This window comes from Podarcis vaucheri (assembly GCF_965113315.1).
Source record: "Podarcis vaucheri genome assembly, chromosome: 5".
In the NCBI taxonomy this organism is placed as follows: Eukaryota; Metazoa; Chordata; class Lepidosauria; order Squamata; family Lacertidae; genus Podarcis; species Podarcis vaucheri.
Window position 1 is genome coordinate 2,432,226 of NC_138763.1, and position 123,862 is coordinate 2,556,087.

The 123,862-nt window shown below is 47.8% G+C and overlaps 1 protein-coding gene across 6 annotated transcripts; it reads right to left on the reverse strand.

Moving 5' to 3' along the window:
- Positions 1-241: 241 nt before the first annotated feature.
- Positions 242-96,523, reverse strand: TP63 (tumor protein p63; the record flags this gene model as incomplete). Of its 6 annotated transcripts, none has more annotated exons than XM_082224247.1 (12): positions 96,342-96,523; positions 72,502-72,756; positions 30,390-30,576; positions 29,123-29,238; positions 27,067-27,176; positions 25,192-25,316; positions 23,541-23,623; positions 20,588-20,730; positions 5,976-6,133; positions 4,902-5,046; positions 3,159-3,252; positions 242-2,398 (listed from the first exon to the last, which is right to left on the reverse strand). In XM_082224247.1, exons 1-12 carry the CDS (start codon positions 96,381-96,383, stop codon positions 2,102-2,104), a joined length of 1,755 nt encoding a protein of 584 aa, XP_082080373.1. In that variant the 5' UTR covers positions 96,384-96,523. The 6 variants fall into 6 exon arrangements, with proteins under 6 accessions (XP_082080373.1, XP_082080372.1, XP_082080371.1 ...); XM_082224246.1 differs by having other exon boundaries at positions 25,180-25,316; XM_082224245.1 differs by having other exon boundaries at positions 25,192-25,373.
- Between the last annotated feature and the right edge of the window lie 27,339 nt (positions 96,524-123,862).

Below are 123,862 nucleotides of genomic sequence, written 5' to 3' on the forward strand. Positions count from 1 at the left end.
GAGATGGTTGGACAGTGTTCTGGAAGCTACCAGCATGAGTTTGATCAAACTGCGGGAGGCAGTGGAAGACAGGAGTGCATGGCGTGCTCTGGTCCAGGGGGTCACAAAGAGTCGGACACGACTAAACGACTAAACAACATGTCCTTCCTCTGAACTGACTTGGGCTATGCACATGGATTTGCTGTTGTGACCCACAATGAAAAACTCCTGCGGCCGTTTCGAATGCCAGAAACCATCAAAGTTGCTTTTGTAATCTGTTTTTATTTACAATGATATTGACAACAGAGTGCTTTTCATCCAATTAATACTTATTGCAAGTCACGGAGAACTTGTGGATGTGTGCCACTCAATCTGAGCAAAGGAACTTATTTTGAAATCTAGGACTCTTGAAGTCAACCCTCGATGTCTCCTCCCCCCACCTCCCCCCAAGAGAGGGTTTTTTGCAATCACTCTCCCCCCTCTCTGTAATCGTGATTCATTAAGGTCAATATCACAAACACTTTGAAAGTCATTACACAGATATAAGCTTTTCCCATAAAATGGTGTGGTTTGTTTCTTTCTTTAAAAAATAAAAAAATAAAAAATGCAAACAAAATGTGGTTCTGAAAAGCCCCAAACCCCAAAGAGAAATACATTTTTTATCAAAAAAACCCACCCCTCAATAAATGATTGACCAAGTACATGACAAAATTATACATAAAACAAAACTGTACTTACAATGTTTACATGAAAAATGTACTTTGACTGCATTCTAGGCATGAGAGGACCATATCTGCAGGAAGTCAGAGCTTACTTGGCAGTAGTGGGTTTGTCAGTAGAAATTTGTAGCCCGAGGATGTGTTGAGGAGAGGGAAAGTAGCTCAGGGAAAGACTTGCATGGTAGAATGAGATGACAGAATAGTAAACAGGCATGAAAGCACCAGGAAGATCTGCCCCATTGGGCATTCATGGTCTCTAGCGTGCCTTGTCTAGTGCAGGCAGTGTACAGCAGATGGCCCAGGAACTAGTTTTCCTGAAAGGCAGGTGGGGAGAAAGGAAGGAAAGAAGGGAAAATACAGATCTGCTGGAATCCAGCCACAGAAGCCACCCTGAGTGCATTTATGCGGCAAGGCGATTCATGAAACCCAGGTCAGGAGTTAAGAAAAACCCAAGATCTCCCTCAAATAACCCACTTGTTGAAATGGTAAGTGAAATCTGACACAGAGGCAACTCTCCCCGTATTTACGTGCTTGCTTCAAGGGGAGATTTCGCAAGCCCAGATATAATGGGGGGCGGGCGGGCATATTTGGTGATCTCAAAGGGAATCAGTTAAGGAATTGGCAGTCTGGGTTCCTGGTCAAGAGTTTCTTTGCATTTGATGCTGAAGGAAGAATCGGCGGGGGTGAAGGAACGAAGTGGACTACCCTCGCCGAAAAACCATCGCTAACCCCCAAAAGCAAAATTTAAGCTGAAAGGTTGCCCAGGAGGAAACCTGCTATGCAAAGCATGCGATGGCCAGACTGGTCGTGGGGTCCAACGCACATCGTACCCTGTACCTCAGTGTTGTTAAGCTGTCACAAATCATCAAACTCCAACCACTGGGCAATGCTGTCACAGATGAGAGGCCTCCCCAAAGGCATTGAATCCTTAAAACCCTCAAAACAAGCACCTGAGAAAGGGATCCACACAGAGAGGGATCCATACAAATGTTTGCAGGGAGATTTGATCTGGTCACACACGGGGGCACACTGTAGCTGGTCCAGTTCAGTGGAAAGGGTCAAGTGCCACAACTGGGGGAATCCGCGTTTCTCCAGACACCCACCATGTCTTACAACATGCAGTCCTTGCTGAGCAGAAGCCACAAAGGCCACCCCACCCCTCCCCAACAAACGAAAGCTATGGCTTGCGAGAAAATACAAAATAGCTGCGCTTCCGGCAAAGCGTGGAGGCTGCAAGCTCGGAAGCACAGGTGCAGCTGGCGCTGAAGAGCACACGACATTTCCCCCCTCCCCGTCCTCTCCAAGCCCCCCGCACCATCTCAGAGTAGCAGGGAGAGGCAGGAGCAGCCCAGAGGTCCATCGGTGTGGGGCAGGGGGCGGAGGGAGAGCCACAGGCCGGCTCCTCACTCCCCTTCCTCCTTGATGCGCTGCTGCTTGTTGCGGCGGGCATCCAGGTCGAAGTTGAAGTCGCTCCACTCGTCACGGGGAGGGAAGGAGATGGTCTGGCGGAGGGTGAAGCGCACGGCGTCGATGACACGCTCCCCGCGGGTCTCGCTGGGGCCCACGCTGACCGCGGAGGCGGCCCCGGGGGTACGCAGGAGGTGGGGGGCAGAGGAGAAGTCGTGGATCTGCCGGTGGTCCATGATGCCTTTCCAAATGGCATGGCGGAACTGCTCCGGGATTTTGAGGCTCACCAGATCCTGGAAGGCGAGGAGAGAGGAGAGAGAGAGAATCAGCGTTTCCGCCAAAAGAAGCTACACAGGTTTCTACAGTCTTTTAACGGGGGGTGAGTGGGGCTTTTGGTGACTATCTCAAGGGTTCTTCAGGTCTTGCTTGGCGGCGCTGAGCTTCAGAAGCGAAGATTCAGTAAGGAAATGGAGAGACCCTCAGCCCGACAGGCCAAACCCCAAGCAAGCAACACCAAAATCACAGCAAAGCAAGAAGGCTTCAGGCGGGAGGGAGGAGGTGCAGAAGGAACCCCAGAAGACGTCAGGACAACCATGTCTGTTTCAGACCTGTGGCTTGCAAACAGTACAAGGCTCTTCCAGCTGGGCCTGCCCACCTCTCCTTCATGCAAAAAACCCTCCGCTTTTACTGCCACACCACTGTTCTGGACCCATTTATGTGGTCTGGAACAGCGAGAGGCCCAAAAGAAGATGGGGAGTGTGGTTGAAAGGGAGAAAGTTCAGCAGGAAAAGAGTTGGCAGGGGAAAGGGTTGGGCCCTCCATTCTCTGACGCCCCTTCACCAACTGCATCTCCCCTCTCTCCCGGGGGCACTATTGCAATGGCGAAGGGGCTGCCAAAGTTGGGTCACAGGCTGGCGAGCTGCAGTGTAACATGTAGCTCACCCCTAAATCCGAAGCGTAGCTTTGCCCTCTCCCCTCCAGCGCAGAGTGCCGAGTTCAAGAGAAAGGCCCCTTTCCCCCACCATGCAGCGAAAGGGCGAGGCAGTTACTTACATCCATGGAGTAGTGTTCAATCTGATAGATGGTGGTCAGCCCTTGCGCCGTGAAATAATCCACGCAGGAGGAACAGCCCAGCCTTGCTAAGAAACTGCAGGAGGAGGAGGAGGAGGAAAGAGGAAAGGAGGAAAGAGGAAGAGAGAGAGAAAGAGAGAGGTTGAGATAAGAAGGTCACCCACACCAGGCGCTCTGCTACGCAAAAGCCTTGATTTGTGGGAGCAGGAAGGAACCCCCGTCGCCACCCACCCCAAACTGGTCACCGGGAGGAAGAAGGTGATATCCCCTGAGTGGGACACAAAAGTCAGCTATCCCGAGCCTCGTGGAAGGAAGAGGCAACAGCTCCCTCTCCATGCAGCACGTAGTTAATCTGTGGAACTTGCTGCCGCAGGAGGCAGTGAAGGCTACCAACCTGGAGGGCTTTAAAAGATGATTGGACAAATTTGTAGAGAGGAGGAGAAGGCTATCGATGGCCACGCTCTGCCTCCACAGTTGGAAGCAACCATGTGAGAAGAGGACTCTGGGCAAGATGGGTCACTGGCCTGATCCAGCGGACTCGTCCTATGTTATGCTTCTGATGCTGGAAACCACAGGAGCAGAGAGGGGTCCTGTGCTCAAATCCTGCACGCTGGTTTCCCACAGCAAGTGTGGCTGGCAACTGTGAGACCTGGATGCTGAACTAGATGGGCAACTGCCCTGATCTTCTGACGTTCTTAGGCTATACCATGGGGAGGGGGGCGCCACATACTGTGGCACCCTGGCCAAAAGGGCACCTTGGAAGGGACCTGGAAGCGAAGAGGCAGCTAGCGCAGGTGCTGCTTGAGTGCTTAGTGTAGTCCTCCTGATGTTCACCAGGAGCTAAGCAGCAACATCCTGCAGTAGATGCCAGCTTCTGATCCATCTTCAAAGGCAGGCGTGCATTTAGAGAGCCACAGCAGCCAGCCCTGGAGATAAAAATAGTAGGGTTCAATGCTGTGATGTATCTTGGACCCTCCTTCGGGGGAGGTTGTAAAGCCACGGTTGGGTGGCCATCTGCCAGGGATTCCTACGTTGCCCTTGGGGTCCCTTCCAACTCTACAGCTCTATGATTCTGTGACCTCAGAAGGTGGTGGACTCCCCTTTTTTGGAGGTTTTTAAGCAGAGGTAGGGCGGTTATCTGTCAGGGATTCTTGAGCTGTGATTCCTGAGTTGCAGGAAGGTGGAAGAGATGCCCCTGGGCTCCCTTCTATAATTCTATGATCTCCCTTCATGGGAGGTTTTTAGGTAGAGGTTGGTCGTCTTCCAAGGATTCTTCAGCTGTAATTGACAGCTGGGGTTGGACGAGATGACCTTTGGAGTCCCCTCTAATTCTACAACTGTAATTCTTTTCTCCTGAAACCAGGGCAACAAATGCAATTGATGTGAGTTACCCTTGGCTACTATTCCAGGGTTCTCCAGATGGAGAGATCGCCACCCTATCCGATTCCATCACATGCAACAATGGGATTCTTCACCGGAATCCCCTCTGCCTCATTTCCTTCTTGTGTGCGTGGTAGGAAAAGGTCTGGGGGCAACGGCAAGGGGAGGCAAAGGCAGCGCGGCAAGCCAGCTGAAGTAGCTCGGCAGGTCTAACATGACCTGCAAACTGCTTCTTGAACAGAGCAGCCCCAGACGAAGGACCCCACAGAACAGAGAAGCATGCTGCTGTCACCCGTGATCTGAGGGGTGGGGGGTGGAAAGCCTGCACAGCTACAGCTCACTCACCTGACAATGCTGCAGTCTGTGGGGTAGGGAGGTGGCGGGGTGCAGTGGGATGTCGATGGCATGGAGAGGGTGGGGGGCAACGTCTGGGTCGGGCTGAGCCCGTTCATGTCGCCGGCCATTGCCATGTGGGCTCCCATCATTGGAACTGGAATAAGGGAGAGGAAAGAGAGACCAGAGTTACAAAAACAGAGGCACAAATAGCTGGAAGCTGCCCTCCACACACCTGAGCTAGACTGTCTCCTTTCTTATACAGCCCGATCGCACCTTGCTCTCATTTAAATGACTAAGGTGGTTTCAACCATATGCGGTTGAGGTCTGGCTGGTTGAAAGTGCGCAAGTTAAATCTGAGGAGGACAGAGAACTTAAAAGCTTCTGGCATGAGCACTGGCATGAGAATAGCTTTTAAGCTCTCCATCTCGCTTGGTGGGAGGCCAAGGCCTGCTTGGTGCACCAGCTCTGGGATGCTCTCGTGAGATTTTGTGGGGCCATCTGAGACCCCACACGAGCCACCAGAGTCTATGTGCTGAGTGGGCCTTGTCCCCAAGCAAGGCAGAGGGGTTAAAAGCTCTTTATGCGCCAGCTCCACTTTCGGAGAATTGGATTGCAAAATTCAAGTAAGCGCAGGTTTTGCAGGAGGGCTGTTTCGGTTTTTCTATCACTTCGGAAGCCACAAATTAGGTAGGTTCGCCTTCAAATGAGAAGCGACTTGAATTCTCCCCTGCCCAGCTAGCCACTCCATCTCAAAATCTTCCAGGCGCCCTGCATTTTGTGAAACAACCCTTCCCAAATTTCAGGTGGGGAGGCCTGGTCTGTCAACTCACGAGCTCCTCTTCCGGTGGTTCCGAAATTGATAAATTAAATTAAGCAGTTCTAACTGGTTGTTGTTGTTTTTTGAAGATATTCCAGATAAGGATTTCTGCAGGGTAGGATAGCAGGCACTGGAAATGAGTTGTTTGAACCAAGGAAGAAGAGGCTCAAAAGAGTTTGGGAGGTTCTGCTCTGGCCACTATTCTGCCACCCCACTCTTCCTAAACTCCAGCTCCAGGAGGGTCACGGGGGGGGGGAGCCTCTTACTGTTGGCTCCCATGCTGTCGGGCATCGAGGTGGGGGTCAGAGCGTTTCGCTGCTGTGGGTTGATGAGCTGGCTGACAGAGGGCAGCTTGTTCATGCTGTTCATCTTGCCGAGCGGAGGAGAGGTGGACCCATAGGAAGACTGGGACTGGATGGAGTTCCTGAGAGAGGGTTGAAAAACAAGGGCAGAGAAGTCAGGCCCACGCGGAGAGGGAAAGGGCCAACCTTACACCCTTAGCGCTTTTAATTCAATTTACTGGTTGCCTTTTTTTTTTTAGCCACAGCGACTCGAAGCGACAATATTCCAAGCAGAAAACAAGCACGTGCATCCATTAAAACGTAAGAAGAACATCGGAACGGAAGAAGAGGAGGAGTGCAGGATCAGACCAGTGGTCCTTCTAGTCCAGCCTCCTGTTCTTACAGTGGACAAACAGATTCCCCTCATTTGAAACCCACAAGCAGGACTGGAGCACAAGAGTCCTCTTCCCTCCTGGCATACCCAGCAGCTGATGTTCAGAAGCATCTACTATCAATTTGCATTTCTTAGTGCAGAAAGTATTGATCTGATGTGTAGAGATCTTTCCTGTCCTAATTAATTCAAGAGGGTTCTGGAAGCTTCTCTGCATAAAAGAAACAAGCAGAAGGTTCATGATGTTTGGGTTATTCCTTCAGAGAAGCTGAGTGTAGCTGGCTTAACCTGGTCTTGTTATCTCTTCTGTCAAGGTCATGCTGACTATAATAGTGAGGCCAGAAGGAGTCTGGGTCTCTCTTTCTATCTCTCTTCCTTCTGATGTGGTGTTCTGCACATATGTTAAAGTTTCGTCTTATTATAAGTCATTGTAAGTTTAAGTTAAGTCTGCTGCAACTGGATTTCTTATGGACAGGGCCAATCCTGAAAGTAATGGATTTGTGACCATTATGTTCATTTGCCTTCAGTAGCAGTAAAGCTCTGCTGGATGAAATACAATTGCCTCTGATCTATTTTGGGGGGAATTCTGCAATGTGTTTTTTACTCTGCTAACTATATGTTGGAATAATAATAACAACAACAACAATAATAAATTTTTTATTTATATCCCACCCTCCCCAGCTGAAGCTGGGCTCAGAGCAGCTAACAACAGTAAAATAATACAGCATTCTAAAATCAATTCATTCTAAAATCAGTTCAAATCAAATTGATGGCAACCATTGGGTTGGAGTTCTGGTTGAGAGCCAGTGTGGTGTAGTGGTTAAGAGCGGTAGTCACGTAATCTGGGAAACCGGGTTCGTGTCTCCGCTCCTCCACATGCAGCTGCTGGGTGACCTTGGGCCAGTCACACTTCTCTGAAGTCTCTCAGCCCCACTCACCTCACAGAGTGTTTGTTGTGGGGGAGGAAGGGAAAGGAGAATGTTAGCCGCTTTGAGACTCCTGAAGGGGAGTGAAAGGCGGGATATCAAATCCAAACTCTTCTTCTTCTTCTTCTTCTGTGTGGATTACCAAAGGAGGGGGTCAGGCTGTGCCTTGGCCAAAGACCTGGTGGAACAGCTCTGTCTTGCAGGCCCTGTGGAAAGATGTCAAGTCCCGCAGGGCCCTGGTCTCTTGTGACAGAGCGTTCCACCAGATCGGGGTCACGGCCGAAAAAGCCCTGGCACTGGTTGAGGCCAGCCTAACCTCCCTGTGGCCTGGGACCTCCAAGATGTTTTTGTTTGAAGACCGTAAGGTCCTCCGTGGGACATACAAGGAGAGGTAGTCCCATAGGTACGAGGGTCCTAGGTCGTATAGGGCTTTAAAGGTTAAAACCAGCACCTTAAACCTGATCCTGTACTCCACCGGGAGCCAGTGCAGCTGGTATAGCACCGGATGAATGTGATCTTGCAGCGAGGACCCCATAAGGAGTCTCGCCGCGGCATTCTGCACCCGCTGGAGTTTCTGGGTCAGTCTCAAGGGCAGCCCCACGTAGAGCGAGTTACAATAATCCAGTCTGGAGGTGACCATCGCGTGGATCACAGTGGCTAGGTCAGGGTGAGAGAGGTAAGGAGCAAACTGCTTAGCTTGGTGGAGATGAAAAAATGCCGCCTTTGTTATAGCTGCAATCTGCGCCTCCATGGAAAGGGAGGTGTCGAAGATTACACCCAAACACTTAACGGACGGTGCTGGCACTAATTGCGCCCCTGCAAGAGATCGGAGTCCCCCCCCCAATCCCATATCGTCCCAACCCAGCCAGAGGACCTCTGCTCTGGATCAACATTGAGTAGAATTTCAGTGACATTTACTGCCCCTGATTGTGTGGGCATTGCGGCTAGTAGCCATTGATAGCTCTCTCCTCCTCCATGAATTTTACTGATCCTCTTTTATAGCCACCCAGGTTGGTGACCATCACTGCCTCCTGTGGGACCGACTCTGTGCTGCTTGAAGAAGGACTTTGTTTTATCTGTCCAGACTCTTCCAACACCCAGCTCCATTGGATGTCCCATGAAATGCACAGCAGAGGACAGGCCTGCTGCTCAGCCCATTTTCCTACTTGGTGGGAGGGCAACTATGTTCCCTTGTGACCCATAGGCATTGTTGCTCTAGCCTCAGAGAGTGAATCACAGGTGATTTGCTTGCTTTGGGCTCATAAGGGCATTGGCCCTTGTTGTGGGGATCCCTCCATGCCCATTTCCTCCAATGTACCCTGCATTCTCCTGCCACCCATCCCCCATGTGTGCATGGGCACATACAGACACATCAGCTGCACAGACCATCTGGCCGTAGATGCACAGAGACCCACAGAAAGGCTGAAGGCAAGACAGAGTCCTAGCTATGAAACAACCACAGAGGACTGTTCGAATGAGCAAGAGCTCTGCTCAAGGTAAAGGGACCCCTGACAATTAAGTTCAGTTGTGAATGACTCTGGGGTTGCGGAGCTCATCTCGTTTTACAGGCAGAGGGAGCTGGCGTTTGTGGGCTTCCGCAGACAGTTTTTCCGGGTCATGTGGCCAGCATGACTAAGCCGCTTCTGGCGAACCAGAGCAACGCATGGAAACGTCGTTTACCTTCCTGCTGGAGCGGTACCTATTGATCTACTTGTTCTTTGACATGCTTTCGAACTGCTAGGTTGGCAGGAGCAGGGACCGAGCAACGGGAGCTCACCCCGTTGCGGGGATTTGAACCGCTGACCTTCTGATCGGGAAGCCCAAGCGGCACAGTGGTTTAACCCACAGTGCCACCTGCATCCCTAAGAGCTCTGCTACCTGAGACCATTGGAGATGTCAGGAAGTGACTATGGTAACTTCTGAAAGCAAAGCATGTCTTTGAAGAAGCACAGGGCCACAAATCCTTCTCAGTTGTTCGACATGGCAACTGTGGTTGGGATCTTTAGGACAGGTGAAAGAAAGGACAGAAAGAAGAGTCAAACTGCGGAACTCACTCCTGCACGAGTGATGGCCACCAACCTAGATGACTTTGAAAGAGGATTAGGCAAATTCGTGGAGGCAATGGATTTCTACTAGCCAGCCTGGCTCTGCTCTGCTTCCCCAGTCAGGGACAGCAATGCGTCTGAATCCCAGTTGCTGGGAACTGCAGGAAGGGAGAGGACTTGTGTTTGAATCCTGCTTGTGGGTTTCCCTTTGGGGCATCTGCTTGGCCCTGGTGAGAACATGATGCTGGACTAGATGGGGCACTGACAGGCTCGTCTCATGCTCTTAATGCTGTATTCACAGAGACTATGGAGGTGCTTTCCTCTGTGTATTTGCTTAAGAAGAACAGCGGAATCCAACATTCACAGCGGAGAGGAGCAGTCAGATTGCTCACAAGATTACATTCCTTGCTCCACCCCCACCCTGGAATCTACAGAAGGGCTTCCCAGAATCCTGTCCTCTAAGATCATTCAGAAGGCTGGACGGCAGAACGGTCATCTGTCATATTTTGCCCCATGCTCCTTTCTGCCATGGGGGTCCTCCACCTCCCCTAAGGGTGTGCGGAAGAAACTTGAAACCTGTGAGCTATATAATAATAATAATTTATTATTTATACCCCACGCATCTGGCTGGGTTTCCCCAGCCACTCTGGGCAGCTTCCAACAGAATATTAAAATACAATAGTGCATCAAACATTAAAAGCTTCCCTGAACAGGGCTGCCTTCAGATGTCTTCTAAAAGTCTGGTAGTTGTTGTTCTCTTTGACATCTGATGGGAGGGCGTTCCACAGGGTGGGCGCCACTACCGAGAAGGCCCTCTGCCTGGTTCCCTGTAACTTGGCTTCTCGCAGTGAGGGAACCGCCAGAAGGCCCTCGGCGCTGGACCTCAGTGTCCGGGCAGAACGATGGGGGTGGAAACGCTCCTTCGGGTATACTGGGATGAGGCCGTTTAGGGCTTTAAAGGTCAGCACCAACACTTGGAATTGTGCTCGGAAACGTACTGGGAACCAGTGTAGCTGACACGACTCCCCCTTTCCCATGTTCCCAAACATTTGCCTCAGGGTATGGGAAGGAGGCAGAGACAGTAGGCCCTCCCCAGCTCTCACTGGAGAACATTTTCCCTAACAGGAACTGGGACTAGAGAAGAAACCCAGATTCATTAGAAGGAAACAGATTCTGCCTCTCTCCAAACCAGTGGAGTGAGAGAGGCCTTTGATACCCTCCCTGGAAGACTCCTTGGAAATGATGGTGCAATAACCATTTCCCACCAGAGATTAAGGGTTTGGCAGTCCCTTTCCAAGAGAAGTTCCACCGGGGTCTAGGGTGCACCCATCACCACCTCCCACTATTAGTCCAGGTAAGGTTCTGGGTCCTGAAGTGAAGGTGCACACTGAACACATGCAAAACCCTTCCTTGAGCCTGTTTGCAAAGGCTTGACCCCCTTCTGGGGTGAAGAGCGAGGCTGTGTTTGTGTGTTTGTGACTAGTGAGCAGGGCTGGGCAGATCTGTCCATTCCTGATTTCCTCCCTTTTTTGCAATCTTAAATTCAGCTTCACACCACTTTGTGCATTATTGCTATTTTAAACGCTGTCACGAAAATTCGCCAGCCTTTTAATGCACTGCAAAATTCAGAGAAATGTACGTTTCAAAGGATAACTGTGCTTTGGTTTGCATATAGTTTCAGAAAATGCAAGCTAGGTAAGATCACCTGTAAATGGAAATTGAATTGCACCTCCCCAATCCCTATTAGCATCCCCCCCCAACTAAGTCCTTCTCCATCTTCACGCTACCCATAATGAGCGGGAAAGTGAACCGATATGGAATTGTTTGCACAGACCTAGTCTAAAACTTGGCAAGACACAAAAGGTGCTTTTGGGAGCTGGTAAAGTCAGACGAGGGTGTGTCTGAAGGAGAGGAGAGGGAGTGATGAGAGCAGGAAGGAAAGCACATTCATTTGTTGTGAGAGGAGAAGGAGAAGAAAAAAAAGAGAGACAAAGGGACAGGAGGCCACTCCAGTTAAAATCAAGATGCAAAAGTTTATTGAAAACCAGCACCACAAATTAAGAAGAGTAAGATGATAAGAGTGAAAGGAATATTGCTCAGTGTGAAACCTGTTTCATGGCTGACCAGAGGGTGTGTGTGGTTTCCCAGTGAATGGGGTTCATCTCATAGAATTGTAGTTGGGAGGGATCCCCTGGGGTCATCCAGTCCAACCCCCCGCAATGCAGGAATCGTGGCTAAAGCATCCAGGACAGATGACCACCCAACCTCTGCTTTCAAACCTCCAAGGAAGGAGAGTCAACCACCTCCCAAGGGAGCCTGTTCCGCTGTCAAACAGCTCTTACTGAGAGAAAGTTCTTCCCAGAGTTCCCTTCCCAAAACATCATTTGGAATGCAGAGCCCAAGCCACATCAAATGATGCTTAATGAATCCCAAGGAAGATTACGCCTTGGAATCGCTTTGAACCCCGAGCCAACTCATTGCACTTTTCCATTCCTAGAACCTAATGAGGTCAATTAACCAACTTCACATGTCTTGCCTCTTGGAACTGCTGGCTGGAAGATGCAGGAGGGTCTGTGGGGTGGGCTGGGGGGGGTGCCTGGGAGGTGGCTCCAGGATGAGGCGGGCATGCCAGGGGCACGAGGAGTGGTGGGCAGGAAGAGCCCTCAGAAGGAGGCTCTCCTCATCTCCACAGAACAGGCCGACTTAGCACAGCACAGAGCCATTTCTTGTAAACAGAGGCAGAAGCCAAGTGACCTACTTCTACTTTCTGGGTTCTATGCCAGGCTGTGCCCACATGGCACTTTCCCACACTCTGTTGTCACAAGATTTAGGTGCAAACCAGAAGGGCAGGAAGCACGAACCAGAAAAAGGAGGAGGCCTCAAGATCTTCTGCAGCTTGCTCATCCAACCCCACCCAAGCCTTCTCACTAGGACCTGCCACCTGGCCCGCTTCCGCTTCAGTTTTACGAGAGTTTCCTGCTCTTCCTCACAAAGCAGACATGGCTCTCCTTTGGGTTTGCTAGTCTGGTCCTCAGCTGCTTAGCTTCAGCTGTGCTACCTTCCTGCACCCCCAATGGACCAACAGGGTCAGTATGGTGACCACCAGAATCCCTGCGAGGCTGCTCGAGGTGGACCGCATTGAATCAGCATAACTGACACACACATACACACCTGGAAGAAACCACACTGCACACTGAGGTTTGGACTGATCGATTATGGAGGAAACATGAGGTGTCGCTTGTGTTTCTACAAAGATCTAATGTATGCATTAAGGACATAGGCAATTGCGCCCACCAGCATGGCTCACACACTTCACTGGCTATTTAAGCAGATGGTCTGAATCGCAGATGAACCTACAGATGTTTTGGACTATTCTGGCTGGGGCTGATGGAACATCTGGAACTCAAGTTCATGTTATGTATTTGTGTAACTGTGCAAAACTCAGAAATGACTCCCTTTATTATTATTATTATTGATTGCAGTAAGCCAAAATCGCAAGTCAACATCCAATTTGCACCAGGAGATATTCATGGGGTAAATTTCTGTTCTTTCCTCTGAGATCTAGTGGAGAAAATAACCACAATTTCTATTAAGGGGGTCTGGTCCCTGAAGAGAATGGGTAGTATCTTAAGACTATTGGTTTCAGCAGGTCTACTCTGCGAATTAGTTGGATATCAACCAGTGAGTACTGATAGCCAGTCTCAATATTCAGTAACGTTTGCATCTCTGCCTGGATGCTGACAAAATTCTCGCCGTCCAGATTTCGGGATCCTAAAATACCTGAAGTTGTTTGTTTCATGAGCGGCACCAATCTGCTAAGGGTTCACTCCTCTGTTTTGGTTTGTTTTGACTCCAGACAGTTCAAATGGGCATTGATTAAATCACAGAGAGAGGGGAAAAAGAATCTCAGTGAGGCTGCATAGCCTTTTTTAAAAAATATGGAAGAACAACAGATCCCAAAGCGATGTCTCAATACCCAAATGCCCCTTCCCTCCACAAAAGGATAACCAAGGAAATGTGTGTACCCCTCTTGATTTCTGGGCTGGCCAAGCACCACCAGCATCATAAGCCTGCTGAATTTGCTGGACTGTGAATAACTGCAGGTAAGGCCGTGCTGAATCATTTGCTACAAACTTGAGGCAATTCCTTGCAGGGAAGACAAAATGGGAACAAAACAGGAACTTTGGAGCTGAGCGCCCGATTTACAGTAGCAAAATCCAAGCAATTTCCCCACTCACTTAAGAGGTTCCTGTGTGATCTCTTTTGCAAACAAAGGTAGAAATGTTGTGAGTGGCAGCGTACAAATGCAACACTAACTCAGTAGGAAATAAACAGTTTCATCTGACCCACAACGTGCTCGTGCCGTCCGTCTGCCCAGCAGGGACAGGGCATCTCAAATCTATACACATTACTAGTCTCTGACCAGCATCAAAAGCACTTTACAGATTTACAATCAAATGTTCTCAAGGCCGTAAGTTGCGCTTCTGTCTTAGCAAGTAAACACACATCTTTAAGATATGCTTGTAGACTGAGACCTGCTCAAAAGAAATCATCCAAAGGCCGAGGGGTGAAAACAGAAGCACCACATTTTACAATGCAGGAAGAAGACAAGGTGGTACCAGACCTGGAAATGGCTATGTCCGCAGCTAGGGTAGCTGCTGTTCCTGCAAAAGCTTGATCCCTTTGCAGCGGTTTGCTGCCTGCACAGTTTCAATCAAGCCATTTTGCTCAGTTAAATCCCCCCCTTTCTCCCATCCCCCCCTTGCAACAAGGGAGCTGGACAAAAACCTCTGCACACAAACAAAAACAGCCTCCCCGCTTTGGTCTACGAGTAGACGGAAGAAGGGTTTGTGGGGCTGGAATGTCTGAGAATGGTGTCGCTTCTTTTGGGGGGCTCCCTCCTCGTTTCCGAAAGCTCGCTCCTGAAGCACGCTGAGAGGAGGCTGCGGGGAAGGAACCAGAGAGAGGAGAGGAGATAAAGGAACCATCACCAAGTCTGAGCAGCCGCAAAGAGAAATACCTTCATGATCAGAACCCGGAGGAGTAGGAGGAGGGAAGAAAAGACTGCGGCAAAACATGGGGTCAGAGAGACAGAGCAGATCTTAGGAGCCTAGGAATCTGTCTTATTCCAGGTCAGATCACTGGTCCATCCAGGTCCGTATTGGTTACTCTGACCAGTGCCAGATTTATGTATAAGCAGTGGCATAGCGTGGGTTGTCAGCACCCGGGGCAAAGCAAGTAATTTGCGCCCCCTAACCCGTGGATTTGCGCCCCCTAACCCTAACCCCCACATGTTGCGCCTGGTGCGGCCGGTCCCCCCTGCACCCCCCACGCTACGCCACTGCGTATAAGCTAAACAAGCTCTAGCTTAGGACCCCACTCTCTTGGGGGGCCCCCAAAATTTAAAGGAAATAAAATGTGGATGTACATTTCCAAAATATAAGATAAAAAACAAAATAAAACCTACATACAGCAACAGTGTTTTGTGTTGTGTCGGCTCCTATGATGTAAGTCAGGGGCCCCGCCTGCTCACCTGCTCCCTCAAATATCCCTGGATTGCTCCTTTCTATATATAGGGTGCCTACATTCTGCATGGACTGGCTACAAGGCAACATGTGCAAGTGGCTTTAGATACCTATTAGGTAGGGACGCGGGTGGTGCTGTGGGTTAAACCACAGAGCCTAGGACTTGCCGATCAGAAGTTCGTCGGTTCAAATCCCCACGGCAGGGTAAGCTCCCGTCGTTCAGTCCCAGCTCCTGCCCACCTAGCAGTTCGAAAGCACCCCTAAGTACAAGTAGATAAATAGGTATCGCTCCGGCAGGAAGGTAAACGTCGTTTCCGTGCGCTGCTCTGGTTCGCCAGAAGTGGCTTAGTCATGCTGGCCACATGACCTGGAAGCTGTACGCCGGCTCCCTCGGCCAGTAAAGCGAGATGAGCGCCACAACCCCAGAGTCGGTCACGACTGGACCTAATGGTCAGGGGTCCCTTTACCTATTAGGTCCATCAATTACCATATAGGATATATTCAACACAAAAAACAGTGACAATTTGTTGCTGACAAAGGACAGCTGGACATATAAAGGGCCCCATTACCTTCAGGAGTTGAGGGCCTCATCAAACCCAAATCTGGCCCTGACTCTGTCTGGGAGCGGCTCTCTGGGATTTCAGATGGACGGGGGGGGGGGGTGAGGACAATTCCCAGGCCCACCCGGAGGGGCCATTAGAGATTGACCTGGGACATTCTGCATGCAGTGCAGAAGTTCTATCGCTCCAGTCTGAAACCACAGTTTCTGAAAGGATTCCTGCAGAGAAAAGGCCAGATTGCTGCGAGAGCCAGAAACCCCTTTTGTTCTGTGGCTATCAGGGGATATAGCTGATTAATTTATGCATAAATTCCTGTCCACATGCAACCCGCATGTGAAGCATGGATCAGGTATCGGATAAATCAAAACAGAACATTCTGAGACTTGGGGTGGGGAAATTCTAAAATAGAGGCGTTATCGCAGCTGTGGGAGATGCTGGCAGAAATCTGGTTTGTAAGTCCACCTCAATACAGCAAATCTATTTGTTTCACTTATGTCCAAATTCACTACTGAGCAGGTCTGGCACAGCTTGGGAGTATTTATTTGGCGATGTCCCTCGCGCCCTGCAATATTTAACAAGGGATGCACAGTTCCTTGTTGATGGTGTGATTTTCCAAGGGGTGGGGTGGCTTTAAGACTTAGAGACTCTCGTAAAGACAGTGTCTACCAAGACACTAGCCCAGCCCAGCTTTGCTGCTTGTCTGGGACTTGCAAAATGGCGGGTGGGGTCATAGTGGGGTCAAAGCACTTGGCAAGCTGCAATGCCAAACTAAACGGTTTGGGGTGGCAGCAGGCTCTGAATGGCGAAGACCCAGTGGGGCAGTCTGGCCTATTCTGGCAGTTCAGAAAGCTTTGAAAGCAGCTCAGTGGCACAAGCAGAGTGCAGACCTGGGACTCTTGCAGACATCTGGGTTTGCAATGTAAGCCTGCAAGGCCTGTGCAGTTGCTTCAAAGCTCTTTTTTCCTATTGCACCAGCTAAAACCATCCCTAATGGACTGGACGTGAGCAAAGCGGGGAGGGGGGAGAATTCGCTGCATATTAAAGGAAGCCCAGTGTTGTTGGTGGGCTGTTTTAAAAGGAGGTATAAGTCTCCCCTCGCTGAGCACTTGCAGGGCAATGGCAGAATTCCAGAGAGAATCCTTTGCAGCTTCATTCAGCTGGCTTCAACCGGCAGCGTCTGAAAAAGCTTTCGAGGTCTGATGGGAAGCCACCGATCTTTAACTTAAGGCACCGGGATGGAAGTAGCACACAAGTCCATCCTCCTTGCCCTCCCCTGAGCATTTGTGTTGCAGGAGCTGCAATCCGGTGCATTCAGATGAGGAAAATAGTCCGGTTCAAAGAGTCACCGAGATCATGAAGGTATTTGACGCAAAGAGGAGTCAGAAAACCATGCACAGAAGGAAAAGCAGGCAAAAGACAAAGCAGGCAAAATCCAAAACACACTTCCTAAAATTTTGAAACCTGACAAGCAGCGTTCAAAACTCCCGTTGTTCTAGGTGCATTTTTAGACAGGGAGTTTAATTAGCGCAAGCAGTTTCTGAGCTTTGGGCACAGTACGGCGCCTAAGATTTGAGAATAAAACTGCAGAGTGGAAGGAAAGGAAGACCTTTTTCTGCCTCCCCACTTCCGGCTACTCTCTGAAGACTGGAGAAGAGACCCTCTTAAGAATATTAGGGGGGTGGGCAGGGGAAGGACCAGACCATGTGAAAAACGAACATAATATTTTAGTTGCAGTTCATTCCTTTTCAGCTTTGTATTCTTGTTATAAAAAAAGCATGCCTAGACATTCCGTTGTTGCACCCATAACCTAGGCTTAATGTACCTTTAAGCTCCTAGCTTTCATATCTTGGTTTCTAACTCTGCTGATAAGCAGTGGCATTTGCACAGAGCAGGCAGCCACACTGACCTCCTGAGGCAACTTCCCCTGGGCAGGACTAAGGGCTCGGCCACATTCCCATTTGTCCCATTCCTAGGAAGCATGGGCCCAAGCGGTTTTGCCTTTGCCCCAGAAAACCCACTCTCTAGTGCTAAATTGGAACAGACATCCACAGAAAACCCAATTGCTGTTTGTTCCGATTCAGCACCGGAGATTAGGTTTCCCTGGAGGGAAGCAGTGGGACAGCTGGAAGTGCGGATAAGCCATAACATTTCCTATGCAATGTGAGTTGCAAAAATGAATACATATAGCTCCCTTAATGGGGATTGCAGGAAGGGAGAGCTGCTCTTGTGCTGCTCTCCTGCTCGTAGGTTTCCCACAGGCAACAGAATTCTGGACTAGATGGGCCATTGGCCTGATCCAGTAGGCTCTTATGTCCTGATAAGAGACCTTGGAAGAACCTTGAAGGCTTTTGCATCCAGAAAACACTAGTTATTTGTTTGTTTGTTTGTTGTTGTTGTTTTAAAAGAGGGAAATTAGGGGAAGTACTTGGAAAGAACTTCAGGGAAGTATAAATACTGAGTGCAGAGGTCTTTGTGTTCACACACAGCTCTCCGTTGCATTCATCCCAGCTTTCTACAAGAATCTTGGTCTCTGCGTTAGAGTTTCAAAGAGAGAGGATTCACAGCTTCACATTTCTGAAATCCCTGCAGAAGTCTAGCGGTGCCATCAGTGGAGACCCAAATATGGCAGGGACTTGCAAGCAAAGAAGCAACACACATTATCATCTGTGGACGAGAACCCAGTGAGACCACTGAGTCCAGAGCCTAGAATTGCCCAACTGCACGACTAGTCTAGTTTTGCTATGTGCCTACTGCAATTGGATGCCTGCAAGGAGATTTTGGGGGGAAAGGGGGAGGTTTGTTAACTAAGTGGATGGGTTGCTGGTGGTTGGTTGGTTTGTTTGCTGTTAAAGCAAACAGCCATAAAAATGCTAGCTTTGCCTACCCGAAGAGCCAAAAACAGTAATTATCACAAAGCAATTTTGTCAGTAGCAGCAAGTGGAAAAGGTTCATTTATTTCAACGCAGCTCTGCTTACTACGAGACTTCTCCCTCCGCTGTTGGAAAACCCCTGTGCTTCAAGGGGAGTCTTCCAAACCAACTCAAAACAGACATACAGAGGCCCTGAACAAACTTGCAGAACTCTTGTTCAGAAGGTACCAAGAGAGGACTGCCTTCTGGAAATTCTCTTCTGGGACTGAGAAAGGTAAAACTCCCCGGGTGGTTCGCAGTTTCCCAAATGCAAATATCCCCTTAACGAATTCCAGCAGAAACAAGTGTGAGTGCCTGGAGACAGTTGGAGGATGGATGGCAGCTAACAGATTGAGGTTGAATCCTGACAAGACAGATATACTATTCTTGAGGGACAGGGGGTGAGCGGGTGCGGGGGACTCCCTGGTTCTGAATGGGGTAACTGTGCCTCTGAAGGACCAGGTGCGCAGCCTGGGAGTCATTCTGGACTCACAGCTGTCCATGGAGGCGCAGGTCAATTCTGTGTCCAGGGCAGCAGTCTATCAGCTCCATCTGGTACGCAGGATGAGACCCTCCCTGCCTGCGGACTGTCTGGCCAGAGTGGTGCATGCTCTAGTTATCTTCCGCTTGGACTATTGCAATGTGCTCTATCTGGGGGCTAGCTTTGAAGGTGACCCGGAAACTGCAACGAATCCAGAATGCGGCAGCTAGACTGGTGACTGGGAGCGGCCGCCGGGACCACATTACACCAGTCCTGAAGGACCTACATTGGCTTCCAGTACGTTTCCGAGCACAATTCAAAGTGTTGGTGCTGACCTATAAAGCCCTCAACGGCCTCGGTCCAGTATACCTGTGAAGGAGTGTCTCCACCCCCATTGTTCAACCTGGACAATGAGGTCCAGCTCTGAGGGCCTTCTGGTGGTTCCCTTCCTGCGATAAGTGAGGTTACAGGGAACCAGGCAGAGGGCCTTCTCAGTGGTGGTGCCCACCCTGTGGAACGGCCTCCCACCAGATGTCAAAGAGAAAAATAACTACCAACCTTTTATAAAACATCTGAAGGCAGCCCTGTTTAGGGAAGTTTTTAATGTCTGATGTTTTATAGCTTTATTAATAATAAAAATAATAATATTCTGTTGGGAGCCACCCAGAGTGTCTGAGGAAACCCAGTCAGATGAGTGGGGTATAAATATATTATTATTATTATTATTATTATTATTATTATTATTATTATGCCAAAGAAGGACAGAACTTTTTTAATGTATGCAACAACAGCAGCAAGAATATTGATTGCAAAGTATTGGAAGACACAAGATCTACCCACTCTGGAAGAATGGCAGATGAAGGTGATGGACTATATGGAACTGGCAGAAATGACTGGCAGAATCCGAGATCAGGGAGAAGAGTCGGTGAAAGAAGACTGGAAGAAATTTAAAGACTACTTGCAAAAATACTGTAAAATTAATGAATGTTAAAGGGATGTTGGATTGAAAATAAGCGGTATTGGTAAAAAGATTAACAAGAATATGTGAGTACGGATTGATAATGGTTTAAAATATATAGTTATAATAGGTTAAGATATTGAGTAAAGATAAATGATAGAGGGTAAGGATTTGCTGAATTAACTATGTGAACTGGAATACAAAAAAGGGTCAGGAAACAAGTAAATGAAATATAAGACATGAAAATATTGATTTCTTTTTAATTTTTTCTTACTTTCTATGTGTTTTGTCTTTGTATTTTTGTATCTCTTTTTCTTTCATTATTGTTATTCTTTTTTATTTCTTATTTTTAATCTTGTAACCTTTTATTGTCTGTAAAATTTCAATAAATATCATTTTTTTAAAAAAAATTATTATTATTATTAGACCACCTCTCTCTGCTAGCCACAGTCAGAGATAGCAATGCTTCTGAATGCCAGCTGCTGGGAATCACACAAAGAGAGAGGACTCTTGCGCCCGGGCATCTAGTTGGCCCCAGAATCTCACCCGCCCACCCAAAACACACTGCTGCACAAAACAACAAGCAAATCCGAGCAGCCATGCTCATCGACCGACCGTGTTAACAAAGCCAAAGGGACGTTGTCCTGGGTCAGGGATGCGCTAGCGGCAGGCAGCGTAGCAAGACCGATGCTCTTCATGCGCGTGGAAAGCGCCCTCGCCACCCTCCCCCTCTCCATTGCTCTCAAGGACCCCAGCCCATGTGCTTTTGGGCCAATCGGCAAGTCGGCTTCCGAATACTCACTGTTTCTGCAGCAGGTGCTGGTGTTGCTGTTGTTGCTGCTGCTGCTGCCGGTACGTCTCAATGGTGTGCTGGGGGAGGTACTGCATCAACTCCAGAGACTCCTTGATCTTCAGTAACATCTCATAAGTCTCCCGGCCTCGCACCTGAGCACAGACGAGAGGGAGGAAGAGACTTAAGAGATGCTCAGGGCTGCTGGGCCAGACCAGTCGCCCATCTCGTCCAACCAGGTGTGCCAAGAGGAAGCCCGCGTGCTTGCAAGCCTTCTGCAGGCATCCATTTGGCCACTGTGAGAACAGGATGACGGACTTGATCCATCCAGCAGGGCTCTTCTGATGTCCACATGGTCTTGTTATCAGTACTACTCAGGAATGGCTGCCCTGGATCAGATTGTTGTCCTTCGAGTCCAATTTTCTGTTCCTAACTTTGGGGGGAGAGATGACCCTGAAAATTTGCAAACAGGGTGCATTCGAATGGGGTGCACGGATTCTAAATGGCCATGAGAGCAAGAGCTGCCATCAATAAGCGAACGAAAGTGCAACTACGCTTTGGGACCTGCCCTTCCTCTAATCTTGTGACGTGCCCCCCCCAGTAAAAAAAAAAGTGCACATACGTTAGGGAGAGTAATGTGGGAAAATGCATGTTGATCTCTCTCTCTCTCTCTCTTGAAATAAATATCACATAAATGTGGAAATGAGGACAACTGAAGATTGGAAAGATGAGAAACTGAGAGAAAGCAAAAATGGCAGATTCATTCGCTCCCCTCTGTAGTTACCGTCAACCTTTCCTTATTTATCCTTATTTATTGATTGCATTTCTATCCCACCTTCCCCACCCTGCAAGGAGCTCAATTTCTCCCCCTGCTGTGCATGATTCTCCCACCACTCATTCAGTCCCCTCCACAACCCTGTGAGGTAGGTTTTGCTGAGAGAGGGCAGTGACTGGGCCCCAAGGTCTCTCCATGAGCTTCATAACTACCAAGTAGGGATTTGAACCCTAGTCTCCCAGGTCCTAGTCCAACACTCTAACCATTGCACTACCATTGACTCAAGCACCCTAGAATGAGAAGAGAATTGCTCAGTGCTCTGGTGCCAGATTCTGCCAAAACTCAAAGAGTGAGAGAGATTTCCATTCCCTTCGGCTTTCCTAAGATCTGGCACAAACTGAGTTGCCCTTGCTTCATGCCAACTGTGGCAGAAGATGAGAAACCCACCCTGCTCCTGGCACAACAAATGGGAAGACATTAAAAAGAGTCAGGGTCTTTCTCTCCCAAATCAGCATAAAAGGAGAGAGGGCTATGCTATATAGCCATTTGCCCCACTGTTTTCCCCTGGGAAAACCTGTTGTTTGGGCCCAGAATTGGAACAAAAGGCAACTGGCTTTTTTAATGGATTGCTGTTTGTTTTAATTCAGCACCAAAGTGCAAGGGGTTTTTTTTTTTGGGGGGGGAGCAGAAAACTGCCCAGAATCAGGAGCCTTGGAAGAAGGAGACAAACAGAAAACTGCTTGGAACTAACATATTTTTGCTCTATAAGAGGCACTTTTCTCCTCCTGAAAAGTAAGGGGAAATGTGTGTGCGTCTTGTGGAGCGAATGCAGGCTGCGCAGCTATCGCTGAAGCCAGAAGAGCAAGAGGGATTGCTGCGCACCAATCCCTCTTGCTCTCCTGGCTTCAGGGATAGCCAAGCAAAGCCTCTTGAGCAAAGAGGGAGCGCTTCTGCCTCTTCGCTCAAGAGGATTTGCGTTGCTTTCTTGTTTTCCTCCTCTAAAAACTAGGTGCATCTTATGGTCGGGTGCGTCTTATGGAGCGAAAAATATGGTGTATGCTTCCTAGGCATACAAGAAGCAGAAATGTGGATCAACCCAGATTGCCCCCGCCAGCAGCAATGGAGCAAGCGGACAGGGTGGCCAGGGCAGCGTGCATACCCTGCACCCAGGGGTGGGGCCAGCCATGGGGGGGGCAGCTGTGTGGGGCCAGCTGGGGCAGGACGCTCCGTGGGGCTGTTAGGATATTGACGTTCCATTTCACCTAAACAGATGTGTGGAGCTGTTGTATGTCACATGTCTGTTTACATTCCAGCACAGCTTGCTGGGAACTTCCGTTTCTGTATAGCTTTTGCCTTACGCTTCCTGCTCTTGGACATGAAGGAGAGCAGACATGTTTTTCTTTGTCCTGATCTATGCTGAATAAACTGCTTGTAAATATGCTTTACATATGCCTCTCTGTCTGCCCTTCCGTCGTGAAGAGTTTGTTATCTCTGGCTTGCGTGCTCAGTTTCTGAAGCTCTGAGTCGCAGTTTTGATGCAGAACCGAGGACTGGAGTTTGACCGGCTGCCGGCTGGTGGGCTGGAGCCAGCTGGGGGCCTGCCAATTGCTCCCATTCCCCTGGATGCATCCCAACAATAGGGTTATGGGCCCAGATCCATAGCGCTTACACGAGAGTAAGGCTGCTGACCGACCCAGCAGAGACAGAGGTATGTGAAGCAAGGCTTTCCGTGCCGTGGCAAGAGGGACTTTGAAGTCCGAGCCAAGAAATTAGGTCAGAGAGTGCGTCTGATTTACGACTTGCTTAAAGATAAGGCATCTGTGAAGAGACTCAGTTTCTAGCTGCCGTAAAAAGCAGGAATGGATCTCTTACAAGCCTCAGATGGGGCCCCGTGTCCACAGCTTAATGGCCACAATTATCAGACTTGGGCAAGGTACTTCAAGGGTCAGATGAGAAGGCTAGGAGTGTGTAACGGATGCATGGACTTCCTACCTCCTCCCACTCAGCCGCCCCACAGCTGAGGTGCACGCTGCAAGCCCCACAGTGAGTGCCTTCTCGATGGTGACACCCGGGGTGACCCGCCCCCACCGCACCCCCCCTTCTCCACCCCTGCCCACCAGGAAATGGTTTGGCACAAATGAGGCAAAAGGTTTCTGCAAGGACAGGGGGGGGCAGGCACGCCAAACTTACTGGAAGGTATAGCAGCTCATCATCGGGGGTGCGCCGTTTTTTGACTGAAGTCATCTGAATGCCGTGTGTGCTCTGCCGGAAGGCTGCCAAAAGGAGGGAGGAGAGAATGGCAGTTGTCAAGCTAAGTCCAACAACCTATCAGGTGGCTCACAGCCACAAAGAACACGCTTCCTCTCCATTTTCCGCAGTGCGCATGCTGCGCGGTGAGCCCGCCCCATGCTCCTATTTTCGTGGGAAGGGTGGAGTGTGGAAAGTCACATCACAAAATAATAATAAAAAGACTGCCTCAAACTGTCTCAAGACCATTGGTCTATTTTCCCCAGTGCAGTGGTAGTGTCATTGTATACATACTTAAGATACACACGTAAGAGCTTAGAATTATAATTTGGGAATCATTCCTGCTCTTTTGTAGCTGCGTTATTTTGCACTTTCTGGATGCCCCATGATTTTTGCAGTTGTGTTCTAGGTTATGAATCAAGCGCCGCTGGAATTTGTTTCCTTTGGTTTCCCAGTGTTCTTATCAAAAGAAAACTTGGTGTGGCACGAGCAAATTGTTATTCTGAAATTGTGGCCCAGAGAAAAAACTTTGAGAACTGCTGGAGATTTCCCTGGAGATTAAGTCTGGAGCCTTTAGCACGTGAACCACCTGCTCTATGGCCAAGCTAAGCATACGCCCCGCTTTGAATCTGGGGTTCAGGGCTGACAGAGCAGGTGTCAGGGAAGACCCAGTGCTTCCTTTAAAAGGTAAAGGGACCCCTGACCATTAGGTCCAGTCGTGGCCGACTCTGGGGTTGAGGCTCTCATCTCGCTTTACTGGCCAAGGGAGCCGGCGTACAGCTTCCGGGTCACGTGGCCAGCATGACTAAGCCGCTTCCGGTGAACCAGAGCAGCGCACGGAAACGCCGTTTACCTTCCTGCCAGAGTGGTACCTATTTATCTACTTGCACTTTGACGTGCTTTCGAACTGCTAGGTTGGCAGGAGCAGGGACCGAGCAACGGGAGCTCACCCCGTCGCGGGGATTTGAACCGCCGACCTTCTGATCGGCAAGTCCTAGGCTCTGTGGTTTAACGCACAGCGCCACTTGTGTCCCGCACCACCTGCGTCCTGCATGCTTCCTTTACTTCCTTTACTTTTACGCAAACCAGGGGCACCTGGTGGGCCACTGAGAGAACAAGGCGATGGGCTGGATCAGGGGTCAGCAAACTTTTTCAGCTGGGGGCCAGCCACTGTCCCTCAGACCTTGTGGGGGGCCAGACTATATTTTGGAAAAATAATGAACAAATTGCTATGCCCCACAAGTAACCCAGAGATGCATTTTAAATAAAAGGGCACATTCCACTCATGTAAAAACACGCTGATTCCCGGACTGTCCGCGGGCTGGATTGAGAAGGCGATTGGGCCAGATCCGGCCCCCGGGCCTTAGTTTGCCTACTCATGGGCAGGGTCGTCCACTGGCCTGTCCCAGCAGGCTCTTCTTATGTTCAATCCATGCCGAAGGGTTCTGTGTGAACTGCAAAGCTTGCACATTTCTAAAGCACCGCCTCCACAAAGCCCCCTCCCCTCTTCTGGTTTTCTGAGCCCTGCAGCCGTGCCCCCACCCAGCCACAGCCTCGAGCGCCCCCCTGCTGGCCTACTTACGCCTCTTCGTACCATCACCGTTCTTTGTGCTGTCGGAGACCTGCTGTTTGCGAATGCTGTCCTCGTCGGCTTTGCGGTCCCTGCCCGGGCAAGCGCAGATCCGAGCCTCGAAGCACCGGCGCCCCAGAACTTGCCCGCTGGAGGGTGGAGAAAACGGGGGATCTGTTAGCTCACAGCCATGGGGAGGGCTGGCACTAAAATAAACACAGCGGGCAAGCATTTTATGCACAGAAACGGCAACCCGCGATGAGCCCACATATCTGAATCCTGACAAGACTGAAGTACTGTTTTGGGGGGACAGGGGTTGGACGGGGTGAGCGGGTGTGGGGGACTCCCTGGTCCTGAATGGGGTAACTGTGCCCCTGAAGGACCAGGTGCGCAGCCTGGGAATCATTTTGGACTCACAGCTATCCATCCAGGGCAGCCGTCTCCCAGCTCCATCTGGTACGCAGGATGAGACCCTCCCTGCCCACAGACTGTATCGCCAGAGTGGTGCATGCTCTGATTATCTCCCGCTTGGACTACTGCAATGCGCTCTATGTGGGGCTACCTTTGAAGGTGACTCGGAAACTACAACTAATCCAGAATGCAGCCACTAGACTGGTGAATGGGAGCGGCCGCCGAGACCACATAACACTGGTCCTGAAAGACCTACATTGGCTCCCAGTATGTTTCCCAGCATAATTCAAAGTGCTGGTGCTGACCTTCAAAGCCCTAAACGGCCTTGGTCCTGTATACCTGAAGGAGCGTCTCCACCCCCATTGTTCTGCCCGGACACTGAGGTCCAGCGCCGAGGGCCTTCTGGCGGTTCCCTCATTGCGAGAAGCAAAGCTACAGGGAACCAGGCAGAGGGCCTTCTCGGTAGTGGCACCCACCCTGTGGAACGCCCTCCCACCAGATTTCAAAGCGATAAACAACTACCTGACATTCAGAAAACATCTTAAGGCAGCCCTGTTCAGGGAAGTTTTTAATGTGTGACATTTTAGTGTATTTTTGGTCTCTGTGGAATCTGCCCAGAGTGGCTGGGGAATCCCAGCCAGATGGGCGGGGTACAAATGAAAAAAGAATAAGAACAAGAATCTGGGAGCCAAGCTCCGCATTCGCAAACCACTTGACCCAACCAATGCCCTCTGCGAGCTTTAAACCTTGCCTACAGCTTGAGTCTGCCCCAAACACCAGCACATGAATGCATCTGTGTGCCTGGCTCCTCTTTAAGATGCCAGCCTGTGTGTTTGGACCAATCCAAGTGCCTAGTCCACATTCTGGAGTCTTACTAACTGAAACTGACTTTTATATATTATCATATAATCATGGAATTGTAGAGTTGGAAGGAATCACGAGGGCCATCCAGCCCAACCCCCCTGCAACGCAGGAATCTTTTGCCCAACACAGGACTCGAACCCACAACCCTAAGATTATGAGTCTCATGCTCTGCCAACAGAGCAATCCCAGCCTTGGACCACCCCCCATAAGTTAGTAGCTTTGTATTCATGCAATCTTTTTATATGTAACTGTATTTTTGTAATATCTAGTTTAATATCTTTTTTGCATACCTCTTAGTGAAATGGCTAATATAGTAAGGGGTATAGAAATTAAATAATCAACCCTGCTCTGGTGGAACCTGCAATATTTGGCAGCAGTTATGGGGCAGGACCTCCGGGCACGATTCTCTACTATCCTATGATTGTATGACTACACGCCCCTGTTTGTGAATTGGGAATTGCTGTGTTTGTGCGCAATGAAAGCAAAAGCCCCTTCTGCTTCTGGATCAAGGTGTGTTTTTTTTTGCTTGGGACTCATTTTTTGATCTCCCATCAAGTTGCAGTGGCTTCCAAGCCAGAGACAGGCCATTGCTTGCCACTCCGAGCTCCTGCTATTTCTACTTACTCTCTGGTTTCAAGTGTCACGATGATAAGAATCGGACGCCTGTTCATGCCCCCGACGCAACTGCTGTTGCACATGAAATTGTACAAGACGGTGGTGAATTCTGTGCCGACCTGGACAGAAGAAAAAAGGGGGAGTTATTCTGAGTCAGCTCTGAGTCACGCAGGAAGTGATCGGTTTGCTGAAGGCTGTTTGCTGAAGGCAGCGTTTTCCAGGTCTTCTAAGTGTGGCAGCGGCTACACCTTGAAACTCCCTGCCTATTGAGATCAGGCAGGTGCCTCCTCTTCTACCCTTTCAGCACTCAGATGCTTCAAAAGTTGCCACAAGTTTTAATCTGTTTTTAGTTTATTGATCACAGAATTATACTGGTAAGGTAAAAGGTAAAGGACCCCTGGAAGGTTAAGTCCAACCAAAGGCAACTATGGGGTTGTGGCACTCATCTCGCTTTCAGGCCAAGGGAGCCAGTATTTGTCCACAGACAGCTTTCCGGGTCATGTGGCCAGCAGAACTAAACCGCTTCTGGCGCAACGGGACACTGTGATGGAAGCCAAAGCTCATGGAAATGCCGTTTTCCTTCCCGCTGCAGTGATACCTATTTATCTACTCACACTGGTGTGCTTTCGAACTGCTAGGTTGGCAGGAGCAAGGACCGAGCAACGGGAGCTCACCCCGTCACGGGGATTCAAACCGCTGACCATCCCATCGCCAAGCCCAAGAGGCTCAGTGGTTTAGACCACAACACCACCCGTGTCCCTAGAATTGTATAGGGACCCCCAAGGCTCATCAGTCCACCCCCCTGCAATGCAGGAATCTCAACTAAAGCATTTTAACTTTCCAAGGGTCTTAGATTATTACTTTTTCTCATTGACTATTGTATTGTTTTCTCTTTTCTGTAGACCACTTTGAGGTTCCTTTACTTTGTTTCTTACAGTCAAGCAGTGAATAGATTTTATGAAACAGATAAATGCCATAGCACTTGCTAGCGTGTGCAGAGGCTGGTTGCTTCCACTTGCTGAAAGGAAAGAACAAGGGGCAGCAGTGAAACATTAACAATGGTTTAGTGCAATGTGTGAATGGGCTTACAGTGGTGCCTCGCAAGACGAAAAGAATCCGTTCTGTGATTCTCTTCGTCTAGCGGTTTTTTCGTCTTGCGAAGCAAGCCCATTGACGGATTAGCGGATTAGCGCTATTAGCGGCTTTTAGCGGCTTATCTGCTGATCGGATCAGCTGATAAGCAGCTTAGCGGCTTAGGAAAGGGGGGGAAAGGGGGAAAAACCAGCAGGAACTCGCAAGACATTGTCGTCTTGCGAAGCAAGCCCATAGGAGATTCGTTTTGCGAAGCACCTCCAAAACGGAAAACTCTTTCGTCTAGCGAGTTTTCCGTCTTGCGAGGCATTCGTCTTGCGGGGCACCACTGTATTCTGTTGCATCTGAAGGGATGAAACAACAGTCCTGTTTAGAACACCCCAACCTCCCAACTTGTGGGATGTGATACATAAGTAGAAGTCAAGTACAACATTCCTTGTTTTCCTAGAGTGGACATGCAGGTGGAACTTCCTGTTTCCTCCTGGACTGGGACATACTTCCTCTTGCATGTGACTAGAGTGGAGAGTGACCTTACCTCTGCAGGTAACAAAAGCACAAGGCACACAGCCCTCCTCCCCTTCTTTTCCATCTTCCTTTTGTCATGTGAACTACAGTGACTGCCAGTCTGCAGTTACTGGGATTAACCCCCCCATATGGGGTAGATCCATATGTACATATTTGTAACTAAATTCTGCCTTCTGGGATCCAACTGTGAACAGAATGTGACTAAACTACTTTTATATACTCTAAACAAGATTGTGGCATGTTTATTCTTTTAAGAGGGAAGTAAGGGAACCTACTAGGAACCAAATAGTGAGAGGCTCACACAAGCCTGCAACCAGCTACCTGCTGTGCGTTTAAAAGGGGAATGTAAAACTCTGCTAAGTTATAGAACTTGCTAGCACAAGTTAGGAAGGATATCAATAAACAATAGATCCTCTCCTGCCTCCCTGAACATTCCCACCCAACTCACCTGCGGTGGCTCATATGGGACCAGGACACTCTGCCTGCCAGTGATGGGGTCTTCCACATACTGAGCATGGCTGTTCCCTTCCACTCTGATCAGGTGGCTGGGAGGAGCGATTTGACCTGCAAAAGCGTACGGGAAAGGAACAAGGTCAGCAAAAGAACCAGCGTTTTGGAGAGAGATAACCCGAGGAAAGCAAGCGAACTTCCACAGTCCAGGGCTCATGTCTTGCTGTAAAATCCCTGCACCTATTGGCGTACCTCAACTCCACCTTGAAGAGCTTCCCTAGTGGCAGTGACTGAAATGGACCTGTGTTGTGCTCGCTGCTGTCAACTGGCCACTCTATAGCTATGCTTCAGATTGTTACATAAGTGGGGTGCCTGCCCCTCTCTCTGCCAAGTGTTGACGAGAGTCCACCAGGTCTGTGGTTCCTCTGGAAAATGGAGGCACAGTGGAGGCTGTCGTAGCTTTAGGAAATATGGTTTATTAGCCTATTTACACCTTCAGTCTTCATGGAGGGAGTCCAGCCTGGCCATTTCAAGGGGGGCTTGTCCCTTACAGCAGTGCAGTCAGGGAGTCCAAAGGCATCTCTCCTAGCCAGCCTTCAGCCAGCCTGCCCAAGATGGATCCCAGTCTTTCCTCTCCCCTTCTTCTTCTTCCCAGAACACCCTGCTAAAAACTCTCTTTTCTTGTCACTTCAAACCCACACCCCATCACCATGGCAACCTCTGTCTGCCTAGACTCCCAGATGTGCCATCAATCCATTTTGTCTTACTAATGCCTCTATCCCAGGTGAGGCCCTGGCTTGGAAAGGAATCTTAGCCTGTACTTTTCCACTGACCCCCAATCTTCTCTTCAATACTCCAAATAATTAAAATTTGTTCTTTGTTCTTTCTTTCTTTTTGTTTCATTTTCTTTCTAGGTATATAAAATTTGTATATAATTTTTGTATACATGTTGGAAATTATATTATAGTAAATTCTGTAATGTAGTATGACAGCGTTTACCAATGTAATATAAGAATGTTAACAAATAAATAAAATTCAATTTTTTAAAAAAAAAATAAAATCCTACCATTTATTAATTTCTAGGGTTTGGCAGGGGGTCGCCCCCAAATCTATACAATATGATAAGGATACTGACAACCTGGGAGGTGTGCAGAGGAGGGTGACTGAGACATGGAAACCAAGACTTATGAGGAATTTGGGATGCTTAGCTTAGAGGAGAGGAGATACGAGAGCCGTTTTCCAAGATCTGGAGGTGCTCAACTCACCTTCGTTGAATTCCCGGCTGAGCTCGTGGTTGGGGCAGCGCTTGACTACCTCGGTGACGTGCTCCGCTTTCTTGTAGACGGGCATTGCACGGATGACGGCGCCCTGGGGAGGGGGAGTCATCACCTTGATCTGAATGGGACACGTCTTGGCGATCTGGCAGTACAACTTCTTCAGTTCGGTGGAGTACTGGTGGGAGGACAAGAGGGAAGGAAGGCAAAGTCAGGAGAGCAGCCAAGGAAGACCCGTTTTGCATGGTAAGAACACTATCTTTTGGCAGCAATGAAACTCTGGAACTTCCTGCCTATTGACAACAGGCAGGGGCCTTCCCTGAAGTCCTTCAGCAGCTGCTAAAAGTGTTGTGTTATGTGTAGCTGACTTTGTAATGTTTTATTTTTAAATCTTTAAGATATTATTTTAGATTCCTGTTAATTAAGTTGCTTTGAACGGATGCTTTATATTTGACTTTCTTCAGCAATGTTTCATTTAATGTCTTAACTGCTCTGAGAGCTTTTTCCTTAAAAATATATATATAAAGTGGTATAGCAATGAAAAACAACAACAAAACATAGGCAAGCATGCCCAGATGCTTAGAAAGTTAACGTGAGTTAATTCTTGTTGTTCTTCTAACTTTTCAAAAGTTTTAAATTATTGTTGTTATTTTCTCTTATTGTTATTTTTAAATCATTTTTTGTCAAACCACTTTGAGGCTTGAGTTTGTTTGTTTGCTTGACAGTCAAGAAATGTATGCATTGTATGAAATTAAATTAAAGCGAAGTCACGAGCCACAGTCCCTCTGGGCTGCACCAATCCTGCTGAGGTCCCTTCGCAATACATGGGCACCAAGGCAGTCAACACACACTTAATATAAAATATGGTCTGTCCCATGGAAGAGGGAACAAGCTTGTTTTCTCCTGCTCCAGAGGGCAGGACCAGAACCAAGGGATTCAAGTCACAAGACAGGATATTCCAACTAAACATCAGGAAGAACTTTCTGACAGTAAGAGCTGTTTGGCAGTGGAACACTCTACCTTGGGAGGTGGTGGACTCTAATTCCTTGGAGGTTCTTAAGTAGAGATTGGAGTGCCACCTGCCATGGACTCTTCAGCTGTGATTCCTGCATTGCAGGGGGTTGGACTGGATGACTCTTGGGGTCCCTTCCAGCGCTGCGATTCTGTGACTCCACCCCAGTGTGCAAAAGATGCCAAGTCTTTCAGTCCCAAGTAGGACTAATTTGAAGGATGGTGCTGTGGGTTAAACCACAGAGCCTAGGACTTGCCGATCAGAAGGTCGGCAGTTCGAATCCCCGCAACGGGGTGAGCTCCCGTTGCTCGGTCCCTGCTCCTGCCAACCTAGCAGTTCGAAAGCACGTCAAAGTGCAAGTAGATAAATAGGTACCACTCTGGCAGGAAGGTAAACGGCGTTTCTGTTCGCTGCTCTGGTTTGCCAGAAGCGGCTTAATCATGCTGGCCACATGACCCGGAAGCTGTACGCCGGCTCCCTTGGCCAATAAAGTGAGATGAGCGCTGCAACCCCAGAGTCGGCCACGACTGGACCTAATGGTCAGGGGTCCCTTTACCTTTAGGACTAATTCAGCCAGCTAGCCCTGGTGATTATCTAATATTTATTAGATGGATTTCCCTTAAATTGATTTCTGAACTTTGAATTTTATTGTTATTCACGTTTCCATACTGTATTTTATGCTGCTTTTACAATTAAGTGTTTTAAATTTGTTGTTAGCCACCTTGAGCCCGGTTTTTGAACCGGGAAGGGCGGGGTATAAATCCAAATGTATTATTATTTAGTATAAGTGCCTGGAAGGCTGCAGGAGCTTGTCTGTTGCTTCCACGCGGCATGGAAACCCCCTGGCTGCGGCAACCACAGAAAACTACTGGCATTTCCTCCCTTCCCAGCTATTGACGCCTTTCCACGGGGCTGGCGGGAAGAGTGCGCAGCAAGCTGTTTGCTTTCAGAGTGTCCCGTGAAAGGCTGCGTGCTCCCAGGCACGGGCCCAAGTGCGCAAACAAAGGGCCGACAGGAACGCACACGTTAAACTGCAGCAAAACTCGCCCTTTGCATCCTGTCCGGATAATAGGCTCCTGGCAAGGGTGGTTGCTTAGGCAGGTGGGTGGCAGTGTGGCAATGGAGGGGATTAGCGATGGATATTCAAGGAGGCGGGTGGGAGGGATTTTATTCTGTTACAGGTTGCTCAGGTGAGAAAACATGAATCTGGGGGGAAATTCGAAGAACTGGCCAATTATTTTCAAGCATGAACTCCGGCTCTCCTCTCTGCTCCACCCCACCCCTTCTCACATCGCTGCCCAAAGGATTTAGGTCACCGCAGCGAAAGGCACTGCTGCGAATAGCTGGTGGTTTAAAGCCCTCTTTCGAACGCGACAATGTCGGATTGTGCAATCACTTCTCTTTCTCGTGCCCGCAGGCTAAGGATTACGCACACAAAGGATTTACACAGCCTGCGGAAACGGGAGCGTGCCAAGCGAGGCAATATATTGTTTGAAAAAGAAGAAGAAGGAAAAGGAGAGGACAGAAAACCAGATTATTGCAACACTCAAAGCAAATTGTTGGAGGCGGGGGGGGGGGTGTCTTTAAAATAAAATAAAAAGTATTCCCAGAAATCTCTCATTGGAAAGCTCTCTTAATTAAAATGCATACTTTTAATAAGGCACAAGACTGAAGTTTTAAGGAACTGGGCAGAGCGAAAGCAGACGGGTTTTTTTGTTTTTTGTTTTGTTTCTCTGCTAAGCACATCATGCCAACCTGGTCTCGATACAAAAGATTCAAGATTAGGATCTTTGGCGAGTTTAAGAAAAGAGAAATTGAAAGGGGAGGAGGGGGGCTGTACTGGGACCACAGCAATAGGCCAAGGGATTTAAAGCCTTTTCTCCTGGCCATTTTCAGAAATGGCCCTACTTCAGGTGTCGGTGTGATCCCTTTCTGCTTCCCCCTACATGGACCTCAGAAGCTGGAGAGTGAGGAATTTAACATCAATAAATAAGTGGTGTTGAGATACAGGACTAAACCCCTTCCCACACTGCTCCCCTCGCAATCCTATCTGTTTCCCTATCGACTTTTAAAATATATATATCATGGGAGATGGTAAGCACAAATTCCCCCACATCACTGCTAGTTGCATCCATGAGAACAGAAAGGAAGCCAAAAAGGATGAGATCAAGGGGCTCCATCGCCCTGTCCATTGTTGTGGCCAGGTGGGTACTTTGAACTGGGCCAGAGCGTTTCTCCATTTATCCTTGTTCTGCTTACTCTGACTGGCAGAGGCTTTCCAGGGTCTGAGCTCCGAGGTATCTCCCAGCCAGACCCAACTATCTCGAGATCCTTTTAAGTGGAGATGTCGCAGGAGCACAGGAAGTCAACCAGAGACAGGCAAGCCGATCAGGATAACGAAGAAGTTGATCCTTGTTCTGTGCAACAGGCCGAGATCATATTTTATTTTATTGCAATTCATTCTCCCAAGCCACTGGGTTAGCTTGCAGAATCTTACCATAACCGACAGGTGTAGACTTTCTTGTTCCAACAAGAATTGACCGCGTTTGGTTAAAGGGCTGGTGCTCTGCTGTTTTCATTTTAATCATCGGTATGTTTTAAACAGATTTTGCACTTGTATATAGTTTTAACTCTATCAAGGTTTAATTGGTTTTTTCATGGTTGATTTCTGTATGTTTTTAGCAACAGAGAGCAAGAAGGAGCTGTACTCCAGGGCAGCTAGTCCTCCCCCTGGAGACTGTTTCTCTCCCTTGAGATTACAGCTTGGCTCGCTTACTTGAGCAGCCTGCCATTTTACTCCACAAGCGACATTTTACGGGGTTTCTGCCCACCATTTGTGGCCTCCCACGGTGGTATGGATCGTCTTCAGGAAGGGCCAAAAAAAGCTTGGCATGAGAAGGATCTGGGGTTTCTGACAACTTCAGGCTTCAATGCCTTAGGGGCACGAGGTCTCACCAAAATGGGCAGGGACGAGGCTGCAAAGAAATGTTGCCACAAGGAACAAACGGCACCAAGAAGACCCAGCATGGGCTAAACATCCTGGGATGCTTCAAAATGAAATAGAAATCTCAGCCCTTTGGCTGTTCTTTGTGCCCAAATGCGTTGCACAGAGGTGATTTCTGAGGATACCAACACACTGGTCCGTTTTCACCTAAAAATACGACTTGCAAGGAACACGGGGGGGGGGGAGCATTCCAATGCCCGCCTCCCTGCCCTCGCCACCTGCCCATGGCAGCAGGCTGTGTTACATACTGCTGGCACCCGGGCGGGTAATCCAGTCTTTCTCTGCGCACGCCCCACGCGCACGCCCCACCATCGCCCAACACCTGCCTGGTTTCTCGGCACGACGCTTCCCCCCCCCTCCGTTCTTTCCACCCACCCTTCTCCTGAAGGAGTGTTGACAAAGCTTTTCAAAGACCCACACGTACAGCCATTATTTGGGAGTGTCTATTTCACTCTTAACAAAGGAGAAGCCTGCCAGCGGAACGCTTTCCAGCGCTCAAAGCGCGGGGAGTGAAAAAGGGGCACCGGGAAGGAAAGGGGTCTTGGTTTTTGCAACGGGAATCACCCGAGCTCACCTCGCAGGGGGAGTTTCCGTCGGCCGTGCACAAATGTGGAGCACGGGAAGAACCACACACAACGGCACACAAATGCACAAACACACCGCCTCCTTGAATCTTGCAGATTCCAGTGCCCGTGAAGAAACTTAAGGACCGTCTACTCTCCTTCCTTGGAGATATTTAAGCAGAGCTTGGATGGCCCTCTGTCATGGATGCATTAGTTGAGATTCCTGAATTTCAGGGGGTTGGACAACATGACCCTTGAGGGTCCCTTCCAACTCTACCATTCTAGGATTTTAGGATTCATTTCGGATACTGTATTTCACAGCAGCGTCTTCAGTTCTCATTGGCCGGAATCATGGAGGAGTTTGTAGAGCCCCTGGTCCAAGCCCAGTTTTCCCCTGCTGGCAATCCAGATGTCTAGAGTGGGGTTGGGGGCCTGGAATTCCCATGGGGGGCACTAAGAGGCAAGGGGGGTGCAAGAGGTGCAAGTGACTATCAGACTTTGAAAAGTGGGATCCCTAGATCAAGTTCCTCAGTGGTGCGCTCAAAAATAGAACCATAAAGCAGGCTTAACTTACAATTATTTAAACCAATTCATGAGCCAAGAATTTATACATAATGAATCATATGTTGTGGATTTTACTCCACATTTATTATGCTATTTTTGTGATATACAAACGACATGAGAAAACATGGTGCACTTATTTGTATAACATTATTCTTGTTTATAAAGCCCAATAATTATTATTTTTAAAAAAAAGAATAGTGGGAACATTGGTGAACGAGGTGAGAGAGCCCTTATCATGGAAAGGGCCCCCCGGTCTGGTGAACTCCGACTAACTGAGCTGCAGTTAAAAGCCCCCTTGCCGTGAAAGGGCCATGGGGCCATTTCCAAGTCGAAGACTCTTCCAGGCCAGACCAAACATGGAAGGTTTCCCATGCAAAGACACAACAGATGCTTTTGGATTATGGAAGTGTGCTTAGGAAGCCCTCCCAAGGCATAATGTAAGATCAGGCCAGGGGCCTATCTAGTCCAGCATCCTGTTCTCACGGGGGCCAATCAGGGGCCCCAAAGGGAAGCCAACAAGCAGGAACCAGGCTTGGGAGCCCTGTCTCCTCCTGCAGCCTCCAGCAACTGGACTTCATAAGCATCGCTGCAGAGGCAGAGCAATAGCCACCCTGGCTAGTGGCCACCCAATACCCTTTTATAGTCACCTAGGTTGGTGGCACATCATTGCCTCATATGGGAGGGAGTTCCACTGATCTGTGCAGGGACTCCTCTGTGGTGGCTCCCTGTTTATGGAGACCCTTCGCTGGTGATCTGCACTTAATCCTCAAGTTATCTTAGTCTCTGTTCCATTGCTCAGCTATGTGCTGCTTGAGGAAGGACTTCCTTTCACCTGCCTGAAATCTCCTAGAATTCTGCTCCATTCATCCCTTCTAGTGTTAGGAGAAAGATGTGAGGGGAGGGGACTTTCCAATATCCAGTTTCACCCTGCCATAAATAATTTTATAAACCTCTATCATGCCACTTTGCCTTTTTTTCTAAAGTAAAATTCCCAAATGTTTCAACTTCAACCTGTCCTCATAGGAGATTCACTCCATCCCTTGGATCATCCTGGCTGCCCTTTTCTGAACTTTTTCAAACTCTGCAATGTCCTTTTTGGGGCGAGGCGACCATTAGCTAGCCAGATGCCTAGAACCCATCGATAGCCTCACCTCCACGATCCCAATCCCCCTTTATAGTTCAAGCTATGATTTTCCAAGTAGTGATGTATGGAAGTGAGAGCTGGACCATAAAGAATGCTGATCGCAGAAAAAATTATGCTTTTGAATTCTGGTGCTGGAGGAGACTCTTGAGAGTCCCATGGACTGCAAGAAGGTCAAACCTCTCCATTCTGAAGGAAATCAGCCCTGAGTGCTCACTGGAAGGACAGATCCTGAAGCTGAGGCTCCAAGACTTTGGCCACCTCATGAGAAGAGAAGACTCCCCGGAAAAGACCCCGATGTTGGGAAAGATGGAGGGCACAAGGAGAAGGGGACGACAGAGGACGAGATGGTGGGACAGTGTTCTCGAAGCTACCAGCATGAGTTTGACCAAACTGCGGGAGGCAGTGGAAGACAGGAGAGCCTGGCGTGCTCTGGTCCAGGGGGTCACGAAGAGGCGGACATGACTAAACGACTAAACAACAAAGGATGCTGGCCATAGCTGCGTCCTGGAGAGGCGAGTCCCGCAGTTCCACAATGCGCTGCGTAATCCCCTTCTCCCTTTCCAGAGGGCTCCTCGTTCCAAGGAACCCCCGGAGACCACAAGCTCCGAGCACCCTTCCTTGCTGGCCGCGACGGAGCACCCCAGCCAAAGGCCGCCTGTTGCCACCTGTCAGTTGCGGGGATTAATTGGCGGAGCGAGAGCTGGGAGCGGCGCATTCCTCCCCCTGCCGCGCCCACAGGAGATGTTGACACCAGGCATGTCGCCACCCCCTCCCCGTGTACCTGAGCCGGTGTGAACCGCAGAAAGGGGAGGCGCAGAGGGGAGAGAAAGATCTCCGCGGGGGAAGTTTGGGAAGGGAGAGCGTTGACGCTGCAAAAACCACAAGGGGCAGAGGCAAGGAATTGTCACACTGGTTCCCTTTGTTCCCCCTGGGTAAGGGGGGGGGGCTACGCACAATGCCGGGCCGGACTCAGGAGGCAGCTAGCTGTGCCCTTCCGGGGGGGGGGGGCACACTCCCAGAACATGAAAAACTGGGCTGCTTTGGTAAACTGGCCAGGGAGGGGTGGCGAGGGAGGCAGGCAGGCAGGATGAAGAAAGGTAGCCTCCAGGCATGAATTTGGGAGAAGAGATCAGGCTGGTTCCTTCTGCACCACCTCCTCCAACTTCCACTTTCACCTGAAAATACTTGGCAGCACATTCATAGGTTCTTCTTCTTCTCTGGCGATCCCTCGTAGCCAAGTAAGATTGTCTTCCATAAACACGGTTTTAAAAGTGAGTCCATAAGTGACTGTGGAGGCCATAAGTGACTGTGGAGGCCAATTCTGGATCCACAGTGGGGACATTGGTTTCCAGGTGGGAGTTGATCACAGTATGGATTTGCCAAGCGTGCCTTCCTCTTAGCACGTTTCTCCCTTGTGTCCTGAGTTCGAGTGTCTTCAAAACCCATGTGTATCTGAAGAAGTGTGCATGCACACGAAAGCTCATACCAAGAACTAACTTAGTTGGTCTTTAAGGTGCTACTGGAAGGAATTTTTTTATTTTGACTATGGCAGACCAACACGGCTACCTATCTGTAATTCAAAGCCCATGACACCTTTGGTAAAGGCTGTTCTCCAATTGGAGCGCTCGCAGGCCAGCGTTTCCCAGTTGTCAGTGTTTATACTACATTAATTTTAAGATTTGCCTTGAGACAGTCTTTCAAACTCTTTTGTTGATCACCAGCATTACGCTTTCCATTTTTAAATTCGGAATAGAGTAGTTGCTTTGGAAGATGATAATCAACATGACCAGTCCAATGAAGTTGATACTGAAGAATCATTGCTTTGACACGGGTGATCTTTGTTTCTCCCATTCTTAGGTTACAGCTAGGGTTGCCATATTTCAAAAAAGGGAACAAAAGGTGTTGAGCTTTTTTTTTGGGGGGGCGGGGGAGTTGTTGAGCTTCCCAAATGCACCTGGGAAATTCCGGCTAAATGGCAGCTCTATTACAACTGCTGGAATAATTTTCATTTTTTATATATATACAAAAAAAAGGATTATGCGAACCACCTATGATTGCAGCAGCCATCACTTGGAAAAGCAAGGGGCTGGGGGGAGCAGGGTAGAAGCGTAAGAACGTAAGGCCAATGTCCCATCTAGTCCCGCATCCTGTTCTCTCATTGGCCAACCAGATGTCCCAGTGGGAAACCTGCAAGCAGGATTCGAACACAAGCCAACTCTCCGCTCCCATAGTTTCCAGCACCTGGGATTCAGAAGCTTTGCTTCCTCCAACTTAGGAGACACAACACAGACATTCAGCCCCATTTCCTTCCTTCTTTCTTTCTCTCTCTCTCTCTTTCTCTCTCTCTCTCTGACAAAACAAAAATTGGTGAGAATCAGACTTGGAGAGTTGGGATAAATTGGCCCTAACATGTCAGAAATTACACTCAGTAGTAGAGATTGGGAGCAGGAAGGGGAGGAATTTTACGTAAACCTCATTCGCACATCCTGGAAAGAATATGTGGTCTGAAGTGGAGCTATCCTTCGAAATCCACACCTCTCCAAATTCTGAGATGCCCTTCCCCAGCCAAATAACATGACCAAAAATGCGTATATTAGAAGAGGGTGTACATAAAAATGCATTTATTGGTGGCAGCATTCAAAAATGGATTATGGTAGTGAAAATCTCTTGCAAAAGTGTGCAAATCAGGAGCGGTAGGCACTCAAAGTCTGGCAAATTTTTGCAGGTTGTTGTGGAAATGTGGTGTGGTGAAAAACCCAACACACACACAAAAAAAAAACCATGGATGTATAAAAATATGGGGTAGGAGAAGACACAAGGCAGGTTCTTTCTTGGGGTAGCCTCACAATTGTGAATAGCATGGGAATCTGAACCCATTCTCCCCAGTTTTTAAGTAAGCTCTGAGAATTATTATTATTATTATTATTATTATTATTATTATTATTATTATTATTATTATTTCTTCACAGGGCTTTTATGGATGATTTTTCTGTTTGTTTTTGTGTTTTTATGCTGATGTGCTTTTAACCTGCATTCTTACGTTTTTCTTTTTTTTAATTGCCCTGGAAACAAAAACAGAAACTTTTTAAAATGAAAAATAAACAAGGTGGGTCTCGGTGTTTTTAAAACACTGCAGAACGATCAACCTCTTTAAGGAGAGAATTGATACACAATGGGTGGTATCTGTCTGCTGATGAATCTGGTGGTAGATTGGAGGAGGTGTGTGTGCAATTTTTGGCTAAAAGAAACCAGCCAACCCTGCAGGCCCCATCCAATCCACCCTAACTCTTTGAAGATTTCAGGGAGGCATAGAAGACATTGGGGAAATAGACAAAAAATGCACCCCCTCCACCATTTCCCTGGCAATTTCCTTCCATTAGCACATACTAAGAGCCCTGTTGTCTCGCCAGAGTGGTGCATGCTCTGGTTATCTCCTGTTTGGACTACTGCAATGCGCTCTACGTGGGGCTACCTTTGAAGGTGACTCGGAAACTACAACTAATCCAGAATGCGGCAGCTAGACTGGTGACTGGGAGCGGCCGCTGAGACCCCATAACACTGGTCTTGAAAGACCTACATTGGCTCCCAGTACGTTTCCGAGCACAATTCAAAGTGTTGGGGCTGATCTTTAAAGCCCTAAACAGCCTTGGTCCAGTATATCGGAAGGAGCGTCTCCACCCCCATCATCCAGCCTGGACACTGAGGTCCAGCTCTGAGAGCCTTCTGGCGGTTCCCTCCCTGTGAGAAGTGAAGTTACAGGGAACCAGGCAGAGGGCCTTCTCGGTGGTGGCACCCACCCTGTGGAACGCCCTCCCAGCAGATGTCAAGGCAATAAACAACTATCTGACTTTTAGAAGATCTGAAGGCAGCCCTGTTTAGGGAAATTTTTAATGTATTTTTAATATTTTGTTGGAAGCCACCTAGAGTGCCCGGGGAAACCCAGCCAGATGAGGGGGGGGGGGTATAAATATTTATTATTATTATTATTATTATTATTATTATTATTATTATTACTATGTTATCAGGCCACTGTTCAATCTAGTCCAGCATCCTGTTCTCACAGTGGCCAACTAGATGCCTGTGGGAAACCAGCAATCAGAATTCGAACACAAGAGCAACTCTTGCTTCCTGTGGTTTCCAGCAACTGGGATTCAGAAGCACTGTGACTGTGAAGGCAGAGCAGATCCACCCTAACTAGGAGTCATCAATGCCATCTCTTCCATGCAGTTGTCTAATCCTCTTTTAAAGCCATCCAAGTTGGTCGCCATCATTGCTTCCTGTGGCAGGGAGTTCCCTTGGTTTATGCATCAGCAAGGACTTCTCTGTGGTGGCTCCCTGTTTGTGGAGACCCTTCGCTGGCGAACTGCACCCAATCCATAAGTTGTCATAATTATTTTATTCATCTGCTTCACGAAACCAGCCTCCTGCTTCATTGCAGAAGAAATCCTCAAAGCAGTTTGCAAGAAAGATAAATAAAAAAAGATTCACTGGATTTTTTCTTTTCTTTTACAGCTGTGATTTAAAACATACGAGAATTCAGACGCAATGTGAAGACGTCTGCATTCACTCAGCCATTTAGCACTTGAAACGGCAGCCCAGAAAGGTGTTTTATCTGTTTTGAGGTTTTTAATTAAGATGTTTTATGGATGTTGATGATGTATGCCTGCCCTGGGCTCCCGTGGGAGGAAGGGTGGGATAAAACCTGAATGAATAATCTGCAGCAGCAGACAGATGCAACCCACTGGACGCACACACACATTTATATAAACCAAACCGCGATCGTCAGAGCAAAAACTGCAGAGCAGGAAGGGGTGAGTTTTGCCTTTCTGCACCAAGTGCAAGAGCAAAGCTGTTCTCTGCACAGAGCAATAACAAGGGAGATTCCTCCTTCACGTCGCACAGGCTCCTTTAAGGCAGCAGAACAAAATATAATTATTATTATATTCAAATCCTCCTTTTTGCAAAATTAAAAATCTTCTTCGCATGGAATAAAAATAGCACATCACATTTAAGCAGAGGTCAGGTGGCCACCAGCCTGGAATTCTTTAGTTGTGTTCCCTGCATTCCAACTCTACGATTCTATGATACTATAACGGACGTGGTTTCATAAAACCCTCTTTTATATCACATTTTCTAGCTACCAACCCAGTTGCAAAATGGTTGTTATTTGCATGAAAACTGCAGGAGATAGAAATGACTATACTCTCATAATGCCAACAAAGGTCCGTATAGTTAAAGCCATGGTTTTCCCGGTAGTGATGTATGGAAGTGAGAGCTGGACCATCAAGAAGGCTGATCGCCGAAGAATGGAGGTCGTGAAGCTGAGACTCCAATACTTTGGCCACCTCATAAGAAGAGAAGACTCCCTGGAAAAGACCTTGATGTTGGGAAAAATGGAGGGCACAAGGAGAAGGGGACGACAGAGGAGGAGATGGTGGGACAGTGTTCTCGAAGCTACCAGCATGAGTTTGACCAAACTGCGGGAGGCAGTGGAAGACAGGAGCGCCTGGCATGCTCTGGTCCAGGGGGTCACGAAGAGGCGGACATGACTAAATGACTAAACTACAACAAATACTTTCATAATATGCTTGCCTCCTGACGTTGTCTGACGGGTAGTTGGGGAGGGCAAGCAACATGTTGTTCTTGCTGTCCTTGGGCTGAGGAACTGCCTGCCACAGGAGCAGTAGTGCACACTGCCAAGTATCTAAAATTTGGGCTCCGTTCTAACAAACAGCAGGGGAAGGGGTACACCCGTCCTCCCCACTGCACTATTTCAGACAAGTCTCACCTGGGAAAACACTCCACCCCAAAAAAAGCTTCCTGGCACACAGAAAGGCCAGGGGAAAGATTAAGTGTGAAGGACCTTTCTCCCTGACATGCTTGCTTTCCGAGTGCAGGGTTTTTATTTCATTTGGTATTGATGAAACTTCAGTATTGAGACTCTGAAACTCTGCAGGGCAGAACAGGGGCGAAGGAAGGCATCGTGACACCCAGGGTGGGCATTGCTATGTAGGGCGCATGTGTGCCGTCGCTATGTACAATGCATGCGCCATATGTAGCGACACCGCACATGCACTGCGGTGCTCCAGATGGTGCTGGGATCCTCTGCTCGTGGCTGTAGCTCTGGAGCGCCAGTGGCGGCAAACTGCTATACAGCGCATGTGTGGCGTCGCTACAGGACATGCGTGCGACGCCACACATGCACTATACTTAGCCGTTTGCCGCCAGTGCCGCGATCCTCTGCTTGCGGCTGCAGCTGCGAACGGAGGATCCTCCACATGTGGCCGCGCTGCCGCGAGCCCCCGCAGGGTGACTTCTTGTCACCCCCCCAGACATGGAACCCGGGGCAAACCGCCCCTGCCCACCCCCCATTGTGACGCCCCTGGAGCAGAGGAACTCGTAGACCACGTCTGTGTCTTGAGAAGTAGGCCTTAAGGCAGCTTCCCCAACATCTGGTTCTTTCCAGATGTTTTGGAATACCAAGCTCCAAAGCGACTCTCCAGAGGTGATAGGATAGCTGTTTTCAAATATCAGAAGGGCTGTCAATTGTAAGATAGAGTAAGCTCACTTCCTGCTGCTCCAGAGGGCAAGACCCAAACCAACAGATCCAAATAACGAGAAAAGGGGATTCTGAAGAACTTTAACGATGGTACTACTTCTAGTGCTGCAACTAATTTTATTACTTCTATACTACCGATCTGACCGGGTTGCCCCAGCCACTCTGGGAAGCTCCCAACAAAATATTGAAAACACAATAAAACCTCAAACATTAAGAACTTTCCTGTACAGGGCTACCTTCCAAAATGATGATGATAATAATAATAATAATAATAATAATAATAATAATAATAATAATACTTTCTGACAGTAAGAGCTGCTTGACAGTGGGACAGACTCCTTCGGATGGTGGTGAACTCTCCTTCCTTGGAGGTTTTTAGGAGAGGTTGGATGCTTTCGTTGAGATTCCTGCATTGCAGAGGGCTGGACTAGATGGCCTTTGGGGTTCCCTTCCAGCTCTAGAATTCTGTGATGCTACTATTCTCATCAGCCTTGGTGAGCAGGACAGTTTGGGCAAGGCTGCTTTGAAGCACATCTCAAAGAAGCGCAGTGCGTGCAAAGGCCACATGGAGCAATAAGGTAACTCCAAAAGGAACTGGGAAAGGTGAGCTGTCCAGGAGTCCTTGGCTTGGAATGGATGTCTGCAAATTGCACCACTCAGCCAGTAAATTTCCTGTCGACTTCAAACGCGTTAACCCTTCCTTCCCCCTCTCCTTCTCTTTCTCTCCCCCCTCTTTGCATCTCCGCTTTCCACCCCCAACTAAGACGCAGGGCAGGTCCTGTCAGGTTTGGGTTTGGAGCGAGCAGCAGCAGCAAGCCGTCCCCCCCCCCATTTCCTCAGAAGCCCTGCAGGCTTTGGTGCAGAGGCAAGTCCCAACCCAGCACACACCAGCTCTCAAGCACTCGGCGCCTCTGGTCTTGTCTCCGCGCATAGTTTGCAAGTAGCATCACGCCTCTCTTCCTCCGGCCCATTTCATGCGCTGTGCATGCACGCCAGACGCCTTGAAATTCTGCTTTGATTTCACAAAAATAAACCCAAGCTGTGGCGGAGGGGAAGGCAGAGGCCTGTGAGCTGGAGAAGCAACAGTGCTGCTCCCCCCTTTGTTCTTGGTTCAGGGTCCAAAGCCTTCTTAATTCACATCTGGGATCGTGGACCATAGCCGGGGACCAGTGGCCAAGGTTCTCAGCATGCTATAACCAGACCCAGAGACAGGCCACAGCAAGCCACCTCCTCGATAAGGCGGGCACTCTCTAGTTTGGTCATGCCCTGTTTCCTGAATTTCCTCTAAAAAAATCAATCCCCTCCCCTCACAGCTGCTCCAGATGTTCCTTTTCCACTTAGCCAGATGTTGTGTGATGGCCTGGGACTTGGGCTCGGACTCAGAACCAGAGGAGACTCAATCTGCACCGGATCCTTTGCCTCAGCCATCACCTGAACCAAGTCTGGGGCCTGATCCTGAAGAGTCCCAGTCTGCACAGGTTCCCCTGCAACAAGCACCATCTGGGCCGAGTCAGGGGCCTGATCCTGCCCTGGCTCCAGATGCGGGGATGACCTCGTTGCCTCCAGCTGGGCCATCACTTACAGCTGCTCCACTTGGGTCAGGGGAGGCTGAGGTGGCCCCTGGGTCTAGTAACCCACCGACGTCTCCCGAGCTGCCGAGAGCAAGGTCTGAGAGAAGGAGAGACCTGAGTACTCGCAGGAGGAGTGCTTGCCTTTGGGCGAGACAGGGAGGTGAGTTGCCGGGGGATCAGGACTGGCCGCTACCCCAACAAAGATAAAAGGCTGTTGGACCCCGCCCCAGGTTGCAGGAGCAACATTGCTGTATGCTAGATCCTGCACCTGTCCTTGCCTGGTTTCCTGCCTTGGCCCTGTTGGACTGGCTCCCAGTGGAACCTTCAGATTCTGGACTGGTCCTGGACTGTGTTTCACTGGTTACCCCCGGGCCCAGCACAGTTGGTAAAACAAGAGCTGTGGTGGAAGGGGGCAGGCAGGGACAGATGCAAGGGGTCTGACTTCAGAGAAGTTGGTCCTTTGCCCTGATGGAGAACATCTGCACTTTGGGTCTATGAACCAGTGGCGTGCTGTGAAGTTTTTCATAGGAGAACAGTTAGGGCCAGAGGCGCACGCTTGCGAGGGCATTGGGGATGCTGTGACGACTCGCACATGAGAATCGTGCTTCCCCCCTAAGCTGGGCAGAAGTTTCCAAGGGTTTGGGAAGGAGGCGCCAGGGGAACATTTAGGGGACCAGCCTCGTCTTCTTAGTCCACTGACCAAACGTCGCTGCCATGAACCCAATTGAGTTCAGTATCGAGGCAGCTGAATCTAGGTTCAGATACAAGTTTTGAGGTGGGCTCCGAGTGAGTTCGGACAAAAAGCTGCCTAGTGGTAGGAACCCAATTCCACACCTCAGTTACCTCTGCACTTTCCAGACACGGTCCGCACTTTAAAGCTCTGCGCTGGAGCATTTGTTGTTGCTGTTTGTCCTTGCGCATTCCCACGAAAATTCACTCTTTAGTGCTGATTCGGAGCAAACAGCAATCCATGGAAGACCCCAATTGCCAGTTGTTGCATTTCAGCTGTGAAGAGAGGGCTTTTCTTTGGGGGGGGGGGTTAAGCTCCGGGGCAAATGAAAGGGTGCCCCTGTGTCTAGAAAAAGCAGTGCGGATAACACTCAGGCACAGCTTCGCAATGTGTGTAGCACAATAGATAGGAAGTCTTCAGACTTCTTAACCATTGAGCTATAGGCTATAGGTCTGTGGATGAATTGTAGAATTATAGAGTTGGAAAAGACCCTGAGGATCATCTAGTCCAATACATAGCTGCCCCACATGGTGATCGAACATGCAACCTTGGCATTATCTACCCAACTGAGCTAGCCAATTGAATAAAAGTTCTTAGAGTGCATAGGAAACTCTCCCACAGTTTGTGGGAAGCTCAGAAAAGAAAATTCTGAAAGTCAGATATTTATTTCCTTGCTTTTTTATTCAACTTTCTTCTGTTTCTATCCTGCCTTTCTTTCCTCATGGAACCCAAAACGGCATGAGCGTGAGTCCCAGACAGCCACCTCTTTGACCAGGCGCAGACCTGCTTAGGTTGAGCCAGGTGATGGTCTTATGTGCCTTCTAAGAACATAAGAATAGTCTTCTGGATCAGATCAAATGAGGCCCATCTAGTCCTCAGTCCTGTTCTCACAGGGGCCAACAAGAGGATCCAAAGGGAAACCGACAACAGGATCCAAGAACAAGAGTCCTCTCACCTCCTGTGGATTCCAGCAACTGGGTTTCAGGAGGGTTGCTGCCTTTGGAACACACAGTAGAGCATCCTGGCTAGGAACCACTGAGAGCTCTCTCCTCCATGGATTTGTCTAATGCAGTTGTCTAAAGCTCAGCACCGTCCATCTACAGAGACTGGCAGTGGCTCCCCAAGGTTTTAGAAAGGACATCCTTTCCCCAACTCTACCTGGAGAGACCAGGGATTGGACTTGGGACCAACTGTATGGAAGCAGGCGCTCTACCATGGAGCTACAGTTCTTCCCAGAAGTCTACAGCTCCAAGCTTGACTCATACATCCTCTGCAGCAACGCGGTCGCTGTTCCAACTCTGTTTTGCATGGTTGGGAGCTGGGACGTCACATGGTCATGGGAACTTCTGAATCAGCTTCTCCATGAGGTTGGTCAGATCACATCAAAGAGTAGCCTGGCAGCTTCCAGGAGAACTGGCACTTGGCCTGAACCTTGCAATCCTTCTGAAGCTTTAGAGAAGCAGATTCAGGATGTTCCTGCACGTTCCATGCTGAGAATTACACTTTCCAGGACAGGCCAAGAAGAAACCAATGTTAAGTCTGCCATGGGCATATCTCATGGGTAGACAAACTAAGGCCCAGGGGCCGGATCCAGCCCAATCACCTTCTAAATCCGGCCCACAGAGGGTCCAGGAATCAACGTGTTTTTACATGAGTAGAACGTGCCCTTTTATTTAAAATGCATCTCTGGGTTATTTGTGGGGCACAGGAATTCATTCATTTCCCCAAAAAAATATAGTCCAGCCCCCCCCCCACTAGGTCTGAGGGACGGTGGACCAGCCCCCTGCTGAAAAGGTTTGCTGACCCTTGGCATCCCATCTCCTCAAAACGGCATCCATGCTCCAACAATTCAAGGATTCACAATGCAATGTCTGCATGGAAAGAGTTGGGAAAGTCTTGGGTCCCCAGACTGTTTTTGCTCTGTGATTTGCTGGTTCACACACCCATGACTGTGAAATAATTAAGTTTTCAGATGAGGACAAAGACAAAGCCTTGTAAATCTTTACAAACAAAGCAACATGGGCACACCTCTCTACGGGATTAGGAAACAAAACAAAAACAATCTCTCTCTCTCTCTCTCTCTCTCTCTCTCTCTCTCTCGCTCTCTCTCTCTCTCTCTCTCTCTCTAGCGAAGGGAAAAGATCAGGCAAAACAAGCACCTCTCTTGGCAGCGCCAATGCTAGCAGCACATCTGGTGCAAAGGGCTTGGTAGATTGCTTACCCAGTTTGCAACATCTTAAAGACTCTGGCTGTTGATGTGAAGGAGGACCGAGAAAAGTAGACTTTGGTGAATGGCTTGTTTTGCTATTTAGGCCATCAGTGTCACCACAGGTCAGCTGGGTATAGAATCATAGAGGTGTAGAGTTGGAAAATAAGGCAAGGGTTATTTAGTCCACGTCCCCCCACCCTGCAATGCAGGTAATTTTTTCCAGGCAAGTAACTGGGTGTACAGTGGTACCTTGGTTCTCAAACACCTTGGTTCTCAAACACCTTGGAACCCAAACACTGCAACCCCAGAAGTAAGTGTTCTGGTCTTTGCAGAAGCCAAACGTGCTCCATTTTGAGTGTTACGCTTCCATTTAGAGCGTTACACTTCCAATTTGAGTGCCACACTTCCGTTTTGAGTGTTACGCTGAGGTCTGTCTGTTTTTGCTATTTATTTTGTGTTTTTGCTGCTCTTTTTTTGTTTTGTTTTTGAGACTGGGTGGACCCAGTTCAGCTACTGATGGATTGTGTGACTGCAGTACATTGTTTATTGCTTTCATTTTATGGATCAATGGCCTCATTAGATGGTAAAATCCATGTTCAATCGCTGTTTTAGGGGTTGTTTTTAAAAGTCTGGAATGGATTAATCCGTTTTGCATTACTTTCTATGGGAAAGGAGTGCCCCTTCATTTTGGAATGCTTTGGTTTTGGAACGGACTTCTGGAACGGATTAAGTTTGAGAACCAAGGTGCCCCTGTATATGAAATTCCTCACTGACGCCTTCCCCCTTAGCTTTGAGCTCTGCCCCCATCTCATTTCTTTCCTGAAAAATTGACCCAACTGTAGACTCGGTTGTCTCCAGGTCCTCAACCTCCTTCTCTTCTCGGTCTTCGCTCCTCCCTTACCTCCTAGACTTCCATCCCCCCCAACATTTCCCCGATGAAAATGGGGAGATCCTATCCATATTCGTTATTAAGTTTCCAAAGTTTAACATATACATTTCAATGCACAGTAATTGTTTCTTTCGTTTTCTCGACTTCCCACGCCATTTCCCACAGTGTTTGCATTCCTCTCCCTTTGCCGTACACTGTCTTCTATCTTTCATATCACAACAACATTGCTATACTCTCTAATTTATTCTCTGGCTCGTAGTTCAAATCCTGCTCATCATGTTAGAACGCTTTTTTAAGTGATACAAAAAAAGGCTTCATTTCTTCCAATCTTATCTTGAAGCCATCCAAGTTGGTGGCCATCTCTGCCTCCTGTGGAGTCTGCTTTGCAGGTAGCCAGGCAAGTCGCAGACTACAGGCACCTGAAGGAACTTTTCATGGCAGTGGGTTGGACTAGAGCAGGGGTCAGCAAACTTACCGCGCCTTGGGCCAGTGTCTCCAGTGCCGATTGCATGGCGGGCCAGAGGGCGGGGGAGCGCATGCCCATACGCGTGTGCACATGCTACTTCCGGTGCACTTCCGGGTCGGAGGAGCACAGGAAATAGCTTGTGCGCATGGGCATGGGCCTCCTCTGACCTGGATGTGCACTGGAAATAATGTTTGCGCATGGGCACAAGCTACCGCATTTTTTGCTCTATAAGACTCACTTTTCCCCTCCTAAAAAGTAAGAGCAAATGTGTGTGTGTCTTATGGGGTGAATGCAGGCTGTGCAGCTATCCCAGAAGCCAGAACAGCTGCTTTCACTGTGCAGAGATCCCTCTTGCTGTTCTGGCTTCTGAGAATCACAAATTCCCCCCCCCCCTTGTTTTCCTCCTCCAAAAACTAGGTGCATCTTGTGGTCTGGTGCGATTTATAGAGCGAAAAATGCGGTATTTCCGGTGCTCCTCTGACCTGGAAGTTGGAGCTCTGCGGGCTGGATAAATGAGTTCCTCAGGCCTTATCCGGCCCACAGACCTTAGTTTGGGGACCCCTGGACTAGAAGACCCCCTTTGGGTCCCTTCTGACTCTCCAATTCTATGACTGATGTCAGCTTTGCATCTTCTAACTGTTTGTCCTCCAGACTCTCTGCCACATTTCCCTGTGCAAACTGGAGACGCCCTCTGTGAACCAGGGACATTCTTCCCAAGGCTTGGTGGTTAGGAATACAAGACACAATCTGAAAATAAATGATGTTCCAAGTTTTTCCCCCTCCCCCTCCTCCAAACCCTTCCACTGAACAACAACAGGCCAGCCACTCCCTCAGGAATACACAATCTGATCTGATCTTCCAATTAGGCACCTCCCAAATTATGTGCCATCATTAGGGATGGTTATCGCAGCCCTCTGGCTCTTCAATCTCCGTTGATGTTGGTTCTTCCTCCTTCCCTCCCTCCCTCTCTCCCAACCCACCGGAGAGTTAACATCTTTTTGACTGGAAGGTACGGGGAATCTGACAAGGCGCACCTGCAGAAAGCAAGATGCAAAAACACTGCCATGTTGTAGGTGGCTCCTCTGCCCACGTTGCCTTGCGCACAACGCAGGAGACGTCTTGCGCCCGGGGCGCTTGTGGGAAGACTTGGTGCCAAAACAAACACTCTTGCGGAGCTTGAACCCCAGACCCTAAAGACACCTCACACAGGGCCAGATTTAGGTTTGATGAGGCCCTCAGCTCCTGAAGGTAATGGGGCCCATTCTATGTCCAGCTGTCCTTTGTCAACAATGGTCGCTGTTTTTTGTGCTGAATATATGCTCTTATTTATGGGCCTCATAGGTATCTAAAGCCATTCACACATAACAAAATATCTATTTTATCAAAGTAATTGTTGAACTGAAATACAATTAAGAAGTATATTAATAAAGTAAAGTAAAGTGACCCCTGATCATTAGGTCCAGTTGTGGCCGACTCTGGGGTTGCGCCACTCATCTCGCTTTACTGGCCAAGGGAGCCGGCGTACAGCTTCCGGGTCATGTGGCCAGCATGACTAAGCCGCTTCTGGTGAACCAGAGCAGCACACGGAAACGCCATTTACCTTCCCACCAGAGTGGTACCTATTTATCTACTTGCACTTTGATGTGCTTTCGAACTGCTAGGTTGGCAGGAGCAGGGACTGAGCAACGGGAGCTCACCCCGTCGCGAGGATTCGAACTGCCAACTTTCTGATCGGCAAGTCCTAGGCTCTGTGGTTTAACCCACAGTGCACCCGCGTCCCAAAGTATATTAATAGTGAAATACAATTAAGAAGAAGTATATTAATAGTGATAGTGATATTTTAGGGAGCAGGCGGGGCCCATGACTTACATCATAGGAGCCTACACATCACAAAACACTGTTGCTGCATGTAGGTTTTATTGTATTTGTTTTTTTATCACATATTTTGGAAATGTACATCCAGTGTTTGCTTTTCCCCTTTAATTTTTGTTGGGGGCCCCCAAGAGAGTGGGGCCCTAAGCTAGAGCTTGTTTAGCTTATATGTAAATCTGGCACTGACCTCGTATAAATGGCAGTGAGTCGGGAAGGAGGAGAGCATGATGTTCAAGGGAGAAGAACTAGGCATTCATTAGGTCTGCTATACGTCCAGATTTCCCCCCAAGCGTTACAAAAAAGCTCAACAACTTTTTTGGGGGGTGTCCCTTGTTTTAATATGGCAACCCTACATTCATGGCAGGCCTGTGGCTGCCGCTGAAAATGGTGCCCCAATTTCTAGTCCTTCCCCCCCAACCCCCCCCCCACAACTTCCTGCAATGTTTGGCACGAGGTTCCTACACTGCCCCAGTCTCTGCTCCACGCTTATGTATTTGCTTATTGCATTTCTACACCCTCAATATGGTGGTTTTCTTCTCCTCATTTTATCCTCCCAACAGTCTTGTGCGGTAAGTTCGGCTGGGAGAGAGGGGAAATGCAGAAAATGATTGAGAAAATGAGAACCTGAGAGAAAACATTTTTTAATTGTTGCAAGCTGGCCTGTGAACCACTGGTGAAGAGAAAATAATAATAATAATAATGTTTATTTAACAAAATTTATACGCAATTTGATTGTAGCATAACCTCCAAGTGGTTTAGAGGGGAAATTAAAATTAACAGAAAGAAAGAAAGAAAGAAAGAAAGAAAGAAAGAAAGAAAGAAAGAAAGAAAACAACACATCAACATCTACGTGTCTAGATAGAGTTGCCTAAACAAAAATGTTTTAAGCAGGTGCCAAAAAGAGATTGCCAAAGGCCGTTTGCCTGATTTCAATAAAATAGCCAATTAAACCCGTGCTGCAAAAGCAGGTGGGTTGCCTGATCTCTGCACCTTCAGCTTCTTGGAGGGAGGGTGAAAAATGTAGAAAAAACCAAGTCTAGAACATTCCTAATTTCTGTTTAAGTTCAGCACTGAGCATCTCTTTGCCCAAGTCCACAGATTTGCAGAGAATTCTAAGGCTCTTGTGCTTTTGAAAATATTCTTCTTAACTTTATTTTTCGGTTTCCAAAAATACATGTAACCAGGAACCCCCAGACACCTCCGCTCCCTGCGAGAAACATTCCATGCATATACAATGTAGATGACACAGTCAACATTAGGCTGCTCTCCATCCTAACAGGTTATCCCAGAGTGAGCCCTGGGTAGCTGGTTTTGAAGGTGCAACGTTGTCTTTCGCAGAGTGAGATTGAGCCCTGCAGTTTCAAAATTGCCTTCGGTCATTTGGCATTGCAGGGGTCTCTTGGGGTCCCTTCCACCTCTGCAGTTCTATGATTCTATTATTGCATTCTGAGCATCCAAGATGTTTCATGAAGTTTTTCCACAAGGGCAATATTCCATTGGCTATCCCACTATCTATCTAGGTAGTGGCACCCGCCCTGTGGAACATCCTCCCACCAGATGTCAAAGAGAAAAATAACTACCAAACTTTTAGAAGACATCTGAAGGCAGCCCTGTTTAGGGAAGCTTTTAATGTTTAATAGACTATTGTACTTTAATATTCTGTTGGAAACTGCCCAGAGTGGCTGGGGAAACCCACCCAGATGGGCGGGGTATAAATAAATTATTATTATTGCTGTTGTTGTTATCATGCCTTGAGTTAGCAGCTGTTTTCCAACACTGTGCTATTATGTATTTGTAGTTGCAGATATGAAAAGGGTTAGTGGGTTCTTAGACAATCCAGTCTGGATAGTTAGCCTTGGGGAAGACTTGATGTTTTTATCCCCAAAAAAGTTTTCGATTGAGTTCCACTGAAACAAGGCTGCATTTTAATGTTTAATGTTGTATTTTAATTTTGTTTTTTAAGCTGTATTCTAATCAATTGTTTTTATATTTGGTGTTAGCTGCCCTGAGCCTGGTCTTGGCTGGGGAGAGCGGGGTATAAATAAAATTTATTATTATTATTCTTACGGTCATCTAAAAACAGATTTAATAAAGCAAGGTTCTTTTCTAAGACTCTTGTCTGTAAGGGAAGCCGGATCTCTTATGGAACGGGGAGGTTTGGTGAGCAAATTCCAAGAGGGTGGAGACATCAGGGATGGGCACTTGGAGAAGAAGAAAGCATAAAGGAGATTTTAATTTTTTTTTTTTTTAAGAGAGAAAAAATAAACCCTATAATTTTAGCAAACTCAGCAGAGGCTTTCTTGCTCAAGACATCCATCACCACTTAAAAATGAAAAAAATAATAATAATGAAAAAGGATTCTCCCAACAAGGAAGAGAAAGAAAACTGCAGATTTTTAGAACCCCAGCTGACGAAAGATTTCTTGTGAGATAGGAAGCGAGATTGCTCAAAACAGCAGCATCAAAACACAGTCCTAGATGAGGTAGGGCCATATCTTCCACCCCCTTCCCCAAGAGAGGGGGTGGAGAAGAATTGTGTAACCATTATATATATTTTTTTAAGGCAAAGAAAACTCCTCATCATTTAAGCAGAAGCTTATGAAGCATCAATTTGCTTTGGGATGGCATTTCCCACTATGGTGCCCTCAAGATGTTTTGGACTACAATTCCCATCAGCTCATCATAGAGTAGATGAGAGTGGCTGTCCAAAATAACCTCGAAGCTGCCAGGCTGGGGAAAACTGGTGGAGAAGCTGAGAATGTCAACCTGTCCCGCAAAGGCGGCTCCGCTAAACTTGCCCCAAGGTCCCCTGGGCTTGACTTAAAACTCCTGAGTCAACGAGAGCAAAGTCTGCAGGTATTGTGCAGGCTGCTCATGCAAATGTCTCTGTTCTCCGTAGTCCACAGCATCGTAAGAACCTAAGAATGGGAAACCCGCAAGCGGGATTTGAACACAAGAGCAACACTCTCCCCTCCTGTGGTTTCCAGGAAGTATTGCTGCCTCCCAGTTTTGGAGGCAGAGCTGAGCTATCCTGGCTAGTCGTCACTCATATCAGTAAAATGGTCCTGAGTTCTGAAAGGCAGGAGAACACAAGAGCAGCTCTATAGGGTAAGACCCAAGTGAAGTCTCCTGCACAATGGGGCCAGTCAAAAGTCTCTGGGAAGGATACTGCATCTGGTCTTCAGAGATGGAAGTTCTATGGAGCCATCAACTGTTAAAGCAAAGGAAACACCCTCCTCCTCTTCCTTCCCTTCCTCTTCCATTTTCTGATTTCCTTTCAAAGGCACCATAGCCAACGGCCACCACCAGGTAAACTGCGCAGTAACTGAACACCCCTTGCTCTTTGGGGGGAACGTAATGGAAGGTTGGCCCCAGACCTAGTTCTAAACCTAGCCAGACATTGTCGGTTGTGTTCTGGGAGAATCGCTCCAGCCGCTAACACACACGCAGATCGAACCAGGAGGCAAAAGAGCCAAAATTACCCAACGTTTCACAGCGTTACACAACTTGCCAGATAAATAAAACGGGGAACTCATAATGAGAAAGCAGGCAAAACGGTTGTTATGAGGACATGACGGCTGAACTATTTAGAAAGGGAGCCTTTGGGCTTGGAGGGACAGCCAAGATGGGGTCCCAAACACCTGGGGGGGGGCGCCCCTTCCCATCAGCCCCACTCGGCGAGGTCAATGCTCAGAGATGCTGAATGTTGCAACCCAAAGCATATAGTGGGCACCATTTTGGACACCCTTGCTGCCTTATTTTTAATTTTGAGGGATGGGGAAGGAGGGACATGAGAGCCACCCAAGGGCCAGCAGGCATGGTGCGCTGGTTCAAGGGATGTGGGAACAGTGTGATGCTGAAAACCACACAGGAGACAATCGAGAGGTTCAGAGCTGCACCGGGATAACTTCTGACCACTCCCCAGCTACACCGCCTGCGGCTATCTTGGGCAGGGCTCCTCCACATACAGGAGAACAGCATGTGCCAAGCCTGAGCCCCAGGAGCCAAGGAACAACAACAACCCATTCCATAAGATGAAGCCACTCTGGGTACCCAGGCATTCAGTTTCTCACCATTGCTGAGAGAATATGGGTAGGGCTATGGGGCATCAGGCCCACCCGGAAAAGGGGGTCCCTTCCTCTTGTCCACTCATCCGTTGACACAACCCCACTGCTCTCCCTTTTCACCTCCACTTATTTTTATGGCAAACCCACCTGTGTGGGTCTGTGCGCATACACAAAACAACCAGCCATGCAAGACATTGGGGATCCTTTCGCTTCCGCGCCCCATATTCCAAGCTCTTTTGCAAAAGGAGTAAAAGCACAGGATCCCTTCCCTGGAATTTTGGAAAGAAAAAGTCTCTGCTCTCCAGCCAACACTCTTTCTCGTCTGTGCTTTCCGCCCCCCCTCCTTCCACTGCCGCTGCTGCACCGCACAACAAGTTTGAGCAAGCCGCAGGACACAAACACGTCCCATACAGAACGGATTGGTTGCAGATGTTCCCCAGCAAGCTCTGTCTTGTCTTCTGCAAGAACATTCATCTCCAAAACACACCGTTTCACCTACATCGCCCGCAGCCCAAACTCACAGGATTAGGAAAAAATAAAAATAAATCACTTCTTCTTCTTCTTTAACTCTTGATGAACCCACAAAGTGCGTGAGCAAGAGGGGGAAGAAAATGCACCTGCTTACTCAAGGCGCGGCGGCAAGAGCAATGCTAACTCGGGGGGCGGGCGAGAGTGCAGAGAGTGTGCCAGGGAGCACAGTTCATGGCCTTGGGCAAGCCACTCTCTCCTTCAGCCTCGCCTGCCTCGCAGGGCTGTTGGGGAGAAGACGAATTAGCACGAGTTGGGTATGGAGAAACTACACGCACCAATCTGAACTTCTTAAAGGAATCCTCTTTTAAAACTACCTACATTAATGGTTATAGCTACCTCCCATGGATAATGATCAAGTATTTGGGTTTGTTTTCCAAAGTTGTTCATCTCTTTCCCACTGATGAATGAACAGAACGCCCTTAACAAGCAAACATGACAACCCACCGCTAGATGGGGAAGCCATCTGTAATAGTTTTGCCTCTTCTTTCCCTCTTATAAAAATGTGCTATAAGTCTCGTTAATGATCAAAGCCTACAAAAGCATTACAGCCAGAAGAACGTAAAAAGAACCAGCCTGATCAGACCAGTGGCCCATCTACTGATGCTCAGATGGGAAATCCGCCATCAGAATTTGAGCGCAAGAGCAACTCTCCCCTCTTGTGGTTTCCAGCAACTGGTAAAGACACACATGTCATGGAATCCTAGAATGGTAGAGTTGGAAGAAGACTGCAAGAAGATAAAACCTATTCATTCTTAAGGAAATCAGCCCTGAGTGCTCACTGGAAGGACAGATCCTGAAGCTGAGGCTCCAAGACTTTGGCCACCTCATGAGAAGAGAAGACTCCCTGGAAAAGACCCTGATGTTGGGAAAGATGGAGGGTACAAGGAGAAGGGGACGACAGAGGACGAGATGATGGGACAGTGTTCTCGAAGCTACCAGCATGAGTTTGACCAAACTGCGGGAGGCAGTGGAAGACAGGAGCGCCTGGCGTGCTCTGGTCCAGGGGGTCACGAAGAGTCGGACACAACTAAATGACTAAACAACAACAACAACAAGAGTTGGAAGGGACCCTGAGGGTCATCCAGTCCAACCTCTGCAAGGCAGGAATCTTAGCTAAAGCACCCATGACAGATGTCCATCCAACCTCTGCTTAAATGGAAGGAGAGTCCACAACCTCCTGAGGGAGACAGTTGAACAGCTCTTACTATCAGAAAGTTCTTCCTGCTGTTTAGTTGGAATCTCCTTTCTTGCAATTTGAATCGATTGGTTCAGGTCCTAGCCTCCAGAGCAGGAGAAAACAAGTGTGCTCCATCTTCCAGGTCTGCAATTTCCAAATTGTTATCAGCTCAAACTGGCCCCACCAATTAATTAGCATCTACGGATTTCCCTGCTCCCCTTCCTTTTGAACTTTGCCCTTAGAGATTTCTCTGGTGCTCCTGGTGCTTCCTCCCACCCTCCACTCTCAAACATGACCATTTTCCATCATAAGGAAATATAATCTGGGTCACATCCCCAGCAACTGCCAGGTGGACCAGCTTCTTGAATAGTGATGGCTCCAAGGGCCAGGGATGGAAGAGAAATTCTGCTTGGTCTCTCACTGTAATGCAAACATGCCTTATCCACACTTCTCAAAACAACACATGAACCAAAGCACAGGTCTTTCATGAAATTTCCACTCCCCTGAATTTTGCGATTGAATTCTTCATCCCAAAAGATTAGTTAAGGTAAAGGATCCCTGACAGTTAAGTCCAGTCACAAACGACTCAGGGGTTGCGGCGCTCATCTTGCTTTACTGGCCAAGGGAGCTGACATTTGTCCGCAGACAGTTTTTCCAGGTCATGTGGCCAGCATGACTAAGCCGCTTCTGGCGAACCAGAGCAGCGCACGGAAACACCGTTTACCTTCCCACCGGAGCGGTACCTATTTATCTACTTGCACTTTGATGTGCTTTCGAACTGCTAGGTTGGCAGGAGCTGGGACCGAGCAATGGGAGCTCACCCCGTCACGGGGATTCGAACCGCCGACCTTCAGATCAGCAAGCCCAAGAGGCTCAGTGGTTTAGACCACAGCGCCACCCGGGTCCCAAAGATAAGTACTAAGACGCACATATTACCAGAAATGTATATGTTAGCAGAAGTGCCATTTGTTTGCAGATAATGTCGCAAACTGATGTGAGCAATCTGGAAAACTGGGGGGTAAAAGAGAAATAGAGAGAACCTGAAATTGACTGATTTGATAATCCCTGTCAATAGCACACATAAGAGAGTGGAAGAAGATCTGCTCTGTGGTGTAGAATATGCAGGCATACATTCTGCATGGTTTAAGGGGAGAGCTTTCCCAATCGCCTTTTTTTTACTCATTCCAGGTAGGATGCAGTAGACAGACATTAGCTCATAAAAGGGACAGGTGAGTCAGTAGCCAGGTGGAAGAGAGTCCTCTTTCACATCACTTCCAGGGAAAACAATACCCAGGTATCATAGCCATGTTCCCAAGCCTACAAGAAATGACACTGCTATGCTGTTGTCACCCATCTGTGAAGATTACTTCAGCACTTTATGATGAACCATGGGGAAAAAATCATCTTGATTTTTGTTTTGTTTTTGCCATGAAGGTTTTTTAAAAAGCAAATGGAGGTGATAAACAGAACATAGATCCTATACCACACAACACTGAAATGTCTAAACCTTGATTTGGTTGTCCTTGAATCTTCCCGCAACACTTGCCTTCCTCTTCTGCCACACCCTTTGAGAACCGCTGTGATAGAAGCTTATAAAATTTTGCATAGCACAGAGAAATTGGAACAAGGAAAGATTTTCTCCCTCCCTCCGAACACTAGAATTCAGTGAAGCTGAATGCTGGAAGGTTCAAGACAGAGAAAAGCAAGGATTTGTTTCCTTACAGAGTTGAACTATGGAACTCCTTGCCACAGGGGGCAGCGATGAACACCAACCTAGATGGCTTTAAAAGAGGACCGGACAATTTCACGTAGGAGGATCGGGCGCCCTGCCAGTCTTGGCACCTGAGAGTGTCTGTAGGGAAGGAGAAGGTCTTTCAGCTATTCGGGGCTTCGAGCTGTTTAGGGCTTCAAACACCAATACCGTATTTGCACAAATATAAGCTGCACTCCCCCCCAAAAAAAATTCTGATTGTGAAAAGTTAAAGTGTGGCTTATATTCATGAACTTATGCTGCCGTCAAAGTGGCGCAGCTTCCCTTGCCCAGAAGCAACCCAGGAGCATGGGGCAACAGTGCCCAGTCCGCCCGCTACTCCTCCACAACGGTGCCCAGCCTCCCCAAAGCCGCCAAATTTTAAAAATGCGTCTTATTTGCGGGTGCGACTTGTATTCGGTCCAATACTGTATGTTGATGCCGTTTGGACCAGCTGAAGTTATCGAGTCCCCTGTGGAGTGTGTTGCAGTAACCTGGAAGGTACCACAGCAAAGGCACAACTCTTTAAATACGCCTGAATCCCCCTTTCCCCATCCTCCCTCCTTCTCCTCCTCTTAAGAGGAAACAAGATGCAAAGCAGGTTTGCTCCATCGCGTTGCAACCAGCTCTTTGCATCACCTCTGGAGGAAAGCTCCCACAGGATGGTCAACAGAGGAGAAGAGTCACAGCGCTGGAGCCTAGGGCAAGGAACCTTACGCTGCCGGAGCTAGGCTCAACAGAAGCATCAATGTTTCCCCTAGGTTGGTGACGGCAGACAAAGAGGCAATCGCTGCCCCATCTCCCGGTCTTGTTTTGAGTACATTTCACCCTGCAATTAACAGCACCCAAACTGTGACTCACCGGAGAAGCAGCGTGTGAACATGGAACGGTTACAAAACGCTGCTACGGGACTCCTGAGGTCAGCTTCCTCCAACCTGGAGCCCTCAATATGTCCTGAACTGCAGCCTGTGCATGCGCGCGCGCGCACACACACACACACACACACACACACCCAGCCCCAGGCAGCGCAGCCTAACACAGCCATTTTATTGCGCCGCAAGCCACCTAAGTTGCTAGGCCTCAAACATGCAGTGAGATTTTGGCTGCAGCTAACCTCCATGACTGCTCCCCTGGAATAGAGACAGGGCCATCTTACCCATAGGTGCTAGGGGTGTGGGGCACCTGGGTGCCAGGCTCCCAGGGGTGCCAGGCCGAGAGTCTGGAGCCCAAGAGTTGAGTCCGGGGAAGAGCCCGCCCGTCGTTTGGCTCTTCTGCTGCGGGTGGCTATGCGCCGTGAGTTCGGGGGCGACCGAGCCAGCGAGACACTGAGGCAGCCAGCTGGCTCCCCCTCCTGCGCACCTGGGACTGGGCAACCTGGGCACCAGGCGGATCTTTGCACCATGGTGCCACATATGCTTAAGACAGCCCTGAATATAGATCAATGCACCATCTGTTCTGTCGGATTCTCTTGGGACTGCTGCTTTTGGGGAGACTCCGAGGAGTCAGGAAACTATTTCCGCAGGCTGCAATCGGCACTGAGAAGGCTTCTGCCACCACCAGCCCACCTCCAGAAAGACTTCATCTAATCAGGCTTAAAAGCAACAACTGCTTTAATCGCTATGCTTTTCAAACTGGCTTGTTTTAATGTATAAACCTGCCAAAGTAAAATTCCCCCATGTTAAAAGTCTGCGCGTTTATACTGTTTATATACTGTTTGCATGTCAAAATGACTTCTAAGAGGTTTGCCAGGTATCAAGTGAATCACAAACGCCATGCAGATCACTTTATTGATTTACTTCATGAACTTTATACACTGATTGTAGAAAGTACCTCCAAGTGGTTTTACACGATAAAACAATTGATTCAAAGCAACAGAATATCCAGAATTAAAATATCCATTAAAACAAACCACCTTGGTGCTTATTGCGAACATGGGGTGATGGCTTTGTTTGTTTGTATTCCCTTTTTGTTGGTGCTCTTTCACCTTTTTCTCCCCTTTCTCTGATAAAGTTGCAGGAAGGAATCAACTAAATGTACTGTAGAAAATCAGAATGTGTGTGTGTGTGTGTGTGTGTGTGTGTGTGTGTAGGGGGACGGACCCATTGAACTGGACTCAGCACACCCACAACCCAGTCATCAGTCTGGAGAAGGAAGAAACAGCTACACAATTTGGGTGGGCGATTTGGAAACTTCCCAGGAACTGCTCTCCACTGCGTCAAGGTGTCTTGGAATTTTACACTTCTGGACACACATAAAACCCTACTGAGGTCCTTAGGAAATGCAGTTCCTTTACCCAGGCCACATCCGGCCATCTGAACAAAGCTGGAAAGCTCCAGGGCACCATTTTCTAGGAGCAAATGAGGGGTGGGGATGTCCGGAACGATGGCCCTTCACCATCAGAGGAAGGAGCCACAAAGCCAGCAGAATCTCCCTGCCTCTTGGGCAACTCATTACGCCGTAAATTTTATGGCTGGTATATTTGGGTGGCCAGTTGCAGACACCTCAAGCTCAAAAGGTCTTTCCTTCCTTCCTCAGCAGGAGGACCCAGCTCTGAATCAGGCACCCGCCACCTCAAAAGCGGGAGGGAGAAGAGAACGCAGCTTACGGGTGACTATCAGGCTGCCCGAAGTGTTGCGAGGATTAGTTGACAAATGTTTGTACAGGACTTCACAAAGTACAAACACACAGAGACACACACCCCTTCACTGCATCAGATCCTTTCTGCCAAGATAAGCCAAGCTTTTACTTAAGAGGAAATGGCAGGAGAGAAAGAGGAGGAGATGGAGCCAAACTTTCTTTTGCCTGTCTTAAATCTTCCAACGTTCAACTTTATTGGATGCCCAGAAATCCATGTGCCTGTTTGGAGGCAATCGGACAAGCTTGGGTTCTTTTTGGCATTAACTCGTGACCCTGATTTGCGGTGTCAACTACTTAGTTTTTTTTTTTGGGGGGTGGCAGCACAAAACACGGGGTTTGCAGTGCAAAACTAGCACTATACTTTGGCATTAGTTTGGCGGGGGTGGGAGGAGGGAATCCAGAATTTCAGGGTCACGCATTAATGTTACAAGAGAGGGAGATAAACATTTTCCTCCTGAATTGGAAAGGAAAATAATGAACTATGCAATTTGGTGGGGCATCCTGTTTTCACAGGGAACAACCAGTTGCCCCAAAAGGGAAACCCGGTACTAGGTGTCCACAAGTTGTCATGTTAGGAGAGGAGTGGGGGGATAACTTTTCCCTATCCACGTTGTCAATGCCATGCCTAATTTTACAAACTTCTATCCTCTCACCTCTTCCTCTTCTTTCCTTTAAACAAAAAAAGTCCCAAACTCTGCACCCTTTCTCTCCACCCTCTAGATAATTTTGGTGGCCCTTTGCTGAACCTTTTTCCAACTCCCTTTTGAGGTGAGGCGACCAGAACGGCACACAATATATTCCAAAGGTGGCTGCACCACAGATTTCTATAACGGCATTATGATACTGGCAGTTGCACTTTCGATTCCTTTTCTATAGGGAAATTCCCCTTTTCCATGGCCGCTCTACATGGGGTCAAATTGCCAGAGGAATAAACTAGGGGCCCTTTGGGGGGGGGGCCGTACGGAGAATTTGTGCTGATTTTTGTTTTGACGGAAGGTTATGTGGCATCACCGGACATTGCTGCCATCCCACCCTCTCCACTGCAAAATATGTTGTTGGATGCGGTGGGGTTCAGATTCATGATGCAGAGCCACCAAGGGCTCATCCAACCTTTTGCTTCTCCGGTGCCTAGAAAACCCAGGTCCAAGCGGTTTTCCACTTGTCTGTTGCTTTCTAGACAGAGATCCAAGTGGTTTTGCCTTTGCCTTGCTGCTTTCTCCCAGAAAATCCACTCTCTATTGCTAAATCGGAGCAAACAACAACCTGCCGAAAACTCAATTGCTGTTTGTTCCAATTCAGCACTAAAGATTGGGTTTCTCCAGGGGAAAGCGGCTGGGCAAACAGAGGTGCAGATAAGCCCTACATTTGCTTTAGTTGCACAACCTAAATTTGGATGGTATATCATTGAAGAATTCCTGCAAAATAGTGAGAGTCTTGGAACAACCTAAGCGGTGGGCCAAAATGCCAGGGGATACGAAACCTTCCACAATGGGCTATATATCACCTGCCCCACTTTTGATGGATTAGCAAGCAAATGGTAATTTTGCATCTTGAAGGGGCAAGAGAGGTGCCTCTGACCCCAAATACATCAGCCCACTAATAATAATAATAATAATAATAATAATAATAATAATAATAATAATTTATTTAGACCCCGCCTATCTGGCTGGCTTTCCCCAGCCACTCCTGAGGACCAGAAAAGTTGAGAAACGGCAACAATCCCCACAGGTCTTGCCAAAGGATTTGGGTTGCCATAATTGCAGTTGAGTTTGAGCGATTGCGGGTCTTTTTGTGTGTGTGTTAAAGGAGGAAAACATGAGTGCGTGTGTGCGCGCGCACTTGCACTATTGAACCCAATGCTTCACGAACTGCCACCCATTCCCGAATTCGGATCCTTCCAGGAGGTTATGGTGCACTGAATGAGTCAGATTTGACAGCTGGGTGCCAAGTTTTGCTTGATCTTCCCCTTTGATGAAAAGAGTCGCTTTGACCTTTTCCCATCAACACCCCCTTCCTCGCTCTTCCTTGTCAAAACTGGTTCATCCTACGGATCGGTAGCCCCGCCTGCCACCTCTGGCTCCTGACTCTCTGGTTGGGTCTTTGCAGGTACAGACTCTGCCTCAAGCCCTGTGCAAGCCCCAGAGGAGGCCCACCCCACATTCAGCAGGGGTGAGGAGGATGCCCTTCGCTGTTCCTGTGGGGTTGTGGGCTGGCTTGCACCCATTAGGCTTGCAAACTCCACAACAAGGCAGTTAGGCAACAGGTGAAGGTCTTCCGAGCCATGAAGCTGGCACAGGAGCCCTGCTTGGGTTGGCACTTGGAGCCCCCCACACCTGCCTTTCCCCCCTTTCAGGATCTCCTCCTTCCCAGACACTGTCCAATGGCTTCCCCAACATGTGTGGCTGCGGCTACAGAGCAGCAGATGGAGATCGCTTTGTCCTAGGGCCCAGCCAGCCTCAGGAAAAGGCAGAATCAGCTCCATCGCCTGCTCCCTCAGATTCCCCGGGCTGTGAGGGTGAACAGCTCCCAGGGGGCACAGGAGGGACGGGTGCTGCTCCTTGGAAATCCAGAACGTAAGGACTCAGGGAGGATGAAAGAAAGTCCTTCTCCAGGCAGACATAAACTGCGGAACTCCCTAAGGCAGGAGGCAGAGGTGGTCACCAACTCTGATGGATTTAAAAGAGGGCTGGATCCTGCTTGTGGACATCTGGTTGGCCCCTGTGAGAACAGGATGCTGGACGAGTTGGGCCATTGGCCTGATCCTGCCGGCTATTCTTCTTATGCTCTTAGGAGCCCAAACATGCTGATTGGCTCAGATGTTCCCGATTTGCCCTCTTCCCCAGGGGCTCCCCCCGGATTCGCACCAGGGACTCCCTTGCCTGTAGAGCTTGAGCTGTTCCACCAGACCAGGGATCTTCCGCAGGACTTCGGGGATGTGGGTAGAGAAGACAAATTCACTCTCTTTCTCTCTCTCTCTTTATATATATATTCTTGCTCAGAAGTATGGCAATTTAACATAACCCAAAGAACCGAAACAAAATATAACTGGACCCCTCCTGAACTGGTTCTCACCGGACTCGCCTGACCTAAATTTAAGAGTTTCCTCAAAGAGGGAGAGAGAAAGAACTTCTTTTCATATGTTTTTTAAAAACCAACCAGACCGCAAGTCAGATTTCTGGTCTTTCCAGGTAGTCATCAAGTTTCAGAGCAACAGGGGATAAATCTTGTAAGACCTCAAAGCTGCCTGCAAACCTCATGCATGTCTAAATTTACCAAAGGTCTTGGGTGCAATTCTGGTGCAAAGAGGCTTTGAGTAGGGCGAGGCATTTTTACTGCACCCCCAGTTCCCACAGCTTAGAAGGTCCTCGCCTGTTGCCCAGATCCACCTCCATGACCTTCTGCCATGTCCTTCACCTACCTTGGTATATTTTTTGAATCCTCTTTAATCCACAATGTCAAAACTAGAACTCAGAGCCCTCTCCACTTTGCTGTGCCTTCGCTACCAGCTGACCACACCACTTTTGCTTCTTAACCAACAACATCCAAAAGCCAACAGCAACACATTTGGGGTCCATGTGATACATTAAAAATGTCCTTTTCCTGTCTTAAGAAAGTGGAAGAAGCGTTCATTCTCCATCTAAACGTTCTCTCTTCATATCCTTGTAGTTCAAATTTTATTGGACTATGATCTGAAATTACTCTTGGTTGAATTTTTATTTGCCTGATTCTTGGAGTTAACTCATTTGAGACCCATATTTGATCAATTCTCGACATTGACTAGTTCAGATCTGAATAAAATGTAAATTGTTTTTCCAGTGGGTGTCTCAGTCTCCAAATATCAATTAAATTGCAGCTTTTTATCATTGAAAAGAATGTCTTTGGAAGTCTCCTTTCTTTGCTAGTCCCTGCTGCTCTTAATCTGTCCATTTCCAATGACACCACACCGTTCATGTCCCCCAGTATTATAATCTTTTGGTCCATATATTCAAACAGCTTTTCTTCCAATTTTCTAAAAAAAATCAGTCTTGTTTCCATTTGGTAGCTTGCATGCACTGCTTTTTATTCTGTTGCATTGTGAGTGTTTGCTTCTGTCTTCTCTGCTGTTAATTACTTTATTGATCTATGTTGGTGGTTCCGAAACCTTCAGGGGCAATTGCCCCCTCAGTTCCACAGGCTCATCCCCAGTGCCCCTTTCCCCATGAAAAGGATTCTTCAGAATGGTGGTTTGCACAGCCCACTCAGGAAGATCATAACCCAATAAAGATCCAAACAGTAACAACAAATAATGTTGTCGTTTAGTCGTCTAGTCGTGTCCGACTCTTCGTGACCCCCTGGACCAGAGCATACCAGGCACTCCTGTCTTCCACTGCCTCCCGCAGTTGGTCAAATTCATGCTTCGAGAACACTGTCCCACCATCTCGTCCACTGTCGCCCCCTTCTCCTTGCGCCCTCCATCTTTCCCAACATCAGGGTCTTTTCCAGGGAGTCTTCACTTCTCATGAGGTGGCCAAAGTCTTGGAGCCTCAGCTTCAGGATCTGTCCTTCCAGTGAGCACTCAGGGCTGATTTCCTTCAGAATGGATCGGTTGGATCTTCTTGCAGTCCATGGGACTCTCAAGAGTCTCCTCCAGCACCAGAATTCAAAAGCATCACTCAAAATCCAAATGACGGTTTGAGTGTCGAACTATGACTTGGGAGAGCAGAGCTCGAATTCCCAATCAGCCATGGGTGACCTTTGGGCCAGTTGCCATGTCTTCATCTAGCCTACCTCTCAGGGCTGTTGTGAGGATGAAATGGGCAGGAGGAGAGCCATGAGATCCTTTGAAGGAAAGCTGGCGTATATATGTAATACACACACACAAACATTAGTTCAATTAATGCAACAAAATTGATGAACTTGATCCAGGGATGTCTGCTCTTTGTAGTCATTTACACCTCTAACCCTCTTGTTTCTTAGTCCCCTCTCCCTATAGGTAAACCCCTGCAGGGGCTGGTATTGCCCATTTTGGGAACAATTGGTCTACCTGGTCTAAATATATACGACGTTTAACCACATCAGTTAACAAACATGGATACATATGCTTTAATGTTATTGCTTTCGTTAAATAAATTGTTTAAATTGCTATTAAGGAAATGATTATTTTTCTCCTTCCAATAAAGTACAGCAGAAGAGTTGTCCAAATTGATAACGTCTTAAATAATTTCATAATTATCTGTCTGTGTATTTCTAATAGCATAACCAAATCATTAATTTTTGATACAACCGTAAAAACTACTCTGAAAGTTTATTATTCCAAAAATGAAACTTTCATCTGGTTGTAAATATTAAGATTATACCAGCAAGAATGAGTCTTTCTGTAAAAAAAAGAAAAGGAAAATTTAAACCAAGTCTTACTGACTAGTGACTGAAATTAAGTCTTACTGACTGGTGATTTAAATCGTGATTTAAATCAATTTGAGTGTTGGTAGCCACTGATAAGAGTCCACCTTCTGCTTTCACCCACACCCATATTTAACTGACTTTTGCTCAGCCTTCGCAGGCTGAATCCTCTCCTGCAAATAACATTCAAAGTGTCAGAAAAACCTTAATTCCTATTGTCTGACGTTTTAATCACAGGCTGTTGTTGTTTTATAAAAGCAGCCCAACCAGATGCAAACACGCACCTCGCCTGGCAACGGGGACACAAAGGAAAACAGCGGCAGATCGAAGAACGTGGGTTTAGTCATCTTCAGGTACACTTCTTATCAGTCTGCAGGGATCAGGCTCAGAATATCACATTTTCACATGCCCACGAATGCACACTCCAAGGATGGGCAGGGAAAATGGATAGGGCATCCCACGAAAGGGAAGGGAGAGATGGGGTTAATCCCAAAGGATCACTTCCTGCCTCTGAAGAAAGAAATCTTTGGATCTAAGGGACCAGCCCATCTGAATTTGAATCCTGCAATGGGTTCTGCCTGTGAGAGGCAATTGTCAAACCTCAGTTGCTGTGGCGACTTTCCCTTTTGGAATGGGTGGAGGTGATGGGAGAAGGAAAAAGTCTCTCCTCTTTGGGGAAGAAACAACAACAGCCACCATAGGCGCAGCGCTTTCGAAATGCCTTGTTTTCTTCCACATGGGGGAGGGGGGGAAGCACCAGGAAGAAGCAGAAAGGAGGAGGAGGAGGAAGGCACTCCTGATATATGGGAATCCAGCAAGTTCTCAGATCCCACAATAAAATGCCGACACACCATTTAAAGCTGATTACAGCTTTGCTTCCAGTTGCAAGAGACCTCACGCAAAAGCGTCGCAGTAAACACACCTTTATCTGCTCATGACTCAAAGAGCACAGCTGAATCTCTCTCACCTGAATTTTCAGACCGTTTTCATCTCATGTGAGAAGAGTGGTCTTTAACCGTCAGGTGTCCTCACCTCTGTCTTTTCCCATTTTGCTGCAATTTTCCCAACATTTCTTTTCACTTCTGTGTGCGGAGGCAGGCAGCTTTGATTCCCAGGCCAAACAAACCCGACGGGCATTTTACACGAATGAACCTCAGACACAAGCACATCCTTCTCCCCACTCAAATGATCCTTTTCGATCCGTTACACCCATTTGGGAAGAAAGTGCAGTTTGCCGTTATGTCTGAAACAGCAAAGCACCTTCACGTGAGCTTGCGGAAAACTAGACAAGCCTACCCATATATTTAGACAGCTGCCACTTGTTTTAACCTGTTTTTAGTTTTTAGTTGTTTTACTTTTTTGAAAGTATCAAATCGTTGTTGTTAATTCTTCTTGGGACTGGTAATGTTATTGTTTTACACATATATATAACCTGAGTGTTCACTGGAAGGACAGATCGTGAAGCTGAAACTCCAAGACTTTGGCCACCTCATGAGAAGAGAAGACTCCCTGGAAAAGACCCTGATGTTGGGAAAGATGGAGGGCACAAGGAGAAGGGGACGACAGAGGACGAGATGGTGGGACAGTGTTCTCGAAGCTACCAGCATGAGTTTGACCAAACTGTGGGAGGCAGTGGAAGACAGGAGTGCCTGGCGTGCTCTGGTCCAGGGGGTCATGAAGAGTCGGACACGACTAAACGACTAAACAATAACAAATATATAAAACCACTTTGAGGATTATTATTTTTCAATTCAGGAGTGTATAAATGTTGTGAATTAAAAATAATAATAAAGTCCTCCAGATCCAGGAAGGCCAGCTTGGATCAGGACCTGGTTTGAAGGGATATTTTTTTGCTGGTTCAGATGTAATTCCAAACTGTGCTTTCCATGAAAGCAGATGTAACAGAGAGAGAGAGGAGAAGAGAGGAGGGAACGAGGAGTAAAAGGGAGAGCAGAAGGTTTGTTCACACATGTTCTAATTCATCTTGTGATGTCCATTCGGCCCTCTCTTTTGTGATGACGGACCATACATTGGTGAGAATCAGACCTGGAAAGAGTTGGGATAAATCGGCTGCAACATGTCAGAAGTCACACTCAATAGTAGAGACGTCAAGAGCATTCTGACAACCACTGAAACAGGCGCCAAAATTGCTGGTGTTCAACTGGAAATCAATCCAGTTGAATACAATCAGTATCTGCCATTGCTTTCAGTCTGCAAATTGTGCATAACTGATTACCTTTCCCTCCCATTTGCATTGTGTTTCCTTTGCATTGTCATGAACGGGGTGGAATAACGTAGCGGCAATGCAAATTACAAAATCAATGATGTAAGTTATGTGATTTTATCATTTTGCCACAGCGAACAGGAAGACGAATAGCCCAGCTTTGGGTGGAATTGAACTGCAGCAGAACAGAAAGAGCACTGCAGGGGCCCAATACAGCATGGGATGAAAAATTATGGCGGCTGGAGAGCCAGCGTGGTGTGAGAGCCAGTGTGGTGTAGTGGTTAAGAGCGGTGGACTTGTAATCTGGTGAACCAGGTTCGATTCCCTGCTCCTCCACATGCAGTTGCTGGGTGACCTTGGGCTAGTCACACTTCTCTGAAGTCTCTCAGCCCCACTCACCTCACATAGTGTTTGTTGTGGGGGAGGAAGGGAAAGGAGAATGTTAGCCGCTTTGAGACTCCTTAGGGTAGTGATAAAGCAGGATATCAGATCCAAACTCACTACTATGATCTTATAAGCTATTAGGGTGGTGTACAACTTAATGTACACAGTATCATAGAATTGCAGAGCTGGAAGAGTCATCTAGTCCAGTTCCCTGCAGTGCAGGAATCACAGCTCAAGCATCTCTAACAGGTGGCCACCCAACCTCTGATTGAAAACCTCCACGGAAGGAGATTCCACCACCTTCCGAGGGAGTCTGTTCCACGGTCAAATGGTTCTCACTGACCTAAAGTTTTTCCTAATGGATGCATATTGCTGCTTAACGATAAAACTTAAAACAGTGGAATTGCTACTAGTATTGTTTATTGTTGTTGTTATACAGTGGTACCTTGGTTCTCAAACGCCTTGGTTCCCAAACACCGAAAACCCAGAAGTAAGTGTTCCGGTTTTCGAACATTTTTCAGAAGCCGAACACCCGATGTGGCTGTCGGCTGTTGTTTCTGAGGCGCCTGCACCAATCAGAAGCTGCGCCTTGGTTTTCAAACATTTTGAAAGTCAAACGGACTTTCGGAATGGATTAAGTTTGGCACTTTTGTTTTTGCTATTTATTTTGCTGTTTTGTGGCTCTCATTTTTTGTTTTTGTGACTGTGTGGAACCCAGTTCAGCTACTGATTGATTGATTGTGTGACTGAGGAAATTGATAAAAGCCCCCCATCCAAACAATGACTATCATCATTGCAGGTAAGAAAAAATAAATTATTATTATTATTATTATTATTATTATTATTATTATTATTATTATAATATAGTACAGTACATTGATTATTGCTTTCATTTTATGGATCAGTGGCCTCGTTAGATAGTAAAATTCATGTTAAATTGCTATTTTAGGGGTTGTTTTTAAAAGTCTGGAAGGGATTAATCCATTTTGCATTACTTTCTATGGGAAAGCACCTTGGTTTTGGAACACTTTGGTTTTGGAATGGACTTCCGGAACGGATTAAGTTTGAGAACCAAGGTACCGCTGTATTGCATTTTATATCACTGCTGTTGTGATCTGTAAACTGCTGAGATATTTTGTTCAAACATGAAGCGGTATAAAAGTTAACTAAACAAAGTCACTTGGTAGTAAATCTGCAGCCACACCCTTTTAAATTTTGGGATTATGCACCAGAACAGTAAAATCTAAATGCAGTTGAAGTTTGAAACCTCTCTTGGTCTCTCTCTCTCTTGGAAAGAGCCAGCAATTCTTGGCCCTCCCATTATAGCCTTGGGAACTAAACGCATCTTGGCTGAATGGCTTCCTGAGATGTCTCTCCTATAGCCGTACGGTACTTTCCGAGAACAAGATGATCTGCCAGTCAAGGGCCTCTCCAGTTCTCAGCAAGGCCAAACAGTCCTTGAGGGAATAGTTACCAGGGGGTAAAAGGCGGAGATTCTGCAAGGTGAACGCCTTATTCCCCTTGCCAACGCCCTTTGGTAACAGCCAGTGAAAGCTGAAAGAACACTTTCAAATTGTGTTGCTCTTTGCAAGGGTGGGGCATGATGCAAATCACAATTTTAATAGGCCACTGTAACTGAAGAAATCCTTCCAGTTGGGTTGGTTCCTAAACTGTCATCAGGGAGACAAGAAGGTGACAGGTATTCATCAGAGAGCCCTGGAGTCACATCAAGAGGCGAAGGCAAAAGAAAGAGCAGTCTCCTGATGAGATCTTAATTCCTTCTGATTGGGGTGCTGGAGGAGACTCTTGAGAGTCCCATGGACTGCAAGAAGATCCAACCTCTCCATTCTGAAGGAAATCAGCCCTGAGTGCTCACTGGAAGGACAGATCCTGAAGCTGAGGCTCCAAGACTTTGGCCACCTCATGAGAAGAGAAGACTCCATGGAAAAGACCCTGATGTTGGGAAAGATGGAGGGCACAAGGAGAAGGGGACGACAGAGGACGAGATGGCTGGACAGTGTTCTTGAAGCTACGAACATGAGTTTGACCAAACTATGGGAGGCAGTGGAAGACAGGAGTGCCTGGTGTGCTCTGGTCCAGGGGGTCGCGAAGAGTTGGACATGACTAAACAACAACAACAAGGCAACCTCAAGAAGATCCGGGGGGGGGCTAAGATGGCCCCCAGCAATACAGGAGCCCCTGATAGAGTCGAAGATACCAAGAGGAGGTAGACGCTCCATCTCTGGTTCTCAGCAGGTCAAAGGATGCAGACCCAACGAGAACTTGGCCAGCTTTGGCTCACACTCGGGAATCATTTGTTTTATTTCTTTATTTCATTGAAAGATTTTCATGAATAGCAAAGGTACATAGAAACGCTTCTGTTTTCAATTCACAGATTCCTTTTGCCACATCAGTTACATTCGGTGTGAGACATTGTTGTCGCAGGCATTGTGAGGATGTGGGGAGAGAGAGGAGAGGGGAGACAATGATCTTTCTTTCTTTTGCAAATGTAGGTGCAGAGTTGGTACCCACAAGATACAAGAGAGTACCCTCAGACCCTATAAACCTCATCACAAGCAAAGACCAATGGGAGCATGACACAGGTTGCAAAACGAACCCTACCCAATGATCTCAATTGTGTCTAAACCACCCTTGGGAATGTTTACAAGTGACCTGGTGACATGAATAGGGACTATGGCAAAGGCACAGGGGAGGGCAATGGAACCCTTGCCCTTCATCAGTTCACACAAGCACATGAAATGTACATTGTAGCCCCCATTTTCCCACTTGGATTCCACTGCGGACTCAACAATCGAATGCATGGGCTGGATTCAACCACATTCCATTCTAAATCAGACCAACCAGCGGCTGGCAGAATTGTAATTTGGGCTCAACCAAATTCAACCGTTCACAGTCTGAATCCTGGGGAAGCAGGAAGCTGCCGTCCACGCAAAGACAGAGCATGCTGCTTTTGAACGGGCTTTTCAGGGGGCTTTCATTTTAGGAAAATGTGAAGCTTTAACCCTTGAACTGTGCCCAGCAGAACTGCATTTTGCATGGGGCATTTAAATTAACTCCGGCTACCGGAGTTCCGAATGGACTTTGGAAAACTACTATGCCTCTTGAGCAACTGTGAATTACTGCAATCTAGTGACTCACTACCCTCATTCTACCGCTCACATTCCCAATTTCCTCCAATGGAGTTGTTCCATCCAGTCAATGGGAAAACATGACCAGGATTACCCATGCCCTACCCTTGGAACTCAGTTCCTTCCTAATAGGGAAAACATTTGGCTGCAACTTCCCAACTGCCGCCATATTTCACACACCAGCCTTCCAGTGCCACCCCCCCCAGCCGGACCCGACTCTTACCGTCCACGTGGCCGACTTGGCAGTGCTGGATTGTTGAAATGAGACGTCAAAGCTGTGAGGTCCTGGGTAGTCTGTGTTGGAGGGGATGGCGGGCGAGGGTGAGAGGGCGTCAAAGGTGGAGCTGGGCTGGGCGTAGGGGGAGGGTGCCGTCACACTGTTCTGAGCGTGGTCCGTGTTGTACGGGCTTGTGGATGAGGAGCCATTTTGTATCTGCTGGTCCATGCTGTTGAGGAGCCCCAGGTTTGTATACTGTGGCTGAAAAGGAGAGAGAATACATAGATATGTTACAGTAAGTGAGAGGACCCAGCCTCTGTTCCTCTGGAAATAATTCCAGCTTAGCTATCAGTGTTTGGCTATCTATCTATCATCTATCTATCTATCTATCTATCTACACACACACATTTAGCATCTTTAAGCACCTTTAAGTTTGACACAATCTTGAGAATCACAGAATCATAGAATTGTAGAGTTGGCAGGTGTCCCCAAGGGTAATCCACTAGGAATCACGGCTAAAGGATCCCTGGCTGATGTTCATCCAACCTTTGATTAAGGACCTCCAAGGAAGGAAAGTCCATCACCTTCCAAGCTCATAGAATAACTGAATTGTAGAGTTGGTAGGGACCCCAAGGCCCCTGTAGTCCAACCCCCTGTGATGCAGGGATCACAACTAAAGGATTCTTAACAGATGTCCATCCAACCTTTGATTAAAGACCTCTGAGGAAGGAGAGATTGCCACCTTCTGAGGCTGTCTGTTCCAGGAAGGTTATTTCCTGGATTTCCTCTGCTCCATGGAAATAGCCAGGGAGTTATGGTGCCACCTTCAGACATACATTTCGTTCAAGCTCCAAGAACCTTCCCATTGCTCTTCTTCTCCTGCTCCCTCCTCGCCAGTGACATCTTAATCCTTCACCTCACACTATTTTACAACAGGGAGGGATAAGTCATACTTTTAATTTTCCTTGGCTGAAATATTTAATTGTATTCCACTCATAAAGCACATCAATCAGATTATATTTTTTTGAAGACTACCAGATGTAAGAAGAACCAGTTTGGACAATCACATCTCAAATTGATAAACCAAGACATGTGAGTCTTTTGAACATGCATACAGAACTTTCACAACCAGGAAGACTGTAATTGACCGCAGCTTCTCATTGCATCTGAACCGGAGAAACTCTGGTTAGCAGCATGAGAATGAGGCAAGATCCTAAGCCCACTTCAAACCATGGTTTAGGATCCTGGCTCGTTCAGTGCTAGGGACCAAGGTTTCCTGGTTTGGAGAAACAGGAAGCTATGAGACTTCAAGATCTGCTCGCCAAGTTACACAATGAAGATGAAAAGATCTTGGCCATAGGTGTCCATTTAGCATTGCTTTTAAGCCGCTCTTGGGTTATTTCTGTAGCTGTTTTGATTCTAGTTCACCCATTGCCCGGGGACATCTGTGGAAGGCAATTAATAAATAGCAACAAGCGAGCAGAGCTTTAGTGGGTGAGCAGGTGCAAGCACCTCCCTCACATTTTGGTTTATGAAGCTGAGATGTGATTGCCTGAACTTGGCCACTGAAACGTGTTTACATTGGTAAAGAGAAAGGATGGTAAAGGAACCAATTCACTCAGAAGCAAGTTTGGCAATGTCGCTCAGCATGCACCCCTGGCACCGATGCCAAGAGAAGCAGCCAGCCCTTTTGCCTGCCAGCTAGAGGCACCTTAATCCCTAAACAAAGCCACCCCCGCCTTGAGGGGCACCCTTGCCCAAGCAACGCAGCCCTTTCCCCAGCAGGCTCAGCCCTGAGAAAAGCAGGCCGTTCTCTTGGCCACCTAGATTTGCTCCATTGCCACAGCACCCTTCCAAGCCTGTCTTGCTTGCTCCTGCAAGGGATGGGCCACCCAGTCAATTTCAGGTTCTCATTTTCCCAGCCTCGATTTAGCCACATTTCCACATCGGTTTGTGATTCATTTTTGTCTAAAAGTCCTCCTGAAAGCTGGCTAGCGTCCTGGTGTTAATTTCTCCTAGTATTTGTGTTTTCGCAAGCCATTTCCCCATATGCAATGCATTTTCGTCGCTTGTTTCAATGAACATATGCATTCCGAAGCACACCTTCTCATTCAAGAACCCCAGATTTGTATTTAAAGAAAAAAAAATTACAAAATGGTGCCAAGTCCCACCAACATCCCACTTACTGCAAAATCGCAAATGCAATCTCTGGGAGTTCCTTCAGGCAAAACCATCTGAGGAAGCACCAAAATTTGCAAACCTGGCAAACTCTCTCAAGGGGGTTTGGCATGTCCTTGATTTGGTTGTCAGGAATGTGGCAGACGAGTCTGTTTTAGCCGTGTTTATTTTTTTTAAGTGTTTAATAGGTATCCTGCCTCTTAAAATGGCTGTTGCACAAGCGTTCGCCCTCCCTGTTCCCAACAGGCATTGGGCAGCAGATCAGATTAGAAATCTTACTCGTAATAAAGAGGAAAGCAAATTGTAAATACGGCAGCCTTGTCATTCCAAGCAAGCCAGGAGCCATCTGTCTGAATGGCGAAGAGGGGAAGAGCCATTCCTCTGCCTTGATCCGGCCACATTCCACAGCCCAGCACCCCCTCCCAGCTTGCTATTTAAATAGCGATTAATCCTCGCCTTGACACGAGCAGCTGGGAGGCTGCTTTGCTCTCCCTGTTCCTCCTGTGATCCTCTAACCCTTTGGCCCACTCCACCCCTGCCCCAGACAGGTGCATCAAAATGTCCAGGTGAGGGGAGGAAAGTTAAGACACACAGGGCCAATGCTGGGTCTGGGCAGCTGAGCCCCAGGCCAGAGAGGCTCGGAGGAGCGGTTTGCACCCAGGGGTCAGCGTCTGAGTCGCTCGCGAGCCCTGGGGCAGCCATCAGATAACTCTCTCGGAGGCGTACGCCTCCTGACAAGGGAACAATTAGAAGGGGGCAGCCGAGCCAGGGGGACAAAGGCGCCACGGAATTTGACTCGGAATTTGGCTTCCGATGAAAACACCCCTTGCCTGCGCTCTCGCTCTCCTTACTTCCAAAGGCCACAGAGTCACTTCTGAGAACAAAACAAGGCTTCAGGTTCTTGCTTGACTGGCCACACCATCAAAAGATTTGAAGGAGAAAACGGGGAAAGTTGTTTGCTTGTTTGCAAATTTCAGGTGGTCTGTGATGGTGATGCAACAGAGGCTTGCGCTGCTCCGCGCCTCCACCAAAACCTACCCTAGGCGCTCCACTGGGGCACCCAAGATGGGGCAAATTCACGTGTGTGTAACTGGGACAAATGGCATCTGCTCAGCTCCCCCTCTGAATAAGGCCATCTGAACACAGCGTTCCACCATGAACCACAGCCACGGTGTTTCAGCCAGACTTTTGCAAAACTCCACCTCTCTGCTTCCACAAGAAAGGAAAGGGGACCGTTTTTTCCCCTTCGCACTTAACTGAGGTGTCTTTATAAAACTGTACTTGATGAAAAGTACAGATAAAAGAAAGGACTTCTTAATGCCGTGTATAATTAAACTATGGAACTCGCTCTTCCAGCAGAAAGTGATGGCCACCAACGGATGCCTTTGAAAGAGGGCAAGGCAAGTTCATGCCAAAGGGGTGATATTCTGGATGAATTGCCAGCATACTATTCACGAACACCAACCGCGTGTGCAGAAGACCTGCTAACAGGGAGTTGGGAGGAAGGAATTATGGGATGGTGGCAATTATGCCACCAAAATCAAGATTAGCATCAGGAGAGGCCTGGGTAAAGAAGAGATCGTGCAAAACAGTGCACCAGGGCTTGTGAACCAACAACAGGTTTGGGAAGCTGGTTTCTTGGCCATTCCAAGACTGCCAACGGATTCTCTTCTCTGATTACAGTCAAATAACACCAAATATTCTGTGAAACAAACATGCTCAATTAGGAGTACCAAGAATTCTAAGCAGATATGTGGCAGGGGCGTAGCATGGGGGGGCTGCTGGGATGATGGCCCCCAGAACATTTTTCTGGGGGCGCTGTGCATGCCGCCATGCCACCCTGAGCTGCTTCGTGAGCCTTGCAAAGCAGCTCAGGGCTGGCATCAGGCTGGTGATGTTGATGGCACATGCTGGGCTGGCGTGGCAAGTTCCATTCAACCTCTGCGTCCTGCTGCCCCAGCGCCCGCCCACCTGGGCACCAGCAAACCACGCTATGCCACTGATCTACGGCCTCATCCAGGATTCTTCTGGTCCTGCTACTTTCCCCTGGGAAAACCCACTGAATCTTTACCACAGAATTGGAGCAATTGTCAATGGGATTTTCCGTGGATTGAGGTTAGCTCTGATTCAGTGCTAAAGAGCAGCTTTTCCAGGGGAAAGTCATGGGGCAAGCAGAAAACAACTCGGATCCATGCTCTCTAGGCACAAGACAAGCGGAAGTATGAACAAGCCCATAAATATGTGGAGGTTTTGTTCTTGTTTTTATTGTGTCTTTTTTGCTTTTATATTGTATTTCACATTGTGAACCGCCCTGAGATCTACGGATAACGGGCAGAATACAAATTCAATAAATAATAATAATGACAGTTGCTGATCCAGAGATTTGAAGTTTCCTTTGGCTATGTTTCATAAAGCTGCAGCAAGCTAGATTCCTTCACCCACCCCTGCCTGACTGCAGATATCTCCAGGAAGGTTCACCGCCCATCACAGAAGGATTAAAGGCAAAAACATATTGCAGGGGTGTGTGTGTGTGGTTTTAGCATAGCTCGCTCCATTCATCTGTTGCCTGTAGATTTATCGCATGATGACAATTGCACACAGTTTGATAAATGAAGAGAGATATTTTTTGCTTGCACTCCAGAGCTAAGTACAGCAATATCCACCCTATTAGGAAGCAATCTGGTAACCTTAGAAGATTTCTCTCACTGAAGCAGCAAGAAGAGATATCCATCTGTCTCTTGTACAAACACAGGCAGCGGCGGCAGAAGGAATGAACTTTGCCTTTCCAAGGTATTCAGTAATGTTAAGGGCCCTGCGAGCTCCATTCGGCTAAAATGCTGGATGTAGCAAAATGCCCGGGGAAGGGCCAATCAGAATATTCACGTGATACATACCGTATTTTTTGCTCTATAAGACTCACTTTTTCCCTCCTAAAAAGTAAGGGGAAATGTGTGTGTGTCTTATGGAGCGAATGCAGGCTGCGCAGATATCCCAGAAGCCAGAACAGCAAGAGGGATTGCTGCTTTTACTGCGCAGCGATCCCTCTTGCTGTTCTGGCTTCTGAGATTCAGAATATTTTTTTTCTTGTTTTCCTCCTCCAAAAACTAGGTGCGTCTTGTGGTCTGGTGCGTCTTATAGAGCAAAAAATGTGGTACTTCTCTGGGACTGTTTCACTTCAGACTGGGGGTAGGGGTTGCACGTCTGAATGTGTGCCTTCATTTTAAAAGCATGGCATCCCCACATGCAGAAAGCTAGCACAGCAGAGGGAGAAATGTTTTAGCTTAGTGCTTTCAACTCGTCTTCTACAATTAAAAAGTTGTAGGTGAACATTAGCAAAAATACAACCACCTCCACCTGCAGTCTGGGGTAGTAAAACCTCGACCAAGGTACTTCAGGTTGTAGCAACAACTGAAGCTTTGTAACTGGCCCATCCAGGTCAGTATTGAAGGAGCGTCTCCACCTCCATCGTTCTGCCCGGACGCTGAGGTCCAGCTCCGAGGGCCTTCTGGCAGTTCCCTCACTGCGAGAAGCCAAGTTACAGGGAACCAGGCAGAGGGCCTTCTCCGTGGTGGCGCCCGCCCTGTGGAATTCCCTCCCACCAGATGTCAAAGAGAAAAACAAGTACCAAACTTTTAGAAGACATCTGAAGGCAGCCCTGTTTAGGGAAGCTTTTAATGTTTAATAGGTTCTTGTATTTTAGTGTTTTGTTGGAAGCCGCCCAGACTGGCTGGGGGGACCGAGGCAGATGGGCGGGGTATAAATAAATTATTATTATTATTATTATTATTATTATTATTAGTAGTAGTAGTAGTAGTATTAGTATTAGTATTAGTATTAGTATTGACTGCTCTGGCTGGCAGCAGCTCTCTGGAGTTTCAGCCTCAGGGGTTTCTCCCAGTCGAACCTGGCAGTGCCAGAGACTGAAACTGGGCTTTCTTCTCTCGCAAACACACCTCCAGAAACTGAAAGCTCAGCACAGCCCTTTGCCAAGTAAATCCTGGATTTGCACAGATACCTGTCTCAATACCATTGATGCACGGAGCTACAAAGGAAGGGGGGCGGTCAAGGATGAGCAGACGATTCCCGTTCCATTTTGTGAGTGTTCAATGGGTTGGCTGCTCTCCTTCACTCTCTGTCCCATCAGACTTTGAAGAATTTCTGAAATTTATTGCGAAACGGACACATCTGCAATTTGCCAGCTTCCATGCCTTGTTTTGCCACACAGTTTGCGATGCACACAAGCAGGTGAGCACACGGGATTGCAATACCAGACAGCAATAATCCCTCGAAGCACCCTGGGGGATGTGTACACAGATTAAATCACAGATCAGGAATGGATTCCAGTGCATTTATATTGCTGCATCACGATTCCTCTGATATAAGTAAGATCTCACCTCAGACAAAGGCTACATTGAATCCCAAATTTAACTGTTATATACAGTGCTTTTCTCTTAAAAAAAAGTTTAGGGGTACTCTCATTTTGACTCAAGAAAATCACTATTTTATAGTTCAAATCAGGAAAAATAAATACAGTAAATGGACAAAAGTACAAAGATTCACAAAACATTTAGGGGTATGCGTCCCCCTGTGTCCCCCCAGAAAAATAGCACTGGTTATATATCTCTATTCCAACGAGAAATGCAAAAGACCACTCAGATTCCCTTCAGTAACAGTTAATTACTTCTGTACACATGCAAAACTGCATCACAGCTTTGATTAGTCCAATTTATTTCCTCGATACTTCATTTAATCCGCTGTTGTAAATTGCATCCTACATAGCTGCGATGTTTAATTAAAAATGGTGCTGCAATCAATGTGCATTGGCAGCTTGGCAAAGGGGAGGAGGCATATCGGTCTGATAAATAATAAATAAATAAAATGTGCAAGCGAAATGAAAACCACAGCAAACCGTACATGCACAGAGGTCCAAACAAACAGCCAAGCGGAAAAACGACGGCTTCGCGAAATTGCTGGTACAAGATTAGGTGGGGGGAATGGGAGGCAGAACTGTCAGAGCACCACAGAAACTCGAGGTTTTAAACCTGTGCAAAATGGATAAGGCAGCCCTTGCCAATTTGGTGCCTTCCAGCTATTTTGAAACAGCTGCAGCCAGCACAGCCCCATGGTGTTTTGGGTGATTGGAGCTGTGATCCTACAGTTTGAGGGCACCGGGTTGGCAAAGGGTGGGATAAGCTGCCTAACAGTATGGATACCCATGTTCCAAAGGCTGGAATTCACTGGTAAAGGTCTGGAAGACTTTACTACTTTAGGGAAAGTGGCGTGGCAAAGAGCAGGGAGAGGCAAGGGGCACAGAGATCACACAGACAAGTGCATATTCCAGATCCACAGCTGAGCACTAACAAATCCTCACACTGCAATTCAAAACTGGGCAGAGTCGATTATTGGGGTTCTTTTTAAAAAAAAAACAACAACCGGGACTAGCGTATAAGTTTGTTAGGGAAAGGCAGAATGTATGCAGCGTGGCAAAGAGAAGTTTAACCAAGAAGCATGGGTAGGTAAGTTTTCAAACATTTAAGAAGTGGAGCAGAGGAGAGAGAGAAAGAGTAACTCCTAATCGTAACTACATAAGCCAGGAGAAGCAGCTGCTATTTAAGACTGTGCACAATGTACATTATATGAGCTGCCTGCGCCTTCCTTGCCAGGATCAAGCTTAGACAAACTAGTTCTGCCTGTATGCAGCAGAATCTGTCTGTGCACAGCACTGATTGGCTGGCACCCGAGTTGTCACGAACTCCTTCCCACTTCTCCCTCCCTCTAGAGTGCTTTTGCAAGTTCCCTAAGTTGGCAATCAAGCAAAACATGGGGATATAAAGCAGTCATCCTGCCTGAAATGTGGAAGGGAGAGCGAGGCTGATGGCTGAATTACCCTTTGAATTGCTGAGAAGTCTGTTCAGTGCATTGGGAACTGGAAGGGGTGTGTGTGGAGAGATGCAGCAAACCGCCTTTTCCATGCACCAAATCAATGCCCAGCCTTGCCTGAACGAGAAGAAGGAAGTCAACTTGAGATGGCTCCCATCATCACAGACCAACAGAGTCCAACAGGATGTGAAGGGCCACGCATCCCCCAGCCATGGCTTAGGGGGACGATTCAGAGAACCATCTGAATGCCTGGCTGCCATAGGAGGGATGCCAAGCTGACTTCCTCCTGGTTCAGCCAACACTGATTTAGTGTGTGCAAAATGTCATTTCCCAGATGCTCTCCGCTTGCTGCTTCGTCAAATGTCTGCTATCTAAAGCATGAAAATCATGCAGGCAGTTAACTGTCATTTGCAAGAGAAAAACCCGATGTCACAAATGATCTCTCACACACATCCTTCTGATGCAACTAACATTTCTGACCTTTCAAACATGCGGCTGGTACACAGTACACAAATACACATCAGTGGTTGTCCTAGGAGAAGGCTGCAGTCTTCAAGTTGAGAATTTGGGTATTTGGTCAAAAGAGTTTTGGTCCGTTGACCCATCAAATATTGGTTAATACTGGTCAATGCTGATGTGGAATTTTGAAATCACCCTTTTCATTAGAACAGTGTGTGGGAGGAGCCGAATCATCAACAGGTACGATGCTTTTGCTAATTACAAAAACAAATCAGTTACGTCAAATGGTGAAAGTTATTTTCTTTTTAACAGTAAATAACTCTCAAAATATGTAACTGATTCTAACTTTAGGTTTGGTTTCTGTTGCATGGTTCTCAGAAGAGTTCTCTGACTTCTACCCTGGAATAACAAGGTCAGTTTACCTTTCTGTGTGTGCTTTAAAAAAACAACAACAAATAAAACAAATAAAAAGCAAAACGTGGCCACAACTATTAAAAAACACAGAGGCAGTTTTTAAAAGGAGGAGAAAGCAGGCCAGTTCTTCAGATGTTATGAAATGCCTGGCTCAACTAAGCAATGTGCCAACTTCATCACATGCAAACTTACTTGGAAGTAAGCCCCATTGAACTGAGTGGGATTGACTACAACAGGAATATGAGGAATATTTCTGGTCAAGTCGTTCATGTCCAATCTGAGTATGGGGGATAAGGTGAAGGATAAGATATTTATTTTTTAAAAAAAATATTGGGCACAGAAGGCAACAACAGTGTTGTCGGGGTCTTTAAAAGCCTTCTCTGAAAAACTCCAGACAGGTTTTCCAAAATGATCTAAGCCTCTGCCCGACACTGTCTGAGACATGAATTACCTACTCTTAACCCAACCAGATTCTGCAACATAAGATCAATTGAACTTTTTCCCCCTTCCTCGCAGGAGACCCTGTCAGCAGCATCAGAGCACCATCCAAATAAACAGCGCCCCAGGGCAAAATACTTGCCATTTTTTTGGTCTCCTACCACCTGCCTCTGGTTCACAATAATAAAAAGGTACAATTTGTTTCAGGCCAGGATGATCAGAGGACAGAACACACACACACACACACCCCAGTGGGGAATCATCAAGGACAAACGACTTGAGCCGAAAATCTGTGGGGTTTTCCCTCTCGCACTTTACTCCTTTTTCAGTTGTAACAGGAAACATTAATTTATTTTTAAAGCAAAACAGCCAGCCCATGATAGCAGGTCAGTGCAAAACAAGACGAGCTCTTGCCCCACACGGCAAAATGATATCTATATTTTAATATGAGGACTCTGCATCGGTGTACGCCAAGGAAATATTTAGGGAAGATGTAAAACTTCGTTTTTGAAATACAGGAGCTCGATGTTCCCTGAGTTTTTGGAAGTGCAGGCGTTGCGGCATGACAGTGAAAGAGTATGGATCCCCCCCCCTTTGCCCTGCAATGATCCCACTCTTTTATGATATATTTAACAAACTTATTTGGCTCTCTTTCCCTGCAAATAAAGAGACATACCCCAGTCCTGACTGACTGTGCCGTGTGTGTGGACTCGTTTTCCCTGTTACACAAGTCTTTTTCACCCCAAAGTGCAAGTCAGCTCTCCCCACATAGCGGTGATCTCTGCAATCTTAAAAATAACTGTTTATAAAACTATTTCTAGGATGTGTGTATGTTATCCCTACCAAAGTTTGTTGCAAGCATTCATTCCCATTGCACAGAGCAGGACCCAAAATGCAAATAATTTCATTTAAATGTGGACTCGGTCACAAGCAACTGGTATGTCAGGATTTGAAAATTCCAAGATAGGTCCCTTTATGTTTGGAGCTTACAAACGACCAAACACACACAAAGGGACAAATTAGAAAATAAAGTATAACCCCTTTAAAAAAATAATCTGTCCAGTTTATCAATATGATTGTTTATCAAACGTAAGTAAATATATATTTTGCAGAGCCTCGTTTCATTGTGAAGTATGGCATGTTTATCCTTTTACAGATCAGAAAACGTGTCCTAAACCTTACAAGAAATTCACGGCAGAGATGTGCAGTCCCAGCTTCAGAAACACACAGTCCTCAAATTATCTGCCATTTCTGCATTTCCAGGTATAAATAAACATGGGGGGGGTCAGGATCCTGCCTACAACATGTAGGCTCCATGGAGATTACAGCAATGCCAGCAGATGGGATTCTGCTTCCCCACCCTCCCATTTTTAATTTTATTTAAATTTCTGCCCAGGTGAGTAATTGGGCAGAGTTTAAGAAATCCTTCTTATCATCATCAATTATCAGTGCAAAGCGATAATGAGGTATAAATGATGGGAGGGCTGGAGAAGAGCTTTCTGAACCTAAAGCAACGCCTAGCACACAAATATGTCTGTTTGGATGCAGAAAAGCAACTGTCTGCCCAAATCAGCCCTGGCAAAGATGCCGCAATCTCAGCAAAGCTTCAACAAGCTTGGGTGGCAATCTCCGAGACAAGAGCAAAATTGCCTTCGGATGACCGAAGGCAACTCTTTTTTTATAAAGAGAAGGGAGAGCTGTATTGGGAGATCAGAGCTGAAGGAAAGTTGGAAAGGGTTCACGGGAAGGGTGCACAAGGAAAGCGCCGGTGCCAGGGGTTTATTCACCATTCTCCTTTCATTCCATCTTTTGTCGACTGTAACAGTTATCAGGAGAAATCTCCCATTTTATTGCAATGGGCAAAAGCACATCATCACTCAGGGCTGACAGGAGGACGGCCTGCGTCACCCGCAGAGGAAAGGGGAGCAGATAATGTGACCTCAGGTGAAGCCTGGCTGGAGGGCGACAGAATGGGAAGACTTGAGCCCAGGACAAGCGTAGGGGCACACATCTCAGGAACAACACATCTCTCCAGATATTTATAGCTGCCAGGAGACAGTGTTTGTGTATGTCATCTCACCAAGCCCAGAGAATGAGCAGATGCATTAGCAGGCCTCAGTTCCAACCCTCGCTATCTGCAGCTAAAGGAAGCCAAGAAGCTTCCCTAGCCTATCTCAGACCATTGGTGCATCTAGCTCAATATGGCCTACACTGGTTGCCAGCAATGGCTTGCCACGATTTTAGGCAGGAGCCTCTCCCAGACCAACCCAGAGATTCCAGTGGGGATTGAGCCTGGGAGCTTCAGATTCTCTGCCTGTGACCCATCCCCAAAGGGAACCAAAGATTTCTGCCAGAGTGCCCAGAAAGCAGGGTAGCCATTGATGCTCAGAGCAGCTGGACCAGAACCTCCACTGCCCTGGATCAAGTACCGTATTTTTCGCTCCATAAGATGCACTTTTTTCTTCCTAAAAAGTAAGGGGAAATGTCTGCACGTCTTATGGAGTGAATGCATGGTCCCTGGGGCCGAATTGCCCAGGGGCAAAAAGCAGATCATGCTTTTTTTTGAAAGAGGGAAGTGGGTGTTGAAACAAAGCCGCTGATCATTTTCCGATCAGGGAGAGAGATAAGGAAGCTTAGAGATAAAGGAGGCTGCCTGGGAGGGGAGAGGTAAAGACAGCAAACTTGCAAATGGGGGGAACAGGAAGACTAAAGAAATAAGGAGATAAATTGGAAGAAAAGGAGGAGCAAAAAGCTGCTCCAGCTAAGGAAAAGACACTAAGGCAAACGAGAGGGAAGGGGGTGTTGAAAGGAAACAGCTGATTGGTGGGATCGGGAGAGAGGTAAGGGACGCTAGCGATAAAGGAGGCTGCCTGGGAGGGGGAGGTAAAAGCCCATGGATCCTCAGGATTTTTACATTGGGTCACCCCAAATTCATCACCAGATCACATGTCTGTGGCCACAGCATGAATCACAAAACTCATACATCCACTGTTTCATTCAGAATATTGTTTTTCTTGTTTTGCTCCTCTAAAAACTAGGTGTGTCTTATGGAGCGAAAAATACGATATTTAGGGCTACACCAACTCATTGCCATTGTCTCCTTCAAAATGGCACAGGGCAAGTGGCCAAATGGGTCACTTCTTAGCTCAGGACTTCTACCTCGCTAGCCCCAGAGGCATCACTGCGGGAGAGCCTTTTAATTTTTTTTTAATTAATATTTTATTAAGTTTTATCAATAAAATAATTCAGAAAAAAAGTACAAAAACAGAAAAATACAAAATCACAAAATACAAAAATACAAACATTAAACTCAAAAGGGGAAAGAAAAAAGAAAAAAAGAAAACACATAAAAACAAAACTCCCTCTTTTTTTAAATTCTCATCTTTAGTTAACTTATTCTCCTGACTTCCTCACGCCTCCCTTTTTTGTATCCCTTTTTAAAAATTTGGTTCAGCAAATTCATATCCAATTTAACTTATCTAGTATCAATCCCATCTTACATTTTACCTTGTTGCTAGAACCCCTTCAGTTCATTTCAACGTCATCAGCATTCAAAAATTTTACAATGTTTCTGTAAATAAATTTTAAATTTCCTCCAAACTTCTTCCACGAGCTCTTCTCCCTGGTCTTGGATTCTGCCAGTCATTTCCGCCATTTCCATGTAGTCTATTAGTTGTGTTTGCCATTCTTCCAGGGTGGGTAGATCTTGTGTCTTCCAGTGCTTTGCAATGAGAATTCTTGCTGCTGCTGTAGCATACATAAAGAAAGTTCTATCCTTCTTTAACACCAATTGGCCGACAATGCCCAGGAGAAAGGCCTCTGGTTTCTTCAAGAAGGTATATTTAAATACCTTTTTCAGTTCATTATATATCATTTCCCAGAAAGCCTTAATCCCTGGGCACGTCCACCAAAGGTGAAAGAATGTACCTTCAGTTTCCTTACATTTCCAGCATTTATTGTCGGGCAAATGATATATTTTTGCAAGCTTGACTGGAGTCATGTACCACCTGTACATCATTTTCGCACTGCGGGAGAGCCTTTTCAAACAAATCATTGCGGCTGGTTGTTTTGTCTGCCCAGCTCCCTGAGATGGTTTCCTGGGTTCTAAAATTCTCCCGCCTCAATCGGCAGCTTGAACGTCAATGTGTTGTCATTTAACTGCCAGGGAGCCCTCCAGAAGCAGATAGAGTTTCATGTAGAGATGCTACAGATCTGCTGACAGGGCGAGATGTCAACTTGCAAAGGACAGGCACACATTCCTCATGGAAAAGTCCATCTCTTTCAAAGAAGAAGTTGCCAAGCGAGGCAAAACCTCCTTAATTCCCGTCAACTCCTCTTCCGCATTCACACAACCAATTCAAAAACGCCTGGACCCTCGGGTCAGAATCCTCACCCTCTTGCCTTTTCCATTGCAATGGTTCTCAGAACTTTTTCCAGTCTTTTTTTAGGTATGCATGAAAAGGGTCTGCAATACACCAGAACGCACGGCACAATTTAAACTGCTAGTACCTTGCATTTCCTAAATGCGTAACTCCAAAACATGAGTCTCTTTCATCATTCCTGGCCATAGTGGTGCAGAGGGAATCATCTCCTGACCTCTTAAGCACTGCTACATTATTATTATTTATTAAATTTGTATCCTGCCCGTCATCTGTAGTTCGCAACATAAAAAAACAAACTGAGAACACAAAATAAATGGTAAAACAAGAACAAAAAAAAAACCCAATAAAACACCCAACCCAAACACAGACTTTTTAGCTCCTGTGAAGGCTCTGGGAGCTACCTGTGGGTTTTTCACATATACACACATGCGCCCATGCCCCACATACTTCCCACACAAATTCCTTACTCCCATCTCTTTTCAACACCAACTATGGTGTGGCGCTGCACGCTGCCTGTTAGTGAATGAAACCAGGGTTCGAAGCTGGTTGGCAAGCCCTGGTTAAAAATTAACCACATTTAGCATTTTCCCGGTGCAGACTGTTATGTATTCAGTGGTCTGTGTTTGCCTGAGCTTGAGTCTGGACCATAGCTGTCAACTTTCCCCTTTTCTTGCAAGGAATCCTATTTGGAATAAGGGAATTTCCCTTAAAAACCGGGAAATGTTGACAGCTGTGGTCTGGACTAAGGATTCTGAGCTCTTGTGTTCTGATTCAATACATGATGTCCAATCACAGAACATTTCAGGATTTGGGCCTCTGTCACTGGCTCTCCAACTCTGAGTTGTGATTCGCAGCTTGGAAGTTTAGACAGCCAATCACGTTGGGAGTGGCCCAGGATTTCAGGAGTGTATATAAGCAGTTGCTTTGCCCCTGTTTCCCAGCTATGTAGTTCAATGAAGGTTTTGCTGTTATGGCTGTGTCTTGCCTCATGGGAATCCACCTACACTTCACAGACACAACAGTATACCGTGGCTAAGTGGAGGAAGGAGAGGGAGGGAACCCACACCAGATAATTAAGGGATCAGGAAATGACAGGTGCACACTAGACCAAGAGACCAGCTCCCTCCTGGATGCTTCCCTTGAGATTCCTGCATTGCACAGGCGGTTGGACTAGATGACCCTCAGAGTTTCCTCCAACTCTACAATTCTACGATCCTGTGACCCGAGAGCATTCAAGCAGAAGGGGGAGAGAAACATGAATGGAGGATATATCTTTATTGGAAGTCAGGGATGCAGCAGACGAAGCTAGGCCAGCAAAGCACAACTCTGAGAGCTGCACCTCAATGACACTGCAAGGTGATCTGCTGCAAATCCTTGTGGAGAATGTTCTGGGGTCAGCCCTGAGAGACAGAGTGAAAAGGTATTTAGGGTGTGCAAAAAAAAAGAGAGTGAATTTTTTATTATTATTTAGCCTTATCAGTCAGAACAGAAGAGCTGGTCCAGTCTCCTGTTCCCACAGGAGCCAACCAGATGCCCCAATGAGAAACCCACAAGCAATATTGAAGCTCTCTCCCCTTGTACGATTTCTAGCAGCTGGGATTCAGAGGGCATTACTGCACCCAGTTGCAAAGGCAGAGCAAAGCCTTGATGGCCAGCAGACATCAATAGCCTTCTCTCCCTCCATGAATCTGTCCAATCTTCTTTTAAAGCCATCCAAGATGGTGGCCATCACTGATTCCAGGGGGAGGGAGTTCCACGGGTTAACAAGGCGCTGCATAAATAAATCTGTCCTGAATCTTCCAGCATTCTGAGTTAGTCTCAACTGAGCCTTGGACTCAGTTATGTATTTTATTTATGATTTGTGAAGTGGATATAATTTGTATAAGGTATGTGGTGGATTTTTTGTTTATGTTTTTCCTGTATATATGTGCAAATATGAATAAAAATTTATGAATTAAAAAAAAAAAGAATCTTCCAGCATTCAGCTTCTTTGGATGTCCACAAGTTTTGAGAGAGGGAGAAAAACTTTCCTCTACCTACTTCCTCCTTTATAAGCTTCTATCTTTTCGCCTCTTACTCTCCTTTTCTCTAAATTAAAAAGTTCCAAACACTGCAACCTTTTTTCCTAAGTTGCTCCACGCCCACGATCATTTGGGTGGTCCTTTTGTGAACCTTTTCCAACTCTGCAGTCTTCTTTTTGACATGAGGCCACCAGAACTGTACACGGCATTCAAAATGTGGTCGCACCATAGACTTGTAGAACAGGGTTCTGATGTCTGCAGCAGCTTCATTCTTTTCCTAATGATCCCTAGCACAGAATCCGGCCTTTCCCACAGTGCCTCACCCTGGGTCTCTAAGGGCTTTAGGGGCCTCCCTGGAAGTTCTCCAGATGTTCTGCAGCTCAACACCCACCAACAGTGGCTGGTGAGAGTTAGCCTCCCAAACATCTGGAGGGGGCAGGTTGGGGAAAACTGCTCTGATGATTCATCCCAAAAACTATTGCTACACCTTTGCCTTGCATCCTGCCATACACTATCCTGATTTGCAATTTGAACTGAGAGCCAAGGCGAATGGGGCAGCTGGGCTGGCCTTGCCGAACCTGCATTCGTGACTCAGTAGATAAAAAAAAAAAAACACCACCCTCCACCCGGAAGTGCCCCAAACCTATTGTTTTGTGAGGTTCCCATGAAGTGCTTGTCCCTTTTCTGAAGCCAGCCCCATAATCCCTGCCGTCGATCACTTGCTTAGCGCTCAAAGGCGCATTAATATCGATGTACACAAGCCCAGGGCGTCACAACAAGGTGTGAACATTTCTCAGAAATCCCTTCGTGGCAAGGAAGACACAACTAGGGGAGACCTAAAGCGATAGCAGGAAGGGGGGGGGTTTTGGAGGGGGGGTGGAAATGTGTAAAAAGAGGGAGAGGAACATATATTTTTTTTCATCCACCCATGTAATTAATTGAAGCAGAAGCTGCAGGTAGCCTTCAGAAGAGGGTGGGGTTGGAGATCCCTGGGGATTTTGAAGACAGGTAATTTTAAAGACACAGGATCTGGAGCCCAATTCCAACATAAGTAACAGCAGTCTAGTTTGGTGAAGATTCCTCTAAAGCAGGGACGCGGGTGGCGCTGTGGGCTAAAGCCTCAGCGCCTAGGGCTTGCCGATCGAAAGGTCGGCGGTTCGAATCCCCGCGGCGGGGTGCGCTCCCGCTGCTCGGTCCCAGCGCCTGCCAACCTAGCAGTTCGAAAGCACCCCCGGGGCAAGTAGATAAATAGGTACCGCTTACCAGCGGGAAGGTAAACGGCGTTCCGTGTGCGGCTCTGGCTCGCCAGAGCAGCGTTGTCATGCTGGCCACGTGACCCGGAAGTGTCCCCGGACAGCGCTGGCCCCCGGCCAATAGATGTGAGATGGGCGCACAAACCCCAGAGTCTGTCAAGACTGGCCCGCTCGGGCAGGGGTACCTTTACCTTTACCTTTACCTCTAAAGCAGAGGTAGGCAATCTAAGGCCCAGGGGCCGGATGCGGCCCAATCGCCTTCTAAATCCAGCCCACTTCCCAATCCAGTCCGGGAATCAGAGTGTTTTTACATGAGCAGAATGTGTGCTTTGATTTAAAATGCATCTCTGGGTTATTCATGGGGCATAGGAATTTGTTCATTCCCCCCCCCAAAAAAAAATATAATCTGGCCTACCACATGGTCTGAGGCATGGCTGAAAAAGGTTGCTGACCCCTGCTCTAAAGTGATGTTTCAAAGGTGAATCTGGTGAGAGATTTGCTGAAGAAATTACATTTCGAGCGAAACAGAAGGATAGCTTTGATGAGACAGAGAAATGTCGGTGTTGAGGGAGGTTTCCATATATCCCAAGGTTTTGAGTTTAGATATGGGGATAAATTCAATTCCACTTGCGCTTAAACGCAACTCTGCCTCATCTGCAGTTTCCAAAGTGATGCGTGAACCAAAATACAACTATCACTCGAAATTCACACTTACCCAAATTTTGCAATGCAATTCTCCGTTCAAGTAATTCTTGCACAAGCACAAGCACAAGCGTAAGGTGTGTGTGTGTGTGTGTGTGTGTGTGCGTGAATGAATGGATATTTGTGGGAAGAAAGTCTAGAACAATCCATCATATTAGGGGAAACAACTTTGGAAAAATGAGCCCATTAGGCAAAATTGCATGCGAACATCTGTATATATTTGGGAAAAATTGCCACTAAAAGGCTGATCATTTTTTTGTGTGAGGACTTTTCTTTTAAAAAGTAATGGATGTGGAACTGTGGAGAACTGGACACAAAGTTTGGGAAAATGAGAAGCCAAGAGCGGCTGCAATTGTCAGATTCTCCCATCCCAATGCTTGTTTTTGAGCTGCACTGATGCAGTTGAGCAACTGATGCCATCTGCAGAACACGGTGCAGTTCTGCCTTTGGCATATGACGGTGTGCAGAATGCAAAGTACAAAATGCAAGGTAACACCCAGATCCATAACAGGTCCTGCGGTGTGTGCTTGACCAGTAAAGACTGCTTCAGCCAGATTTTGACTGCCTGGCGAGAATCAGCCTCCATCCCTCTTTGAAAAGGAGCTGGGACTATTGCATTTGCGACGAGGAAGGATTCTGAGTGCGAGGCTTCTCCGAAGGCAGCACAAAGACACAAAGTCCAGATGAGCCAAAGACAAGCGGAACAGAGTTCAAATTGTGCTTTCAGTGGCAAGTGGCTTCCTCCCCCCCCCAAAAAAAAAAAAATCAGCAAAGCAACTAAAAAATGTTATGGAATGGACGAGAGATTCCAGAGCAAAAATTAAACAACGTGGCAGTTAATGCAGCTCCAGATCACAAAAGGAAACGGTACCCAGTTTAAGGTCAGAGTGGGTCCTTCCCAGATTTTGAACGCTCAACTTCCTTTGTCCGTTTCGAACAGCCAGGCGGGGGGGGGGGGGATGAGAGGAGAGAAGGAGGAGGGAAGGAGCTTCAGTGTTTGTATAGCCGCAATAATTTCCTTGTCAGCACCTTCATGGTGGTGGAACTCATTCCACTGAATGATTGGTTAAGTCTCTTCCTTTGAAGACAGAACTGCCTTCCCCCTTGGAAAGGGGCCAGAGAACATGGGCTGTGGGGGGTGGAGGGGGGAGAAGAGGAGGGGAGGGAGGGGTGGAGAGAGCTGTCTGCAACCTGGCTGCAGGTAGATTTCCTCGCCATACTTTTCTCCCTCCCTCCCAAATATAGCCGTTTGAAAGCAGCCCTTGAGTTTAAAGCTAAAATACTTTTGAGTATTGCAATTGCATTGTATTATTGCATTTTACCCCCCCCCCCCAATTTTCCCCTCCAGGGAGCTCAACGTGGCACACATGGTCCCCCCCCCATTTCATCCACACAACCACCTTGTGAGGGGTAGGTGCAGATGAGAGGCAGTGACAGTGGTCAGGAATGATGGGTGTTGCAGTCCAACAACATCTAGGGACCTGAAAAAGGCCCCTGTTCTAACCACTACCCCACACTGCCTCTCAAGATGGTTGCCTGAGAATGAACACCATTAAGCCCAGAGTCACAGGAAAGAGTCTGGCTAGGCGGTGTATCTTTCCAGGGGAAAGTTAGCTGCACTAGAAAACAATCTGCTTCCGGTTTGCAGGTTACGGCCAGGTTTGGCCCATGCAGGAACATCGCCCAACACTCAGCCAAATGTCTCTCTGTGTGTTTTGTCTGTTGTGGAGCGAAACCAAGGGGATCCATCTATAGTCTGGACATCGAATTCCCATGCTGCGCAGCCAGATGCCCCCACTCCAGAAAGTCAATGAGAAGGACCTGGAGGCAGAAGGCGTTCCTCGCAGTGTGTGTCCCCTGGCACTCGGAGGTCTTCACTGCGCCTGACCATGGAGGTTCTCCTTTAGCTCCTTGCGCATGGATTATTGTTGTTGTTGTTGTTTATGAGAGAGGACTCTGATAGGTGCCGTGCCTTTCGAGCCTAGCACAAGCAACTCTTTTGATACAGGGATTTAAGGAGCAGCATTCGCAGGACCGCAACGGTGCATTCCATGCTTGGCTGTCAACGTTTCCCCTTTCTTAAGGGAAATCCCCTTATTCCAAATAGGATTCCTCACAAGAAAAGGGGAAAGCTGACAGCTATGGCTCCACGTTACGAGCTACCCAAGCACCGGGGCGTACAAACGTTCTCGGAAACTGCTGTACACAACAGCCCTGGGAAAATGGCGCTGCAGAGGATTGCGTGTCAGGTGTCCCGGGTTCAACAACCTCCTGAAGACACAGGGAGAGGAGGGCGGAGCCTTCCCTTCACACCGTGTGCAGCCTGTAGATCTCCTCCTTAGCTCTCCCCCCTTCCAGCATTAAAGAAACCAACCTAAGTGGCAGATGTCTTGCCTGTTGCCTAACCACGCCAAATGCTCAGCGGGGTGAGGGAGTTCAGTGCCTCATGCCCAGTGGCTTTCATGCGCTTTCCCCCCTTTCCACTTGGCCAACAGCTGCAACTCAGGTCGCCGGCACCCTGCTCTGGGTGAGTCAGGGCCAAGGAGGAGTCGGGTGTCTGTCTGGCACAGGCGAGACCCGCCTGCAACTTGCCTCACTTCTTCCTCTATGACATCAGCAGCCCCTGAGCTCTGGCACATGAATGGAGGCACACTTCTGAGCGTTGGACTCCATGAACTTTGCAGGAGAACATGAGGATCCCGCTGGATCAGGCCAATGGCCCATCTAGTCCAGCATACTATTCTCACAGGGGCCAAATGCCCCGAGCAACATTGGAATCTCGATAGCCTGCCTCTGGGGCTGGAGGTTCCATCGGAGCATCAGAATATAGCCCCGGCGCAAGCCAATGGCCCACCTGTTTCTTGCAAAGGCCAACCAGATGGGAAACTTGCAAGCCATGGTTTCCTCAATGGGAAACCTAAAAGCAGAGTTTTCCCAACAACTGGCATTGAGAAGAGGCAGAGCACTGCCATTGTGTCTTGTAGCCATTCATAGCCTTCTCCTCCACGAGGGGACTTCGCTGCTGCGGTCTGAGCTCTTTGGGTGCAACACAGCAGGAGCACAAGGGAGTGCAAAGGCCTCTCTTCTGCAGAGGTACCTGGGAGGGCTCTGTTCTCCACAGGCCCTTCATTAGGACTTGCACAACAGTTCTGCCTCCCAGGCTCTCGGGTGGAACTCACTCACAGGAAACCCCTGGCCGGAGAGGAATGAGTCACAAGGAAGAAGAGGCAGTGGGAGCCAGAAGGGTAGGAGTTGCAAAAACTGAATCATGGAATCAGAAAATTGTGGAGCTGGAAAGGATCCCCTAAGGGTCATCTAGACCAACCCCCAGCCATAACTAAGAAGCTGACACCCATTCTCCCACCTTTCTGTAGGCCTTATGACTTTGTAAAGAGCCACAGCCACTGATCCTCAGTAGGCCAGATGACCAAGCTTTCCTTCAAACCTATTCCTTGACCTCTTATAGCCCCACAAGAGCATAAAAACAGTGTAAGAAAGGACCACAGTCACAGTGGCCAACCAGGTGCCCACGGGAAGCCTGCAAGCAGGATCCGGGCCCCAGAGCCCTCTCTCTTCCTGTGGTCTCCAGCAACTGGGTTTCAGAAGTGTTTGCTGCCTTCAGCTGTGGAGGCAGAGCTCAGCCATCCTAGCTAGCTGCCACTGAGAGCTTTGTTCATCTGGGCAGAGCTTCTATCCACTGTCTCCCACCTCCAAAAGTTCTCCAGCTCCCCTCACTCCAGCCCTTCCGCTCCACCCTTCCTGACCCATCTCCTCTTCTTGCTCCTCCAAATCTAAAAGATGGCAAAATCCCTCTCGGGCCAGGTGTAAGTTGCTTCTGAAAGGTGGTCCAGCAATTGGTGACACTCAACATGCAGAAGCAGAAGACATCTTTGAAAGGAAGTCCTCAGGCCCAAACAAGAGATGGGTTGTGCAACCCTGGGCCCCCGAGTCTAGATATTTTCACAGCCGGGCGGTGATGGTAATGGGTGGTTGAGGCAGCATTCCTAAAACTTTGTTAAAAATCAGCATTTTCGCTTCGGTTTCTGTCACCCGCTTCGAGGACTCCGGAACAATGTCAACCATTTGGAATTACACGATTTTCACGTCCCACCGGAATTGCAAAGAAAATGGTGCCGGGGCCAAACTGTTGCAAAAAATAGCGCAAAGTGCTGTGATTTCCCCCGCCATGTAATTTTCTCAAACTGCAAAGCGGCTTCCCTGCCCCCTCTCTTCTTAATTATGGATATGGTGGTTCAGAAGCAGAAATGAACACCGTTTGCTTCAATCCAGCCCCCTCCTCCTCACGCTCCTCTTTCCACACCAGGAGAGTAGCATCAAAAGACCAAAAGTATTTTGCGAGGCCTGCACGGTATCAACACTTAAAAGAAAGAAAGAAAGCAGCCCTGTCCAATTTGAAACAGAGCCGAAGCTTCCCCTTTTTCAACAAAGGGACGCCGCTAACTCTGCAATGCTTGAGACATTTGAACCCGGTGACTGAAGGGCCATTGGGAAGCGTCAGGAGGACAAGGGGAAGATAGCCTGGAAGATTCAGATGTGATGGAGTCCCCTTCTCTTCTGAAAAGAGGTAATGGACATGGATCAGACCTGGCCAGTGTGGGAGAGACACAAGAACAATGGGGAGCAAGAAACAGCGACAGATAGATTCACTCCTCACAGGCAGCAGAGATGCAGAAGAGAAGCAGAATTATTCCAAAAACACAACACAAGAGGCCATCAACATAGAGCGCCCATGCCGTTCTTGGTTCTTGGGTAAATTTTGCCAAGACCAGTCCAGGATGGAGTTAGATGTACCTCCAGCCCTAGCCCCAGAGAATCAGAGTCAGAAGTCGTGTTCTCACTTGGCTACATTGGATGATCTTTCCATTTTACAGATGGGCAACTGAGGCGTGGAGCAACGTAACCAGAAAAAAAATTACAGCTGAACAAAGAGGCATCTCTGCCTGGCCAAATCTGGAGAGAAAGCAAGGCACTAGCTGGATGGAGAAGGGGGTAAGCCAGCAGGGCCCCCCGTGCGATAGTCTCCCTACTTAAGCCTCTTCCAAGCTTCTCCAGTCCACCCGTGCGCAACGAATGCTCGCCCAACTGTTTGGAGCCGTTTGCACAAAAAGAAATTTGCTAAGACAGACATTTGCTTTCTTGAACCATTTCTCCTTTTCATCGACACACTCTAGGACAACTGCTATCCCAGCTACCAGAGGAAGGGCAGGATATAAATTTAAGAAATAAATTAAATTCTGTTCTCAAATGGGCCCACTGATTATTATTATTATTATTAAACTATCTGGGCAAGCTGCAGGGAGATTTCCCTCCTCCGGGAGGCTTTCTCAAATCACAGGGTTCCGCTGCCTCCTCTTTTCAGATGGCGTGTCAACACAGCTGCCCTCTCCTCTGGAATGTAAGCTAATATTGTTGTCAACCTGGAACATAAGGGCTAACTTCCTCTGTGTGTAGCTTCCCCCATAAACACACACACACACAAGTGAACAAGCGTCCCGAGTCTCAGATCAGTCCAACATTTTGCGTGCATGCTCTGCGCACACAGACTCCCTCTTGCACCCAGACAGAAAGAATGGCTCTGCAAACAAGGAGCCCAGGTGATGCTCAGCACACACATTACAGCCGCATTATATGCATGGCTTGTTGACAGAGATTCAGAAAGGGCTTTTCTCCGCCTGGACGGGATAATTAGCCACCTTACGGAAAACTAGCTCCATTAACTCGCTATCTGCAAGCAATCTGCTCTCCAAAAGAACCTCTCTTTGCATTGCTTTTCAAACCTAGTCAAGTCCTCCGCAATGTGCTTCTTTGCACCCAATCATCTATTGTGGCAACAGAAAGACAGTTACAATGGTTTACAGTCAACAACAGAGACCAAAGCACCCAATTTCTACAAACTTGGGTATTTATTTATTATCATTATTGCAGTTCTCAAAATGCTGCAGCACTGTCCAAAACCCAAATATTAACCACCTCTGCCCCAGTTAATGAAATGGGAGGGAGGGGAGGCGAAAAGAAAGCTTTCTAAAGCGTCCTAGACTTTCTCCCTGGAAGGAAGGGAGAGAGAGAAATGTTAGCAAAGACCTGCAATGTCTCCTTACCTCACTATACTGGGACTGGGCATTATTCTCAAGGTACAACATGTTAGCAGTGAGGTTAAGCAGCGCTGCTGTCCTCTCCTCGGGCTCCAGGGTGCTGTTCCTTTCCACCAGTTACCCCCCACCCCCAATAAGACCCTCTGGGGTAACGTGGGCGATCCCGCTTGCAAGCTGTCGGGACAAGAGTGTGTGCTCCTCTACATAATTTAAGGTTGCCTTATATACCTCTCCGGGCGAGGAGGGGGGTGTGGGTGTGGGGCGGACCTGCTTGGCTGTACCTGTCAAAATGTTGCACACCTGGGCTGCTCCACTCCAATGGAGGGAGGCCTCTCCCAGCTCATTAAGTGGCGAAGGAATCCTTATCACCAATCTCTAAAAAGGAAAGGAGGAGAAGAAGAGGGGACAGAGGGAGAGGGAGGGAGGGAGGGAGACAGAGAAAGAGGGAGAAAGCCAGACAGAGGGCGGGACGTAAAAAGAGCTTGGAAGGGACGGAGAGGCTTTTCCTGGTCACTTCTTGCAATGTTTGGAAGGAAAAAGCAGGCAGAGAAGCAACAGCATCCCAACAACTTTGTTAAACTTCATACGAAACAAATGGCGCCTAATGTTCAGTATTTATTTTTGCAAAATGCTCCAACCAAGCCGTACAACTCGTTTAAGGCAAGAGTGGGTCACAAATCTAGCATCTGCCATTCCCATTTTCCTGGTTAGACCGTAAGAACATAAAAAGAGCCTGCAGGATCAGGCCAACGGCGTGTCTAGTCCAGCATCCTGTTCTCCCAGGGACCAACCGGATGCCCATTATGGTAAAGCAGCAAAGCAGAATTCAAGCACTAGAGCAATATTCTCCCCTCCTGGGGTCTTCAGCAATGAAGACTTCTGCTTGCCCCATCCTTTAGAAAAAGTGGGTTGCAGTGATTTGCCCTCGCCCTGCTTTCCCCCAGAAAACTGCTCTTTAGTGGTAAATCGGGACAAATGGCAATCTTCAGTACATCCCGAGTACTGCTTGCTCCAATTCAGCGCTTTCCCAGTGGAAATGGAGACGGGGATAAGAACCAAGAGCCAGAGAAAAAGCCTTGTTCAAAAGTTATTTACCCATAGTTATTTGCTGCAGCAGCTAAAAGAACCTCCAGTGTCAGGAGCAATATACCTTTGGCACCAGTTCCTGGGAGGTGGGGTGCACAAGTACGGAGGGGCAGGTGTTGCTTTCTCTGTGGTCTCTGGCCGCTGTGGCCTTCAGTTGGGGGTCCAGTCAAATCCAGAGTCCTGTTGGAAACAGCGGACGCCAAGCAAGGATCTCTATATTATGCCAGACAGCAGGGGAGAGGCTGACTTCAACTCTCATTTCTCTGACTGAAGTATAACTCATAATGGGTCCTCAGGGTTTGGAAGGTGGGAGACAAGCGAGGGAGGGTTTATTTACTCCTGGGAAAGGGAGCTGGGTGCTGCACAGCCCAGTTCAGTTTGGAACAGAGAAATCCAGAAACAGTAGGAAGGACTGGGATGGGCACCACACACAAGCTTTCGGATGACACACGATTCTTCACTAAGTGAAACAGAATAGCTGGCTCTTTGGGGTAGTGCTCTACAACCCTTACAGCTCATAAGAATAAGAATAACGTCCATTTAAATATATATTGGAATTTCCTCACACTTCCTTTCCTCCCGGTGAAGAGATCTGTGTTAATACGAAACTGACTCCCATTATTACAAGTCTGCAAGGAGACCAGCGTCCCTGACAAGAGACATCTCTCGTATCCCTAGATTATTACACTGACGCATCAGACGTAATAATAATATGCGCAGATACACATTTCATTAAATGCATTTCATCAACGATGAGCCTTAGTAAGAGTTGGTGCAGCCGACTCATTAAGATGATGAGCAACAGGCCAGGAATTCCCCCAGATCTCACCTCTGACGTGAACTCTGCACTTGGCCCGAGGAAAGTCACCTCTCAGACTCAGCTGCGAGATGGAGGAAAATACTGGCAGACTTTATTGGGCTGTTGTAAAGATTACAGCAAAAAAGAAATAACAATTCTGTCTGGAATATCACTCAGAGACTGCTGCAACAAGCATGCTTTGAGAGCCAGTGTGGTGCAATGGTTAGAGTGTTGGACTAGGGCCTGGGAGACTAGGGTTCGAATCCTCGTTTGGCCAAGAAGCTCGCTGGATAATCCAGGGCCTGTCAGGTCCTCTTGGCCTAACCTTCCCCACAGGGCTGTTGTGAGGGTTAAATGATGAGGGCAGCGCCAGATTTAGGTTTGATGAGGCCCTCTTCTCCTGAAGGCAATGGGGCCCTTTATATGTCCAGCTGTCCTTTGCCAACAACAAATTGTTGCTGTTTTTTGTGTTGAATACATGCTAGATGGTCATTGATGGACCTAACAGGTATCTAAAGCCATTTGCACATAACAAAATATGTATTTTATCAAAGTAATTGTTGAACTGAAATACAATTAAGAAGAAGTACCGTGGTACCTCAGGTTAAGTACCTAATTTGTTCCGGAGGTCCGTTCTTAACCTGAAACTGTTCTTAACCTGAAGCACCACTTTAGCTAATGTGCCGCCGGAGCACAATTTCTGTTCTCATCCTGAAGCAAAGTTCTTAACCCGAGGTACTATTTCTGGGTTAGCGGAATCTGTAACCTGAAGCGTCTATAACCTGAAGTGTATGTAACCCGAGGTACCACTGTATATTAGTAGTGAAATACAATTAAGAAGAATTATATTAATAGTGAAATAATTATTAGTGAAATAATTATTAAGCTCTAACTTAAATTAATTTTATATTCATAACAAACGTAATAAAGCAAACACATTGGCATTTGGCAATAACAAAAGTTTAGAAACACAATTTACAGAGACTCAGAATTTGGGGGTGGGCAAGAGAGTGGGGCCCTAAAATATAGCTTGTTTAGCTTCTACGTAAATCTGGCACTGGATGAGGGGCAGACTCAAGGAGGCCTGAGGCTGGATCCAGAATCAAAGAAATCTGCTATACATCTTCCACCTGGAGATCCCACTGGGAATTGAACCTGCCACCTTCCGCAGGCAAAGAAACCTGAGCTTTGGTCCTTTTCTGCTATGGCAAAGCCATCTCATCTCCCTAAGCACCCCTAGGATTGGAAGCCAGGAGCCCCTGCGCCCTAACTCAAACTCAGAGCCCCCAGGTAAACCCTCCTTCGTTGGAGTTTACGTAGCTGAGGTTGAGATGCCCAACTGTCAGAGATTTTAGACTAGATGACCCCGGAGGGGGGGTCTCTTCCAACGCTACCATCTTTGATTCTAAACGGCCTCAGCCCAGTATACCTGAAGAAGCGCCTCCACCCCCATCATTCTGCCCGGACACTGAGGTCCAGCGCCGAGGGCCTTCTGGCGGTTCCCTCATTGCGAGAAGGAAAGCCACAGGGAACCAGGCAGAGGGCCTTCTCGGTGGTGGCACCCGCCCTGTGGAACGCCCTCCCACCAGATGTCAAAGAGAAGAACAACTACCAGACTTTTAGAAGACATCTGAAGGCAGCCCTGTTTAGGGAAGCTTTTAATGTTTAAAAGGTTATTGTATTTTAGTGTTTTGTTGGAAGCTGCCCAGAGTGGCTAGGGGGACCCAGCCAGATGGGTGGGGTATAAATAAATAATTATTATTATTATTATTATTATTATTATTATTATTATTATTATTATTTGATTCTAAGCCAGAGATCTTGGATCTGCTCAGCGGTGGAGCTAGCTGCTCTGGCACCCGGAGCAGCACCCATGATGTGCACCCAGGGGCAGGGCTAGCCGTCGGCGGGGGCAGGACCAGCGTTCCAGGGGGCGGGGGCAATGTCACCCCCCCCTCAGGGATGACACCCAGGGCAGGCAGCACCCACCACACCCTCCGTCCCTCCACCAGTGGATCTGCTTCTTCTTCAGGGCAGATCTATTTAAGTGGCCATTATATACACCTTCCTCACTGCAGGGAGCCCTTGGCAATGAAGGGTGCCGAGGGGGGGGGGTGCGGAGTTGAATAACCCCTCTTTTTCTCTGTCAGAAGTTGGGGAATCCAGAAACAGAGAGGAGCAGGGAGACACCCTTGTCTACATAAACTTTAGATTTGCAAGTCATATACAGTCATACCTCAGGTTACAGACGCTTCAGGTTGCGTTTTTTTGGGGTTACAGACCGCCGAAACCCGGAAGTACCAAAACAGGTTACTTCCGGGTTTCGGCGGTCACACATGCGCAGAAGCATTAAATTGTGCTTTGCACGTGCGCAGAATCGCAACCTGCGAGTGCGCAGATGCGCCGCTGCAGGTTGTGAACGTGCCTCCCACATGGATCACGTTCGCACACCTAGTGTCCACTGTATAGTCTTTCCTTTTAAGGAAGAGAAGAGAAGAGAAGAGAAGAGAAGAGAAGAGAAGAGAAGAGAAGAGAAGAAAAGAAAAGAAAAGAAAAGAAAAGAAAAGAAAAGAAAAGAAAAGAAAAGAAGAAAAGAAAAGAAAAGAAAAGAAAAGAAAATAAGAAAAGAAAATAAGAAAAGAAAAGAAAAGAAAAGAAAAGAAAAGAAAAGAAAAGAAAAGAAAAGACTTTTCTCTCACACAGCCACTGCACAGCAAATGTCTGCACACCATCAAGGTATCTTTATATTTAAAACAAGAAGTTCCATCCATAATTACTCTCAGCACCCCTGACTTCAGAATCACAAGCAATGCTGAAATTCACCCCAGGGCTGAAGCATACCCAGAGGAATACATTTCCAAGACCAGAAAAAAAGCAAAAAAAAGCAGTAAACTCTCTCTCTCTAATCTCAAATAGACGGGCTGGGCAATGCTGGCTTCCCAGTGTAGGAAAGGTACTCTGCACGTGCTCTAAGACACACCGTAAGATCCCTGCTGCTGGGGCCGCCCAGTATGGCTTCCTGTTCTCGCGGTGGCCAGCCAGAGGCCTTTGTGGGAAGAATGCAAGCAAAAGATCAGCAGCACCTGGCGGTCCTTGTCTGAGCAGCCGAAGGTTTAGCCCCAGAACTGAATAGCGAGCTTTGGCTGGAAGGACTGACTAATAACCCCCCCGGGGCAAGAAGATCTGCCTTCCTTTCATGTCTGCAGAGAAGTCACTCATCCTGAGCCCTTGGGGTAGGTCAGGATACCATAAAGCCAAACCACACATTGTAGGAAGGTTACAGGAAGGAGCTTCTGCTAGGGATTGATTTTTCAAAACAACAAAGAAAATCTTTTTCCCCCATCAGGAAGAGCAGCTGGGGGCAGGATCCATTCTCCTTGTGGCCGCACAATTGGATAACGCCTCTTTCTCTCTTTCAGAAGTTGGGGGAACCAGAAACAGCCACAGGGAGGGAACATAACCCACTGGAACATAAAGCAATGGGGGCCTTTCATTTTTTTCATTTTTTATGCAGTAATTTCATGTTGTCCACGTCTGGGACTGCATGCTCCGAAATATAATTACAGCATTAATAATTGCAGCATTAGCAATTTAGGGATCGGCAGGTTTCCTTGCCTCTCTGAGCACACGCTGAACCCAGGAGTCCAGAGCAGGAACAGAAAGGCAAGTCTAAAACCTGTGCCTTCCTCTAGCAGGAGACCGCAAAACGTTTACAGGAGGGAGGCAAGGAAAAATACCCCTTGGCATTGCATACACCTGAAAATGATGCAATTTGTTGGTACAGGACGTGGCCCTGTCAGCTTTCAAGGGGGACTGGACAAAAATTAGCACCGGATAGGTTTACCAGTGGCTATTTAGGTGGACATGGGGACTCCATGTCCAGAAGCAGTATATCTGTGAATACTGGAGAGTCACAGCAGAAAAGCACTGCTGCCTTCATATCCCACTTGAAGCTTCCCCAGGCATCTGCCTGACCACTACCAGGCTGTGCAGTTAAAGGGATTAAATCTCTTTCTGATCTAGGATCCCAAGGAGCGCACATCTGCCAGATGACTCCCTCCATTTAAAACTGAAGATGGTTTTGCGGAACTTTCAACGCTGCCTTTTTTTGCACTGCATTGTTTTCTTGTAATGTAACTGCTCTTACGCTTGCTTCTAATTTTGCAAGCCACCTTCTGAGAGTTTGACCCTAAAAAGGGGACTGTGAATAATAAAAATCTATGAGGACAGCCATTGGGCCCATCACCTTCTGGCAAATAAAAGGGGAAGAAATGGAGGCAGTGAGAGATTTTACTTTCTTGGGCTCTATGATCACTGCAGATGGTGACAGCAGTCATCAAATTAAAAGACGCCTGCTTCTTGGGAGAAAAGCAATGACAAACCTAGACAGCATCTTAAAAAGCAGAGACATTACCTTGCCAACAAAGGTCCGTATAGTTAAAGCCATGGTTTTCCCAGTAGTGATGTATGGAAGTGAGAGCTGGACCATAAAGAAGGCTGATCGCCAAAAAATGGATGCTTTTGAATTCTGGTGCTGGAGGAGACTCTTGAGAGTCCCATGGACTGCAACAAGATCAAACCTCTCCATTCTGAAGGAAATCAGCCCTGAGTGCTCACTGGAAGGACAGATCCTGAAGCTGAGGCTCCAAGACTTTGGCCACTTCATGAGAAGAGAAGACTGCCTGGAAAAGACCCTGATGTTGGGAAAGATGGAGGGCACAAGGAGAAGGGGACGGCAGAGGATGAGATGGTTGGATGGTGTTGTTGAAGCTACCAGCATGAGTTTGACCAAACTCCGGGAGGCAGTGGAAGACAGGAGTGCCTGGCATGCTCTGGTCCAGGGGGTCACGAAGAGGCAGACACAACTGAACAACTAAACAACAACAATGAGGACAGCAGTGGGGGGGGGGCAAGTGAGGGGAGAGAGGAAGCTGAAAATGGCAACACCACCAGTACAGAGCCTGCCCCCCCCCCACAAAATAGACAATACCCAATCAAAGAAACACTGAATCATAGAATTGTGGAGGGGATCCCGGGGGTCATCTAGTCCAGCCCCCCGCAGTGTAGGACTCACAGCTAAATATTCACTAGGAAGACAGTCATCCAACCTCTGCTTCAATACTGCCAAGGAAGGAGAGTCCACCACCTTCTTAGGAAGTCCCTTCCACTGCTGAACGGCTCTTAAACTCAGGAAGTTCTTCCTGATGAGATGTAGTTGGAATCTCATTTTCCTATAATTGAAATCCATTGCGTCATGTCCTGCCCTTCGGAGCAGGAGAAAGCAAGCTTGCTCCATCCGCCATGTGACAGGACTTCAGATATGGCTGTCTTATCGCCTCTCAGTCTCTTCTTATCCAGGCTCAACACACCCAGCTCCATGGCCATTTGTCATGGATGATTTTGCATTGCAGGGGGTTGGTCTCTATGGCTCCATCATTCTATGACCTGTTCCTCACAAGGCTTGGTTCCCAAAAACCTTTTTTTAAAATATATATATATATTCAAAATTTAAACAAAGCATATTATCCAGAAACATATCATCCTTATTTTTTCCCCATTTTTCCTCCCTCCCACACAAAACCCACTCACCCCCACACGCCCCCGGCTTCCCTCAGTTTCAGTCTTTGGTTTCTCTGAAAATGCTGTTTTCTGCATGTTACAAAGTTGTATAGATCCTCAAACTATTTAGCTGATTATTATCAATAAAAAGTTTGTGGATGTTTATTCAAAGCCAGCCAAAGAGTCCAGTTCGCTTTGTTGCACCTTCAGATACTTTGTAAAGAGTTCCCATTCATCTTTAAAGTCACAGTTATCCTTGTCCCGTAGCTTGTATGTCAGTTTTGCCAGTTCTGCATAGTCCATCAATTTTTCTTGCCATGATTCTTTAGTTGGGGTTTCTTCAGTTTTCCATTCTTGTGCTATTAGAACTCTCGCGGCCGTTGTCGCATACATGAAGATGTTTTTCAGCTTTTTTGGCAGATCTTTCCCTAAACCCTATTTTGTTGACTTTTTTAACCCCCCCCTTTTTAAAATTCATCTTTAAGAACACTAGGAAAGCAACAGATGACAGTCCGAAATGGAACTTACATAACCAAGCAGAGGTGCAAAACCTGCCTTTTTTCCCCCTTGCCAAATTTCCCTTATCTTGCATGCATTACAGATTACAGACAGGAAGTGCACGGCTGATAGATCAGAGGAGTTATTAGCAACTTTAACTTTAACTTGGCCCGATATCCGCAGACGACGGCTACTGGAAGAAGCCGCTCCACCTCTCATCTCTTCCCAGCCAACATCTTCTGCTCTTTGATTCCTTTATGCTTGTATCGTGTGTCTCATGCTAAGAGCTGCAACGTCCAAGAAAACCATTTCGAAAAAGCAACAGCGTTTAGGCCAGGCTCCTAGGAGGGGTGTGGATTTGTAGGTGATATACCCCACGAGCGCCCCCCAAGTTTGCACTGCTTTCTAGAGGTAGAGGAGAACTTTAATCCAGTTCCTATTTGAAGTCAAGCCTAATTTTCACTCTCTGAAACAATAATACAAAGCAAAGCACAGCTACCCTTCGAAGTCTTCACTCCTCAGAATGTTCCAATGCAGTTCTCCAGTCAAGAAACATGTTCAAAAATGTATATTAAAAGTATATATTCTTGAAAATAACACAAACAAAAATATGAGGGAAATCGCTTTGCGACAATGTGCATTTTAGGCAGGATTACATGTGGAAATGTGCATATTAGGAGAAATTCGCCTTAAAAGGCTGAATTTTCACGAGGGCTTCAAAAACGAAATATAAGTTTGGGGAAAGGTGGGGAGCTGAACTTCAGACTGGAAAAATGGGAAATGAAAAGGAACAAAAATGTACAGGCCTGCCAGTTGTTCTTTGAACACAGTTCTAGCCATAAAGAAAAAAGAAACGTGTATTTCTCTTTCTCGGGTCAATGCAGAGTTGGTCTGCCAACAGGCCTGGTCTCCATAGAGCACATCCCTGGGGTTCCTGCCATCTTCCATGCTGTGGACGTGATCTGCCCCAGCTGCAACAAAACATGTCTCTCCCCTCTCGGTCTCTATGGCCACAGCAGGCGCTGTAACTCTCCAATGGTTTGACGTCACCCCCGAAGGCACCCTTTTCCATTGCCTCCTGTGACAGATGGGTACCAAGCAGCCAACAAATAAAAATGAATGCATTCTTGCAGTCTCTACCCCAGGGAGAGCCAACTTGTGGCCTTCAGAGGTTGCTGGGCATCATCTTCCATCATCCGATGGATGGCGGCTAACAGATTGAGGTTGAATCCTGACAAGACTGAAGTACTGTTTTTGGGGGACAGGGGGCGGGCTGGTGTGGAGGACTCCCTGGTCCTGAATGGGGTAACTGGGCCCCTGAAGGACCAGGAGCACAGCCTGGGAGTCATTTTGGACTCACCGCTGTCCATGGAGGCGCAGGTCAGTTCTGTGTCCAGGGCAGCTGTTTACCAGCTCCATCTGGTACGCAGGATGAGACCCTACCTGCCTGCGGACTGTCTTGCCAGAGTGGTGCATGCTCTAGTTATTTCTCGCTTGGACTACTGCAATGGACTCTACGGGGCTACATTTGAAGGTGACCCGGAAACTACAACTAATCCAGAATGCGGCAGCTAGACTGGTGACTGGGAGTGGCGGCCGGAACCACATAACACCGGTTCTGAGAGATCTGCATTGGCTCCAGTACGTTTCTGAGCACAATTCAAAGTGTTGGTGCTGACCTATAAAGCCCTAAACGGCCTCGGCCCGGTATACCTGAAGGAGGGTCTCCACCCCCAATGTTCAGCCTGACACCTTCTGCCTCGGCATGCAAACATCTGCCCCTCAAATAATTTGGGGAGATATTAAATTTCTTCCTGCAGCCAATCAGAAGTTGCGGAAGCCGTGCTGGGCATTCAGCTTCCAAAGAACGTTCGAAAACCAGAACAATTACTTCTGGTTTTTGTTCATTCAGGAGCTGGAACTTTCGGCTCCCAAGGCATTCAGGAGCCGAGGTTCCACTGTATTTGATAATAATATTTGTATAAAATCTAATAAAATTTATCGGGGGGGGGGGATAAAAAGGATTCTGTTCCACAGCCGAGCAGCTCTTATGGTCAGAAAGTTTTCCCTAATGTTTAAATAAAAGCATTCAGTTTCTATATTCCGTCCCTCATTATCATCCTTCTTGGTCAGCTGCCTATTGGAAGTCCGACTATTGGCTCCTCTAGTTCCATATGCGGCAGCCAGACTGATGACTGGGAGCAGCCGCCGAGACCACATAACACCAGTCTTGAAAGACCTACATTGGCTCCCAGTACGTTTCCGAGCACAATTCTAAGTGTTGGTGCTGACCTTGAAAGCCCTAAACGGTCTCAGCCCAGTAGAACTGAAGGAGCATCTCCACCCCCATCATTCAGCCTAGATACCTGGGTCCATCTCCAGGGGTCTTCTGGCGGTTCCCTCACTGCAAGAAGCCAAGCTACAGGGAACCAGGCAGAGGGCCTTCTCAGTGGTGGCGCCTGCCCTGTGGAACACCCTCCCGTCAGATGTCAAGGAAATAAACAACTACCTAACTTTTAGAAGACACCTGAAGGCAGCCCTGTTCAGGGAAGTTTTTAAGGGGTGATATGATAGCCATGTTCAAATATATAAAAGGATGTCACATAGAGGAGGGAGAAAGGTTGTTTTCTGCTGCTGCAGAGAAGCGGACACGGAGCAATGGATCCAAACTACAAGAAAGAAGATTCCACCTAAACATTAGGAAGAACTTCCTGACAGTAAGAGCTGTTTGACAGTGGAATTTGCTGCCAAGGAGTGTGGTGGAGTCTCCTACTTTGGAGGTCTTTAAGCAGAGGCTTGACAACCATATGTCAGGAGTGCTCTGATGGTGTTTCCTGCTTGGCAGGGGGTTGGACTCGATGGCCCTTGTGGTCTCTTCCAACTCTAGGATTCTATGATTCTATGATTCTATGATTCTAATGTGTGACATATTAGTGTATTTTGGGTATTTGTGGAAGCCGCCCAGAGTGGCTGGGGAAACCCAGCCAGATGGGAGGGGTACAAATAATAAATTATTATTATTATTATTATTATTATATTGCTTGCACTGACTGGCAGCAGCTCTCCAAGGTTTCAGGCAGGGAGTGATTGGCAGTTTACTCAGGTGCACATGGCCAGGAAGGGTAGAGTTGGCCATGGCAGCGGGCATTGAGAGGGAGACCCAGCCAGCCTTTTGCCCTTGGCAGCTGTGTGGTGTAGTGGTTAGAGTGTTGGACTACGACCTGGCCAGCCCAGGGTTCACATCCACCTTGGGGACCAGTCACTACCTTCTCTCAGCCTTTACCTCCCTCGCAGGGTCGTTGTAGTGGGGAATCATTGAGGAGGGGGACCGCCTTGAGTTCAGAAATGCAACAAATAAATAAATAAAATAAACACTTTTGGCAGACGAATGACTTCCCTGCGGAGGGGGCGAGGGATTTGCTCCTTCCCACCCTCCCCCCAAAATCCCCCAAGAAATCTGAAGTTACTACCGTAAGCAAACAGTTTTAATTAAGAGCTCATCTCGCCGATTTTCCCCTCTTTTTCTAGAAACAGAAAAGTAAAGAAAGCTTCCCACCCCTAATTAGGTTAATTTAACAAATTCTCGTCCCCCACCCACAGCTGGGATACTTTAATCTCCTTTGGCTTGGGAGCTGAATTTTCTACCACTTCAGCATCACACACATCAAAGGTCTGGCCGTGGGAGCCCCCTGTCTCTGCTCTCCCCGAACCCAGGACTTTCCCAGCGGGAGCAAATAGAGGCAAACCCCATTAGCGGAAAAGGCAGCGCTTATCGGGGTGAGCCCAGGAAGCTCTAAGATGGAGCCTGGTGCTTTTACCAACCAAGTGCAAGTCATTGTTGGGCTGTGCCAGGGGCGGAACCAATGGAGCTGATGGTGGGCTTGTCAGGAGCTCATCCTGCACTCAAGTAGGACCCTGGTAGAGACACATGCCCAACTGGCATGTTCCCTCCCTCCTGGTCGATCTTCGGGAGCTTCAAAAGCTTTCTTCAGCCTGAACATCACAGCGACCGATGCCAACCGACACCGGCACACTTAGTAGTAATAATAATAATAATAATAATAATAATTTATTATTTATACCCTGCCCATCTGGCTGGGTTTCCCCAGCCAGTCTGGGCGGCTTCCAACAAAACACTAAAATACAATAACCTATTAAACATTAAAAGCTTCCCTAAACAGGGCTACCTTTAGATGTCTTCTAAAAGTTTGGTAGTTATTTTTCTCTTTGACATCTGGTGGGAGGGCGTTCCACAGGGCGGGTGCCACTACCGAGAAGGCCCGCAGGGAGAAAGCCCGAGAAGGGATCTGCAGAGCCTTCGCAGCTTGCGTAACAGACCTCAGCAACTCAGCATTTTGGCTAATCTACTTTATTTACCTCTAAACACACACGGAGCACTGCAACGTGGCTCCCTCTCTCTCTCTCTCTAGCATTAGGCAGCAAAGAGAATAAGAACAAAGGACAATAGTCCCACTTCACACAGTAACACAAACATCCTTTCTCCGTCACTTCCCACTCTGTGGAGTCAAAACATACACCATCATGGGATAGACAACAATCCCATGACTGCAATCACGGAGCAGGAATTCTAACAGGGCTTCCATTGGATCTGCCCCTTGCCCATTTAAGCAGCCCACACCTGGGGCACAGCCTGTTTGTTCCTGTACCGGGTTTCCACCCACCCACAGTTTATGCTGATAGTCAATGACTTTGCTGTGGCTACAGTGGTCGGTGTTCTTGACTGGGCCAGGTAGGAATTTTCCCACTGAGCTAATTGGTACTGACCCGGTGGTTATGCCTACCTCATAGCAATTCGTCACAACTGGTTGGGCGTAGGGCAATCCCCTTGTTTTGGATGGAGGGGAGGTTGTAGTATCCCATTGGGGTATCCCGTTAAAGGGATCTGGGAAGAGTGGGCATGTCCACGTGCCCGGGGGGGCAGGTCCGAAGGCACTCCCCCAGAAGGTGGTCCCTGTGGGGGTGACCTTATTGGATGTAAGTCTTAGGAACCTCCACCTGGATTGACCACGTGTCACTTCCGGCGGGCAGGCCAGACGTGTTTAGATTGCCCCATGCCCAAGCCAAACCTCTTTCATCTGTATTCAATAAAGTTGTGGCCTGTTTTTACCCCCAAACCCAGTCTTATTGGACTCTTATTTATACAGTGGTACCTTGGATCTCAAACGCCTTGGTATTCAAACAACTTGGAACCCAAACACTGCAAACCTGGAAGTCAGTGTTCCAGTTTGCTATCCTTTTTCAGAAGCTGAATATGCTCTGTTTTGAGTGTCACACTTCCAATTTGAGTGTTACGCTTAGGTCTGTCTGTTTTAGTTTATTTCGCATTTTTGTTTTTTGCGGCTTCTTTGTTTTGTTTTTGTGACTGTGTGGAACCCGGTTCAGCTACTGATTGATTGATTGTGTGACTGCAATATATTGTTTATTGCTTTCATTTTATGGATCAATGGTCAATAGTAAATTGCTGTTAAATTGCTGTTTTAGGAGTTGTTTTCAAAAGTCTGGAACGGATTAATCCATTTTGCATTACTTTCTATGGGAAAGCACGCCTTGGTTTTGGAACGCTTTGGTTTTGGAACGGACTGGGAACGGATTAAGTTTGAGAACCAAGGCACCACTGTAACGGTTGGGTTATGGGAAGTCCGATGCCTCGTCCTGCAAGAGGTGAATTTCATCCCAGGCCACAGCTATGGTGGAATAAGTGTTGGGCAATGCTCTTAAGTGCAGTGAGACATCACTGGGTGTCAATAGAAGGCAAGTTTGTAAGCAATTAACATGAGCTTCCTCGAGTCTATGCCCTTTCCCTGGCACTGTTAAGCATGGGGCACTCCTGCTAGAAGATTTTGTAGGTGCCAAAACAAAAACAGAGCTTGATGCGTCACTAAACCAGACCCTGGAAATAACAGGCACCCAATGCATGCCAACCGCAAACAGGACAGGCCTCCGCTCAGGAGTAGGGCATATGCTGGGCATGCAGAATGTCCCAAGAGACTGCGACTGGCCTAGGGTCACACCCAGTGAGCTTCATAGCTGAGTGGAGATCCGAACCCAGGTTTCCCGGACCGTAGTACGACACTGGAACCACAATGCCACACTGCCAATCAGTTCAGACCACAGGTCAGGGTAGGATTTCCAGGCCAAATTGTTGGTGTGTTCCCAATAATTCCTTCGCAACGAGACTTGGGTTCAGGGCTGTTTCGACTTGGTGTTGAAAGCAAGCGTCTCTGCTGCAATCAGGCTTGCTTTTGGCACTGTACCTCTGCAGCCAGTCTGGGTGGGGCTGGTGGGTGTCTGTAGTGCGAAACATACGGAGGGCACCAGGTTGGCAAGGGATTGGAGTGGTGCAACATCTGTGATCATGGAGCTGCTGCAAAGTGACCCCTTCTGCCTGGGCATGCAAACATCTGCCCCTCAAATAATTTGGAGAGATATTAAATTTTGCCCTTCTTTTTCTCAACAGCTCCTGGTTGCTTGTTTTTTAGAAGTCTTGCTTTCCTGCTCATTGCCATGCTGCTGGTGGTTTATGTCAGCTTTTTTCTTTTCTTTTCCATTTCTCAAAATCCCTCAGCACTTTCCTTTTTGCTCCCCCTACCGCCAAACTCCCAAGACCACCCACGTCAAAAATTCTGTTCACTTCCAGAAAATACTGGAATTCCACACCTGTATGACATGCAAGAATCACCACATAATATCGCCGTTTTTGCTATGGAAGAGCCGGCTGACGGAGAGGTGAGCCATTTCTCATTCCTGCAAGACCTCACGAGGCATTGATTGAATGAGGCTGAAATAGAGAAATTGCAAGGAAGGACTGCAACCTTCCACAGCAAAGAACTGCAACGTAAATTAACCAGGGATGGCAACTTGTTGGCTATAACACAGAGAGATATCAACACACTAGCAGCCTCAAACCTGAAGTCTTCCTTGAGAATCCTAATTCCATCCTGCCCCCCCCCACCACCAAAAAAAATATCAATATAGCGCTGAAATTAGTGGAGAAATTAGCATAGTATCCAAACAGAGACAAAAAATACCTGCTGTTTGATCTCAGGAACCATTATGCACAATTTGTTTATGATTCCCCCCTTTTTTCATTATGAAAGTTTAAAAGAATGAAGACAATATACAGAAATAAACATCAAATAACAAGCATGTTTTAAGCCTTAAAATTAAAGAAGAGAAGAAAAAAGAAAAGGAGAAAAACTTCTGATTCTCCATCGATCCACTTTAAAAACTTGTGTAAAATTCTTACTTCACAATAACATTAAACTCTTTTGCTTTCCACAAACCAACCTCCCACCCCCACCCCCCGTCTTCAAACCCACAATTTTCCTTATTGTGCAGGAAGTCTAAAAGCAGTTTCCAATCATTAACAAATGCCAACAGTGATTTTTCTCTAATTAAGCACGTCAACTTTGCCATCTCAGCCAAATATCAATAGCCATTCTTCCATAGTAGGCAATAATAACTCATCACAATTTGCTTATGATTTCTTAAGATGTGTCAAAAAGGAAGCAAACAAACTTCCTTTTCCAGCTTGTATAGTAGAGTCATGGCGGGTGCCCAGCGCTGCCCTGGAATTTTTAGAAACTAAAAAATATTGTCATTTTTAAAATGGATAGAGTAATTCTTGAGTTCGGACCCAACAGCCCAAAATTGGGCGAAGCAACGCTAAAGTGCTCCACCACCAACCTGTGACCTCAACCTGGATGGGCTTTCCTCTCCCATTCTATTCTTCTTCTTACATTTAAACACCACCATAGCTCGGTCGGTAGAGCATGAGACTCTGAATTTCAGGGTCCTGGGTTCAAGTCCCATGTTGGGTGAAAGATTCCTGCACTGCAGGGGGTTGGACTGGATGTCCCTCGTGGTTCCATCCAACTCTATTTGTCCTATGATTTCTTCCAACATAGAACCCAGGGCATAAAACCATAGATATGTATGTGTTTGCCAGACAGCCTCTCATCCAGAAATTGACCCGACCCAAACCTGCTTAGCTCCAGGAAGGTGGAGGTCTTGTGCACCTTCAGACCACACCCTGGAACTGTGGTCTTCTCTCGCTTATATGGAAAATTGGACTGCTCATGTTGTGCGGATGCCTGATGATCGTCTTCCAAAGCAAGTACTCTATTCCCAACTCAAGAATGGAAACCGTAATGCTGGTGGTCAACAAAAGAGGTTCAAAGACTCTCTCAAGGCAAATCTAAGAAAAAGTAGTATAAAAACCGACAACTGGGAAACACTGGCCTGTGAGCGCTCCAGTTGGAGAACAGCCTTGACCAAAGGTGTCATGGGCTTTGAAGACACTCAAACTCAGGACACAAGGGAGAAACGTGCTAAGAGGAAGGCACGCTTGGCAAACCCTCACCGTGATCAACTCCTGCCCGGAAACCTATGTCCCCACTGTGGAAGGACATGTGGATCCAGAATTGGCCTCCACAGTCACTTACAGACTCATTGTTAAAACCGTGTTTATGGAAAACAATCTTACTCAGCTACGAGGGATCGCCAAAGAAGAAGAGGATATGGCAAATTGCACTGAACGCAGCAGGATCAATCCTGCAAGCTGAGTACTGCAGATGTGATGGATCTGGAATGCTGACAACTCTCTCCGGTTTTGCCCCTGGGGCCACCTAACCCACATGCTGTCTTTGTGTAGCATTGATTGTTGGGCTCCCCTTCCCTGGAGGTTTCTAAGCAGAATTTGGGTGGCCATCTGTCAGGGATCCCTCAGCATCGTGGGGGGTTGGACTAGATGGCCCTTGGGGGTCCCCATCCAATTCTACAATTCCACAGTTCCATGACTGCAGCATTGGAGAGGCAGTCGTTCCTTCTGGGCTCCTATGCCTAGGAGCTCTCCAGAGGCAGCCACACAGAGCTGGAGGCGTTTCTTTGCCAAGGCTCAGCCTCAGAGAGGTCTCAGAGGAAATTAAGCAGTGGAAGAGAAACTGTTTCGAGCACTCGGGACTCCGCGGGGGTGCAACAGAGGCTTCCTGCGCGGCCGTTGCGCACCTCCGACTTTGCTCTCCTTCCAACCACCAGAGGCCAAAAGTGCCCGGAGTGAGTTGCTTTAAGATCAAGATCATTTTTAATTAAATGTTTATGCAGCACTTTGAAGATGTGGAGCCAAGTGCTAAGTAGCATCGCGGGGAAGGTTGCTTCATATCCCAAGCCGTGAGCTGCGGGATCCGACGGAGAAAGGAGAAGAAGGCAGCTCTATTTACACGCCCCTGTTTCATTCTCCAGGGGTGGGTTTCTGCGTTGTGGGAAAGCTGGTCGGAAAGAGACAAGGACTCAGCAGTAGAGTACTAGAGGAGGTCTCCAGGAAAGGCTGGGAGAGACAGCTTGCTCGAAACCCTGGAGAGACTCTGCCAGTCAGTGTGGACAATATTGAGCTATTGTTGTTGTTTAGTCGTTTAGTCGTGTGCCCCTGGACCAGAGCATGCCAGGCACTCCTGTCTTCCACTGCCTCCCGCAGTTTGGTCAAACTCATGCTGGTAGCTTCGAGAACACTGTCCCACCATCTCGTCCTCTGTCGTCCCCTTCTCCTTCTGCCCTCCGTCTTTCCCAACATCAGGGTCTTTTCCAGGGAGTCTTCTCTTCTCATGAGGTGGCCAAAGGATTGGAGCCTCAGCTTCAGGATCTGTCCTTCCAGTGAGCACTCAGGGCTGATTTCCTTCAGAATGGAGAGGTTTGATCTTCTTGCAGTCCATGGGACTCTCAAGAGTCTCCTCCAGCACCAGAATTCAAAAGCATCAATTCTTCAGCGATCAGCCTTCTTTATGGTCCAGCTCTCACTTCCATACATCACTACTGGCAAAACCAGAGCTTTAACTATACGGACCTTTCTTGGCAAGGTGATGTCTCTACTTTTTAAGATGCTGTCTAGGTTTGTCAGTGCTTTTCTCCCAAGGAGCAGGCGTCTTTTAATTTCGTGGCTGCTGTCACCATCTGCAGTGATCATGGAGCCCAAGAAAGTAAAATCTCTCACTGCCTCCATTTCTTCCCCTTCTATTTGCCAGGAGGTGATGGGACCAGTGGCCATGATCTTAGTCTTTTTGATGTTGAGCTTCAAACCATATTTTGCGCTCTCCTCTTTCACCCTCATTAAAAGGTTCTTTAATTCCTCCTCACTTTCTGCCATCAAGGTTGTGTCCTCTGAGATACATGATATTGAGCTACATGGTCCAATTCTGCATTAGGCAGCTCCCTTGCTGGCAAGAATGATAACACAGGACACAGTTACAACTCAGAACCAATTTGCAAAAGGAGTGGCTATTGGGTTGGGAGGCCTTCCCCCTCAACAGGGAAAAACTTCTAACCTCTGAATTGTCAGACTACCCTGCTGAATGAGGCCAATGGCCCATCTAGTCCTGCTCCTGTTCCCATAGGAGCCAAACACATGCCCCAGTGGGAAGCCCACAAGCAGGATCCAAGCACACAATCCCTCTCCCCTCCTGCAGTTTCCAGCAACTGGGATTCAGGAACATTGCTGCCTCCAGTTGTGGGTGCAGAGTAGAGCCATCATGGCTAAGAGCTGTCCCTAGCAATCTCCTCCATGAAAACCCTGATGTTCTATGATGGTTGCAGTTCCTTTTCACGGAAGGTGCCAGAGAGGGAACTGCACTGCACGGCTTTGAAGATCAGAGCAACAAGGCCGACTCTCCTCAACTGGAGGTTATTAAGCTGAGGTTGGATGGCTATCTGTCAAGGCTGCCTTGCTGTGATTCCAGCACTGCAGGTGGTTGAACTAACTGGCCCTTGCCATCTCCTCCAGGACTACAATTCTGTGATTTTATATTGCAGACTGCCTTCTGATCTTCAGAAGAAGGGCAGAATATCCCCCCCTTTTATTTTCTCCCTTTACACGGTTTCTATTTCTCTTTCTCTCTCTTTTATTTATGTCACACCATGTTTAGTGCACATATAATTATGTACTTTTTGAACTTACAATAAAGGTTAGAAATTAATTAAGTAATTAATTAATTAACTAAAGATGATATGATTTTTATATAATTAAAGATTATATTATATAACGGTTACATCATATAGAATCATAGAACTGTAGAGGTGGAAGGGAAAATCTAGTCCAACAACCTGCAATGCAGGAATCTCAACTAAAAACATCCCTGACAGATGGCCACCTAACCTCTGCTTGAAAGCCTCCAAGGAAGGAGAGTCCACAAAGCATCTTCTCTACCACCCACCAACAGAACCTCTTTTAGAGGCATAGAGCAGCTGTACAGAGATCATTTTGTTGTTGTTGTTTAGTCGTTTAGTCATGTCCGACTCTTTGTGACCCCCTGGACCAGAGCACGCCAGGCCCTCCTGTCTTCCACTGCCTCCCACAGTTTGGTCAGACTCATGTTCATAGCTTCGAGAACACTGTCCCACCATCTCGTCCTCCGTCGTCCCCTTCTCCTTGTGCCCTCCATCTTTCCCAACATCAGGGTCTTTTCCAGGGAGTCTTCTCTTCTCATGAGGTGGCCAAAGTCTTGGAGCCTCAGCTTCAGGATCTGTCCTTCCAGTGAGCACTCAGGGCTGAAACCTCCTTCCTTGGAGGTTTTCAAGCAGAGGCTGGGTGGCCATCTGTCAGGGATGCTTTAGGTGGGAATTGCAGCTGGACTGGACCAGATGACCCTCAAGGTCCCTTCCAATCCTATGTTTCTATGGTTCTATGACATCTGGGGATCCGAGGTTGAAGAACGCTCAGCTGGGTGGACCAAATTCCAGCCTTGCTGTAACTCCACTTCTACGCTTCTTGTTGAAGGCTAGTCCACATGTGTCATGGGAAACTGCCTGTTGACTTGCAGCTTAATGGCTTGCATGTGTGAATGAGTCACTGCAGGTTAACTGCCAGGGAGAGGTGGGACTCTGTACTGTCTGACATCAGCTCCATGGGAGTTTTTTCTTTTTCCTTTTTTTTACCGTGGGAATAGTGAACAAAGTCAACTGGAAAGTGATCAAGCGGAGAGTGATCCAGCAGTGCATGTGAATCATTTCCCAGGTTTTTCTGTTTCAGGACCCAAGAAGAGCCTGTCGTACCGGGCAACCCAGTCAGATGGCTGGGGTACAAATTCAAAATATATTATTGATTATTGTTAATGGCCCATCTAGTCTAGCCTCCCGTTCTCACAGTGGCAAACCAGTTGCCCCAACGGAAAACCAGGAAGCAGGATCCAACCCCAAGAGCAAGAGGGGGGTATCATTATCATCATCATTATCATTATTATTAATATCAACTCCCTTTGGGAAGTTTCCAGCTACTGGGATTCAAAAGCATGGCCTCAATAGCCATCCTGGCTTGTAGCTTTCTCTTCTCCGTGAATTTGTCCAATCTTCTTTAGAAGCCATCCAGGTGGCTTTACAGAAGCCATCCATTGTTTACTGTTTGAAGAAGGACGTCTTGCATGCAAAACATGCAACTCAAACGTCATTTGAGTCTGCGTTTCCTTTCCTTCAGACCTATTTCACCCACCCAGTCATGTGTTTGTGCATAGATATGTATCTCCACAGAGGTTGCACCATAGTTACAAGCCTTTTTTCCAATAATAATAATAATAATAATAATAATAATAATAATAATAATAATATTTATACCTACCTAATTGGCTGGGTTTCCCCAGCCACTCTGGGCAGCTTCCAGCAAAATATCAAAATACAATAATTCATCAAATATTAGAAGCTTCCCTAAACAGGGCTGCCTTCAGGTGACTTCTAAAAGCCAGATAGTTGTTTATTTCTTTGACATCTGAAGGGAGGGCATTCCACAGGGTGGGTGCCACCACTGAGAAGGCCCTCTGCCTGCTTCCCTGTAACTTGGCTTCTTGCAATGAGGGAACCACCAGAAGGCCCTCGGAGCTGTACGTTCAGTGTCCGTGCAAAACGATGGGGGTGGAGACACTCCTTCAAGACTACAGGACCGAGGCCGTTTAGGGCTTTCAAGGTCAGCACCAACACTTTGAATTGTGCCCGGAAACGTACTACCAAGCACCAGGCTCCCAGATGTGGAAAACTGCACAAGGAATCCCAGTCCCCCCCAGAGGACTTTAGTACCAAAGCTGAAACTACAGCAGCACCTCGGACTTGGATTCTATTGTGAACATTAATGCATGCTCAACACCCTTCGGACACTGCTCTGCATGCAATTGCGAGGAGGAGGAAAGTCAAAAGTTGATGAGTGACTGTGTCGCAGGGGGCTGGATTAGATGACACGGGTTCCCTTCCAACTCTTCAATTCCACGACTCTCTCTGAAAATGAAGCTCTTTATCACAGACCCCAGAAACAAGCTTAATGTATTGAGTGGCTTTACACTATCTTTTGCTCAGGTTGGTGCTAACGTGTGATATTTTACTGTGTTTTTGGTTTTTATGGAAGCTGCCCAGAGTGGCTGGGGAGGCCCAGCCAGATGGGCGGGGTATAAATAATAAATTATTATTATTATTATTATTATTATTATTATTATTATTATTATTAATGGTGCCCTATCCATTCACTTCAATGGATCCCTCCTCCTCTTTCTCCTTATGAATTCCACCCTAGGAATCTTCGCAGAGGAGTGAGGGTGGGGGGATGGAGTTAAGCAGAGTAATAATAATAACAATAATAATAATAAATATTATTTATACCCAGCTCTCCCCAGGACGCGGGTGGCGCTGTGGGTTAAACCACAGAGCCTAGGACTTGCCGATCAGAAGGTCGGCGGTTCGAATCCCCATGACAGGGTGAGCTCCCGTTGCTCAGTCCCTGCTCCTGCCAACCTAGCAGTTTGGAAGCACGTCAAAGTTCAAGTAGATAAATAGGTACCACTCCAGCGGGAAGGTAAACAGCGTTTCCGTGCACTGCTCTGTTTCACCAGAAGCGGCTTCGTCCTGCTGACCACATGACCCGAAAGCTGTACGCCAGCTCCCTCGGCCAATAAAGCGAGACCCCAGAGTCGGCCACGACTGGACCTAATGGTCAGGGGTCCCTTTACTTTTACCTTTACCTCCCTAGCCAGAGCCGGGCTCAGGGCAGCTAACATCAATAAAATTTCAGTAAAAGCATAATAAGAAAAAAGAAAAAGAAAAAAACAATTCAAAATACAGGTTAAAATGCAATTTAAAATGGCAGAAAACCCCCCTTCGCTCAGGATCCAGCCTTCCTCCCCATGACAGGACAAAGAGCTTTTAACAAATGAGGGGCAAGTAGAAGAGAAAAAAACCCATCTCCTTTTAAGGAGAAAAGCTTCCAAAATGCATATACTTGATTAAAACAGCAAAGCTACATCAGAAGGGATCTGGAGGAGGAGGAGGCAGATTTTCTTTTTCTTTTTTTCCACCACAAGAAGGCATTTTGTCAAACTGGTTCAACCAGGCTAGACGCCCCGGGGCAGCAGGGAAGATGAGCAGGTAGGGAGAGGAAGGCCTCCCCCAACCTCCCCCCCCCCAAATCCCTAGTGAAAGGATGGCTGGGGGAGAGACAGAATTGAGTTTCGTTCCCTCTTGCTCCCGACTCAGAGACCTCACAATGAAGTGTTTGGCTAAGCGCTTCCTGGGAGCTCAGGGTTCAAGGGTAGCTTAGCAAGGGCTGCTCAAAGGCAGGCAGCCATGAACCCCTCACTTAGAGGCGTGCAGATGTTTTTTTCTTCCTCTCTCCTAATGTGAATACTCTGGGGAATATGAACATAGGAAGATCCAGGGGAGGTGAAAGGAAGGGCTTTTTCATATGCTGCAAAGGGCAAAGCAGAGCTTCCACTCCCTAAAAAAGCAGAATCATAAGTTGGGAGGGACCCCCAGAGGTCATCCAGTCCAACCCCCTGCAATGCAGGAATCTCAGCAAAAGCATCCATGAGAGATGGCCACCCAACCTCTGCTTGGAAGCCTCTAACACAGCCTTTCTCAACCTGTGGGTCCCCAGATGTTGTTGGACTATGAAATATACTCGGAGTCGAGAGTGGATTTCATGCTCTTTATTCAGCTCATAGTGGTGAGGAGGAATGGAAGTTCCCCCAGAATGTCTGCTTTATATCCATTATTTACACAATGGGCCCCACGTGATTGGCTAATTCGGGGATTCTCCTGTAGGCCAATCAGGTTGCGGATTCACTTCCACCTGGAGCTGGATTGGGTGGCTCCTGTGGACCAATCAGACTGCTGCATTCTGGATCCTATTGTTCTAGGACCAATCAGACTGCTGCATTCTGAATCCTATTGTTCTAGGACCAATCAGACTGCTACATTCTGGATCGTATTGTTCTAGGACCAATCAGACTGCTGCATTTTGGATCCTATTCAACTCAGTACATAACAGACTACAACTCCCATCACCCCTAGCTAGCAAGGCCAGAGCTCAGGGATGATGGGAGTTGTAGTCCAACAACATCGGGGGAACCACAGGTTGAGAACCGCTGCTCTAATGGAAGAGAATCCACTATCTCCTGAGGGGATCTGTTCCACTATCATAAAAAGCTCTTCCCATCAGAAAGGTTTTCCTAATGTTCCATTGGACTCTCCTTTCTTGACCTCTGAATCCATTGGTTCCCTTGGGAGCAGCTGGAAGCCAGCTTGCTCCATCTTTCACGGGACAGGCCTTCAGATCTTAGAAGATGGCCTTCATTTCACTTCTCAGTATAATCCGAAACTTCAGAGGGTGCCGGGTTGGGGGGAGACTGCCTTGAAGGAATAAACTATTTTGCCAGACTTTGTAGCTGCAGTGCACATTTAAGCTTAGGATGCAATTTGTCAAGTCAAAAGACATTTCCTCTGCTGCAACACACTGAAGTGTTTATTTTTATTATTCCGTGTCATTGTCCATATTTGTTTATGTCTCGTAATATTTAAATACTGCTTGATTGAACAACAACAAACACACTTTATCCTTGCATTTCAGAGGGGAATGGAGCCTGGGTGGGAATGGCTTCCCTCAAGCCACTTTGTGGAGGAAGCGAGATTCGAATGCAGAACCCCCCAGTTTATAGCTGGAGGAGGGCAAGGGAAAAGCCACCAGCCAGCGGCAACAGAGCATCTGCTTGGCATTCAGAAGGGTCAACTCCCCAGCACCTTAGAGCAGGGCTGGGAAGGACTGAGGGGGAGCGGCTGCCAGTTAGTGCATACACCACTGGATCAGATGCACCAACTGGTCTGCATTGGTATGAAGCATCTGGCAATGTTCCTTTTTTTGTTGTTTAGTTGTTTAGTCGTGTCCTCCTCTTTGTGACCCCCTGGACCACAGCACGCCAGGCACTCCTGTCTTCCACTGCCTCCCGCAGTTTGGTCAAACTCATGCTGGTAGCTTCGAGAACACTGTCCCACCATCTCGTCCTCTGTCGTCCCCTTCTCCTTGTGCCCTCCCATCTTTCCCAACATCAGGGTCTTTTCCAGGGAGTCTTCTCTTCTCATGAGGTGGCCAGAATATTGGAGCCTCAGCTTCAGGATCTGTCCTTCCAGTGAGCACTCAGGGCTGATTTCCTTCAGAATGGAGAGGTTGGATCTTCTTGCAGTCCATGGGACTCTCAAGTGTCTCCCCCAGCACCATAATTCAAAAGCATCCATTCTTCGGTGATCAGCCTTCTTTATGGTCCAGCTCTCACTTCCATACATCACTACTGGGAAAACCAGAGCTTTAACTATACGGACCTTTTTCCTTTTTACCTGGAAGGTAAAACTCTGCATATGCTCAGAGGCGCTCTCTTCGAAGCCACAGCCTTGAGATTAGAAGTCAGATGCTCTTAGCCCTTGTTGCAGAGTTGGCATTGGGCAGGGTGATGGGAGCTTCCTGTGTCCCAGGGAAGCCTCCAGGGAAATGATCTCAGGTCACAGGACTGGGAGAGGCTTCAGACACCCACTGCTGTCAGGCAACAGCAGGGAAGACGGAAGCAAGGGGAAAACCCCTTCTTTGTATGCAGAGAGCTCCAGGTTCAATTCCCGCAACCTTCAGGTAGGGCTGGGAGGTAATCCTACCAGGAACACCCTGGGCAGCAATATGCAGGCAATATGGAACTGGGCAAACCAATGGTCTCAGTCAGTGGACAGCAGCTTCTGACATCTTAGTCACCAACAACAACATGGTGGACCACCAGAGAGAAGAGACGGTGGAAGAAGACTGGAAGAAGTTTAAGGAATATCTGGAAAAAATATGTTAATATTTAAACCTTAGAATAAGCTTTGGAAGTGGATATAGGCTGTAGGGTTAGAAGTAGAAGATAGGGTATTTTAAAATAGTATTATTTGTAAGTGATAAAATGTGAAGTTATTTTAAGTGTGATTTAAAAAAAACACGATGGTTAGAAATTATGATATATGAAATCTGCTAAAGAGGAAGTAAAATGAAAATCAGAAAGGTGGGACTTGGGGAAGCCCAATTAACAATGTTTAGAAAATTAAGGATATGACAAGAATTTGTTCGTATTGCTTGTCTTTTCTGTTTGTGTTTTTTATTTGTGTTATAAAATGAATAAAAAATGGGGGGGGGGGACAGCAACAACATGGTGGGCCGCCTGGGACGTCCAAGAATATCACAAGAGCCTACTGGATCCGGCCAACGTCCAAGTTGCCCAACCAGTGGGAAAGCTGCAAGCACAAGTCTGCAAGGAACTGGCGGTCAAAAGCTTTGCTGCCTGGATGCCTTTGGACAAATTCCTGGAGGAGGAGAGGGCTATTAGTGGCTGTCTCCTGGCCAGGATGGCATAGCTGTCAACTTACAGATAAGGGATCAGCAGCCAAAATAAGGGATTTTCCAAGCACAGGTATGTTCAACTTCTGAGCCCCTCCGAGCCAAAGTCAGAAAGCCCAGCCAGCAGCCAAACGAAGCCTCAAGCGGTGGTTCCCACAGCGCAGCAACCCGGCAAAGGGGATGCAGCAAGGAAAACCACCGTCACCTCTCTGCTGGGAAGCGCTGAGCAAAGGCGAGTCCCCAGGCAGTGCGGCCGATTTGATCGGCACAAGGCATGCAAGCTCCACCCCCCAGTCGTTCTTAGACTCCTTATTGAGTGAGCAACACAGCCAAGTAACACAGTTGGAGCCTCCCTCCCAGTGGCGTAGCGTGGGTTATCAGCACCCGGGGCAAGGCAAGTAATTTGCGCCCCCTAACCCGTGGATTTTAGCACTCGAGTGCAAGTGCGCCCCCCCAGATGTTGCGCCCGGTCCCCCTGCACCCCCCCACGCTACGCCACTGGGGCTGGGGGCGAGCGAAGGAGCCAAGAGACCCCCCCAAAAAAGGCTCAGCAGGAATTTATTAAATTTATTATTTGCGGAGCCCCCGCGGGCCGAGGCAGCCGAAGCCCCCTCCCCTCGGGCGCCTCCCCGCCCCCTCCTCTCCTTGGGCTGTAGGTGGAGCTCCAGATCCGGGCTTGGCGAGCGCCTCTCCTCCTCCCAGCCGGGTCCGGGGGCTTCCAGCCATGCTCCGTCCTCGCCCCCCCCCGTGCCTGAGACTTGCGTTGAGAGCCGGAGCCAGCGGCACCCCCTTCTGCCGGGAGACCCTCGCCCGCCCGCCGGCTTCCTCTTGGAGGGTTTTGGGGAGCACAGGGCGCGGCGGCGCAGAAGCAGCCGCCACCTATGGCTGGGCCGAGGGGATGGCGGCGGCGGGGTGCGGAGGCTGCCTGTGCCCGGCCAGGCGTCGGTGGCAGCGGTGGCGCTGCTGCAGCGGCTGCTCCTCCTGCAAGCAGTGAGTGGAGCGCAGCTGCAGCGGCAGGGGGGCGCGCGCGCGCTAGGGCGCAAGGCTGGCGGTGGCGGCAGGGAGCCCGGCGGAGGAAGGAACTTGTCCCTTCCCTCTGGACTCGCGCCCCCCCAGATGTTGCGCCCGGTGCGGCCGGCACCCCTGGCACCCCCCACGCTACGCCACTGCTCCCTCCTCCCTGGCTGGCAGGGAGGGAGGGAGAGGAGCTGCTTCCTTTGAAACCTGGGAAATTTAAGGGGCATCATCAATAAGGGACAGCAGCGGGACATGGCGCTGGGATAAGGGACTTTCCCGCCGAATAAGGGACGGTTGACAGCTATGCTCCTGCTCCATGGTCCTGCTCCATGGTTGAAGACAGCGATGCTTCTGAATGCCAGCTGCTGGAAACCGCAGGAGGGGAGAGTTGCTCTTGTGTTCGAATCCTGCTTGCAGGTTTCCCACTGGCAACCGTTTGGCTGGACTAGATGGGTCATTGGCCTGAGGCAGCAGATTCTTCTTATGTTGTCCAGCATGGGAGCAAAGCCATTGTGGCTGGCTGCCTTCGACAGCCCTCTCTTCCATGGAATCATAGCATAGTATACCCAAAGGAGCGTCTCCACCCCCATTGCTTAGTCCAGACACTGAGGTCCAGCTCCGAGGGCCTTCTGGCGGTTCCCTCCTTGTGAGAAGTGAGGTTACAGGGAACCAGGCAGAGGGCCTTCTCAGTGGTGGCGCCTGCCCTGTGGAACACGCTCCCATCAGATGTCAAGGAGATAAAGAACTACAGTGGTACCTCAGATTAAGTACTTAATCTGTTCTGGAGGTCTGTACTTAACCTGAAACCGCTCTTAACCTGAAGCACCACTTTAGCTAATGGGGCCTCCTGCTGCCGCTGCGCCGCTGGAGCACGATTTCTGTTCTCCTCCTGAAGCAAAG